This window comes from Balaenoptera borealis (genome assembly GCF_965194805.1).
Source record: "Balaenoptera borealis genome assembly, chromosome: 15".
Taxonomy (NCBI): domain Eukaryota; kingdom Metazoa; phylum Chordata; class Mammalia; order Artiodactyla; family Balaenopteridae; genus Balaenoptera; species Balaenoptera borealis.
The window spans coordinates 87495847-87640025 of record NC_138871.1 but is presented as its reverse complement, the minus strand read 5'-3'; the positions used below and the strand labels follow the sequence as shown (position 1 = coordinate 87640025).

Below are 144179 nucleotides of genomic sequence, written 5' to 3'. Positions count from 1 at the left end.
CTGTGGCTCACCTACTAAATGCCAGGCATTTTGTATGTACATCACATATATTACCATATGAAATTTAATTTAGCAACCAAGAGTTAACAACCAGCAACCAAGAGGGGTAATTTGAAATTATCTTACACTATTATGGAAGATACAGATGGAACTTAAAAATCTTGTGTGAAGATGCAAACCAGTTAACTCTCATAGTTCCTATACTTCCAGAAAAAAATTTATTTTTTGTGTTATATTTTTTACTAATGTCTGTGTTGCCCATTAGCCTGTAAGCTCCATTAAGAATACTGGTAAGATCTGGATTTTACTCACGACTGGATCCCCAGTTCCTAGCCCATGGACTTTCATGTAGTAAACATGCAATAAATCATTTGTAAATAACTGAACAAATTGCTGATTTTCCCCATATTGCTTGTATTTATGGGACACATTGATTTTCTCAATTTAAGGAAACAATCCTTAAACTCTTCTCTGTGGAAACAGGAGACAGAATATTAATGACAACACCTGAAAACTTAACTATGGAGTTATGAACAGGACCTAAAAATAGATTCCTCTGATAACAGCTTCACCCGACAAATGTTAGACTCTGTAAAGCTTCCCTCTCGTAGACACAGGGCAAAGCAACACATTCACAGTTGTCAAGTAACACTGTTAGCTAAAACTTAAGTAGAACAAAACCTGACAGTGAGCCATGGTTGAATCTTAGTCCCGGTTACATAATATCTCCTAGGAAAGTGAGTGTTTTCCAGATTAACTTAAATGCCAAAGCTGGAGCTGTGAACATAATTATGGCTGACATTTTTGTTCACCCGCTTGACAGATAGTTAGCAAGAACTAATTGTCTTATGCAGAAAATGTTTCAATTTTTAGAAGAGATGAAGGGAAACGGCTTATAGTATTGAAAGACAAAAATAGTACCATTTCTTCTTCCATTCCTGCTAATCTGTGGAGGTTGGAAAGAGGTCGGGGACTCTTTTCCTCCACCCACTGTCCCACAGGACAGAGACTCTACCCCATGTGCAAAAAGCTGCAGCTCCAATAGCCATTGTTCCAGTTCCTTTGAGGGTGGAGGTCCCACACAGGAGAGGTGAGTCAAGAAGATCACAGATGATCGCCTCCACCCAGAGACCAGCTCAGAGAGCTGGGATGTCACCCCAGGAGAAGCAGGCCACTGTCCCAGCCCCTAGCTCTGGAGAAGTGGCTCAGACACTTTGCTGAAGGGGAGAGAGAGACAGGCCAACATAACAGGAAGATCAGAAGTTCTCCCCAAAGAAATTGTTGTTATTCAGGACAGAATGTAGTGAGATTCAAGCCTAAAGACTTTCTCAAAAACAGAGGAGATTCTGGTGGTAAGCAATTAAGAAGCCAGTCACCCCATGAGAACAAAGATCTAAATAGTAGTCCAGCTAGTTTACCAGAAAGAACCAGCCAAGGAAAGAGCCGGGAAGATATGTCAGAACAAACCCCAGGGACTGGCCTCAAAAAGAGCCCTGTAAAGGGGCCCAGGTTTAATCATATCAGTCTGCAGAGCAATTTATGCCCTAGGACGTTGTTGAAAACAGTAAGCAGTCAGCATTAGCGGGGGCCTAAGAGCTGAGTGTGATACCAAAAGTGGCAGACAGCTTAGCAGAGAGACCAGGGAAAGAGACAGATACAGAGAGCCCTCCAAAACCTCCATCACCTCTGGGTCCTGTCCACATGTCCAAGGCTGAGTCCACAGTGAGTGAGCACAGACATTTCACACTGAGCAGGAAATAGACTCCACGGAAATAGTCTATTCAGGTCACAAGACAAATACATAAGCAAATGACAACAAGCCCTGGGCGGGTGAGGGGAGGTGGGAATCAATATCCAGCTTGTTAAAATATATGATCTAAGATGTCCACTTTTTAATATTAAAAAAAAATGAGGCATGCAAAGCACAGGAAAGCATGATTTATACTGTCCCTTAGAAGCCGTGCAGTCAGATGGATCATTCAGTTGACACCGAAATTATCTTTACAGAAGATCTGGGAGCAGAGAGAAAGCCTGTAATCCTCAAATATTCACAGGACCTTGGGATGTTCTAGACACAGTCACATGCATGCTGTGACTCTATACTTCTTGTTTAAACTAATTTCTTTCTTTTTTTATGAATGCAGAGTATGTGCATATGTGTGTGTGTGTATGTATGTGAAACAATTTATCATGTTAGAGACACCTGTTTGTCACACTTTACCTTCTTCCTTATAATAAATACACATATTAGATGTTTTTAAACTTGTGCCCCAAAAGCTGCATCCTGAATTTAACATTATTTGATTTTTGAAAGCCATTATTACTTATCCTGAAGTTGTGCTTCATCCATTTTATTCACTCAATGTCCAACACTCACTAACCTATCACGTATGCCATATTGTTCCTACAGAAAATTGAGATTTACTGTTTGACAAGTATGAATTAGGTTAGGAGGATTATAGAGGATTGAAAATGAAGATTATTCTATAAACTCTGAAACATAGATTCACCACAGGTATTAGAATAATAATAAATTTATCCTTGGGAGGCATTCCTTATTAATCACCTTCATCTCCATAATTACTTGATAATATATCACGCCCATTTGCATTTGAGGGCACCAAGTCTCAGTGTGTTACATTACCTCCCCAAGCTATACATCTTGTTGTGATTAAGGATGCTATTCATTTTATCCATTTTAAAATCCCTTGCTCTTTTCAACTTGCCAATCTCACAGCAAACCTTTGCTTAGAATACCATTTCTGGCTTCTTCATGATTACTGAACCATTTCCTTAAAAATCTTGGTATTGTCTCTACAGCCTTTGTAGGACAACGGTGCTGCCAGCCTCTGATAAGCCTCTCTGTTCAGTTCTCAGTCATCCTCTAGATGCCATATTTGTGTGACCCACATCGTCATTTCCATTCCTGATCTGCCTCTAATCTACAATTCCAACAGATTGTAAATCCCAACTATTGTCTTGCCACTGGCACATCTAGCCCCTCCATGGAGCTTAATGAATTATGATAATGGCTAACCTATGACAGAGCAACTTAAAAAAAGGATTACATTTAAATATTTACCATATAATGCCAACATCCTGAGTATATCAAATACCTCTTAGACATAAGAAAATGTGTTTGGCTGTATCACTGAACACAGTATTTTAAAAATCTAACAGCTGGAATGAATATGTTTAACATCAGAATTACAACGAGAGGCTGATTACATCGCACCAGTGAGAGGCTGAGAGACCAAAAACAGTAGGAGAATTACTATGGAATTTTTTTTTTTAATGGAAAGGACCTTGGGCATCATCTGGTTATTTTTTTTATTGAAGTATAGTTGATTTACAGTTAGTGTTAATTTCTGGTGTACAGCAAAGTGATTTATTCATATATATATATATATATATATATATATATATATATACACACACACATTTTCCGATTATTTTCCATTATAAGGTGTTATACAATATTGAATATAGTCTCCTATGTTTACAGGAATCCGAGCCCGCCCTGGGAAGGCTGCTCAGAATGAAGTCCATGTTTTTTTTTTGTTTGTTTGTTTGTTTGTTTTTTCCTTTATTTATTTATTTATTTATTTTTGGCTGTGTTGGGTCTTCGTTTCTGTGCGAGGGCTTTCTCTAGTTGCGGCAAGTGGGGGGCCACTCTTCATCGCGGTGCGCAGGCCTCTCACTATCGCGGCCTCTCTTGTTGCGGAGCACAGGCTCCAGACGCGCAGGCTCAGTAATTGTGGCTCACGGGCCCCGTTGCTCCGCGGCATGTGGGATCTTCCCAGACCAGGGCTCGAACCCGTGTCCCCTGCACTAACAGGCAGACTCTCAACCACCGCACCACCAGGGAAGCCCTGAAGTCCATGTTTTAATTCCACTCTCTCGCCAAGCCACGTGGACCACTAACTGGGAGCTACAGGATTATGACGATTTAATCCTCCTCTGTGCATTTCCCCTTGCTTTTTTTCCTGCTTCCAAACCCCAACTCTGTCTCATGTTTCTATCGGCCAAGAGAGAGCCTTGGACTGGCCCACCAGCAAGCACAGTCCTCCTGGGTACAGACCACAGTCTGCCCATCACCAGGGTCGGCTGGGCTGAGACGTATGAGCACAGCCTGGTGCTTTCAGCTGCTTCCTGAGCAGAAGACCAGGAGGCAGGGCCTCCATGCACAGCACTGGGAAAGCAGTGGCCCTGCTCGGGGTTGCTTGTCTTGCACACCTTCGTGCCTGGCAGTTACTCCGCTAAGGAGAGTTTTCTCTACATTTAGCAAAATCAGGGCGAGTGCCTAGGAAACTTACACACATTGGTCCCTCAGGTAACAGCCCTACCCTTGGCCAGCGACACCACTTATCCAAGCAAAATGAGTGGATTTTTGACTGAATATGCCTTAATCTGTATGGCATAAAGAAAGGATTTCTCAGCTATTGGCACGTGGGCAGATTGTTCAGATGGTTAAATATTGCAGTGTTTTAGAACTGGAAAAATCTTACTACCTCACATGAAGATAAGAAAACCAGTGTTGAAAGAAGTCAAATGAGACACAGGGCAAGACCCAGTCTACACACTGACTGGCGGCAGAATATGTTAGAACCAGAACTCCTGGTGCAGGTTTGTTTGCTTCTATATGATGTGAAGTTTGTCTAGCTGGCCAGTTATTTTAAGCCATTGGCCTTTAAGTCTGGAGGTTGCGTGCAGTGGGTTGGAGAGGGGAGCCTGACCCGGAGATGGAGGAAAAGTTAAAAGCCGTCCTCGTTTCTGTCAGCAGCTCTCTCTCCCTCCTCACCAAGTGATCCCGGGAGGTGAAATGAAAGTCATGTCAGTTTATACCCAGGAGAAGCTGGAAACAATAAAGGCTTAAATTTAGACAAGAAAAATGAAAACGAATGATCATCAAAAGAGGCACTCTTATGGTCAATTAAAACAAAAAAATCCTACTGAGAGACTAAAGCAAGATTTGGGGATTTTCTTTTCATAGAATTGTCATGGTGTGAGGAATTTGAGAGACATTTGTATCCAATCTTTTCTTGGGAGATGAGGTCACTTTCTCACAAGTACTTTTAAATAAACACACACAAGCAGATCTACATATATGTATGTATATGTAGTTTATTTTAAAACCATAGTGTTTCTTATTTTTCTGTCTTTTGCCCTATTTTCTGCTAAAAGCCACTATGCATTCACATTTAGATGTGGCTTCAGCTTCAATTTAGCATAACATGTACCCCAATTTATTGGGTATAAAGTGGTTAACAGAAATGCCATGAATGCATATTCGAGACTCTTTAGCTGCATTAAGAAGAAAGTACCAGCTTTCTTGCTAACCTAGAAATGTAATTTTTAGTTCATTCCTCAGTCAGGAGGTAACTTCAAAGCCCAACCAGAAAGCATGAAATTTAACCTTCCTAAAGGTGAGAAGAGACCCAAATCACAGATGAGGAACAAGGATTCTTGTGGAAGTAGACTTAGCAGTTGTGAAGCTGCAGGAAGATAAAGAAGCTTATCTTAGGATAATAAATACCTACAGACTGGCATTTTGTAAGAAATGTCACTTATATAAAATTTGCAGGTTGTTGGATATAAATGTTATGTTGAAACGCATTCCTACGTAATTATTTTAACTAAAGGCACCTGATAAGGGCAAACTTGAGGCAGTTTTTTGTGTGTTGTCTCTTTTTTTTTTTAATTTTAAGATAAAATAAACTTTCATGTAATTGCTTCCTACCATTTTGCTCTGTTTTGTTTGGGTTTTGCTTTACACCAGCAGAAACAAAAGACATCCATCATGAAGCAGAACTTTTTTGAAGTGGGACAACCATGTGTGCCCTCCCCCAACCTTAAGGCAAGTAGACCGATTCCCTCTTCCCCTAAATTCTAGCATTCTGACTCCAGAGGAAAGTACAATAGTCCAACAGATCTACCAATACTCTCTTGTTATAAAATGCTGTAGAGTTTCTGGGGACGGAGTTTAAAACTTGCACAGGAGGCAAAGAACTTTCTGAAACAAAGAGGCTTGAGATCCTAACCCTTTTCTGTAAGGTTAGAGATTGTTAGAATATTTCTGGTGGACTGAAGTAGCTTCAAATAAATGGAGCAGTCCGTGAAGGACACCAGGGGCTAAGCCACTGGTGAGTCTCTGCGGGCGCCCTAAAGTCACCACCAAGGGTGGGGCAGCCCATTCTGGACGCAGCACAGGAACGATGGCAGAGCCACATGCAGCCCACCTCCCACCACTACCCAGGGTCCTGAAGCTGAGGACACGTGGCTTGGGGAGCATGGATATCTCAGGTATGTTCAAAGAGCAGCCTAACAGTGGCTCAGACTGACTTTGGTGAAAGGAATATTCTCCTCCCCCAAGGAAATACCACAAGAGTGATGCACATCAGGCACCGTAACCCGTCCTGCCGCGGGCACAGAATCTGGAGACTTCCTGCTCACCTGGTTCAAGGTGGCGTCTGCCTGAGCTTCTGCAGTCCTTCCGCAAGGACCGCCCAAGTGCTCAGCTCAACTGAGTGTAGCAACCACAGGATAGAGAACAGCCTGGACCCTCCTGCAGGATGATCGGATTTCAGAATCCTCAGCAGCCCTTTGGGTTTATATTTTTCTCTTTGAGCTGTTAGTACCTACCCCTGAATTTCTGGATTGAATCAGAACTTGTCCTTTTCACAGGAAGACGAGAACTCTGGAAAAAAGAAAAAAAAAGAAAAAAGTCTCTCCATTTGCAGATGGCAGACTGGTCATAATTTGGAGGTTAAGAGAGTTACCTGAGTTTATACACCAAACCAATGAACTGGATTATATGGCAGCTACATGAAGCTTATCATTCTGGAAGGTGAGTTTAGCCTTTCTTAGCTAATTTTTTGGTTGTGTTCCTAAATGTCAGATTTAGAGATTCCACTATTCCCACAATTTGAGACATACACCTGGATTGTGTGGATCCTGTGTTATTACCTTAATTCAGATTCTGAATTAAATAATTTTATCCATCTGAGCTGCCTCCCTTACAGGATGTGAATTCACAGAGTTCTTTCTTCCTTAGCATGCTTCATACTATACTCACATTAGAAACACTCCACAAAAACAGTACCAAGTCTTCAAGGGAATGCTAACAAAACAAAAATAAAGAGAGACAAAAAAATGAATGCCGTGAAAATCCTGCTTGCTAAATAGAGGACTAAATGAAAGTGTTTTTCTGAAGTCTGCATTTTAAACATAAACAGATCTGCAAAATTCCCCTCTGAGATCCTTTCACTGTATCAACACATTCTCAAAGCTTAAAGTTTACTCTTTGAAAAATCAGCCCAAAGAATAGTGCATTGTGCTTCAAAAGAATACTTTAAGATGATCTCTCCCTGGGCGTGAAATTTTATTCTTAAGAGACTGAAGTAAAAGATAGTGAAGGTAAGATGGCAGTAAGTGTCCCCCAAACAATGTTGAATTCAATTATTAGTTTTCTTAAAGAGTTTACATTGATACTCGAGATCAATTTAGAATGGAGAATAACGATTCTAAACTAAATAAGTCTTGAGGTTTTAAAAAGTAGCATTATAAGTTTAATTTATTTTTATTTTTTGTCACTTTGAATTTTACACATCTTTCTACAAATGAGTTTAGGATGATTTGCACCATTTGACTAAAACATTCATGCTCTAATATAAAGCAGCCCTCTTTCTGCTTCTCCACACCCTAAATTAGCAAGCTCTTTTGACAGAGTTTGAAGATTAATTCAAATAGATGTGCCTGCATAGAGCATCTGACTTGTACCAGGGACTGTGAGGGTAGAAAGGTCATGAAAACTTTATTCCCAACATCAAGTTGCTCATAAATTTGTGGGTGAGGCATAATATACATAAAAATAAGACATGATGAAATAGACAAAATATAGGCAGTGTTTGCTGGAAAAAGGAGCAGAGAGAAATTCATCTGGGCAGGACTGGGAGGGATGGGGGTGGTGTGATCAGGGAATAACTGAGAATAGCCAGAGTCAGCCTTAGGAAACTATCCTCAAAAATCAGTTTTAATTCTCCTGTGTGTGCAGATGGAAGGTGGTGAGGAGTGTATAAAGGGGGAAGCCACTGGCCTGTGCGTGGAAATGGAAGCATGGAGGGAAGAGCCAGGTGCAAGGAGACCCAGGAAGGAAGAAACGATAACCTCTGGATACTCAGCTTTCAAATCCCAGCAACTCATTTGATTCTCACAACAGAACCAACCACGAAGACGCTGAGACTATAAAGGAATGAAACATCTCACTGGACTAGTGCCCATGTTTCATAGGTAATAGGCTGGAACTTAAAGCTGTGTCTTCTCCTTATTCTGTGCTTCAGGGAGAGAGAGAGAAAGGGGGGGGGGGGAGAATTAAAGTAGGAGGCTTTCCAGATAAGAAATAACTATGCCATTTCCTTTCACTGTTCTGAATGTTCTCCTAATTGGGAATTACATGAGGTTCTTTGCAAACTATGCCCATTTGATGGATTGGTTGATTAATTAATTTGCTGAGGAGATTAGTTCCTCCCTCGGCAAGATGATGGCAAGCTTGATCTGCCCTCTGGAAGCCAGAATGGTCCCTTCACTGGGGGAGAGATATTTGGACACCCACAGAGAGAGGAATATTGGGTGGGATGAATTTCCTGCACCCAACTCTCACTTCCCCTTTTCAGGCTATACATCAAGAGGGTTTTGGCATCTTTTTAACTCTGGGATTTTGACACTGCCACAGATATATTCATAGTTTGTGTATTTTAATTGTATTTCCTTTATAATGTATGACAAAATAGCATACCCACAGGTTGTAGCATGTGAGTTGCAAGTTGTTTTATTTTAACATATACTGAAAGTGAAAGAGATGTTGATTTTGTTTCATCCATTACCTTTTGTAAATGCTTATAAACTTCCAGAGTGAAGATGTCTGAATCACCATCACCTGCAGGGCTTCGTTAAAAATTTTCTCTTTCCCTCCTGCCACCCTCCACTGTTGGGGAGGATTCCCATTAGATTTTTAAGGTTCCCAGATGACTTTGATGATCAGCAAAACATTGGAAATACCGGATTAGAGTGCCCTAACCATAGAAGCACACCTATTTAAATGTGTTCACAATAATTACTTTAAGGACAATTAATGTTTTCATAATCAATAAATAAAGGATGACACTGGTTATATGTTACTCTGAAGTGTATATGTGCTAGGGCAAAATGGGGTGTGTGAGACATGAACCACCCTAGGTAAACCTGAACAGCAGAAGTCCAGATCCTGGAGAGCATAGCATAGATCCTTGCTTCTCCCAGAGTGGACCTCAGACCAGCAGCCCTGGCATCTGCTGGGAGCTTGTTAAAGTGCTGATGTATCCAGTTAGACAAATAAGCATCTGTATAGTAACAAATTACCAGGTGATTCCCACCAGCAGGAAATTTTAAGAAGTCTTAGGTTCTCCACCTTGACTGCCTGTTAGAAGCAACTGAGACAATCTTTAACATGACAATTCCAGGTTCCTACCCCGGAGAAATGATATCAGGTTCTAGGGGTGGAGCCTGGGCATTGTTGGGTTTTTTTGTTGTTATTCTGTTCTGTTTTGTTTTGTTTGTTTGTTTTTTAATTTTTATTGGAGTATAGCTGACTTACAATGCTATGTCAGTTTCTGCTGTACAACAAAATGAATCAGTTATACATATACATATGTCCACTCTTTTTTAGATTCTTTTCCGATATAGGTCATTACAGAGTATTGAGTAGAGTTCCCTGTGCTATACAGTAGGTCCTTATTAGTTATCTATTCTATATAGAGTAGTGTGTATATGTCAATCCCAATCTCCCAATTTATCCCTCCCCCTCCTACCCCCTGGTAACTATAAGTTTCTTTTCTATATCTGTGAGTCTATTTCTGTTTTGTAAATAAGTTCATTTGTGCCCTTTTTTTTTAGATTCCACATATAAGCGATATCATATGATATTTGCCTTTACCTTTCTGACTTAGTTCACTCAGTATGACAATCTCTAGGTCCATCCATGTTGCTTGCACATGGTGTTATTTCATTCTTTTTTAAGGCTGAGTAATATTCCATTGTATATATGTACCACATCTTTATCCATGCCTCTGTTGATGGACATTTAGGTTGATTCCATGTTCTGGCTATTGTAAATAGTGCTGCAGTGAACTGGGCATTGGTGTTTTGAAACCAATGCCCAATTCTGCTTTGTCACAATACTATTTATATGAAAGAGAGAAGGCTTTTCTCCCACCCAGTATTGGCAAGCCTACGAGTACCTCCTCCCGTGAAGGTAACAATGGCGCTAGGAGTGCTGCCCTGTTACAGGACCCACACTTGGAGACCAGCATCACATTAGCCCCCTTCACTGGCTGGGGACAGACTTAGGGCTCTGACACCCTGTGTGTACACGGTCCAGCTCCTTCATTTCCTCTGGTGCCCATGAGATCAGACTGAAGCTTTGCTAATGACGAAAGTATGACAAATTGCCTCTGAAGAGTCCAAGCTCTCCACTCCTTCTGTGGTCAGTGCCTTTCACTGTATCAACTAATTTGGAGTCTCTTTCATTTCACCAAGTGATGAAAACTGTTTTCACAATTTCTTTTACAGATGGAAGAATTAAGCTAACACATATCATCAGGTCTCTAATCTTAGACCAATAATGATTTTTTTTTTTAATTTGAAGGGACAAGAAAGAAAGAAGTAAATATTGCAGTTACGACTAAATTTTTCCTAACATTATAACATGAGTATGATTTAAAAATAAAAATTAACTGTAATAGAATTTCATTGCCTTGAGTCTTATTGAATTCAAGGTCAGATGACGTGATCAGCCCTATAAAGCAAAATGTTCAATGAATCAACTCAAATTTCACAAATGCAGGTGAGGTTAAGAGCGTACAGTTTAAGTGGCATGGGTCGGTGGACATCACAGAATCACTGTAAGATGCTGATCTTTGTAGTTTTCTCTTACTAAAATTTACTAATTCAGAGAAGAGACCCTCCTTTTGTTTTTAAAGATCTTTCATAGTATTACCTGCTGGTCCTATCCTTCCCCTCCTCACATTAAATAACCAAGAACCCAAGAGATAATCAAAATGGCCATTCATTTTAAAATATCTTAATCTCATCATACCTACTTATACTCATCCATTGAGCTAGAATTTATAGAGTATATTTACATATATCACCATATTTAATGCTTTTACTATCCTCTGGGTCATTATTTCAGTTTGATTTACAGATAACGACACAAATAATTTTAATATTTCATATGCACATATTGACTTGGACGTTACACTTCTTTGAATTACTGCTTCACATCATTGAAGATTCAAAGTTACCCTCAAGTTCCAAACTGACTTAGGAGCACCTAGTAAGAGGGTGGTGAGGCCAGGTGGTGAAGCAGAGAAGCACACCTAAAGCATAATATGGCTTCAGTACTCAAGGGACTTATAGTTTACTCGATGAGGAAAAAAGCATTTTTCATTTAAAATTTGAAATAGCAAAAAGCAACATGTATAGTGACACAGTGAGTAATTCAGATAATGAAATGTTTAGCATGTGAAATGTTGGAATAAAGGAAAAAGAACTTTGAGCTAGGAGAGGAAGTTCCAGCTTCCACCTGGATGAAGCCTGAGAGGTCACAGTCTCTCCCTGGCCTCGCCACACTCCCCAGGAACAGGAAGGATTTGCTTAAAATATCACAATTTCCTCTCCAGCTGGAAAAGCTACTGTCTGGGGTAAGTGGACTTCAAGTTAAGAGGGAAGACTGAGCTGGCCACTGCAGATGAAAAGGAGCTGATACTAAGGTGACCAGGAGAAGAAGAGGATTGGGAAGCCTGCTGCGATTTGTGATGCAACAGAAGTTTCAGCTCGCACGATGTAATTCTTCTCTGAACTCTAAGAGCCTCTCCAGCTAACGTAGCCTGAAGTCAGCTAAGTGCAGATACTAATTCTGAGGGCTCTTGGTTCAGAGTACACTTATGTTTGGCATAAATTCGCTCACCACCATTTACTGGTATGACAGTACTTACTGCACCATATCCAGTTTTCCGTGAGCATATCTGAATGCAGAAATAAACTGCATGAGTAAAGAACTGTTTTCATTTTTCTGTCAGTGTTGTTGTCGGATTCACCTTTGTGATCCTCTTTGGACCAAATCCAGGGCCTTGTGCCTCACAAGTGCTAAATGAATGCTTGCTGAATCTGACTCTCTTGCTGAACAGAATAAGGGGGAAGCAAAGTGCACTTTTCTTTTCTCATTCTCAGGAATGGGAGCAGTGACGAGCCCAATAACGGTCAGAAAAGGAGAGTTGTGGGCCATTCCTTTAGACCAATGGTTGCAGTTTGACCGCTTGAAGGTGGGTCTGCCTGGAGAAGTACGGGTGTGATCATAACACAGCAGGTTATGCAGTTAGCCACAAGCCCCACCCGCCCCTATTATGCCTTGCTACCATACTCCTTTAGCTTGATGGCCCTGACCCGAAAATCATTTGAGTTTGTAACTCCAGATTCAGAAAGCAATCAGAGCCAAGAAAAGATTTGACATAACATCTGTCTGCTAACAGCTTAGATTGGAAAAAGATTTCATTATTGTGGGGCTTTTAAAACATTTAAGCAAATATAATGTAGTTCTAAAAAACAAGTATCAGGTAGTTTCTCTGAGTCTCTCAACATATAATGGCCAAGATATGAAGTCTGGTTATCAGACAGAGTATAAGAAGTGGACTTCTGAAGAACATTTGTGAAAATACACCATTGGTTTTTCCAAACGTGTTCTTTGATTTTAGGCCTCCTTCTTCTCTTGGAGTAAGACAAATCTTTAAAATAAATGTTGGTAAAGACCGAATAACTTTTCTCCAGATGTGCATAATACAGATACCCTATCAGACCATCTACTTATAGCATGACCCCAGGAAAGTTCTTGAATCTCTTTGAATCTCAGTTTCTTCATTCGTCAAGTAGAGAAATAATGCCCACCGGACAGGGTTATTTTAAGAACTCAAGAACTAATGCTTATCGAGTGCTTACTGTGTTTCAGGCCCCATACTATGTGTTATACATGCACTAACTCATTTAACCTCACACTAACCCAAGGGATTAGGGACTGTTATTACCACTGCAGTTTATAAATGTGGAAGCTCAGGTGTAGGGAACATAGGAAGTTGCCCAGGTCGTACCTCGTGAGTGAGAGAGCCGGGCTCAAAGAGAGGTAGCCTGAGCCTGAGACCCGCACTCTCGATCCCCCGCCCCCCCGTTCCTTGCACCTATGAAGTGCTCAACTGTGGTTGTGCTCTCTCCTCTTGGACCTCTTCTTGACATCTTCGTCTTCCATTTCATCAGAAATTATATGGGAGATTCTGCAACTCTAGAAGAATGTGAAAATGTCCTATGTGATTTTTCCATAAATGCAAGACTTCTAAATATATTGCAGTATCAATTCTTAATAGTATTTCAAATGTTGGACCCAGATCCAGTTACCTCTGTTCCTGTATTCCTGCTCTGATCAAAAAATCAGAAATTCATTAATTATATCACCAATGGAGCAAAACTGATGTTTTAGCTGCATAGGTCCAGATAATTTATTTACTTTTTCAGTAGACTGCCTCATTTATTCAGTCAAATACAGAAATACTCTCATAATATAATTTTATAAATAACAGAAAATGTTTTCTTATATGCCCAAACTTATTTTTAAAATTAAAACATTTTCTGCAGAAATATTTGTAACACGTATTATATATGTTCCTTCTGTAAGTTAGAATCTCATGGTTAATATTTTAATTTCTTGATAAATGAAGGTAAATATGTACATTGAACTATACAAAATACAGTATTGCTCCAAAGCCAGCTAAGATGTGTACAACTAGTTTCCCCTTAAATGGAGATGCATCTTTGTATCCTTTTGTCATTTGTTTTGGAGAGTTTGTATCTTCTCTGTTAACATCACGTTATAGGATATCTATTCTCATTTCATCAGTGCATTTGCTTCTACAAAACTCCTACCTGGGGCTTCCCTGGTGGCGCGGTGGTTGAGAATCTGCCTGCCAATGCAGGGGACACGGGTTCGAGTCCTGGTTTGGGAAGGTCCCACATGCCGCGGAGCAACTGGGCCCGTGAGCCACAACTACTGAGCCTGCGCGTCTGGAGCCTGTTCTCCGCAACAACAGAGGCCGCAATAGTGAGAGGCCCGCGCACCGCGATGAAGAGTGGCCCCTGCTCGCCGCAACTAGAGAAAGCCCTCGCACAGAAACGAAAACCCAACACAGCAAAAATAAATAAATAAATAAATTTATTGAAAAAAAAAAAAGCGTATCAGCCTAACGGGCCCTTTTATAGGTAAGTTTCATAAGCATTTAGTGCATGGATTCAGATACCTTATAGCCTCACCAGGTGGTTTGCCTTGCTTCACGGATCTTCCCAGTGTTCTAGACAGTTAAGACAGCCAGGTGAGTGACTGCCAGATAAAAGAGGATTTGCTGAATTTGTCTGTGACTATTAATGTACCCCAAAGTGGATAATCGTTGTGCAGCAGCTCCGTTTACTTGTCTATACAAGCTAAATGCTCTATCATAATTATCCTTGAAAACAAGTGCCTACATCTGATGAGTGGCCTAGACAAGTGACACTGACGGGGTACAATTCTCATTCCTCTGATGCATCTGTCAGTGACAATCATCTTTCTGAGAATGATGGATGATACGAACAGTGGACTCCAAAAAGACTCCTGAGCTTTCAGTGGTCCTGACCCTTTAACTAAAATAGGAAGCTCTTTGCTCAGAAGGAGAATTGACTCAGTGTTGGATCCAAGCTAAAAATGGCTGGGCTGTAACAGGGGATTTTTGTGAGTTATAATGAAAAGTCACCAGAGTCTGGGCGTCTGTGCACATAACTAAGATGACAAGAAGACAAACATTGAACTGAGAAGCTTGTTGCCACGTTAGTAAGGGATTCAATTAAAAACATCTTATCAAATTGAAAGGATTACAGAGGACCCAGTGAGTTCCCGAAAGCATGCTAGACACATCAGTCACAGGAATGCAAAGGCCAAGGCCTGGTCCCTGCAGGAAGGTGCTGTGGGGACACAGACACTTTGCTCTCTAGGTGCGAATCCCTGGGATACTCTTGAAATTAGGCTGCATTTTCCCTGCCAAGTCATTGAAAATGAACTTTAGGCTGTCGAGGCTTGACCGAGAAATATTTGTCTTTTTAACATTTTTAGAGAGGAGGTGATAATTTGTGAAATTATTGTTAGGAAACCTGATAATGTTTGCTGTTCTTGTTGTTGACTCTCAAAACTATACCTTTCCCACACTGCCTGGCCACCTCCCTGTCCTCCAGAAGGAGGAGTGGGTAACACTTTGGACATTTTTTTCTGGTAATGACATTTTTTTTTTTTAAACACTATCAATTACTTTACATACATTATCTTGTTTCTTTCTCAGAACAGTCCTATTACATGGGGATTACTATGATTGACTTTATTAATTAATTAATTAATTTATGTATTTATTTTTGGCTGTGTTGGGTCTTCGTTTCTGTGCGAGGGCTTTCTCTAGTTGCGGCGAGCGGGGGCCACTCTTCATCGCGGTGTGCAGGCCTCTCACTATCGTGGCCTCTCTTGTTGCAGAGCACAGGCTCCAGACACACAGGCTCAGTAGTTGTGGCTCACGGGCCCAGTTGCTCTGCGGCATGTGGGATCCTCCCAGACCAGGGCCCGAACCCTTGTCCCCTGCATCGGCAGGCAGATTCTCAACCACTGCGCCACCAGGGAAGCCCTGGTTAATGACATTCTAATGTTCAGGCTATTCGTCATCTCCTAGAGATCTCCTAGAAAAACTCTGCCCGTTTTTCTCTTCAGCTCTTCCAAGACGTTAGACCAGAATCTTAAAAGAAGTCAAAGATAGAACAGATTCTGAATTAGTGATTTTGATTCAGGCAGGGAAGTACGTAAAAAGGGTGTGTCAAAAAGCATGTATGCTTTAGAGTATGATGCCTAAAACAGGGGGCTGGAAATCCTACAAGCTGTGTTATCAAGCACATGTGTAAATATTGCCAATGGTCAAGATTTCGGAGAAAACAAATTCAGTATCACGTTGAAGAGCTTACATATTTATGACACTTTATGAAAGGGAAGACAGCTTGAAGATGGTTTTATCACCAAGAAAAGCATGAATCAGGGACGGTGGTCAATGTCTGTCTCTGTGTGAAACTGGACTATTTAGCTAAGTGTGTTGAAGTGCTGATGATCTAGGGTTTTAATTATGACATTTGATGTAGAATTCAGTTACTCATTTTCCATTCAATTCAGCACGCATTGAGCATCGAGTGGGTACCAAGCATGAGTTAGACACTGAAGAATCACAGACAAATAAATCTTTTCCCCACTCTCAAAAAAATCACAATCTGAATGGTGAAAGATACAAAGAATATTTTTTCTACATTGTACCCAGGCAGGAAAAGATACAAGAGTTATGAAATCATAGAACAAGAAGTCACTAACAGCTTTGTGAGAGTCCAGAGAAGGCTTTGCGTGCTGAGTTGTCAAGTAAGACCTGGTGAGCATCAAGTTCAAGGGATGCCATGTCCTCATTGCATGTGTGGACAAAAGTAACAGAGTCTCTAGCCAGAAAAGTAGGCAGCAACTGGATTGAGTACACGTTTACCAAATGATAAAGTGTGAAAATTAATCTATCAAGATGGAGAGCTGTGTAATGTTTCAAAGCACAAGAAGGAAATGGTCAGGTTCCAGTTGTAAGGATCAGTCTGGCAGCAGAGAAAAGCATGGATTGGGGAAGAGCAGGGTTCAGAGGCGAGCAGCCCTTAACCACACAGATGGTAAGATGTGATGGCGACGTGCCAATGGAATGAAGGAGTTGGAGATTTCTGAAAAGTACCGTACTTGATGACTAATTGGACTTGTGGGGAAATGGAGAGAGGGCCATCTAGGAAGTCTGATAGGCTTCGGTGTAAGTAACAGCATTAGCTGACGTAAGAATAGAGGGGAATAAAGGTAATGAAAACAACTTACATTTATTGATTGCTCGCTGGGGTCAGACGTTATACCAACTCCTTTCCATGGATTATCTTATTTCGTCCAAACGATAACCCCATGGAAGGAGGCAATATTAACATTTACATTTTACACAGGAAAAACCAAGTTAGAAAAGTTAGGCAACTTTTCCTGATCATACAACTGTTAAATGGCAGAAAGAGCAAAAAGATCCCTGCCTTTGTTCTGTAGTTACATGAAATCATAACGGCTAATACTGGATTTATCATTCTTCCCTTCTATCTCTCTCTTTACTGGAATAAAAACTTCTTAAGGAAAAGATCGGTATCCCACATGGTGTACATCTTTCTAATATCTAGTAAGTGACTACTGCATAGTAGGTACAAAATAAGTTTATGTTTTGGGACATGATTAAACCTGGGATACAGAGCTGGTGGCACCACTGCCATAGACCACAATGTTATTACTTATTGGTAGATTTCCCTTAAATTCCTTATTCATTCATAATGCATATGACATAGAAGGAAACACAACCAAATACTGATAACTGCCTAGGAAGTGCCACGGAACCTCAAAAGAGACCATGTTGGTTATCGAGCTATTGTCTCTGGGGTCCAAACCCAGCCCCCACCTTGATGCTGGTTCTGGCCTATGAAAGGTCACTGTCCCTTTGCTAGCTGCCCCCTGGAGGTTCGGCCGTAGGGGGTACAAGAGGAAGGCAGGAAGAAGAGGAGGGACTCGCCCACCCTGCTCTGCTTCCTTTTATGTCCGCACCACCCGACAGTGGACAAGCGTTCTTCATCGGGGCAGCGATGGCTGGTTTCAACTTTCACTTTTCCCAACACCATCCAGTTGCCCCCATGAAGGCCTGGGTCCCAGATGTACTTCCTCTATCCAAGCTTCCTTCGAGGGGCTTCTGCAATTCTCCCTCAATATCTCTGTGAGACCTCACTCTTCCCCTTTGCCTTTTAGTCTTCCAAGACCTGTATGACCAATCCCTTATATTAAAATTCTCTCTGCTAAAATAACTGGCTTCATTTCCATTTTCCTGACTAGATAGTGGCTGAAAGTGTCAGGTGTTTATTTCCCCCTTTAGAGCTGAAGGAGGGAACTTTCAAATCTTCTAGCAGAAAATTCTCCCAGGGAGCGTGGCAGGCTTCCCCTTCCGGTCCATTTGGAGAGGGTTGCCTGGGTAACCCCTGCATAACAGGGTTGCAAATATCAAGAGAGGAGGCATCGCCAACCAGACCATAAAGGATCAGGTCTGTTGCTGCTCCTTCCTGAGCAAGTTTACTGCCCTCCTGTATTGAACATCAGAGAAGAAGAGTTAAAGAGAGACTGGATTTTTTTCCTGACAATATTTTATTATTACAATAGCAAATTTCCCTAGTTTGTTACTTTTTTGACTAGCTGTTCAACTCTGTCCTAAGTGATCTAATAGGAATTGGGCCTCAAAATGATTTCTGAGTCAAGGACTCTGGTTATAAGGGGATTGTATAAGCACAGATTTTTAAATTAATTTTCTTAAATAAGATCGCTAATATTTTCCCCCCAACAAACCAGAAAACTGGTCTGTTCCAAAACTTCAGAGAGCATCACACAGTGTGTCATGATTATCTGTTTTGTTTCAGCTAATCGGTAGTTCTTACCGTGTTTGGCACCAGCTGACAAATGGCAAGCGAGAATAAGCTACTGTTTAAACACCAGAAGAATCCCTTAAAGGGTTTTTAGCCTTTTAAAAAAAGAAAATCGCCTTTGGTCCTGCTCCATAGGGCTGGGCATCTGAGTTGCTGTATCAGAGCATCTGCAGGCCTCATCTTGGGGCTTACTGGGTGGAGGCATGGGGGGTGGAGAAGAGGGAAAGCGCTCAGAGTTGGCCATTTTCATGCATTTGGAGGATGAAGGGTCACATGAGTTGCATCACCACAGTTAGACTATAAGTCAGGCTACGTCAGGGGTTGCGTACATGTGTATGCAAAGAAGAATCAGTCCTCTCACTTTGCAGAATTCCTTAGGGTATGTATCAAATAAGTCTGCTTTTTTCAGTCACACAAAAACGAATTTGCTATTTTCACCTTCAAAATAGCTGCTTCAGTAACACCCTACCCTCTTTGAAAGGACATGTTGCTTTAGAGTAGAATGGTTATAGGCTCTGAAGCAAAATAGGTCTTTTTTTTTTTCGCTGTTCACTAATTGTGCGATCTCACTCTCACTTTCCCCATCTGTAAAATAGATCTTAAGTGGATTAAAAGAGAAGAGTGATGTGAAGTTCAAGATTCACAGCAGGACATCAATAGATCAAAAATATTAGCTCCTCTCCTTCATTGTACAACAGAAAATTAAAAATTAATGGTAGTATATGGAGGGATTTTTCAATGCATTCAAGCTAAATAGGATTTAACTCTTACATTATTCTCTTTTCTCTCCCCCTCAGCTTTATTGAGGTATAATTGACAAATAACTTTGCATATATTTAAAGTATGCAATGCGATGCTTTGAGATTTGTCTACACTGTAAAATGATCACCATAATCAGGTTAATTAATGCACCCATCACCTCACACAGTTACCTTCTTTGCAGGGTGAGAACTCTTAAGATCTACTTTCTTAGCAAATTTCAAATATATAATAAAGTGTTGTTAGGTGTAGTCACCATGCTGTACACCAGATACTCAGAACTTATCAATCTTATAACAAAGTTTGTTTCCTTTGACCAACCTCTCCCCATCTCCCCAACCCCCCCCATCTCCCCAACCCCCCAACCCCTGGCAGCCACCTTCCTACTCTCTGTTTCTATGAGCTCAACTTTTTTTAAAATTCCACATATAAATGATACCCATAGAGTATTTGTCTCTATTTCACTTAGTACAATATCCTTCAGGTTCATCCATGCTGTCTCAAATGGCAGGATTTCCTTTCTTTTTCATGGCTGAATAATATTCCATTATATTTGAATAAATATGGAAAATGTAGCATATGTTTTATAGGAATTGTGTTGGTACTGTTTGTGTGAAGGACCAGGGGTAGATATTTCAAAAATTCCTACAGGTCAAGTACCAAAAGCTATTCAAAAGAGCCTTGTAAGTATGACAGCCTACACTTGCCAACACAGGTGGGACATTAATCCGTGTTTATTGGCAGGACTATGGCATCCAGTTCACTTGGTTGAATGGTCACATTTCAAAAGTATTAGACACTTGATTCAAGGGGTGAACAGGTCTTCCTCTGGTCCTTGATCATCAACTCCACTGTTTGGAAATGTTTCAGAATGCAAGGGAAGCACAGAGGGATTTTTGTGCCATTTCCTTTAGCAGATGATTGTTTCCAGAGCACCCAGCTCAGTGAAAGCTTACTCCAGGATAACGAGTTTCATGTGTACACAAATTGGTAGCAGCCCCCTTCCCTCCCACACCTATCACTGTATCATTCTAGACCCTGGATTGGACACCGTGGTGAAGCCAGCTGGCAGAGCTCAAGGATGCCAGCAGGGTAAGGGCACCCCCAGAACACAAGTTCATTTCTCTCATAAACAATAACCAAGGCAGGTTAATATCTGGCTTTTGTTCATCCAATAATATACGATGCACTGAGTGATAAAAAACCCTCGATGTTCAGGGCCCAGTGTGGTTTCATGTTTTGGCCACCCTGGGATGGTGAATCCCCACCCTATACAGTGTAATGAAGCTTAGCTCTGAATGACTCTCCTGACACATCCCTTGAGTTTCTGTCTGGTCTGATCTGAACCTGCCCAGCAAATGGCCATGTGTTCATTTTCTTGCCTTTGAGCTCACCTCGCTGGTTGCACGAGCCTGACCAGGTAAGCCAGGCACTTTCTTGTTACATTCTTCTGGGGAAACCTCCCCAGATCGACCGTGAGCACAGCCCCCTTCAAAGGGGCTTCGGACACACAGTGCTCTCCATCATGTGATGCTGCCAGCAGAGCCGCAGCCATGGGAAGAAGCAAGGCACCTGATCCAGAGATGGTCAATCCTTAGAATAGCCAACTGTCAATGATGCTGACGGCTGCTCAAAGCATCAATGGAATCCACTGTCATGGAGTTTGAATAAGAACCACACAAAAAAATGCGCAGTTCATAATTAGGGCAGAAACTGAAAGATTCCCATGGAGAAGCTTTAAACAGGAGCCCCATGAAGTGGGTCAGTATCACAAGCATCAGAATTAGGGCTCTGGGAAAGCTTCATCTCCATTTTGGCTGCGGACAACAGAACAGCATGGATCCTGAATCTTCCTCAAGGGTATGTCCCAAATAGGTAGACATCTTCTCTATTTTCCCGTATCGGTACAACACAGTTTTCTACATTACATGAGAAATTTGAGTTTGTTTCATTCTTGCAGCATTCTGGCCATGACCTTGGTTTTCCTCAATCACAGTTCTCATGGTCCCCCAGCTCTTCCACATTCACTAAGTTTCCTAGAGTGAAAACCAGCTCACCTGTTCTTTCCTCCTGCAGGCTGTTCCCCTCTGGAGCTGCTCGCATTCAACATGACCTGGACACCTGATCCTCCACCAGGAACTAGACTCTTATCCCAGCTGCTCCTACATCACAGTGAATGTTGAAGGTGGGCTTTGAAGATCTCTAAGGTACTGATTCATTTACCTCCAAATACCTATAACACCTAGGGTCACTGCTTTGGTCCAACAGGAAGCTGCCTACTCACTAATTCTTGGGGAAATAGAAGACCCTCAAAATTACTGTGCGTGTCCATCTTCTTTGATGTCTAGATTTCCTTGGCAATTGATTGTTCCAGGCTACAAATTCATAAAGCGGAAAGACCAGCGGACTAGGAGTCAGTAGAACCTGGTTCTAGAACCTGGATTTACCACATTATTAGGCATGGGGATAGATTTAATGTTGTTGGGTCTCAGATGTCTCATGTATAAATTGGGATTATAATGCTTGCTTCCACAGACCACTTATGGTGTAGGAGGAATAGCCAAACTAGCGCTACGTGGCATTTCTTAAATATCGTGAACATAGATGCATCATTTTCAAAATCTTCCCTAAAACCTATGGTGGGTTCCTTGAGTTTATGCTGTAAGATGTTAATATAATTTTCAGAGCTAGATACATATGTTACAGAACTATAGGAATATTATATTAAAACCAGCTATTTTTTAAATGTCAGTGTCTGCATTTAAGGGGTGACAATATAATTTACTTTAGTAGGAGGACTCCTCCTTCATTTGCGAAAATACTTTAAGGGCCTTTGGTTATGTAAAGATCTTAAGTAACTGAGCCAAGTGTAGAAGGAAATTGAAGAAAAAAAAGAGAGACTACCCTGGGCAATTATTTTACAGATCACTCTTTCCGGAGGGGTAGGAGCGGGAAGACACATCATGGTAGAGATTCTATTTTGGTCTTTAAGGATTTTCCTTTCTTCTTCTGGTAGATTTAAGAGAAGGTGTATGAGGGACCTGGAACTAGGGAAGGAGCAAAGCCAGAAGTGGGAGCTCTGTTCTGAGCAAGGAATCCAAGCAAGAGGTGGATGGCCAAGGGGAATGTCAGCCATTGGGTACCTCTGAGGAAAGATCATGGTCAACAGATTTAGGTTTTTTTGTTTTTGTTTTTTTAATTTTTAAAGCCAGCTATTAAGTACAGCTTCATTAACCTTTGTAGCTCCTCCGCATTGCTGAGCAGAATGAGAAGACAGGTCTGCATCCACACTTGAGATGAGGTCACGGGAAAGAGCATCTTTCCTTCCCACCAGGCATCCCTGAGGCCCCTGGAGAAGGTGGCAGGTGACCCAGGTGCGGGCGGTGATCAGAGGTAAGCAAACAGGATTGAAGCAAGGAGCTCATGCACAGAACGAAATGTGACCCGTGGAAGGTGAAACCTACGGATTCAAAACCCAGTAGGGGAATTCCCTCGCGGTCCAGTGGTGAGGACTCGGCACTTTCACTTCAGTGGGCTTGGGTTCGATCCCTGGTCTAGGAACTAAGATTCCATAAGCCACACAACGAGGCAAAAAAAAAAAAAAAAAACCCTGGTAGTTTTCAGAAAATCAGGAGGAGGGGTCCCATTAATGAACTCAAGTGTTTCACTGAACATGAATACATCCCAGAGGTCCTGGGGATCCAGCAGACCTGGGACCTCTTTGTACATCCCCAGAGGTGGAAGTCTTACCATGTAGACAAGGCAATGCAATGTCCTCTGAGAAGCTGGCTTTGAGCCCTGTGGCCTTGGGTAAGTTGCTTACATTCTGGGGCTCAATTTCCTCAGCTGCTAAGTTCCTGCAGGGCTTCTGTGAGAGGCAGAGAGAACACCTGTCAAATGCTTGGACACGGTCAGCAAATGGTAAGCACTTTGGGTATATGCAGAGGCATGCAAGTCCCATGCCAGCTGTAGGTGACAGCAATTCGTGGAGGCAAACACTGAGAGTTTATTTTGAGACACACTTATGCTTGAAACACAGGCTTCTGGAGGGCAATGCCTGCCGCACCGAGATTGTGTTGAGGGCCTTAGACACCACAACATTCACTGTTGAACGGCCAAGCTCTTTACACACTACCTAGCAATTTATTTCTGGGTTAATATGAGGTGATGGTTTCAACCTGTAAATCCCATTAAGTTTGAATCCTGGTTACTTCAAGGTAATATATAAGAAACAAGGTTGTCATGGCAATTTAGATCTGAGACTCACAGGTGATCATAGACCCTAGCTCTGAGGCTCAAGGGACAGTATATTTTCCATGCTTCATTTTTCATACTGGAATTCTCTTCCCCTTCCAACATCCAAGGACTCGATTGCTGGAATCTCTGTGGGGCGGAGATTGACTTTTTACATTGTGTGAATAGTGCTCTGAGGTGGTAATTACAAATCTAATAGATACATTTTTATATTGGGAAATTTTACATTGGATAATTCTGTGTATCTGAGAGCTTTTAGTAATGACTATTTTTTAATCTAATAGTTTGAGGTAAACATAAGGATAACCTTCAAGCATATTTCCCTTGATAAATGTGTGATATCAACTCTGCACTGTTCTAAATAAAACCCTTTCATTATCTAGTTCGAGGCTATATTTTCAACATTCAGCAAATAAAACATACCTCTCACACTTGAGAACTCTCTCACTGAATTTAGCTCAGGTACATATTTCAGATTCCTCTTTGTGACACGATTACATATATTATTGTAAGGCACACAAATGGCCCAAACTGTTTGAATTGTGACTTCTATACAAATAGGAAGATCACTTTATCACGAGACCTTTCAGAGAGGTTAGAGGTTCTAAACTACTTATCCTGTTGGCCCAGAGTGTGGTAGCAAAAGAATTATGTGCTTTTACAGGCCAGTCTGGCTGTTTCCAGTACCCTTTTTGGCAGTTTTGCTTTTTTCCCTACATTTATTGTTTTCGAAGAGCTCAGGTTTTTAGCTGCAGGAACAGAACTCCTGGCTTTTAGAAGATCGGCAGACTTCAAGATTCATCTACTGACATGAGGGCAGAGACGCCATGATTGCTGCCCGGTTCCAACATTTTCTTGATCTTTCTGGTTTCAAGCACCACTTACCACTTTATGTAAGAAAATGCTTCTTCTTGAGGAGTATATTATTAATATGTCCAAGGGTATAAGATGACCTTCGGCCGTATCGACATGTTCTTACGTGCATAGCCTAGAAATTCATTTAAAATGAAAATCATTAGGTTCTGTCAGCCTCTTTATAATTATCAACCCCAGCTGAGAAAGAAAAACATGGAAAATGTTACTGCATGATTATAAACATAATTTAGAAAGTATTCTTTAAAGAAAACAATTAACTTAATATTCAAAATAACGGTACATGAAGGTATTGCTGTTATCTCTGTTTTATGAAGGAAGAGAGTAGATTTCAGGAATGTTGTGAAGATTTCCAAACTCACAGTGCTAATAAATGGCAGGCCCAGGATCAAATATTCTTTGGTTGTATTAATGTATTCATTAAACTCTCCTGCGAAGCTCATATATGCCAGCCTCCTTGCAAGGTCAAGATTCCCTGCCCCACTCTTTAGGAAGATTCTGTCACAAGGCAGACAGATACACCAGCCAAGAAATTGCCATGCTATGTGCTACATGCTACAAAAAAGAACATTCATTCTCTCTGGTAGGCTATGAAAGCTTCCCGTAGGGTATTCTATCTGATCTGGGTTTGAAATATTCTATTTATTACCTCATGGACTAGAAAGAGGATAGGCAGAGCCAGGGAAGCCAAGAGCAGCCTCACTTGCTTGTGGGTGATAGTGGTTTGGGACTATGAGAACATGAAGAGTCAGAGCCTGAGTGACAGGAGGTATGACTATCTTTAAGCTTTATATAGCTATTTTTAGGGGCTGGATTGTGTCCTCATATGGCCTGAAAGTCCTAACCCTCAATGTAACTTTATCTGTCTTTAAAAAGGTAATTAATTAAAATGAGGTCATTAGGGTGGGTTCTAATCTTATCTGACCTGTGTCCTGATAAGAACAGGAGATCAGGACAAACAGACACACACAGAAGGAAGACCCTGTGAGATCACAGCAAGAAGGCAGCCGTTTGCAAGCCAAGGAGAGAGGCCTCAGGAGAAACTGCTCCCATCAACACCCTGATTTTGGACTTCTGGCCTCCTAAAGTGTGAAGAAATACATTTTTATTGTTTAAGCCACCCAGTCTTCTTTGTGACAGCAGCCATAGAAAAGCAATCAGCTGCTTCCATCTTTTCAAAATCTTTATTTAGACCACTCTATGCCTCCACCAGCAGCACAGGCAAATAGCACTCAGCTCTAAGGAAGAAGGCCTGTGCTGTAATCACCCCAAAGCAGGAACTGTCACCAGGGCGGTAGGCAGGGTACGATGCAGCCACATTCCAGCACCGGCTGGATGAGCGCCTTGCAAGGAGACTTCTGCAGGTGCTAGGCAGAAGTCTTTGCAGATGTGCAGCTTCAGGGGCCATGGAAAGAATGTCCCGGGCAGAATGGCTGGTGGCATGCCCCACAGAGGGTCTTGCCAGAAAGGGGCAGGGGCGGCCGGAGCAGAGCAAATCACCCTTAGCCATCCAAGCTGATTTGTGGCTTGATATAGCCTTTTATATGGCTTACCTCAAACTTCACATAATTCATGGCTGCAGCTCACTTTCATTACCATGCTCAGGACCAGGCTTCCAGAAACTCCTTAGAGGGCGCCCTCCACAAGGTCACCCTGCAAAGCGGAAGGAAGATGCACTCTGGCTTGTGTGATGGCCACTGGGAGGAACAGGCTTCTGAAGGTGTCATGTAGCCCCTTAAGGCTACCCCAGGTTTTATTTTTAATTGTTACAGACTTAACTATCTCTTTGAAATGCTGCAACAGGGCTGACCCAGCTGCAAGTCAGCTCCTGCTAGGGAAATCATCTGAACCCATGACCCTCCTCCAAAGACTTCCCAGTACATCTCCTGGCCTCTGGTCTTCCTCGCTGACTGTTTCATCCTCCAAAGAGCTGCTGGAGGGTGTGTTCCTCCCACAGGGTTGTCATGTCATTCCTGATCCTGAGTTTCATCATTTACAACAGTGTTTTTAAAATTTGGTGTCACTGTTGTTAAACATATTTTTTGAGCATGCATAATACGTGCATTTATATCTTTTTATAAATTAGACATTTAGGGCTTCCCTGGTGGTGCAGTGGTTAAGAATCTGCCTGCCAATGCAGGGGACACAGGTTCAATCCCTGGTCCGGGAAGATCCCACAACTAAGCCTGTGGGCCACAACTACTAGAGTCCACACAACTAGAGCCCGTGCTCCACAACAAGAGAAGCCACCGCAATGAGAAGCCTGTGTACCACAATGAAGAGTAGCCCCCACTCTCTGCAACTAGAGAAAGACCGTAAGCAGCAACGAAGACCCAATGCAGCCAAAAATAAATAAATAAATTATTTTTTAAAAATTAGACATTTACTACTGTATACATATAATATATACTATCAAACTACAAAAAAAAAGCAGAGAAATTAAAGGGAAATAAATGTAAAAGCTGAAGTCCAAATCCTTTCACCCTGTGTAAAAAACACCACAAACAACTCTGTCCTCAGATGGCAGCCTTCCTTTCTGAGTGCCCTGAAATGATTTGCTCACACCAGCCTCTTGCCATTGTCCGCAAGACCATGCTTCCTTCCCACCTCTTTCCTTTGTAGACATTCTTCCCTCCGCCTCCATGGTCTATCTGTTCAAACGTCTCATCTTTCAAGATCCAGGTTAATTATAAACAATGAAAATCACATACCCAAGCAACAGGAAAACTTGTTACGCTATTCCAGAGCTCAAACAAATAACACTATACTGTTCTTTAAAATTACTTAAAGACATTTTAATCACAAAATAAATATACAAATTAAGGACTTAAGAATGGAAAAGTGAAATGATAAGAATTTCTATAAGCATTGAAAATAGTTAAATATAAATCTAAGAGTTTTGGATCTGGTTGTAAACATAACTGTAATTGCCCAGAATTTATTCTTATAAAATATATGGAAATAATAATTAATAATATTAACATGAGTTCAAAATACCAAACCCTATGAGTAGAACATATAAGTGGAAGGAGGACACTAAGGATACCCAATTCATTATCTAATTAATTCCCAAATTCATTAGGGAATTTGAAATAAAATTTCATTTTGAATTTTACTTATAACAGAAATATACCTTCAGAAATTACAGGGAAATTTAAATATAACTCCTAGTAGTAATTCAGATGATACTTGAGTCTTCCCAATTATAAGGTAAAATAAAGCAATCAATACATAGTTTATAAAGCAAAAAATAAAAGAGAAGAAATAATAAGAATGCATAAAAATCACCATGAAATAAGGTGACAGGATTAAAAACATGTAAATTGGTTATGGCATATATTCAAAAGTTTTGGAATTTTTTGATGATGCTGGGAAAGTATTTATTGAAAATATTAGTTTAAAGAAAACATAACACAAATATTTCTAAAATAAGCACATACCTATATTTATACACACACATCATATATAGGTATATATATGTGTGTTTATACATGTATGTGTGTATATGCGTGTATACAACTATACATAGAACTATATATTATATGCATGTATATATACACACACATATGTATATATTTATTTACATACATACACACATATATTTTTTTATCCAAAACCTTACTATAATATCAGCACAAATAAAATCATAGTAGCAATGATTAACCAGAGTTTATGTTGCTACCCTGCAGGCACTCATAAGGTATCTGCTTGTGCAGTCTTCTCTAAGGACTCTCAGGTTTTCTGGAGTCACACAGAGGTGTGTAAAACAAAACAAAACAAAACAGCAAAAATCCAAAAATATCTGTTGCCAATAGTTACTAATGGAAAATCAAAATTTCAGAATCAATAGACTTTCATGCCACATATTTTATTTTTTTCTTGTTATTTATTTATTTATTTATTTTTACATCTTTATTGGAGTATAATTGCTTTACAATGTTGTGTTAGTTTCTGCTGTATCACAAAGTGAACCAGCTATATGTATACAGATATCCCCATATCCCCTCCCTCTTGCATCTCCCTCCAACCCTTCCTATCCCACCCCTCTAGGTGGACACAAAGCACAGAGCTGATCTCCCTGTGCTATGCACCTGCTTCGCACTATCTATTTTACATTTGGTAGTGTACATATGTTGATGCTTCTCTCACTTCGTCCCAGCTCCCCCTTCCGCCCCAACCCGTGTTCTCAAGTCCACTCCCTACATCTGCATCTTTATTCCTGTCCTGCCCCTGGATTCTTCAGAACCATTTTTTTTTTTTTTTTTTAGATTCCATATATATGTGTTAGCATACGGGTATTTGTTTTTCTGTTTCTGACTTACTTCACTCTGTATGACAGACCATAGACCGTATGTCCATCCACCTCACTACAAATAACTCAATTTTGTTTCTTTTTATCATGCCACATATTTTAAAAGATAAAAATGAAACTTACCAAAAAAAAAAAAAGAAAAATATAATAATAGCTTACTTCTTGAACAAATATGACCCTTTAAGGCCATATTTCCTTTAGGTTTTCTGAATATTGTGAGTTTCCTTGTTTTCAAATGTATTTTAATCTATTTTTATATTTGTATCATCTGTTTTTCCTTTCAAATTGCCTATTTGAAGCTTGTTCAGTTCTTTCCCTCTGAATCATAAAGCAATTCCTGGAAGGGATGGGTGGGGAGCCCTGGTGCAATCCTCGTGTATAAAAGAGGATCAATGGGTTTAGAAAGGAGACTTAGGATCACCCAGCTCTGGCTGGCGGCACTTCTCACACATTTTTCCTGCATCAAACTTTTGAGAAAATAGTCATAGTTATAATCTAAGTCTAGGGACTGTGGTCTTTCTCTGCATCACTGCCCACATCTGACTGCCATGTTGCTTCTTTGACCTCTAATTCCCTGAAATTGGTGTCTGGGGCTTCTTGGGCTCCCAGAAGGAGACACTCCCTCCACAGGTGACTCTAAAGGTGCTCATCTCCCACATCCCTGACAAGGGTGACATCTCCTGATGCTCCAGCATGACCATCCCTTGAGGTGCCAGAAGTGTGTTGATTCCACATGGAAACTGGGAGAAGACCCTCTCTGAAGCCTCCCACTCCTCACAAATGCACCAGGCATCTTCCACAATCCAAAAACTTCTGTGTCCCATAATGTCGCGCTGCCCTAACTGCCTGAGAGCAGCTTATTCCTTGTGGGAGGCAACCTGTGGAAGCTGAAAAGTACGCTGAGAGGAGACACAAGCCATAGCTCTCAACACAACTCCATCACTCACCTGTCTGCAGGTTTGGTAAATAATTCAACCACTGCTAGGGCTCTATTTTTATCATCTGGAAAGAGGGGGTGATAGTTTATGTCCTCCCCGTATCTCAAGACTCTTATGAGAATCCAGCGAGGCAATACATGTAGAGGTACCCTGTACAAGTAAGACATGCTGGACCAGCAGAGGAAACTGCTATGTGTACAGCTCCATGGTTGCACTTTGCATCTCCATTAAACATTTACAGGACATTCCCCAATCTCAAATGTGGGCTTCTTACAAGTATACAGTAAATCCAGGATTGCTATCTAACGCGTTCAGTATTCAGAATGCATGTTTTGTTATTGATTTATTGATAAATTCTCTATACAGTCCCCTGGATTAGTGATGCCTATCCTGAACAAGTGCTAAGCTAGTGATCGTAGACGTGCTTTCACTCAACTCTTCCACTCTGTTCCTGGTATAGTTCTATGCACAGCTTGGTCTTCAATTTAGTGCTTTTTGATTATGGGAAAAATTTTCTTTTTCTCAGTTCTAACCCTGCTAACAGATACCAGTAAACCCCTGATTAATGGAATTACACATCACTTTCCATCCCAGCATTTGGAGACCAGTGGCAATATGCATAATGACCTGCCACATGCTTCAGATATTATTGGGATGTCCTGGAAAGATTATTTATTGCCTATGGGAGGAATCCATCAATGGGAAGGGCCGGCATCCTGTCCGTGAGCTAGGTGTCACATACCCTGGGAAATGACTCTTTGTGGGAGAAGTCAAAACATGTACTTTCTCCTTGCTGGTTGGCTTCTTATCCATTGTAACCCATCTTTTATTTGGCTTATTAGCCACAAAGTAACACAGACTCAATCAGACTTACTGGCTTTCGTCACGTGGATGAACCGGTTAAGGATTTTCCCTAAGCGCGCTGAATGAGAGAGAAATGGAGTGAAATGCACAATATTGGTGAGATAAAGGGCATAGTGGCAGGAGTCAGAAGAGCTGTGAGTGACAGCTGGCTTTGGCGTTCACGAGTTTGGTGGCTTCGGGTAAGGTTGCACCTCAGTTTCCTCCCTGAACAACAGGAAATGACCTCACTGGCTTATCCTGAAGATTAGAGACGGCAGATGTCAAGTACACAGCCTGGTGTCTGGCACAGATTGGTGCTAAAATCTCCGTGTTTGCTCCTGGATTCTCAGGTCGTTCTACTTCACAGGATTGTATGATGGTCAAGTGAAATAATCCCTGTAAGAGATTTTACTCACTTCTTAACCTCCAACATTATAAAACAAGATGTTACCATGCAGAAGACTGGTTAAAAAAAAATTTCTTTTGCTTCACTTCAGCAAAATATTCAGAGTATCTTCCATCCAGCCACTATGATCAGTTCTGGAAATTCCAAAGTATCTGAAATACAACTTGACCCGGAGGAGCTCACAGTACACAAATGTGTCAACAAATAATTCACTTATAAAATAGCATGTGTTACATTCATAAATAAACACAGTGCTATGAAAACTCAAAGGGATCTCATCCCATGGGGTTCAGGGAAGACTTCCTGGAGGACAGAACAATTTATTGGAGTCTCAAAGGAGGAAATAGATTATGTGTGTTTTCTGTTTTTTTTTTTTTTGGTCAGGGGAAGGTAGTGGGGGACAGGGAAGGGGGTCTAAATAAAGGGAACAACGTGAGCCAGATACAGGCACATGGAAGAGTGTGTGTGTGTGTGTGTGTGTGTGTGTGTGTGTGTCTGTGTGTGTGTATGCACAGGAAGCCACCCTTAGTATTACTCCAGTGTGAAACTTGATCTGGGCTACTGCAGGAGATGGGACGAAACCAAACACTCAGCTTTGAGGGCAATAGAGGGCCACTGCAAGATTTTAAGTCAATCTGCCTTTTAGGAAGATTATCCTGAATGTGGTTTGGGGAATTAATTTAAGGGGAAAGAAGAAAGGCATGGAAGCAGTTACCTGGCTTTGAAATCATGTGAGAAGAGATGTCCTCTGATCCAAGGGTGTGGTAGACGGGAAAAGAGGAAGGGGTTTAGCAGAGGCCTGAGCAGTAGTTAGAAGACTGGCTGAAGAGAGGACAAAGGCAGAGAAGAGAATCTAGGATGATGGCCAGAGGGCAGGCTGGGTGCAGTACCATGAACAAGGTGATGCTGACGGGCCAGAAGGGCAGGCTGCGCATGCGTGCATGAGTCAAGGGGGCACTGGAACTTGGAGATGGTGGAGAGCCCACGGAGCTGCAGTTATGCTGAACCATCTACGGAACTTGTAGCCTCTGCAGTTACAGAGCAGACCAGCCTTCGCTCGGCAGCAGTTGATTTCTTTCCGGCCAGCACATTACCAGCCTCACGGCACGTGCTGGACAACCACAGATAATGAACAACCAGAGACACATTTTGCAAAACTAACCGAGGCTCCCAAACTCGGAGGTCCGTATCAGCTGCTTTGCAGAACCGGGGAGTTTATTGATACCTGTTTCAGAGTGAGATTAACCCCACTCTGGCAGGTTCTCTGTATTGTGCCTCTTTATTAGCTTTGGGATTCCCAAGGACATCTCACACCCAAAGTCCCAGTAGCCAATGCAGGGACAATGTAAGTTAGTGAATACTTAGGAAGGACAGACTCAGGAGGAGATCCTTGTAGACCAAGGATGGGCCAAGGAGAAAACTCATTGTAAAGTTAGTTTCCAGGGCTAAAGAACCGAGGCTAGTCCTCAGGGCAGCTTTGGGCAAAATGTGAAGAAGTGTTTGGAGCACTGCTTACTTAAGGCACCAGATGGGGGATTGGGAAATGGAGGGGAAACACGGAAACAGATAATTACACAGCCTACACCTGGAGCTTACACCAAAGTGCCAGAAGTGTTTCTATCCACGGCATTGGAATAAGGCATGCAACATGTCACCTGCGGTGTGTTTTGGACTGTAGTTTTCTGCCTCTTGTTTCTATGTAAATGCAGTAATCTGTTCTTTTAAAAATACTACATTTTTGTCGTTTCAAAAGGTTTGGGGTGGGAGAGAGTTTGGCCATGGTATTCTCTCCCACCTTGGTCCAGTCTCCTAGGGAATTTGATGGACCTTGGTTCTAATGTGTTGGTATATCTGTGACCTCCTGGAGACAATGCATTAATACAAAGAAGGCTGTTAATGGTGGTGATTTCTAATGCATGGAACTACTTTGAGGCAAGTGAGCTGTGCCTCCCTCCCAAAATTTCACTCCCTGCTAACTTTAGGCTTTTTAGATGTCACATGAGCTATATAGGCGCTACGTGGTTATAATAGCAATAACACAGATTACTGAAAGGAAGACAAATCTGTATGTTGGGATACCTGTTCTTTTAGTTTGCTTTTTTCTGCTTGTTTTTGATTTTAATTCTACAACTTTTCTAGCTCTGAAGATTTTGGAAGTCAGTTGTCAAAATGTTTAACATTTTTTAAAATGTCAACTTATATGTCTTGATTATGTTGTTATCAATTGATTACATCCAATAAATTCAACTACACCAAACATTTCATTTATCTTAGGGTAAAGATGGGAGTGGTTAATGACACTGACATTAATGTTTATCCTAATTATGATCTTAAGAAATAACACTTATAGTTCCCAAAAATCAATATAATAGCATCCTACACCTGCAGAAGGAGATGAGGGGACTTTCTCAAGGCAAGAGTTTTCATGACGAGTTAATAGCTATGGGCTCTGTTCACAAACTTGCCAGAATTCAAAACTGGGATTCTACAACATCATGGCATCGCTCCTCATATCTGCAAAACCTTCAGCGTTCCGTGGAAAAGTAAACCGAAGTTCAAAACCAACCTTCGAAGCTAGAAAATAAATGCCAACCTGCTATTTTCAAGACCTGATGATAAAGCAATATAGAAAAAAAATCAAAGAAGGAAGAAAGAAAAAAAGAGAAAGTGTTCTCTATCTCTACAGAGGCAACCTGCTGGAAAGCTAGTCGGAATTCAAAGGGCAACACTAACCATTAATTAACTATAAGGCTCTAGGGCCCAGGGCAGAAGAGTAGCGCAGGAGAGAAGAAAATGAATTCAGGCAAAATGCTCACTGTGTATAATAACGAATAAGGAAGAGTTGTCTGACCAGCCAAGTTTTAAGTCACTACAATTCTCCCCAGGGAGAATTGTGCCCATGGGGAAGGTGCGGAGGAGGTGGGATATCCAGACCCCACACTTGTGACACAGCCCTTAAGGGTCCTACTCACACTCGCCTCGCTGACCGAGATTCACCAGCTCACCCATATTGGGCCCTATGTTCTCTACTGTTTCTTCAAGTCCAGGTTTTAGACAATCCTCTGGCCTTGCTTTCGCTCTTCTCAGACTGGAACATCACCCACTTTGACCTTCCTCATAAATGTGACTGTGTGTCCAGCCCTGTTTGGCATTTGCTGACCATGTTTGGTGAATATACTTCAGGGAATCATGTGTGAGATTGAAAACTGAAAGAAAGAAGGAAGGAAGGGAGGGAGGGAAGGCTGAAATCTGTTTTCTCAGCCTAACTTGAAAAGAATAGGCAAGTGAGAAAAGGAAAGAGAAGAAAGTTCAAGCCACCATGTGCCAGGTACTAAACCAGGGATCTATCTGTAGTAGCTACCTAGCTTGCTCTCCCATCACTTAATCCTCAGAACCATGCCTATTTTGCAGGTAAGGAAAATGATGTTTAAAGAGATTAACTCACTGGCCTAAGGACACACAGCTTGAAAGTGAGGAGCCAAGGTTTGAGGTCATGGGTATTTCTGGCTTCAAGTCCAGTGGCATTTCTAGAAGATTTTGGAGCCAAGGTAGCAGACGTATTTACGCCATCAGTAGTGTGCAATGTTAAGAAACGTCTCCATCCAGCGCTCCGACCCTGAGAGGAAAGGCTTCTGCACACCAGCAATTATGATTTCAGATCCACACGGCTTCAACTACAGTACCTAATTAGATCAAGACAGGAATCTTGACACAAACTGTAGTTCAAACCAGCTAATTAGATTAAAATCAATATAAAATTGTCTCTAGACAAAGAAGCAATTGGATGTTTCTGGCAGAGATATCTGCAGGTTGAGTCAATAAGATAAGGACAAAAACACATGTTAAAGAGTATCCATGAGCCAGCATCCTTCCTCCATTCTCTAATGACGTGAACAAGAGAAGCTCCTCAGGAAACAGAAATGAATGAAATAAGCCAGGAAGGCTGAGAGCTGCCTGCCAGGGCCGGGGGTTCAGGACTTAGAAGGCATAGGGCCTGGTTATGTAGCCTCTGACCTCAGTTTTCTCATATCTAAATGGGGTTTGAAAATCAAGATGATTCATAAGATGATTCTTTCCTGGAGGGTTAGAAGCTCCTAGTTCGTTTTCACACATAGTATCTCCTTGATCCTCAGAACAGCTCTTTAAAGGGGGTGTTATCATTATTATCTTCATTTACACAGTAAAGAGACTTGGGCTAAGGCTTTTAAGTGAATTTGCCTGACATTAACCAGCTAAAATGGAGAGACAGAGCACAGATCCTTCTACTTCCCTATATGCTGTAGGTTTGCTACTTGAGCACACGTCCTTGGGTTGATGGCATATTGACAAGCCCAGAGACAGACCCCAGTCCTACCTCCACTTAATGCTTCTGTGTCCCAGAGCCTTCATCTGCAAGTCCAAAGTTTTAGATCAGTGGTTTTTAAACTTTGCGGGTTATAGGTTGCTCTGAAATTCCAGTGAAAGCTGTGGACTTGACGCCTGGTGTGGGCGGGTTGGGGAGGAGGTCCTCACTCATACAACATGTGACAGCAAAGCATCACTGCTCTGCATGAGCCTCTGATGGGGTGTCCACCCTGGAGCTGGGCCCCCAGCACGGGCTTCGCTCTAAGGCCATTCTCACACTTAACATCTCAGGATCCTACGTGGTAGTTTTCTCCTAACGGATAAGTTCTTATATCTTATTTAACTCTTCGATGTTAAGAAAGGTGATGATTAAATAAAAAGAAGTAAAGCAAAAATGAAGTAGTTAAAACGAGCAAAAAATGTGCAATTGATGTTTCTCCATGCATTATTGATTTAAAGTCAAATTATTTGGGGGTTTTTTTTCCCTCAAACTGTAATTCCCAAACTAGCCCCCTCCCCCCAAAAAATAGTAGAATAAATCCTTGTGAAAGAATTTATAAAAACAGAGATGAGAAATTAAGGCTCGCTCTGCACTATTATAAAAGTTGATTTTGTTTTACATCTTCCTGAATAACTTCCTTTAGGGAAGTGGACTGCAATCCAGGAAAGAAAATCTCAAGGAGGAGTATAGCTGGATAGTTTCTGTGAGTTTAGCTTGTGAAAAGTGTTCTCCAAAGAACCAACATCTTCAGAAAGTGATGGCGACCATTCTGATTAAAGGATGCTGCAGTAAAGGGAGAGGTTACATAAGTTCATATTTCACTTGCCCGGTATACTTTCCAACTGCTGCTCCCCTTGGGGGCTGGCAAGGTCCCTGTCGGGGATCGGGAGATGCGGACTCCTAAGGCTGCAAAGGATGTTAATTCATCCAGGGTGAAGCAAGCCAAAGCCCAGTTGTTCAAACTGAGTTTCAAACCCTGGAAAGATGAGGTGCTGACAGTTACAATGGTCAGAGCAGGAGCTGCAGTGACCAGGGTCCTGAATCAAAAAAGGATGGCAGGGGAGGGAGAGCAGGACAAGACAAGAGTGAGAGGCACGTGCACTCCATGGACGCCCCAGGAGGAGGTCCAAAGCCTGCTTCTGAAGAGCATACCAGATGCAGGAGGACGAGATTGGAAGCTGTCAAAAATAGAGAGTCAAGGTTGTACTGCAGGGAGGGGGTGTGGACCAGGAACATACTGGTTTCACCAGATCATGCGGCGCCATATGCTGGATCTCAGGTTTTCTTCCCCAGTGGCCTGACACAGAATATCTTGCACATTTTTTGCAAGATCATATTTTTAACCAAGGTAGGTACAAGCCAGATGGTTTGCCCCCAACCCCTCACTAACTAGATGTTCTCTGCATTTCCAGTTAACCCACAAGGATCCATGAGGCTCTGAGTATAATTATAATGCAAATTCCACATCAGCTTTTACGGATAAATTCTTAGGCAGAAACACTATACAGTGATCAGCCTCTACAGCAGAATGGGATTATTGAAATAATATATATGATTTACTTTTTAATTTTGGATGTATCCACTTTTCTAAAGCTAATTCTTAAATGCAAGTTTCCAACATCTTTACACTTCTCCTACTAACCTCTGCCTCTAAATTCTCATGTGTCCCCCCAGAGGGTTAAACCTTAGCAGATTGTGACCAACAACCAAATAGGGAGAGAAATCTTAGATTGTGAAGAATATAAGGGAAAAATAAACTTTATACTTAAAGATGAAAACTAGTTATAGGGACTATTTTCCAAGACATTTTAATACTTCAAACATGTTTTATCTGAATGAAATTGCCATTTTTGTAGTGGAAAGGCAGTTGAGTGCAGGCAATTTCCTGCAGTAGAGAGAACAGAAGTTTCTGAGAAGAGGAGCTGCCACCAGAGAGACCCTCCACGTCCTCTGCTGCTGTTCCAAACAGTCACAATGGATGGGTCCAGATTTCCATGATAAGAATGTTTCAACATAAATTCCACTTCCTCTCTTAATTCCCAATTGAGAATCGAAACCCCTTAGAGAGAGACGTCAATTGGGCTGCCTCTCCCCTTATATCAGTCTTTCCATTTTGAGCTTGGGGTACCCCTGAGATGACACCTTAAGTCTGGGACAACACCTGGGACCAGGTGAGGGTGAGACACGGGCAATGCTCTGGGGATGCTGGAGTCTCCCTTACCTCTTGACTCTTTCCCTTTGCAGTGAGTTAATTGTTCCTTCTCGATTTTCTATGACTCCAGGAAACTTCTCAAGTCATGGGGTGGGGAGGGGAATCCCTGGAGAATGGACCCCCTGTAGGGCTGGCCCTGCACAAGGGGTCTCACACCTGTGCTCCCACTCAACACTCTCCAGCAACTATAACTGCTCCCATTTCATTAATAAGGAGACCAAGGCTTGGAAAAGCTAAATAACATCCCCAGGGTCATAGGGCTCAAGAAGGCAGAACTGGAGTAAGATGCAGTCATACCTGACCCCAACACCTCCTGATGTTTCCTGTCTCCTCCCTGACCTCTCGGCCACAAGCACCTGCACCGTCTTCAATCTTTGCTTTATCAACTCAGAGCAGTTTGACCCATTTGGTGCACACATCTTGTGTTTGAAATTCATTTAATGGTTTGTGGTACTTTAATAAACACAAAGTGCATAAAAGTAGTTTTTTTTTTTCCTTATTTATGGAGTTGTGATGTTTTCAACATTTAAACCAGAGAGCATTGCCAGCTGTTAATGAACTGTTGCTCAAGTAGCTTAACCTGAATAGGAAAAAAACAGAACAATAATAGATAAACAACAAGGTCCTACTGTACAGTGCAGGGAACTATATTCAATATCCTGTGATAAATTATAGTGGAAAAGACTAAGAAAAAGTATATATATATATATATATATATATATATATATATATATATATATATCCACATATATATACATATATATATATGTAACTGAATCACTTTGCTATATACCAGAAAGTAATACAACATTGTAAATTAACTACTTCAATTTAAAACAAGAGTGAAAAGGCAACCTAGAAAATGGAAAAAAAAATTTGCAAATCATATATCTGATAAGGGATTAATAGCCAGAATATATTTTTTTAAAACTCCTGCAACTCAACAACACAAAAAAGAAACAACCCAATTTGAAAATGGGCAAAGGACTTGGATAAACATTTCTCCAAAGAAGATCTACAAATGGTCAATAAGCACATGAAAAGATGCTCAACCTCAACAGTCGTTAGGGAAATGCAAATTTAAAAAACACACACACAGATAATATACAGAGATTCCTTTCCTAAGATATGATCATGTTAGTGACCAGGAGCAAACACACTCCAAGTTCCATATCCTAACTTTCACATAATAAATGCTCATTATGTTACTATGTGCTCGACAGACGACTGGCAAATTTATATATTTTAGCAATCTTAATTTAACCTATATCCATTTAATTTATCGCATTTAAGCCTCACGTTCTGTGACATAAGCACCTCAGTTTCACAGATAGAAAAGGAGCTTGTACAACCAGATTGGTTCTATAAAGAGATCTTTCAAAGCAATCTGAGGCAACAGTTTTCCCATCATCTTTTCTGTGCCCATCCTCTATATCTGATTATTAATTTGCTGTATCCTAGAGCCAGAAATAAACTGTTTTATGTTGAAGTCACCAATTAAGTTTGTTTTATTGGTGCTGGGGAGAGAAAGGCCCTCATCTACCCCCATCTGTCATAAAACCCTTGCTTAAAAATCGCTTGGTGGAGACGTCATCCTCCAATACAGAGATAAAAGGAAGATTTAAAATGCATGATGTGAATCTGTCCTAGAGGCTAATCACATGCAGCGGGAGGAAGAGAAGCCTGGTCTGCTGGTGTTATCAGCTTATCAGCCCCGTATTATCTCTCTCATCTATTTATCATCAGGGCTATCATTAGGAAGATTAAACACCAGAGTCTACAAATAGTCCTGAAATTTTTGTCTTTCATTAGTGACTTATTATTATTACACAAGACCTCCCTTTTTCCAGCAAAGACAATGATTTCTTAGTCTGCGTCAGGATGCAATCCATAGAGAATTCATCAGGACTGAGGAAATATTAAATGCTATTTCCAACTACTGCATCCTATTGTCGGGAGCCATCTTGAATAATAATGGCCTTAATTTATAGAAATATAAATAATACAACAGTGACACTAGGGATCTATGATCATATAAATCCGTCACAGAACAGTACAAATGAACATAGTTAAATGAAACTGAACTATAAATATATCCATACATCAGCTTGTGATGGAAAAAAGCTTACCAAAAAAAAAAAAGAAAAGCAAGAACCTCAACTGCAATAAAAATGGAAGCATCTTTAGTCAACAGAGACCTTTCACCTTGAAATGTGAGCCATTTTTGCATTTTATTCTTTTGAAATCTTAAGATATATTGAAAGTGATTTCTTTTAAAGGAAACAGAGGTCGTGCATCTTGTAGTCTCAGACAATCCCCATGCCTGATGGCGCATGCACCCTTTTATAACTTAAGTAGCAATAACACCTTATATTAGATTTTGTGATGCTCATTGGAATAACTAGATTTACTATCTTATGAATAACCTAGTGCTGTAGTGTTGTTGGCTTGGGTGGGTAACATTATCTTTTTTTTTTCTTTTAAAAAATGCTGCATTTGCTGTTTGAAATGAATGAAATCTGTTTCCAGGAATGTTCTCTTTATATAAGAAAAGTCATCTGCCTACAGCAGCTGAACAAAAAGATCTTCATAATTTTTTTCTTTTTTTTTTAAGATTTCATTTTATTGATTACTCCGGGAAAATACCTACATTGCTTTCTACACTAGAAGGGAGAGCATGTATGTAGAACTTTAATGCAGAAGATAAGTTGGATTGATCCCTTCCAAAATTCGTATCAAACACAACTTATTAGAAACACCTTCCATCAAAACAAACAGGCTCAAGAACAAAACAATATACACAGGAAGATTATTGTTGTTATAGGAACATGATATTTTCTGTTCATTATGGAATGTACATTCATGCAACGAGCTGGAAGAAGAAAATGCTCCACAGTTTTAAATGTTGCCTTGCAGATTTGTAATGTTGAAATTTTTAATTTGACATCCATGACAGAAGTACAAGATTTGAAATAATTAAGTTCTGATTTTATCAAGATGGAAGTGAAGATGCAAGAGCTAGAGGTGATATTTACCCAGACAAATCACAGCTGGTAATTTCACAACAAATCAGGCCATGATGGAGGATTATTCAGAGCTTTTCAATCAAAAGGCATCTTTAATTGGTAATCAAGATATAATTTTATTAACGTGGTATGTGGTTGTAGGAGGTTTTTTGGGAGCTTTAATCCATTTAAAGGAAATGTAAATATATTAGAATCTCAAATCATCGTAAGCGATTCCTACTTTGCTACCAGTGGAGTTCATATATGTTCTGTGCCCTCACACAGTTGTTACATGGGATCTAAGTCAAGGGCACTGCTAGGGTCTGTTTTAGGGAAGAGAGTCCCTTCTTCATGGTGCCTCAGCCCCAGCCACCCCCACCAGCCATCCTGTATCCTGTGCCATGAACACTATGTCTCAGAGAAGCAAACTGCATCCTGTAATGCCTGGGCTGGTGGCTGTCCCACAAAGCCATAGAACTGATTTCCTCTCTCACCATTCGCTGCCACTGCACTGGGAATGTGAGCATTACATGCTCCCTTTTATCACTTTCCAAAAACTGCAGTTCCAGGAGACATGATCTTCCTCACCTGTCTCTTCATGTCACACCCCTGGTTCTGGCTCTCACTCAGCATCGATCCATCTGCCTCAGGGGGCTAGGCTTCCAGCCCCCTTACTGTCTCCCTATCTGTGTGGTCATGGTTGGCCAAGAGGACGCACATATTATGGCTAATAAGATATAACCGCAAATAAAGCTCTGGAATTCAAGTGCCTGGGTTCTAACCCCAGCTCCAAAGCTCACTGGTTAGTGAACATGGACAACTGACTTGAATCTCCCCCCCTCAGGTTCCTTACCTCACACATTAAGTTGGTGTGCAGGACGCCCTTCAGGTCCCCTCCCCACCTGTGCCCCTTGGAGGTCCCTCCCAGGCCGTCCGTGCCCCTGGCTCCTGGTAGGACTTGGCAGGTCAGAGAGAGAGTGAGAAAGAGGGGTGTCTGGGTATTTGTTTTTCTGGCTCCTTCCAGAAGAAACTCTGAGGTTTCTTTGGGCTAAATCATCTCTCCACAGAAAGTCCTTGTTAGACTCAAGCCCCCCGGTGTTGTAAGATTTTCCGTCCTTACGACGTCAAGTAGGCTGTACCAGCCTCACCCTTTTTTAAAATTTTTATTGGAGGATAGTTGATTTACAATGTTGTGTTAGTTTCTGCTGTACAGCAAAGTGAATCAGTTATACATATACATATATCCACTCTTTTTTAGACTCTTTTCCCATATAGATCATTACAGAGTATTGAGAAGAGTTCCCTGTGCTATATGGTAGGTCCTTATTAGTTATCTATCTTATATATAATAGTGTGTATATGTCACCCTTTCAGGTGGTGGCAGCACAGCTGCTTCTAGACCTACAAACTTCCACCCAACAGCAGATGTATGATCATTCCCTTTGTAAATACAGGCACACCTCGGAGATATCTCAGATTCAGTTCCAGACCACTGCAATAAAGTGAACATCACAATAAAGATATTCAGACAAATATTTTGGTTTCCCAGTGCATATATAAGTTATGTCTACACTATAAACATAAGTAGTCTATTAAGTGTGCAATAGCATTGTGTCTAAAAAAACAATGTGCACACCTTCATTTACAAATACTTTATTGCTAACAAATGCTAACCATCATCTGAGCCTTCAGTGAGTTATAACCTTTTTGAAATAATAGCATCAAAGATCGTTGATCACAGATCACCCTAACAAATATAATAATAATGAAAAAGTTTGAAATATTGTGAGAATTATCAAAATGTGACACAAAGACACAAAGTGAGTGAGCAAATGCTGTTGGAAAAATGACACCAATAGACTTGCTCAACACAGGGTTGCCTCATCCCTTCAATTTGTAAAAAACACAATTTTCAAAATGCAATAAAGTAAAGCACAACAAAATGAGGTCTGCCTGTTAAACTCCTAATTTAAGCGTGCTCTTGTTTCCTCTGGGACCCTGACAGATAACAACTGCCCCATAGTTTGTTTTTGTTTTGTTCTGTGTGTGTGAGTATGTGTCTGAAATAAAGTAATAGAATGTATGTAAATTCTTGACCATTGTGGCTGGCATATAGCACTAATATGTGCTCCATATGGTTTAAAGTGAAATCTGTCCCTGGAAAAGCCAGATTGTGGAGCTTGTGAAGGATGCCCTTCGGCCTCTGCTTCCCCTGCCCACCCATCTCATCTCCACAGACTTTGCAATGTGTGTGGTCAGCAGAAACCCACCCAAAGACGCCCAAGTCCTAATTCCCAGAACTTGTGAACATGCTGTGTGACGTGACAAAGCAAAAGGATGGTTACAGTTGGAACCAGTGGTGCTCAACGGCTGACCTGAAAGTAAGGAGGTTTTTCCTGGATTACCCAAACGAGTCCATTGTCATCACAAAGGTCCTTAAAAGTGGAAGAGTGAGGCAGAGGAGAGGAATTAGAGGGAAAAGAGACCACTGAAGAAAGGCAAGACGGATCAATCTTGTTGACTTTGAAGATGTCTCATGAGAAAAGGGATGCAGGAAGCCACCAGCAGCTGGAAAAGGCAAGAAAAAGGGTTCACCCCAGAGCTCCAGAAAGGAACAGAGCCCTGCCCACACACTGACTTCAGCCCAAAGAGACTTGTGCCATATTTCTACCCTACAGACTTTAAATTTGTGTTGTTAAGCTGCTAAATTTTTGTGGTAATTTGTTACAGTAGCAACAATGTGTATATACATATAGTGTACATATATATAAACAATATATATACATAACAATATATATAAAACAATGTATATATATTATATACATATAAAACAAGTGGAGAAACTACCCACTCACACTTCATCCCCTGAAAAACTTTATTTAATCTGAACTTAGGATCATTTATGCTGACCTTGAGCTTCATACAAATTTGAGTTTGAGACAGACAGTTGCTAAGGAATTAGAATGAACATAAAAAGTGATGACACTTTTCCAGAATGTTCTTCCTCTCTTTCAAAGACTTTTAGAGTATTGACCTCATTAGGAAGTGCTGGAAGGAGAAAACCTTAATTCTCATGTTTTCTTTGGTAGCATTTCCTGTCCAGTGATACAAGGACCACCATGACAGTCCCACGAGGACATTTCCCCAGTCTACAGTCAAGGTTCTGTTCAGCCTCTGTAGCCTAATGACAAATCCAAGCATGAAGACAAATAATTCATCTCTGTTCTAACTGTGAATTTTCCAAACTTTACACAGTATCTCCTGCCCCTGTTTCACAGTGCTGTAGGCAAGTAGGATGCATTCAGCACATGTAATCTGGCTCATAAATTAATCTCTTTGGTCCCTTCATCTTACGTTCTTCTTTAAGCCCCCTCCAATCTGTCAACAGATTTTGTGGTACTGAAGCACTCCCTTCTAGATGTGTCACACCAGCAGTGTGAAAGGAAAGCTGTACTAAAGACACAACATCTCATTTTAATGAAGAAATGACAGCTGTGAGTGTGTGTGTGTGTATGTGTACACACACATGCATGCACTATATGTGCTGTGTAGGCTTTTAGAGATCATCCAACTCCACAATTTTATTCTTTTCACTCGTTCATTCACTCATTCATTCCCCCATGCATTTGAAAGCCAGGCTTGTGTCAGGCAGGGTTCCAAGATACAACAGTGAGTAAGACAGACATGGATTCTGTGTTGACAGATCTTATATTTCTGTGGGAGAACAGGTAATGAACTAATACATAAATAAATCAAGAAGATCATTCCCTATGTTGACAAATGAAGTAAAGAAGTGAAAGCATAACAGGTGGGGATGGAGGAGATAGCATTAGATCAAATTAGAAATGGGGGTGGAGTGTATAGGTCAAGAGGGCCTTCTGGGCAATGGATACTTTAATCTGAGAACTGAAAAAAAAAAAAAAAGTAGATGCAGAGTTTTGGGGGCCAGGAGAACATCTCCTCTGAAGGCCTGAGATGTTAACAAGCTTGGGCTATAAGGGGGTCCCGGAGGATGTGCAGGAGACCAGGACAGAGGCAGAGAGTGGCCAAGAAGACAGAAGACAGCGTGTTCGTGGACCACAGCGAGGCATTTAGCTTTTGGTCCGATTGCAATAGAAGCCACCAGAGGGCTTGGATGGAAGTGATGTGATATGATTCTTTGTATTTGAAAATAGATTATTTAATCTAATATATCCAGGAAAGTGAGGTCGAGCGTGTTGGGAGTAAGAAAGAGTAGAAGATAGCCTCATCCACCAGAGGGCAGACAGCAGAAACAAGAAGAACTACAATCCTGCAGCCTGTGGAACAAAAACCACATTCACAGAAAGATACACAAGATGAAAAGGCAGAGGGCTATGTACCAGATGAAGGAACAAGATAAAACTCCAGAAAAACAACTAAATGAAGTGGAGATAGGCAACCTTCAAGAAAAAGAATTCAGAATAATGATAGTGAAGGTGATCCAGGACCTCAGGAAAAGAATGGAGGCAAAGATAGAGAAGATGCAAGAAATGTTTAACAAAGACCTGGAAGAATTAAAGAACAAACAAATAGAGATGAACAATACAATAACTGAAATGAAAAATACACTACAAGGAATCAATAGCAGAATAACTGAGACAGAAGAACGGATAAGTGACCTGGAAGACAGAATGGTGGAATTCACTGCTGCGGAACCGAATAAAGAATGAAAAGAAATGAAGACAGCCTAAGAGACCTCTGGGACAACATTAAACGTAACAACATTCAAATTATAGGGGTCCCAGAAGGAGAAGAGAGAGAGAAAGGACCCGAGAAAATATTTGAATGGACTATAGTCGAAAACTTCCCTAATATGGGAAAAGAAATAGCCACCCAAGTCCAGGAAGTGCAGAGAGTCCCATACAGGATAAACCCAAGGAGAAACAAGCCGAGACACAAAGTAATCAAATTGGCAAAAATTAAAGACAAAGAAAAATTATTGAAAGCGGCAAGGGAAAAATGACAAATAACATACAAGGGAACTCCCATAAGGTTAACAGCTGATTTCTCAGCAGAAACTCTACAAGCCAGAACAGAGTGGCACTATATATTTAAAGTGATGAAAGGGAAGAACCTACAACCAAGATTACTCTACCCAACAAGGATCTCATTCAGATTTGATGAAGAAATCAAAAGCTTTACAGACAAGCAAAAGCTAAGAGAATTCAGCACCACCAAACCAGCTCTACAACAAATGCTAAAGGAACTTCTCTAAGTGGGAAACACAAGAGAAGAAAAGGTCCTACAAAAACAAACCCAAAACAATTAAGAAAATGGTAACAGGAACATACGTATCGATAATTACCTTAAACATAAATGGATTAAATGTTCCAGCCAAAAGACACAAGCTGTCTGAATGGATACAAAAACAAGACCAATCTATATGCTGTCTAGGGACCTAGGGACACATACAGACTGAAACTGAGGGGATGGAAAAAGATATTCCATGCAAATGGAAATCAAAAGAAAGCTGGAGTAGCAACACTCATATCAGATAAAATAGACTTTAAAATAAAGAATGTTACAAGAGACAAAGAAGGACACTACATAATGATCAAGTGATCAATCCAAGAAGAAGATATAACAATTATAAGTATATATGCACCCAACAGAGGAGCACCTCAATACATAAGGCAACTGCTAACAGATATAAAAGAGGAAATCAACAGTAAAGCAATAATAGTGGGGGACTTTAACACCACATTTACACCAATGGACAGATCATCCAAACAGAAAATTAATACGGAAACAGAAGCTTTAAATGATAAAATAGACCAGATAGATTTATTTGATATTTATAGGACATTCCATCCAAAAACAACAGATTATACTTTCTTCTCAAGTGCACACGGAACATTCTCCAGGATAGATCACATCTTGGGTCACAAGTCAAGCCTCAGTAAATTTAAGAAAACTGAAATCATATCAAGCATCTTTTCTGACCACAACGCTATCAGATTAGAAATCAATTACAGGGGGAAAAAAGTAAAAAACACAAACACATGGAGGCTAAACAATACGTTACTAAATAACCAAGAGATCACTGAAGAAATAAGAGAGGAAATCAAAAAATACCTAGAGACAAATGACAATGAAAGCACGACGATCCAAAATCTATGGGATGCAGCAAAAGCAGTTCTAAGAGGGAAGTTTATAGCAATACAAGCCTCCCTCAAGAAAGAAGAAAAATCTCAAATAGCAATCTAACCTTACACCTAAAGGAACTAGAGAAAGAAGAACAAACAAAACCCAAAGTTAGTAGAAGGAAAGAAATCATAAAGACAAGAGCAGAAATAAATGAAATAGAAATGAAACAATAGCAACGATCAATAAAACTAAAAGCTGGTTCTTTGAGAAGATAAACAAAATTGATAAGCCATTAGCCACACTCATCAAGAGAAAGAGGGAGAGGACTCAAATCAATAAAATTAGAAATGAAAAAGGAGAAGTTACAACAGACACCACAGAAATACAAAGCATCCTAAGAGACTACTACAAGCAACTCTGTGGCAATAAAATAGACAACCTAGAAGAAATGGACAAATTCTTAGAAAGGTATAACCTTCCAAGACTGAACCAGGAAGAAATAGAAAATATGAACAAACCAATCACAAGTAATGAAATTGAAACTGTGATTAAAAATCTTCCAACAAACAAAAGTCCAGGACCAGACGGCTTCACGGGTGAATTCTACCAAACATTTAGAGAAGATCTAACACCCATCCTTCTCAAACTTTTCCAAAATATTGCAGAGGACGGAACACTCCCAAACTCATTCTATGAGGCCGCCATCACCCTGATACTAAAACCAGACAAAGATACTACAAAAAAAGAAAATTACAGATCAATATCACTGATGAATATAGATGCAAAAATCCTCAACAAAATACTAGCAAACAGAATCCAACAACACATTAAAAGGATCATACACCATGGTCAAGTGGGATTTATCCCAGGGATGCAAGGATTCTTCAATATACACAAATCAATCAATGTGATACACCATATTAGCAAATTGAAGAATAAAAACCATATGATTATCTCAGTAGATGCAGAAAAAGCTTTTGACAAAATTCAACACCCATTTATGATAAAAACTCTCCAGAAAGTGGGCATAGAGGGAACCTACCTCAACATAATAAAGACCATCTATGACAAACCCCCAGCAAACATCATTCTCAATGGTCAAAAACTGAAAGCATTTCCTCTAAGATCAGGAACAAGACAAGGATGTCCACTCTCACCACTATTATTCAACATAGTTTTGGAAGTCCTAGCCATGGCAATAAGAGAAGAAAAAGAAATAAAAGGAATACAAATTGGAAAAGAAGAAGTAAAACTGTCCCTGTTTGCAGATGACATGATACTATATATAGAGAATCCTAAAGGTGCCACCAGAAAACTCCTAGAGCTAATCAATGAATTTGGTAAAGTTGCAGGATACAAAATTAATGCACAGAAATCTCTTGCATTCCTGTACACTAATGATGAAAAAACTGAAAGAGAAATTAAGGATACACTCCCATTTACCATTGCAACAAAAAGAATAAAATACCTAGGAATAAACCTACCTAGGGAGACAAAAGACCTGTATGCAGAAAACACTAAGACACTGATGAAAGAAATTAAAGATGATACAAACAGATGGAGAGGTATACCATGTACTTGGATTGGAAGAATCAATATTGTGAAAATGACTATACTACCCAAAGCAATCTACAGATTCAGTGCAATCCCTATCAAACTACCAATGGCAATTTTTACAGAACTAGAAAAAAAATGTTAAAATTTGTATGGAGACACAAAAGATCCCGAATAGCCAAAGCAGTCTTGGGGGAAAAAAAACGGAGCTGGAGGAATCAGACTCCCTGACTTTAGACCAAACTACAAAGTTACAGTAATCAAGACAATATGGTACTGGCACAAAAACAGACATATAGATCAATGAAACAGGATAGAACGCCCAGAGATAAACCCACACACCTATGGTCAACTAATCTATGACAAAGGAGGCAAGGATATACAATGGAGAAAAGACAGTCTCTTCAATAAGTGGTGCTGGGAAAACTGGACAGCTACATGTAAAAGAATGAAATTAGAACACTCTCTAACACCATACACAAAAATTAACTCTAAATGGATTAGAGACCTAAATGTAAAACCAGACACTATAAAACTCTTAGAGGAAAACATAGGAAGAACACTCTTTGACATAAATCACAGCAAGATCTTTTCTGATCCACCTCCTAGAGTAATGGAAATAAAAACAAAAATTTAAAAATGAGACCTAATGAAACTTAAAAGCCTTTGCAAAGCAAAGGAAACTACAAAGACGAAAAGACAACCCTCAGAATGGGAGAAAATATTTGCAAACGAATCAATGGACAAAGGATTAATCTCCAAAATATATAAACAGCTCATTCAGCTCAATATTAAAGAAACAAACAACCCAATCCAAAAATGGGCAGAAGACCTAAATAGACATTTCTCCAAAGAAGAAGATGGCCAAGAACACATGAAAAGCTGCTCAACATCACTAATTATTAGAGAAATGCAAATCAAAACTACAATGAGGTATCACCTCACACAAGTTAGAATGGGCATCATCAGAAAATCTACAAACAACAAATACTGGAGAGGGTGTGGAGAAAAGGGAACCCTCTTGCACTGTTGGTGGGAATGTAAATTGATACAGCCACTATGGAGAACAGTATGGAGGGTCCTTAAACAACTAAAAATAGAACTACCATACGACCCAGCAAACCCACTACTGGGCATATACCCAGAGAAAACCGTAATTCAAAAAGACACATGCACCCCAATGTTCATTGCAACACTATTTACAATACCAAGGTCATGGAAGCAACCTAAATGCCCATCAACAGACGAATGGATAAAGAAGATGTAGTACATATATACAATGGAATATTACTCAGCCATAAAAAGGAACGAAATTGGGTCATTTGTAGAGATGTGGATGAATCTAGAGACTGTCATACAGAGTGAAGTAAGTCAGAAAGAGAAAAACAAATATCGTATATTTGTGGAACCTAGAAAAATGGTACAGATGAACAGGTTTGTAGGGCAGAAATTGAGACACAGATGTAGAGAACAAACGTATGGACACCAAGGGGTGAAAGTGGCAGAGGGGGGTGGTGGTGTTGTGATGAATTGGGAGATTGGGATTGACATATATACATTAATATGTATAAAATGGATAACTAATAATAACCTGCTGTATAAAAAATAAATTAAATCAAATTTTAAAAATATCATATAAAAAAAGAAAAAAAAAAGAAAGAGTAGAAACAAAGTGAAAAGAGGGGCACTAATTGCTATGCTACTGCAGCTGCCAGGCAGGAAAGGATAGTAGCTTTGACTAGGATGCCTGTAGCAGAGGTGGAGATACATTTCTAATGTGAGATTCATTTTGATGGTGGAAGTAGCAGACCATGGTTCTGGGATAGAGTTGATGATGACAAGGTAGGTGTCTAGCTTGGGGTCTGGGAAATCGGCTGCATCGTGACCTTGGAGACCCACGGTGAGGTGGCGGTGTGAAGAAGGCAGCTGGAGATGGGAGCCTGGAGTTCCAAGTGAGATCTGGAGATGAAAGTGTGTGAGTCATCCTTTGAACCCATTTAAGTTTTCAGTCTTGCATGTAATCACCAAAAAGAAAGCATAGAGAGAAAGCTGCAGGGCCAAACTGAGCGACTCCATCCTTTTTTTTTCTACTTGGAGAAGGTTGCTTTTTATCACTGAGATATAATTGCCATAAAACATTATATTAGGTTCAGGTGTACAACATAAAGATTTGATATTTGTATACACGGAAAAAAATGAGCACCACCATAAAGTCTAAGTTACCCTTTATCACCATACAAACTTACAAAGTATGCAATGCAATATTATTGACTATAGTCACCATGCTGTATGTTACATCTCCATGACTTATTTATTTTATGACTGGAAGTTTCTACCTCTTGACCCCCTTCACTCACCCCTACTACTCCTCCCTTCTGAAAACTACCAATTTGTTCTCTGTATATATGAGTTTGGATTTGTTTTATTTTGTTTGTTTGTTTGTTTTTTAGATTCCATATATAAGTGAGATCATATGGTATTTGTCTGTGTCTAACTTATTTCACTTAGCATAATACTTTTAAGGTCCATCCATATTGTTACAAGTGGCAAGGTTTCATTCCTTTTATGACTGAGTATAATTTCATTGTGTGTATGTGTGTGTGTGTGTGTGTGTGTGTGTGTGTGTGTGTATCACATCTTCTTTATCCATTTATCCATCTATGGACACTTTGGTTGTTTCTATATCTTGGCTATTGTGAATAATGCTGCAATGAACATGGGGGGCATATTTCTTTTTGAATTATTAAATTTTGTGCTTATTTAAATTACTGTTTTTGTTTTCTGCTTATAAATACCCATAAGTGGAATTGCTAGATCATACAGTAGTTCTATTTAGTTCTTTGAGGCTCCTCCATACTGTTCTCCATAGTGGCTGCACCAATTTACATTCCCACCAACAGTGCACAAGGTTTACCTTTTCTCCAGAGCCCTGCCAACACTTATTTGTTTTCTTTTTGATAATGAGTGACTTCATCCTTTAGGAATAAGAGAAGGAGGATGAAATAGCAAAGGAGGTGGAGAAGAGCTTCCAAGAAAGGGAATGGACTCTCTGGACAGTCTCAATGCTGTAAAAAAAAAAAAAAAATTAGGGTCCAGGGAGGAAGGAAATGACATCATCAAAGAGAAGTAGTTGAGTTTTGAAAGATCCAGGGCTCTGGCATTCAGCTATGGGGTCTTGTCCAGGAGAAAAAGTGTGAGGGGAAGTTGCTATTGATTGCTTTTAAAGGTTTCCGTAAATTTCTGTAATGTTCTAGAGCTAATGATTTGACATAATTAGTATTACAAATACTGTATACACAAAGATAAATGATACTGTAAGGTAGTCCATTGTTCCACGCTCTTTCAGTAACAAGTGCCTGACACGATTCAAAGTTGCTGAAGCAAAAACTGGAAATTGTTCACTCACATTCAGTAAGAAGCTGGACTGGGGCTGAGTCCAGAATCCCAGGGACTCAAGTTCGGATACAGTCAGAATTCTCTCCCTGGGTCTCTCAGCATTAGTCCTTCCATCGGTCGACATCATTCCCTGGTAATGGACATTGTCATCGTCCGTCTCTCTGTGGCAGGGGACAGTGAAGTATGACACCAGAAAGATGCAGGTATCCAATATCTCGGCCTCAGGCATCTAGAACAAGGACAGAATCTTCCTCCTGGAGTCCACATAGGAAATTCACAAGATCGTCTCCCTGGGACCTATGTCACCCCTTTGTTGACCATTTGGGACAGAACAGAGAATAAGGAGTGACCCATCCTGGACTCCCATGGAGAAGAGGGGCTACACTCCCCAGAGGAAGGAAGTCCTCTTTCCAGCAAAAGACCGGGAGGGATGGGAGTGGACGAAAGCACCAGCTGTCCACTGCAGACAGCCAGCAAATGCATTATCCTGTCAACAAATGCATGTCCAATCAAAGGACAATTCAGTCTTCTCACTTGCTACCAAGTAAATTTTAATAGTGACAACGATTCCAGCTGAAAAATAGATTCTCTTCTCCTGGGGCGTTAATATGCAAAGACAGCAGCCTCCAATAGAGGCTGTTCTTGAGTTAATTTCGTTAGGTGGCGGCAGTAGGGACATAAGATTTGGCTTAAAAAGAATCCAGCCTGCTGAAATAGTTTTGATATTTTCCTTCAGAACCGATAAATAAAACTTAAAACATTCTACAACAGACCTCATGGACAATTTTTTAATTATTTCACGTTGTTATCCAAGTGGGAAACCATTGTTACTGTTATTACTACATAAAATACATGATAAAATAAGAAAAGAATTCCAGAATCTCATATTCTCATATTATTATGTGTTGAAAAAAATATATATACATATACACACTCACAGATACATACACACACACACAACTGAACAAAAGATATTCTAGAGCCACAAATATGTCTATCTGTTTTTATTTGTTCTGGGAGCTCATACAAGAGCCCTCGTCTGGCATTGACATGTAAATGAATCAGTGATGGAACTGTGCTTGCTCTGTCCCTGATCTACATGTCAATACCTGACTATTCTGTAATTTATGTACACAGAGAAATCAGCGACTAAGCACAAGTCTTATCACCCCTGAACACATGTTAAAAATTTACTCCCTGAAATGGGTATGCTTGAATCCAACTTAGTAATATAGGCTAATGTACTTTACAAGTTTATTCACATGCAAAGTATATTTTGAAGCTATTTATCTTTCTTTTAAAAGAAATCACTGCCTTAAAGACATCTTTGGGGTCGGGAGCCTCTGATTTCTGCATTAAAATGTCCAGCTGTGTATCATCGAGCAGAGTCGATCAAGCCAACGTGCACACCTGCTGACAAGGTTCCCCTGAAGGCTTTTCATTACCAGACACCCAAATATCACTGTTTATGTCCTGCTCAGATGACTGACACTTGAGGATCTGTGTTTTAGAGTTTATACATTAGACCAATTATGATGAAAAATTTGGTTTCATGATGGCAGTAAGGCTGTGCCCATCACAAGTCCTGTCACTTCAGAAAGGTGTGTCCCAAGGAGGCTTGGACCAAACTCGATTCCAGTGCCAGGCTTTCAGGCAAATTGTCCTTGTCCATCGAGGTCGCCTGACTTTCCTGTTTCAGCGCCTCCTCGAAAGGCAGCAACTAGCAGCACGGTGTGACTTCAGACTTCCTGTGACCAAGTTGCGAAGCCTATTTTCATCAGAGTCGGTTTTCAAACATCTGTTAAAACTGGGTAGGTTGAGAAAGAACCCAGCCTTATGAAATCATTTTTAAAAACTTTAAGATCGATATGTCCTCAGTGAGGGAAGTATACAAATGTATTAGTTGCAGAAAATGGTCAGGTCTCTCTAAGGTGAAATAAAGCAAATGCTGATCTTCAATGTCTATGAAATTTCTTTGGAAATATTTTATGATGCTATTCCTCATATCTCATTCCCACTATTTCGATCATTTTAAACATTGAGGTAGGAAGAAGGGCAACATGCTGTGATGGGAAAACGGCTCTGGAAGGGGAATCAACAGACCTGGGTGCTTATCTGCTTGGCTTTCCTTGGGGATCCCAGGAGAACCCCCAGGACTTCTCTTGGCCTCAATTTATATTTATATTTATTTATTTGTAAATAGTTATATTTATATCTTACATCTGTAAGATTAGGGGATTTTAAATATTTGTTAAATGTTCATATCTTGTATAATGCTAACTAATTATCACTTTCATTTAAGGGAAAGCCAGAATGGCACTTAGGTACTGACAGTGATGGATGCAAAGTTGTAGGGTCTTAAGTTCTTTGAAATCGAATTAGAGTTCCTGCTTTTCTCTTTGTATCTCATTGAACTTCTGACTGTATTCTTGTAAAAATTAAGCAAAGCAAAACCAAACAAAAAACCTAGGTGTGCTAGAGGTCGAAACTGTGGGAGAAGTTGTAATATTTAAAAGTAGGTCTGAACGTGACCAAGAATCTGCACTTCTGACAAGTTCCAGGTGGCGTTGTTGGTCCAGGGCCCACACTTTGAGAATCACTAGTGTTGTGTGTCTATCTAATTCCAACGCTAACTTAACATCATTAGGAGTCACTTTAGGAGTTTTCTGACTTTTTCCCTTTTTGAAGAGAGTTCTCTAAAGCCTAAGTAAGGTTCCTAAAGTCAGGAACGTATTTTTACTTATCAGAAGCATCTTCTACCATGAACAGATTTGTTTGTAGGAATACCGTGGCAGGCAGGCAGCGCGGGGCAGGTGCAGTCATGATAGTACTGCCTTATACCCCAAATCACACGCAGGCAGAGAGAGGCCGCAGCTCTGGGAACATTTTCTCAGTCCTCCTTCCATAGTGCAGCTTCTGGGAGCGACCCTGAGACTAGGGGGTTTTCCAAAGACCACCTACCACGTGACAAAAACGTGCAGGGATGTCTCCCTCTCCATCCTTAGAAACCCAGGGAAGCACACGCGGTCCCTCGAAAGCCCAGCATGCTTTCCACTTCCAGCTGGAATCACATGTGACGCTCCCAGCCACCCTGTGGGCGCAGCTCTCCTCGGCCAGAACAGGAGGCCGCTTCTCACACCCAAGCGAGGCTCAGTTCCCTGTGCAGGAGGAAGGTCACTCTCCTGATAGCTGCACGATATGTTGCTGTAGGATCAGAACTAAGTATGTAACGTACCAACAGTTACGTATTTTAGCTTACACGTTTAGAACCGTGCTTCGAGATGTCATTCTCAGGTTCTTTCTTTCTTTCCTGCAAGTAAGTGTTAAAGTTTAGAGGGTGATAGGAAGCTGCAAAGCAGTGCGGGCTGCAGGAGAGGGGTCTGGGCTCTGACGACAATCTAGTCCCCGTGAAACATCTCATCTAACCATTGGTGCAGTCGGCCTCCCAGCTTCCCCGCTAGTGAGAAGGGGGCTCTCAGCCCTGGGATCTGATTCAGAGACAGAGAGAAGGGGGCTGACTGGCCTGTCTCCTTAGGGGAGGGCTTGACAACTGAACCCCAGAGGCCCACCTCCCTCGGGATCCCCCCTCACAGAGGCTCCCCCTGTACATCACTTTCTCCCCTCTTCTCCCCTTTCTGTGGGCCGGCAGACAGCATCTCTGCCCCTTGATACTGACACATCTACAGAGTCCAAATATTTCTTTTACAGACAAGGAAACTGAGGCCAAATAAGTTAGAGGGTTTTCCAAATGGCAGGAAAGAAAATCAGCTCGAGGACCAGACTGAATTCCGCGTCACCACACTCCAGGCTGATGTCCTGGGAAGGAAGATACATAGATATATGGTTTTGTTCTATTTCATCGGAGTTATTAGGTACTATGTCCCTTTTTTCTCCTTACTATGAAACTATATGAGCGTTTCTGAATCTGGGCACTGTGGACCTTTGAGACAGCAATGTCTTTGGTTGGGGGAAGGGGCATATGCACCGTAGGATGTTTAGAGCATCCTGGCATCTTCCTGCTAGACGCCAGTAGCACCAGCCCTGACAGCTGTGATAACCAAAAATGTCTCCCGACTTTTCCAAACACTCCCCAAGGGCCAAAACCTCCAGGATGAGACCCATTTAAGTTATCCTGTGGCAACTAATAAGCTGCTAATATATGTCAAGTATTTTACATATGAAAAATAACTATTTTTTAAAATAAATTTATTTATTTATTATGGCTGCATTGGGTCTTCGTTTCTGTGCACAGGCTTTCTCTAGTTGCAGCGAGCGGGGGCTACTCTTCATTGCGGTCCGTGGGCTTCTCATTGCGGTGGCTTCTCTTGTAGAGCATGGGCTCTAGGTGCACAGGCTTCAGTAGTTGTGGCACACAGGCTCAGTAGTTGTGGCGCACAGGCTCAGTAGTTGTGGCTTGCGAGCTCTAGAGCTCAGGCTCAGTAGTTGTGGTGCACGGGCTTAGTTGCTCCATGGCATGTGGCATCTTCCTGGACCAGGGCTCGAACTCATGTCCCCTGCATTGGCAGGCGGATTCTTAATCACTGTGCCACCAGGGAAGTCCCAGGAACTATTTTTAAAAGGGTATGTGTGGGAAGTATATTTGGGTGTGTGTCTGGATGTGTCATTCCGTGTGTGTGTGTGTAAATGATAAAGCGTTCCACTAGATTCTCTTTGGTTAAATCAAAATGCATTGAGACTTCTCTTTCTGGCCAAGATGGAGTCAGAGTGACTGGATTTACCTTTCCACCTGAAACCATCAAAACTCCAGGCAAGTTCTCGGCAACAGCAATTTCAGATGCTGATCCTCGGGCAGGGCGTGCAGGGCTCTGGAGACAGGATAGTGGGGGGGTGCCATCCCCTCCACAGCTGCCCCAAGTGTGTCCAGGAAGGCACCTCCCCAAGTTAGGAGGTAGGACGCAGCACATCTTGCATCATCGTGATGGACCCCGCATCTCCACATCCTGCACAGCCCAGTTCACGCACGCGCGATGCTCTGCCCTCAGCCTGAGAGATGCTGTCCTGGGGGCAGGAGGCACGAGCCCTGGCCCCTCGCCTCCAAGTGGGGTGGACACGTTTGAAATCTGCTTACGTTGCATTGAAGATACAATGATTTCCTGTTTCAGAGAAAATACCTCCTCTCTAGAAAGGCTATTCTCTTGGCGTACAATTTCCCCATGTAATTTGGGGAAAAGTACTTGCAATCTTGTTAATACACAGACTTTTTCTTACTGACTGAAAATAGTGGTAATTTCAATCTGGCTGTAATCACTGGTATTTATATATTTTCTGATGTGTAAATCAGCAGCCTTAGCATTGGACAAGCAGACCCTCACCCCACCCCACCCCAGGGAAAGGAAAAGTTTCCCAGCCAAACAGAAACAGAGGGAGTGGATCGTGCTACCTACTTGCCAAACCTCAATTTCCCTTTCTTTTAAATAGAGATAATATGGTAATAATAATACTAACATGATCATGATGAGATCTTTCTCCCAAGTTTGCAGGGAGCGATAAATGAGTTCTTACATATGTTATGCTCAGGAGAGCTTGCTTGCTGTAAATACTGAGACTTTGGCTACGCCGGTATTATCATTGTTGCTATTACTACTTTTACTCTTGCTATTAGAAGAAAGAGATTATACGGAGAAGGGTGGAAAACTGGGTTAGAATCCCAACTATGAGACCTACTTAGCCATTTAATCATAGAAAGTCAACGATCACCTCCTGCCCTATTTCCCTGTAAGCAAATGGCGATAACGATGAAATCTTTCTCTAAGCACAGGGGAGCCAAGATCCAAACCCAAGGCTGTTTGACTCCAAAACCCTTGCTGCCTCATATCCCATCAAAGCCAATTATTGGTGAATCTAATCTTAAAAAGCCACGCCGTCCTTTAGAAGGCACCCAGATGACAAAGCCATCCTGCAACATCTCTGAGTCCTGGAGTCCTAGATTTCACATATGAAACAACTCAGGATAAATGTGGATTTGTATCTGTTCTTATCTCCTTCCACAGAGTTGCTACCACTCCCAGAAAATTCCTCCTGAGCGGTGCCTGGCCCACCATCTGCGATATGCCATTTACCTAGACAAACCTTCCTGCAGCAGGAAATGCAGGGCCGGGCAGACATGACTCAGAGCTCCAATTAAAAAAGGAAATTTGCATGAGGCGCTCTCACTGCCTGTTTCAATTGAGAAGAGCAGCTTTCTCCTCCTTCCTTCCGAAGGAGAGAGGAACCTCAGGGATGTGGGTTTGGATTTTTGCGAGGGGGGTGGGGTGTGATCCTCCGGGTTCGAACCGCTTACTGTGGCGGAGGATGGGAACCTGGCAACACGCAGAGGTTTGGGAGGCGCCCACGTGGAGAAGACGAGCTCCCTTCCCTGCGGGCCCTGTCGCTTTAACTCTTCTCCATCCGTCCTCTGTGAGACCCTGGCAGCCCCTCGCAGCCGTGACGTCTCTAAACTGTCAGCCTCAGATTAACTGATACTTCATCAATTTCGCCTGAACTACATTTGCAACCCGGTCTCAGGAGGACCGCCAAGTGCATCAAATGCCAGGCATTAGCCGCCCAGAGCCAGATTTCCTTCCGAACGATGGGGCATTTTCCAATATTCTTGCAGGGGCCTGGGCAACAAGCCGAGGGGGACTCTGCCCGGAGGGGAAGAACAGGAGCCTCTGATTATTCCTTGTAAATTTTTCATGAGGACATCTGCCCACCCTCGCTCCTCTGGAGCTGCCCTCATCCCAGCCCCCCTCTGCATTCAGGCCTCCTGACAAGGCATGAAAAACGAGATTGACTGGGCTCGGCCCCCATTAGCCAGGAAGTGGCTGCTAGGAGCCTGGGATTTCAGTCTCTGGAGGGGCCAGGCTGCTGGAGAGGGGTCTTCGAAACAAAAGGTCAGCGGGAGATGGATGATTCTTAGGTGAGTCTACAGATCGAGGCCACTCCTCCAGTAGGTGGCCTGGACACACAGATGGTCCTGGATGATAAAACCTGCCTGGCCCAGAGGGAGCTGTTAGTCCTGCAGCCTGCGGACCCCACCGATCTTGGCCTGGGAAATTAGGGTCCTTGGTCCTACCTTCCTTGTACTTCTTGGGGGGGGGGGCCTCCAGCGTGGGGTGGAAAGGCAGGCGCCCCGTGCTACCATATTCATATCCCCCAAGTCAAAGCCAGGGAGCATTAAAGTACAGAGATGGGGGAGGGAGCTGCTTCCTTAGTTAAGTAATAAAATACATCTAACCATTCCTTTGGAAATACCAGCAACTCACAAGCTTCAAAATCCTCTCTCTCTCCATACAGTTCAAATCAAGAGCCAGCACCTCTTTCTCATTAATACATCAAATCATGTCGATGTCCTTTTTGTGCTCCCTTTGAAGTGGCATGTGCTTCAATTTATTTTTAATCTTCTAAGTGATGTCGTAAGGGCTGCCACCCAGGTGACATATGAAGTCGGTACTTCCGGGCGGAAGAGCTGGGAAGGCTGGTTGGACCCACACTGGACCCAGGTGCTCAAAAGCGTCCAGGGTCAGAGATTGACCTCCAACGCGAGGAGATGCCTGGAAAGGAGGATTCCACGGAAGAGGGAAATGTATGAAGACACTCACCGCGCACACCTTGGAAAGGCCACCTTTTGTGCTGAGCTTGGCCGGTCCTCGGGGAGCCGGGGGCGGCCCTCCGTGGAGCAACGGTGCCCCCAAGTGGTCGCCCCTCGCCGCTCCCTCCCTTCCTCCCGTCGCCGCCAACGGGGAGATGACAGAGAGAAAATGAGTTGCTATGAACTGTTGGCCTGAACATCACATCTTTAAATAGTTATCCACATGAAAGAAGGCCTGGGACTGATTCAAAGCCACCTTGATGGGAAAATCTGAGAATGCCCATAAAAAGCAGCGCACAGAACTGAGGAATGTTGTTTTTTTGCTGTTGCTTTGTTTTGCGCTTCCCCCCCCCCACCCCCCATCCCCGAAACAGCTATACTGGCGATTACATAGTCCACAAGAAAATAAAATTAAATACATTTACTTAGTTGCTTAATTAATTTGTGGCTATCTACCACGATCCAGTTCAAACATCTGAACAACAGAAACTTCGCTGGGCGGGGTGTGGGGAGGACCTCCTTCACCCCAAAGCAGGAAAAGAGGACAGAAGTATCAGAGAACCGTGAGTCAGGCAGATGCAGATAAAACTCCTGCCCTGATGTGGACGGTACATGGTTGATGACTTTAGATTAGTCACTTTGCTGTTGGTGTTTTGGTTTTCTCGTCTGTGAAATGGGTCATCTGTGAAATGAAATCATTCGAGACAGTGATTCTGAATGCTGCAGTCAATACGAATGGGGGTTAAGCTTCCTTTCAAATCCCTGCCCATGTTCCTGATGTCCCTCCTCCTGCTCTGCCTCTCCTTCGACCTCATGCTTTCTCCTCTTCACCTGAAAGTCTCACCTCCATCCTGCCCTCCTCCCGGGAAGCCTCTTCCCAACATGTGCACGAGTGTCCACGACTCAGTTCCTTTCTGACCATCCATGTCCTCAGGTTGTGTCTCCTCAGATGTCCTCGTTTTCTATCCCTCAGTTCCTCAGCCGCACAGTGGATGCTTAAAAATCCTTATTGGTGAATAGGTTGGTTCTCATATTAAAAATGCCTGAATTTCGAGGCAGAAAGCACAATGACAAAATCTTTGGATCCAGAATCTAACTCCATCACTGGATTTATCTCTTTGTGTCACTGAGCAGTCACAACCTCTGAGAATGTTTTTTCCATCTATAAAGCAAAAGGTTGCGCTGGAAAAAATAATAGTATTAGTTTTTGGAAGTTTTCAACTCATTACTTACTGAAGCCTTTAATAATCTCCCATGGTGAGTTGTTTCAGAAAAGGTTATTTAGTGAGTGCTGAGAATTAGTAGATTAAATCATGTAAAGTTGCTATTTGTATGGGCTAAAATCATCAAATATGAGAAATTTTATAAGATATAACTAAAATGTCTTTTCCTGGAGAATTAGATGATCCTAAGTGAGCTTCTTCTCTCTGTCAGGCATTTTAGTACCAAGGTGATTGAGGAAACAGCCACGCCATGGTCTTTACTTTCTTGGATTATCAGGGTCTATGAGGATTGAACAACATTGTCTTAGTATTTGCCAGGCACATGTGAAATCATTTCAACGTTAAAATGTATTAAGAATAAAAAGGTAAAAGTGTGAAGGAAAGTTTTAACAAATGCTGGAGGTCAGAATGTGAGGCAGTGTAAATATCATCTCCTCTAAATACATACTGAGATGGTTTCTAGAAAGCACATCTGCAGACAGCTAACACTTCATAGTCGTTTCATAGGAGTTTGTATATTGACAAAATCGGGTTCGTTAGTGGTAAGAACGTCTGATGGCCTTCAGTGTTCTTCCCTCTATACTGGCTCTTTTTCCTCCCAATCCTCTTCTGTTATGGTTCAGGTATGTTACGATAGCTCTCGTTTCTTATCTGGAATAGCATTGTCCAATTTTGTTTTCTCTGATCATGCATCTATTTAGGAAACCAATCTGAGAAACTAAAAAGCATCTGTGCCTATTTATGTACTTATTCATTACATACACATACTTCTGAAGAAGATGTGTACAGTACAGGTGAGATAAGAGAAAACAAATAATGTTTTGGATGAATTCTAAATTTTCATTTAAAAATAAACAAAAACTTTTGTACCATCAAGAAGAAATATTTTATTAATAATAAGATTATATTTTAGTGAAAGAAATATGATTAAATATGATTTGCTATATTTTTATGTTGGTTTGACACTTTGTGATACAATAAAGCTCTAAGTTCAGTTTATTTTTTATATTAAATTATTGTCATAGTTGAAAAGTATATTTCATGGAAGTACATAAATCCAGATGGAAATGAATCATGTGCCGTGCTTTCTAAATTTGGGTGCCACGTTTCAATCCCATTCAGCAATTACATGGAGACTTGAGGGGGGGAAGGTGGGTGTTAGAATCCAGGTACTAAATTTCCTTTTTCCTGAATTGTTCTTTCAGGCTTACATGTTGTCATTTTTATAATTTCATCCAAGTGGTTCACAGCTCTATACTTCATTTTAGAAAATGTCTTAAAATATATATTTTTGTTGTTTTTACAATGCACAGATTTAAGAGTTTTGTTGTCATTGTTGACGTATATTTTGATAATAAAAATCACATCACAATAGCATCACTTCCAGATATCTAATTCCAAGTTGCGTGCTCTCTGTAGTGTAAATTTCCCTCAAAAAGGAGTTACCTTCCCATTCATTGTTTAAAAAACACCTATGGGTTGCAGTATACACTTAAGATTACTCATTTAGTTATTCATTTTCAATTTCTTCATTAAAAAAATACCTGGTTGGCAGCATTGCATGACAGCTAATTCTTACCACCACTCCTCCAAAGCATAACTTGAACAAACAATTTTTATAACTCCATTTCACATTTGACAACTCTTAAGAACTTTGCAATGTAATAAACAGTAAACGTGTGTACTAAAGATTTTTGTATTTATTTCCCATGTTTTTAAAAAGTGTTGTAACATTTTAAAGGATCCCTTACTAGGAATAATGTGGGGAGTGAATGGCATGTGCCAGTATCCTTTGTCATTGGCAGTTAAGCAGAGCAACCCTGGTTACCTTTACATCAGTTTTTTCCATGAACTACCATTTTGTTAATGGAATTGTGTGCTGTTCAGATCACAAAGAAGTTTTTCTTAGTGTATTTCATTATTGAAACTGAATTTAGGAAGTACCAGAAAGTTGGATATATTATAAACATCTGTATTTTACCCAATTGTAGAGCATACCTCCAAGACTAATTTAATCACAAATTGGTTTCTTCCAATCTTGCATAATATTTTTATGCATCTTCCAAAAGCACTTGAAGACAAGGGTACAGGGACTTTCCTAGTGGCGCAGCGGTTAAGAATCTGCCTGCCAGTGCAGGGGACATGGGTTTGATCCCTGGTCCGGGAAGATCCCACATGCCACAGAGCAACTAAGCCCGTGCATCACAACTACTGAAGCGCGCGCGCCTAGAGCCCGTGCATCGCAACAAAAGAAGCCACTGCAATGAGAAGCCCGTGCACCACAACGAAGAGTAGCCCCCGCTCACCGCAACTAGAGAAAGCCCGTGTTCAGCAACAAAGACCAACGTAGCCAAAAATAAATAAATAAATAAATAAAAAGACAAGGGTACAATTTCATATATGACATATTGTTTTCTCTGCTGCTCCAGCCATTTTCACCAAAGGAGGAGAAGTGCTGTCTTCTTAATGGATATGGCTTTTCATCTTTTCCCACTAAGGAAAAAAAACTCAAAAGAGATTTCTAAAGAATTATCATTGAGTTTATGGAATTTTGCAAAGTACAGGACTAAATAATGTAAAACTTGTAGCATAAGAGTTATATATTCTTTTCTTCATATTTGAATTCTTAGAGTACAATGTCTCCCTAATTCTGATGGAACTGCACTTTTGTGAGTTAATACGCCAAGGCACCAGCTCTCTGCCCACCAGAAGTGAGGATCGTGGTTAATCACGGTGGACTTAAATCTACATTTCAAATCATTTTTATAATGTTGAAACTGGTGTTTGCTATTTTCAGATTTTATTACCTTATCGCCCTTTTAATCTGGTTATGACAGAGGAAGTCCTTGAATCATGAATGGGACATATAGCAGCTCTGTTATTTCCTTTTTGTTCACCTGTACTTGCAATACTAGTATTTTCAATCCATGGTTTTGTAGGAATACTTCTAATGTATTTATTCACTTTGAAGGGCTAGCAAAGTTAACATTAGACAAAATAATCTATAATAAATGCACTTGACCAGAGATAAGTAAACTACAGTTGCTCAAAACCCTAAAATGTGGGAGTGCATGTGGTGCCGCCATAGACCCTCTGCCCTGGAGACCGCCCACTCCTCCTGCACGACTGTCCATCGCCCAACAGAGAGAGAGCCCCAGGGTCTCCCACACCCCGACAGCCGTGGATGTGGGCACAGTCGGCTCCACTCTAATGCTTGTTCTGACACGCACGCTTGTTTCAACGAGGTTAAATATTAAGGAACAATTTGAGAATGATGTAGATGTTGTGTCTGCAGATGCATGATTTCTCCTGCAAGAAACACTAGGTGAGTGCAATAAACTGCACCCAGCCGATCCGAGCCTAGGAGCATGTACACATGCGCACTCACATACACACACTCACACGCCCCTCCATCATCTCCCAGGTACCACCCATCACCAGGTGTCTCTCGAACCACACCCACCGTTCCATTAGAACTGTCCCTCCCCCTCCACATCTCCATCCTTCCTCCGAGCCACCACAGCTCACAAGAGGGTCCCTCAGCACCCACATACTCAAGGAAACCTCTGGCCTTTCTCAAGTTTAAGTGCCGTGTTTACTGCAGTACTGATGCCTGTCCTCATCATTTAACAAAGTGTAAAACTGTATGACTCTTTTTATTAGGTTCTTATCCTTTTTTTATGTCACTGACAGAGATTTCATTCAAGCATTGTGCCCCTAAATCCATTTTCCCCATAACTGACTAATTGATTACCCAATTTGGCATAGTTTTGGGACTTTTAGGGAGATATGCATCCTGTTGTAGCAGAACTGATTGTGTAACTTAACTTCTTTCTTTCTTGTCTCTTCCATCAATTTGCAGCCAAAAACATCCCTAACATATTCAGGCATCTAAATGGGATGTAAGGAGCTAGAAGAGCTTATCAGAGAAAGTGGCACCCAAGTGAAAAGCAGAAGGGTGGGTAGGAAGAGGGTGCCAGACCAAGGAAACAGAAACTCTATTGATGTTCTCTGGGGCACTTTATGTGCATAATTTCAATTAATCCTCACAACAGTCCTATGAGCCAGACATTCGAATCCCTATTTTAGACACAGGGAAAGGAGCCCTGAGTTATCAAAGACTGACTGAAGGTCATGCATCTTTTGCAGCTGTCAGACACCAATTCCCTCAATCTTTCCATCGTGCTTGGCTGGCACAGTCCCCCTTGGAGTGTCCCGTCCTAATTCTGATCCACCAGATGTCCTAATAGGAATCTGGGGCCCTGGCTCCTCAGAGATAAGTATATTGAAGGATAAGTGAGCTATCACCTCCTCCAGGGAGAGAAAGACCCACCAGCAAAGTTGAACAAGGTGAGGAGATAAAGATGTTTGAGCCATCTGGTCTACCCACACTGACCTCCTCCCTACTGTGACCAGTGGTGGCTCTGAGGAGCACATTTCCCGCAAAGTTCACAAAAGGAGCAGGTCCTGGTGGAGGCACTTAGAGTTTCACAGACAACAGCTCCTGGTACCAGCTCTTCCCGCTGTGGCTGCCTGGTGGCCACTATCAGGGGTGGCCTCCACCAGAAGCAGCTCCCAGAGGATGCTCCAAGAGAGGCAACAACACCTGGAACCAGCTGCTTCCAAGACTTGGCCCTGACAAGGACTCTCACCCCACCCAGCACTTCCCTCTGCTGAAGCAGATGTCTGTCTTTGGCTGCTGCCCAGTTTGGCAGCATCTTCCCACGTGGTGGCAGGCACTGGCTGTGTGCATTTGAGGAAGTCACTTTGACTTAGTTTCGGTTCCTCTTACAGAAAATAGAATCAATGCCTCTCAACATCGTTCTGAGGATTAATTGAGATAAGATATGAAAAGAGTGTGGCCATAAAGGCACTTAATCCATATCAGCCCCTTCTCCTTTCATGTTTGTCGGTTCATGGTGTGTGTGTGTGTATGGTGTGTATATGGTATGTTGTGTGTATGGTGTGTGTATGTGTATGGTGTGTACAGTGTGTGTAGTGTGTAAGTGTATGGTGTGTGTATGTGGTGTGTGTGTGGTGTGTGTGCAAGCGTGTGTGCAAGCATGTGTGCCTGTGCTTTCTCCCCTCTATAGCATAAGAGAGACTCCAGCTGAATTACTCTGCTATGATGCAGCTCGCACAGGAAGAGTCCCTTTTTGGAACTGAGAATCATAGGCTATTAGAGAAGGGATACTAGAAAAAAGAAAACAGAGACCCAGAGAAGTTAAGTCACTTGCCCAAACCAACCCATTATTTTAGGCAATGGGGTATGATGAAATGGATTCTCCCTCCATTATCTCCCAGCCAGGTGACATCAGGAGAGAGCTTATGGAAGCTTTGGTGTCCTTAAAGCCTACAGAGGGACTGGCCAGATGGCCTGATGGGCAGCCCTGTGGACCCAAGTTGCCTGGCAGTGGGCTGACCTGAGCAGGTACATTGGTGGGAGCAGCTGCCCTGAGCTCAACGTCCCACGGGATGGGGGCGGGGAAGGAAGGGTGACAGGTTGTGGAACAGCCCAAGCCCCAACTCACCAAAGTTCCAATTGTCCCAGATCCTGAGCTCGTGAGATACCGTCACGTTCCACCATGACCACTGGACAAACCGTGTGCAGTGAAGGCCATTCCATGGGGAAAGAGCCCGAGGCTGGTCAGCTTTGCTTCTTCCTTGTTCCTGCCTCTTGCACAGTTGTTGCAGGCACCAGGCTCTTTACTGTCCATAGGCTTTCTTCTCTCTGCTTGTTCCTTGGGGGATAGCACACGTGGATGCACTGATCTGGTGGCAAGTGCGTGCTGGCGCATCCCAGAGTATCTACACCCCTGGGCACACACCCCACCAGCCAATGGGCACTTGTACACCCCGCTCAGAAACCACCTGAAATTGATCTCCTTGGCCAATGGCCCAGCCTGGTCTTCCCCAGCCCCTCTCCAGGAAACTGGGCAGACAGGATCAGTAACCTCATTAGTCTAATGCATTCTTTAGTTAAAATTTTTAATAAAAGTGCAGCTTCCTGTGCGCATAATTTGGCACACCTCATGAGGACATAATTCATGTCTTTGCATTTGAAAAATAAGACAAAATGATTTATGGTACTTTTTTCTGCATATCCGAAGGAACCCCCATAGGGTTAAGTATTTCACAAATATCATTCAGACGCTGGCAGCTCTTTAGAATGAAAATCGCATTATAAATCATCCTAATGAGAAGAACCCTCCTTAGGAGGCACCAGGCTTTTTATAGCACACTTAGCTTCCCCTCATTTCCTGACCAAGGCGATCTCTGTCACTAACCAGCTTCATTCAGTGTGCTGGGCACCAAGAAGCACTGGACAGAGAACCAGAGACCCTGGCCGTGACCTTGAGTAAGACCCTGGGTCCCAGCATCCACCCCTGTGAAGGAAAAGTCCTCATGTTGACACTTCAAAAGATATTGCTGGATAAAATCAGAACGGGAGATCCAGACATGAAACATCTGTTGAATGAATGATGAAGTAATAATAACCAACAAGAAGGTCATTTCCAAATTGTACGATGTTTAACAAACAGAAGAAAGCAGTATATCCACTGTTAAAACTGATTTTCTGTCTTTATATTTGGATGAAACGGTAGACCACGCTATCATTTTTTCTCAGATATGCAGAAACAAACGAAGACAAGCTGCAGAGAGAAAAGAGAGTGAGAAAGTGAAAGCGCTGCTGAGCTCAAGCGAAAGGATAGGACAAGATCGCGCACAGACGTGGTGATGCCTGAATGTTCCGGGCGTGCCTTCACCTCTTGGCTTGGGGTTTGATGTAACAGCATCTCTTTCAATCCTGGCTACAGCTCAGGGCAGTAGGATTGTCTTATTTTAATTTTACACAGGAGGAAGGTGAAATCAACTCATGCATGGAAGTCGCACAGGCAGAGTAGCAAACAGAGCCCCCATCACAAGGCTCTTCCCACCCCTTCACAAAGTCCCCCCATGCTGGGTTCTCCTCCACTCCCCATCCTCTGCCCAGGGAGACTCCTGACACACTGAAAAATGCGGAGGGCCGTAGGAGGAGGGTCTTTCCTCCCAGGCTGCGGCACAATAGGCCCAGGGGGAGCTCAACAGAGGGGACAGGAATCTCCTCCCCACGAAAGCTCACAGAAGGAACTCTAAAATGTCAGCAGGGACTCGCTGAAATGGTGGCCTAAATCTCAGAAGGACAGTACACCTTTTGAGAAGAAAATTAAGCCAGTGAGGTTAAGAATGTTTCCTCTGAAGAAACCTCCTTTAACAGAAAAGCTTGGGAAGTCACACTTTGAGGCATTGAAGTAAAAAATGATGAAGGCAATTAGAAGACTTGAGCCATAATCCTTGAACTTGACAAATGCGGACGGACTCCTGGTGCTTACGACGGTTTGAGCTGGCTGAGCCCTAAGCATCAAGAAGTGTAATCCGGGGCAGGTGAGGGGAGAACAGTGAAGATGAAATGGGTGGCAGGGTCTGGACAGGGGGCCCAAGGCTTGAGGTGCAGAGCAAGGGTGTCTGCTCTTCCTTGGGCTCTGCACGGGGGCCCTCAGCCAGCACTGCCTAGACAGTCCCACTCCAGAGGGGTCTTTCTTCCACAGCGGGACCAGCCCTGGGAGCACAAGGGGCCACACACGGAGGGGTCCTGACGCCGGGATGTCCCCTCACTTCCTCCGTCCCCACCCCACACACACCCCTCACCTCCTTCACGACCAAAAGCCTGAAGACCTAATAGGAAAAGTTGTGCTTTCAGAAGATGCTGAGGGTGAAGCAAAGCAGAAAACAGAAGGGAAAGAGAGGGGCAGCCCTGCCCACTGCCACCTCTCTGTGCCCCGATCCCACCAAATGACCCCTAGGTCTCTGTGGTCTCCCCTCCCGCCTCTGGGCTTTGCCGTGACTGCCCCCAGCAGCGCCTCCACCGTGTTGCCCTGACCCTTTCTCCACTCCACCTCCCTACTCGCCCAAATCCTAAAGAAGCTGCGAGGCCCGATTCAAACATGGCCTCTGCCTCGAAGTTACAGCCTTTCCCATGAGAACCGGAGGATGCGGGCTTTGGTTCCAGCACGGCTGGGAGCTCCTGTCTTCTCCCTGAGCTCCGTGAGGTCAACTCTTCCTCTGTAAGATGAGGGGACTGATGGAACATGCCCTTCCGGTGTTGGGGAGTGAATAAGGCCCGTGCCTGGCACGCGGCAAGCCCTCAGAAGTGCTGGTCCCCACTCTTCCCTGTGAGAAACCCCAGCGGCCCCTCTTCCCATCTCCTGGTGCAGACGGCCTGCAGCCCTCTCTCCCCGTCCTGCCTCCACTGCGCTGGAACCCCTGTGTCTCCTGCTGCCTTCTGGGGTGAGGGCAGCTTAGCTAATCACGTGTCAGTCTCTTCCTCCAGATCAAGTATCATTTGGGGATTTTTTGGGGGGCCGGGCATTTCTACTACTTCAAGAATCTGGCCATCCTCACCTTTGGCCTTGAACCACTCTCCCTTGACTTGCCAGTCGAGGCATCACATCTCATCCTGGTTCCAACCCTCTCCTCCCCCATCCTTGCTCCGTGTTCTTTCAGCTCCACTCCAGACTCCCCACCAGACTCCACGTAAGCTTCTGGCTAGTACCTTGGGTCCTCCTGACAATGATTTTGGTCCTGTTATCCAGCAACACTGACCCTGCCACCTCCGATCAAGAAACCTCTCAGATCTACCAGCCCTCTACCAGCACTCACAGTGGGCTCCTTTGAGGAACCCTTAGCCTGCTGGGACACCAAGATGTCCACTGCAGCTGGGCGTGCAGTCTTGCAGTCATTTAGTATTTGTAGAGTACAATTGTGGCAGAAGAAGAGGGCTGTTAATAGTTAGATAGGGATGTGGGACTTCCCTGGTGGTGCAGTGGATAAGAATCCGCCTGCCAATGCAGGGGACACGGGTTCGAGCCCTGGTCTGGGAAGATACCACATGTCGCGGAGCAACTAAACCCGTGCGCCATAACTACTGAGCCTGAGTGACACAACTACTGAAGCCCACGTGCCTAGAGCCCATGCTCCGTAACAAGAGAAGCCAACACAATGAGAAGCCCGCGCACTGCAATGAAGAGTAGCTCTCACTCACCGCAACTGGAGAAAGCCCGCTCATAGCAATAAAGACCCAACGCAGCCAAAAATAAATAAATAAATAATAAATAAATTTTTTTTAAAAGTTAGATAGGGATGTTCCACTGAGGTGTGATGCCTAGCCCATGGTTTCTTATCACTAATAAAAATCTTGGCAAATGACCCATATTGAAAATAACACCATGTTATGATGATTGGAGAATGTCTATCTCCATTGAACACACTTTATTTTTACCCCAGGAAGGACTCTGGAGTGGTATTCTGCACAGACAGGGTGGGAGTCCAGCAGGAGACACGGCAATGTCAGGAGCAGAGTATTCTAATGCCATGCGAGGAGCTGGTAGACCCCACCACCGCCTCTCTTTCTCCACTCGGTTTGTTCTTTAGAGGGACCCCACTGAAAGCAGCATCCTGAAGGGAAGTCAGCTCACATCGCCTCACAGACAAACCCATCAAACCATCACGCCTGTTAACTGGAGCCTGGAATTCCGTGTTGAATTTCTCATGACATTAGCAAAGCACTCAGGCATCTCTCCATGGAATTACAACCCTATTATGTACAATTGAGTATACATTACTCCAATTTTCATGTCATTAGTTCAGATAAAGCTATTTCTAAAGCACTGAAGTATGTAAAAGTTACTTAGGTGCAGAAAAAGCTGAACCAGGGAAGCAAGATGCAAAACACGAGGTGGTAGAAGCTATATTTTTAGCTACACATTCGCACGTGGACTGGGGCAATTTAGCAAACATAAAGTGAGACAAATTATTTTATTTATTTCCATTTTAACTATTGTCTAGTCAATTCTGGATCTGAATTCACCTGTACAAGTTATGCATTACGATGGCCCCATCACAGAGAAATGCTGTAAATGTGACTCTGCCTCCTCTGATGCATATCTATGTAGATTTCCTTACAAGAAAGATACAAGTCTGGGGGCCAGATTGGGAAAAAGGTGGAGTTTTTCCCAATACCCGTAACAAATTTTTACAAAAAGACAACAGCTGCCAGTTACTGAAATATTTTAGTACACAGTCTGGGAATATGGACTATGGAGCTAGGTGGGCAGCTGGACTATCATCATGAATGTTCAAATCCTGGCTCCACCACAGGGTCATCTGGTCTTCTCCCTTGGCCTCACTTTCCTCATCTGTAAAATGGGGCTAAATCAGTGCCTATTGCATGGGTTTTCTCAAGACTTAAATGAGATAAAATGCATAGGAATTAGGTCAGTGTAGAGTGCATAGTAGACACGTGATGAATGCTTGTTATTTTTACTATTACTGAGTTGAAATGTAGGCAACTCATAACCATTTTGAGCCTCAATCATCTTATCCACAAAGTAGGAATAATAATAATACCTAGGTCACAGCATTACTCTGAGGACAGAAAATGATAATGTTGGCCATTGCTGTTGGTAGCACTGTGGGTTGAGAGGTCAAGGCGAGCTTCTGGAGGATGGAAGATTCCAACCTCATCTTGAAGAATGAGAAAGGTAATGGGGTTTATCCTCCAGGAGAGCAAACCATCATGAAGGACCCTTGGATGCATCCACTGTGATACCATCACCTGAGGGCAGAAGGGAGTGCAGGGCCCAGGAGGCCAATGGGGTGAGATGACCAGTGATGTCATCAGAGCAGCTTGACAGGAGGAATGAGATGTGGCCGGATTACAGAGGATTTGACCCCCCTGACCCGGGGGAGGCAGCCTTGGTGGACCTGTGTGTGGGAGGAGAAGAGAAGGGCTACGTGCTCAGGTTTAAGCTGATCAGAAGGAAGGCAGCTGAAGGAAGCAAAGGGCGTCAGTCAGCTGTACTTGAGGTTCTGTAAAGAAAATGCAGAAGGAGATGAGGACATCTATCCCAATGGTTGTCACAGCTCCTCTTCTGCTGTCACTCCAGTGCTTCTCCTCTGGTGACCTCAGTGACACTTTCATCAAAGACTACCCTTGCCCATGAAGTCATTGATCTATGGGTTATCCATAGACCTGTGTCCTCCTGGCTAGATCAAAAGCTCCAGCTGAAGAACTAAGTCCCATAGCTGCTGAGGGAACCCTCCAACCAAGGTCAAGAGCAAGCCCAGTGTGGTGGGGAGGGACCGGCCGGCAACCCCTGGTGGGGCCAGAATGTGTGGTCCAGGTGTGCTGCGTGAGGTCAGGGGAGCTGGGAGAGGTGTGCATGGGAGGAGGGGTTGCTGTGGGGTGGAATGAAGTCTTGTGCTTTTGTTTTTCAATGATCTGAAAGGCCAAAATAAAAGACAGAGAATACAGTTACCATAGGTTTCCAACATGAATCAGATCTTCTGGATGACCAGCCACCAAACTAAAAACATGACTGGTGACATCTCTGCAAGCCCGGGACATGTTTCCCTTTCTGGCTTGACAATCACTCCCCACACAGGGCAAGTCTTCAGGTTTGAGGGGCATGCACACATCACCACCCTGCTCAGAATGCTTCGGGCTATAAATGAGAAACTGCATCCTCAAAAAATACCTGATCAAAGAGAACTCATCTGTTCCTCTCACCATCCTACTGGCAGGCAGACAACCTTGAAAAGATAGAAGGGGAAAAAAGAAGGAAAGAAAGACAGGAAGAGAGATCATGTTATATTGACAAAAGATTCCACCAAAATTACCTGGTAATTTACCTTGGAAGTTAAAGAAGAGTGTCTGTTTACGATTGTCCTATCAGATTCGCCCCCTGAGGTTTGTCAGCATGATTTCAGGAGATGAAAACAAGGATATCCACTCGAGGTTCCCATCAGCTGTCAGTCGTGTGCCATGCATCGCCCACTTTACACTGCGTAATTAAATCAGCAAGCCCTTCAGACTGTCTCTGTTTCTAAATTACATGAGATGAGGATCTTTCCAATTGTTGCTGTCACTGTCTGCCTTGAACTGGGACTGGTGAAGAGAAACAAGTCAAGTCCATCAGGGAATTGCATTCAACCAGGGATCCCACAGGTGTGAGCGGTACACAGCTATGAGCAAAGTTTATAAACAGGGTCTCCTCTGGTGTCAAGTCCTGCAGAGATTACTGAGGATTGGCTTCCAGGAGCTCATATTTTTAATGAATGGGCTCCTACTTCACGTTCAACATGGCAAATGTGTTATCCTCCATAATAGACTGAGGTTGTGCATGAATTATTAAGGATGCAGGTCAGAAACTCTGGGTAATTGTTTCAGTTTTTCAATAGAGATGCAACTTGTGAACAGACCAAGAAGATTTGAGACAAAAATCAAAGAAAAATGGGGGATTACATACCTTCGTAGTTAAAAAGATGGCCCCATCCCTTAGTTCAAATGCTAACTCCATCACTGATGAGTTGTAGTCTTAAGCAAGTTACTTAATTCAGCTACGGGGCACCATTCCATTATCTGTAAAACAGACATCACATTAGTGGTTTATAAATCTTCCCTTGTGAGATTATTGAAGGACTACAGCATACATAGTGAGTGTACAGGGTGAAGACTCAATAAACATTATCTATTATTAAAACTCAATTGCTTGCGAGCCAAGCAGGAGAGTTTCATAGATTGTGAAAGGGCTTTGATTTGCGATGAATAAAGCACAGCATTTAAATGTTGTCTCTCCTGCCTCCTGATCTGTGGCTCTGGACAAATCAAGGTTTCCGAGTCTTAGTTTTCTCATTGTTAAAGTGCTGAGGATGACACCAGCCTCGAAGGAGCAGTCGTAGCAGTTGGACAGACTGGTCAGAGTTTCCATGAGCGCCCAATACTAGTGCCACTCGGCTTTCCTCCTCCATCCAAGAGGGAACTGGGAAGAGCAAAAGCAGACCTACAGGTATCAGTGGATGGGGAAAATTGGAGCACACAGGGATCATCTGCTTGTCATCATTTCACATCCAGTGAAGGCACAGCGACCCCCAAGGGCATGTTCTCCAACACCACACAGTCATCCACCTTTCCCCAAGAGCCCTACCATGCGACTCTCATGAGATCACACAGGAGGTACACACCACTTTGTTCATGTTCTCCTTTGGCTGATCTCCTGAGTATTTCTGATGCTACAAAGTATGAGGTAGTAGACCAACCATGCTCACTGAATACCATGAAACTTCACAGTGGAGAAGAAACATCTCTGTATTCTGTGTCTGATGAAAAGAGAACACATGACCCACCCGAAAGGCCCTTCTGCCATCCACATGCATCTTGGGTGTATTTCTTTTTTTTTATTGGAGTAGAGTTGATTTTATCATAGGATATCACGTATATGTGGAATCTAAAAAAAATAGTACAAATGAACTTATTTACAAAACAGAAATAGAGTCACAGACGTAGAAAATCAACTTATGGTTACTGGGGGGGTGGGGAGGGGAAGTGGATAAATTGGGAGACTGGGATTGACATATGCACACTACTATGTATAAAATAGATAACTAATAAGGACCTACTGTGTAGCACAGGGAACTCTACTCAATACTCTGTACTGACCTATGTGGGAAAAGAATCTAAAAAGAGCAGATATATGTCTATGTGTAACTGGGTGTATTTCTGCCGGGCATAAACACAAAGCTGTCCTTGAGCCGTTGCAGGCAATCACCACCCATGTCTGGTTCATGTCTCTGTGCCCCGGAAGGAGCCTGGGCTTGGTCCACCACAGGTTCAAGATGGCTGTATGTCTGGCGCTCGTTCTCCCTCTGCCTCTTTGGTTCTACATTTATTTTGGTTGATTTAGTAAGTGCACTGGGAAGGCTCTAGGGACACAGGCAGTAGAGAAGTCAGTTCCCGTTTCTTGGTGCTTTCCTGGTCCTGGAGTCATGATCCTATACCAGGTCACGTGACTAAACTGGTCCCTGTCTCTCAGCAAGTCTAATAGCAGCTGCTTATTAAGTGCCTCCTCTGCCTAATGCACTTTACATGAGTTATTCTGTTTAATCGTCACCACCTTGGGAGGCAAGTGGGAATAAAATCATCCCCATTTTACAGATGAGCAAACTCTGGCTTGAAATGATGCATTTGCCCAAAGTCTCAACATAAGGAATTTCCTGAGGCATTTGAACAAGAAAACTACCTCACTTCCACTTTAGTTTCCAGATCACAGCATCTCATACAATCCTCAGGGTGGCCTCATGAAGCAGTGACTATTATCCCTGTGCACAGACAGGGAGAAGGCACTGAGGGACCCCTTGTAGATGGTAGAGCTGGAATTGACACCCAGGTCTTTTCACTTCAAAACCCAGAATTGTGCCACATCAGTGAGCTCCCCGCTGGGTTCCACGTGCTCCTTAAATGGGGTTTTGTGGACGGAAAATGCCCTTTTAAAGGCACTAGGCACCAAGAAAGAAGAGCCACAAACACCCTATCTAGGATAGGGCCTTTTTGAACTGTCAGCACCACCAAGAAGAGTGGGGAGCTTGGGGACGTGAGCTCTGACATGTGGTCAACACTCCATGAAGTGCTTTACCTGTGATCTCCCTTAATTCTTCAATTAGAATTTTAGATTTTAACTTCTCTCCTATGAATTTTGTTTATACCTATGAAATCAATTCAGCAAACTTTATACACAGGAATATGTGTCAGGCTAATTGCTGCTGTCCTGGTAAACCCAAAGTTGAAACACAGCCATTGCATTCTCCCAATCTTGCTCTGATTTTTCATCCCCTTCCACACAACTCTACCACCAGTGTGCAAAAGTGCACATGCGTGCACACACACACACACGCTCATTCATCACAGTGCCCTTGTTTTACATGTAGGTTCATCTTGCAAACTTGACCTCATCTCTTTCTCTAAGGCTGTACTTTGTACACCAGTCATCTGCAAGCCCAGTTCCCCACTGTCAAACTTATTTTTTCTTTTCCAAAATCCAATCCCCAGAGAATACTTGTCAAGTCCAGATCAAGAGTACATGCATAGGGCTTCCCTGGTGGCGCAGTGGTTGAGAATCTGCCTGCTGATGCAGGGGACACGAGTTCGAGCCCTGGTCTGGGAAGATCCCACATACCGCAGAGCAACTAGGCCCGTGAGCCACAACTACTGAGCCTGCACGTCTGGAGCTGTGCTCCGCAACAAGAGAGACTGCCATAGTGAGAGGCCCGCGCACCGTGATGAAGAGTGGCCCCCACTTGCCACAACTAGAGAAAGCCCTCGCACAGAAACGAAGACCCAACACAGCCAAAAATAAATAAATTATTTTTTTTAAAAAAAGAGTACATGCATAATATGTATAAAATAGATAACTAATAAGAAACTGCTGTATAAAAAAATAAATAAAATTAAATTTAAAAATTTAAAAAGAAAAAGAAGAGTACATGCAGAAGACATGTCAACTGTTTCTGCCAGATTAAGAAATGGGGATGTCCTGCGTATGCCAAAGCAAAACACCACAGTCTCCAAACAAATGGATTCCATCAAGATGGGTGCCATCGTGCGATGGTTAAGTAATATCTTATTCTCAAGAGGCATGATGATGAGCTCTGAATCCTACTAATCAATAGAATATATCTGAACAAATGATAACTAGAAAGCAGATTGAGGGTGTACAAAATCATGGAAAATAGCACACATCAACTTATAAAATGATTGATCAAAGCATCCTCATGAAACTTCAAAATAGAAAACAGAGAGATTGGGAGATAGAATGTCGTTTAGACCTGGGGTCCCCAACCCCCAGGTTACGGACCGGTGGCGGTCCACATCCTGTTAGGAACCAGGCCTCACAGCAGGAGGTGAGTGGCGGGCGGGCGAGTGAGCGAAGCCTCATCTGCCTCTCCCGTCGCACCCCATCGCTGGCATTACTGCCTGAACCATCACCCCGACCCCCGTCCGTGGAAAAACTGCCTTCCACGAAACCAGTCCCTGGGGCCAAAAAGGTTGGGGACCGCTGGTTTAGACTCACAGAAGGGAGAAGGCTTTCCTCTTGGCCTCCCTCACTCTCCAAAAATAGAGGTCAGTTTTATTTATGTAGTTTAGTAATAGGCAAGGTAAAGAGATACATATTTCAATATGAGCACTTAGAGGATGGCGGCTGTGACTGAAGCCTTGGCTCCCCTCTCTCTTGCACAATGTTGATTATGCAGCTGGAGCTCGTAATGCCCATGATAGACAAGGGGGAGGCCCTGTGGTAGATCAGAGTCAGCCCAAGCATCACAGATAGGTCCTCTCAGAGGCACCGGGGCAGACACGCCCTCTGCCTAAGGATGCTGAAAAGGCATCTCAGCAGAGGAAGCATTTGTCCAAGGCAAAGGCAGCGGCTTTTTCAAGGGCATAAAGCATACCTTCTGTAAAAATATTAACCTTTCAGGGGAACAGAGAAGTTTGACAAGGCTGTAGACCAAGGTGCCAGAGGAGGGGAGGGCAGATGAGGAATGCAAAGCGGATGAGAGGAAGGGTCTCAGTGTGTGGAGGGCTTGGGGGTGTGTCCTTCCTAAAAGGCACTAAGAAGTTTGGACTTCATTCTGGACGCAGTGATGCTTAAGGGGCCACACACACACCTTGAGAAGACTGAGAAAAACATGCCAAACTCTCCCTCAGGGGAAAAAATAGCATACAGACACTCTTGCCAAATCTTATATATAACTTCAAGGGGTTTGCAGTCCCTCTGAGGCCCATCCAGGGACTCCTAGTCTATAAAAATATGCTGTAGATAACATAAAACCAAAAACAATCGCTAGCAGGAAACAGACATATCTAAAGAGGAATATTATTTATTCATAACTGTGTACAAAATTCCATTATTGATATACATTTATTAATAAATATTATGATTTGTAATAGTATTAGTTCCCACATAAAATGAGACTAAGGAATGATTCCATTCCTAATTATCTGAAGGGAAGCTCAAAAAACTTGATTTTTACCCAATCTTCTTTGTGCCATGATTACAACTGCACAAAAATCACAAACCCTGAAAATTGTATGTTTCCTGTGACTACAAAGCAGTGAAAATAGTGGTTATGTGAGGATGATGAGATTATGGGAGATGTTGAAATTTTTATTTATGGTGTGAATTATTAATTATATACATTTTTAAAATTTTGTTTTCTCCTTACTCAGAGTGGTTCTGCTTTCCTTGATAAAAATTGTGGGAAAACAAAATGAAATATACCTCCTCACACCTTGCCTTTTGTCTTCTTCTCTTCTGTTGAATGTGTCTAGAAAACAATCACAGGATCTCAGAGTTCAAAGTGACATTTGAGGTCATCTTATCCAAACACAACAACCCACGATATACTTAGGACACGATAGTCCAGTGATGGTTAACTCATTTCAAAATAGGACTCTCTATCGTTGAATGAAGCTTATAGTGAGCTGAAATTTGTACCCTCCACTGCCCAAAAGTAAGATTTAGTTCTTCCCTTTGGAGCTACAAAGAGCATGGGTATTCCCTGAATTTTTCTTAAAATAATAATCTATCAACTCTTTACAAATAGCTATCAAAATACCTCTACCGCACCATCTAAGAGCTCCCGATCCAGCATATGCCAGGTTTAATTCAGAGCACCAGCCACAACATTCCTCCCTCTTGTCAGGCTATCAGTTTCCACCATATTGATTTTATTATACTAATTATCAAAATGGGTATACGGAGGCAGGTACTCCCCAGGCAAATATGCTTATCTTATTTACAGCTTGAAATTTCAAGAGGAGAACCTCCAAGCACATTTAACAAACAGCATTGTGCGTTGATATAAATCAAAAGGTCCAGTGGTTCTTTCAATCCATGAGCAATTTTATTGGCATATTCTGAAATAGCTGGTCTTCTCTGCTTCCATTAGGCAAATCACAAAAGCTGGAAGCACTTAAGAGGTCAGATTCAACGTGAGCCATTCATAACGTCACAGGCTATGCCAGGACAGTCAGCCCACAAGGGCCGGTCAAGATGCCACAAGCCTCTGACTGGGACAGTGGGTGGCCATGTGCAACAGTGGGTCGAGCAGTCAGTAAAGGCACATCTGCAGCCCAGATGTCCCAGGCTCTGTCCCAGTAAGGGTACAGCTCCCCTTTGATGGCTGCCGGGGACGCACTGTGTGACAGACCTCCTCTCCTCTCACTCCGCGGCCAAGCGCATCACCTTGGGGCCTCCAAGCCTAGCTCTAGCCGCTCTGTGTCCACTTTCTCCCTCTTCTAGGTGCCTCTTGGAGGAATCCTACCTCGCACTTGACCGCCCGCTGACATTGCAGGATGGCAGACAAGGCAGACGGGGCAGGGGGTCAAGATGTTCCGTGACAGGTTAGGTCCCAGGACTGAGCTGGGTCAGTCAGAGCCAGAGGCTTCGAGGGTGAGCTCAGACCTTCATGCAGGTGGATCAGAGAACATCAGATCAAAGAAAACAAACGTGTCCTCTCGGATAAGAGTAAGAGGGCAAAGCACAAACCCAAAGTCAGGGAAATCTGGAAACGAAACTCAAGATGAGATCCCAAGTTAAAAAGGCAAGAGCAATCAGCAATCTTGCTATGAAGAGGGCTGATATATCTGAATCTGACTCTTATGGGATACAGACCGTGTGGTCCTTGGAAGGGATGACCTGGACCACAGAAGGGATCAGGATGACTGGATGTGTCCCTGGCACATGGCAGTGTGACAAGAACTGGCTTCATAACCTGTCTCAACTGGGTTAGAGCTATGTCGGCACCGTTTGCTGGCTGTGTGTGTTTGGGCAAGTCACCTCGGGGAGACGCAATGGTGTCATCTCCACATGAAGATGATCCTGCCTTTGTTGTGGTTTTATGAAGATCAGGTAACATACACGAACCCCTCCTACAGCATCTGGCGCATAGTGGGATGCTTGCATTTTGTCCATGTCATTGGCATCGTCTGAGGGCTTCCTGTGACCAAGCTTAGCCTGTTTCCCGAACGTGCTTTAACCCATTTCCCTCCCGAGGGCAGAGTTTTCAGCTGCATCAGCCCAGTTTTCAGGATTTCTCTGGAGACTCCTAATCACAAATTGTCTGTCCCTTCGTTCCATCAGTAAACTTGTTTGCCCGGGTTTCCTGATTGTTTGTTCAGAAAACAACTTGTTCATATTCAAGGAGCCCAGAGGACTTTGTACAGCAGAGGCCTTCAGAGCCTCCAGGACCTGCTAGTATAGACAGTGCAACACCACTGGGGACTGTTGGCAGGCACTGATGCAGAGGGGAGAATTTGTGTAATAATGGGAAAGAGAGAGAGGAGTCTTGGTTGAACTGAGGGCTGGGAGTGAAGACGATGTAGCTGAGAGATACGGCAGAGCATATCTGCTCCCCAGTGTGGTCAGAGGTAGAGCCAGGGAAAGACAGAGGTCTTTGCTAGAAACTTTGTGAGTCTAGACTCAAGCAAAAACTAATTAGAGTCCCAGCTAACCAAGACTGGTGCTGGGTTGGGACAGCGGTCATTCTTTTGCTTTGGGCCAGTTCCAGCACCTTCCTGCCACACCCTCCTTCTGGTGGCTTGTGCACATCTGGCTGCTGGCACATCTGCACAAACGTTGGACTTCTTTGCACGAGGACTTGATACTAAGACAGCAATGAGGCTCCTTCAGACAGCTCCATGGCAACAGGCATTGACAGTGTGAGGCGAGCAGGTGAGAGGGACACAGTACATGGTTTTCTAGTAGCTGGAGTGGTTTGCTCAGCAATTGGGGCCACTCCAAGGAGCTGCGGCTGCAGTCACAGGCTGATGGAGCTGAAGATGCCAGGGACGAGAATGATTCGGAGGAGGAGGAGGATTGGTGAGGAAGAGCACAGGCTGTCTCAGTGTCACAGAGGGAGGGTCCCTGTCCATCCAGCAGTCACGAGCTCTGGAAAATTTCAGGATTATTTGTTCTACACAGACTAGATTCGAGCCAGTAAGGAGGCTTAAGATGATCCAGTTGATGACATGCAAACAGCATTGTCCATTCAAGCCCACCCGGAACGTACATCTCTCCCTTGACAAAGGAGGGAAACTGAGGCACAACATATAGTGAGGACATCGTCCAAACTAAACCCCTGCTCTGCAGTTTCCAGGAGGCCTCAGTGCCCTCCCTGCCCCTGCCCCCCGGGAGGGCTGGAGCATGTGCCCATTTAATCAATATCTTTCAGAAAGCTTAATAGATTTTGTTTCTCTGCTTTCAGAAGACATTATTTCTAGGCTGTGAAAAATCATAGGTAATTTGCATTTAAATATACAGTATTCTTTAGCAACAACATCAAACATACTGCTCATTCAGGCTAAGACGCCAATCAGTTTTCCCGTTTCTGAATCCACTGGGTCACGCAGCACCCGTTGAAGATTTAGAGGGAAAAACCTCTCCCTTTCCAGCCCAGGGTAAAGCAGTGAGAGGGTGTCCTAGGGCAGGTCATGTGACCTGTTGTTGAGAGCCATTAACCCAAAGCAAGGAAATAATCAAAAATTTAAATAATTTTTGTGTTATACACAAAAATTTTAAGTGTTCAAAAGAGAGTGAGTGAGAAATGGATAAAATGATAAACTGGCCTGGATTTTAAAGTAAGATAAAGAAACATAAGCACTGACACAAATTTTCTCTGAATAATGATTTCTTTTTTTGTCCCTTCTCTCCTGACACAACGGAACACAGTAGATGTTTTTCTTGTCCAGCCTAGTCCCTCCCCCGTTCATTATAACAATCCCACCCCGTCTCCACCACTTTCAGGACTCTGCTGCAACTCTGCTCTTCCCTTACACCTCCCATCTCGTTCCTTCCCTTGGTTCCTTTGCCCTGACCCTACGAACTTATTCAGATTTCTCCAATCCATGGGTTAATTTTTTTAAAAAAAAAAGGAGCTCAGGGGCTTTCCTGGTGGCGCAGTGGTTGAGAATCCGCCTGCCAATGCAGGGGACACGGGTTCGAGCCCTGGTCTGGGAAGATCCCACATGCCGCGGAGCAACTAGGCCCGTGAGCCACAACTACTGAGCCTGCGCGTCTGGAGCCTGTGCTCCGCAACAAGAGAGGCCACGATAGTGAGGGGCCCGCGCACCACGATGAAGAGTGGCCCCCACTTGCCGCAGCTAGAGAAAGCCCTTGCACAGAGGCGAAGACGCAACACAGCTAAAAATAAATAAATAAATTAATTAATTAATTAAAAAAAAAAAAGGAGCTCAACCACCTTCCATTCTGCCTTGGTCACCCTCTCCCTCCTTCCTTCTCATTCTAGAAAGATGGTCAGAGGAGGGAAGATCAGGAGCAGCCCAGGCAACGAGGCTGGAGCTGAGAGGCCAGGCCCCGGGGCAGGCGGGGCCCCAAAGCCGGCTTCACCTGCTCTGCGGACAGCTTGTCCTGGTGACCGAGGCCCAGCTGCTCCTCTCGGGGCTTCGTCCACATCTGCAGAGACAGCCAGGTGTGGGGCACGTGGCCGGAAGAAACAGCTGTAAAGAGAGGACCAGACGCAGTCAGGCCCCGTCAAGGAGGGAAGGAAGTCTGCGTCTACGCGTCTCCTTGCTGAGATAGCACCATGCCCCTCCCTACCCATCTGGTCACAGGTTGGATTTGGCAGGTGCTTTTCAAGCCTTGAGCCAGGGCCGGGGGCTGTGGAACTGGGAAGCAGGGGTTCTCGTGGGGAGACAGAGAGACATCCGGCCGGCAAGCCCAGGCCCGCGCTGGGCGGAGCAGGCGGGCAGCCTGAGCCGGGCCTCGGCTCAGTCCCAGGCCACGTGGAGGCTTAGCCAGAAGGAGGAGGGTGAGCAGGGAAGAGAGGAAGCCCCGCCCAAGAGGGAGGGAGGGGACTTCACAGGAGCCGGGGGGACACGCACCGGCTCGCCCCAAACATCCCCATCGCACTCGGCCCGTTCGCTCAGCCCCATTGCCCCACGCCCAGCCGGGCGACGCTCTCCTCCCTGTTACTCTGAGTATTTCATTACAGCCTCATCTTCTCAAGGCCCTGGGTTAAGCCGACTCTAACACAAGGAGGAAAGGTTAACAAGCACAGACGTGGAAATTCCTCATAGACCTCGCCACACACGCCGTGAGTCAGGAGACAGCAACCAAAACGCACTGAGAGCCGCGCTGCTGAGGCGGCCACAGCACAGCCAGGGGCAGCCCAGGGTCCGGGCACCTCGGAGCTGGAAATGGAATGCAAAGCGCAAGTGCCTCCAGACACAAGGTGAAGAAGCCAAGCTTCTCTCTGATGACCGTGAGCCACGCTTGAAGAAAAAAGAAAGATCTTAAAGTGAAAAAATAGTATTGAATCTTTAGGAATCAATAAATTTAAAACAAAGCATGGGGGGACTTCCCCAGTGGTCCAGTGGGTAAGACTCTGTGCTCCCCAATGCAGGGGGTCTGGGTTCGATCCTTGGTCAGGGAACTAGACCCCGTGTGCCGCAACTAAGACCTGGCACAGCCTAAATAAATAAATAAATAAATAAATAAATAAATATTTTTTAAAATAAATAAAACAAAACATGGGATGTCTGGTTATCCATTAGATCATACGGGATTCACATGGAAAGGAAAAAAGTTATTAAAGAACAGAACTTGAGACCTGTCAGGATACAACCTAAAATTATGACAATAAACAAGAATCTGATAAATTTCATCCAGTCAGCCGAGAACTGAATAAGGTATTTCCCAAACCACCTATCATTTGCCCAAAAATATAGGAAACATCATTCCCGTTTATCATTTGACTTCACATTGCATCGGGTAATATAATGAATAGGAATTTCTTAGCCAATAAGATGTCCTATATTTCTCAGCCATGCTTTCACATACTGCAAACTAATTAATTCAAAATCTGTTTTGTCTGGTCCCTTGTGTTCTCAGTTAATGAGATTTCATGCAGTCCATCCTGGTAACAGCTTCACGTCCCTTCTTCACTTTCTCCGATGCTTAGAGCCAAAGGGCTTCCAATGAAAAAAATAAAATAGAAAATATTCCTCATTTTTGATAAAATGTTGGATCTACATAATCAAATTTCATCAGAAAGATTCTGAGAAGGGGCCAACCACAAACCATTTCAATTTCAAATATTAAAATATTCAATATTTTAAAATTAAAATATTCTTTTAATTCCTCCATCACAAGTTTTGGAGTTATCAGACCAGGTCTCTGAATTTTAGTGTAGAAACCCTGGTCTCAGGATGAAGAGGGAGAGAATCACAGAACTTACCCGTGTTGAATGGACTTCAGAACCATGAAGTCCAATAGGCTGAATTTCCAGAACAGGAAAGTGGCCAGTCCAGACCGGAAGTGGTACCCAAAACCAGGCAAGAAATGAATGATGGTTCTGCAGCTCACATTCTGGGGATGCCAACACACACTTCTGACTTCTGCTTGATTTGGAAAGGTTTCCTGGAAAGGCTGGAATTTTGGTGGAAAAGGCAATGAGGAAAGATAAGAATTGGAAGGTAGACAACTGCTTTTTCAGACTTAACTAAATCTTTTAACTTTTTCTCCAAATCTGTATTCTTTGACCTTTTCAACAAGCCCAAGAAAGCAACATGCTGGCACAATACCACATGTGCATGGTGGGTTCCATCTGCTTAGAAGGAATAGAACACAATACAATCATGATCACAGGGCCACGCAGGCAAAGACAGCCATCAGAGCTGGTGTTAACCTGTGTACAATTACAGCTGCCATCTACGGAGCTCATTTTGGAAATATTGGACTAGTCAAGCTCTTTCCTAATAATTCTCAAAATAAATTTGGAAAGTAGATAGTACTATTAGCTTTAGCAATCTAAAGTTAATCTAAATTCTCTTTTAACAGATGTGGAACATGACACTCAGACAGGTTAAGTCATTTGCTAATTTCCCACCAGCTCGAGAAAGACAGAAATGAGGTTCCGTATGGATCTTCCTGAATTCATTTGTTTCCTCTCTCTCTCTCTCTCTCTCTCTCCGATTCTGCTTCTCCTACAAAGTCCAGATCTTTCAAGCTTGTGGGTTTCAGCCTGGCCCCAAGGCAGTGAGAATTCACACTACCATCAGGACGTCTTACGCAATTTTACTGCGGTTGGTGTGGAAACTTTAAGATCCCTGGAGTACTGAAAATCACAGCTCAAAAGAATATAGATGAGAGACAGAGAGAAAGAGAGACAGAGACAGAGAGAGACAGAGACAGAGAAAGAAGGGAGGGGACTTAGATACGCAGAGAGATGAGTTCATTGATATTTTAACAAAAAGAAAGCTAAAGGTGCCTCTCCCTCTGAAAGTTTCATGTCACCTCAATTCCTGGATCTGTCTCGTATGCCTTCCCTTTGAGGCTCCTGGTCTGTCCTTCCAGGAATCAGATGTCCCCGTGGCCCAGGACAGCTGCCCCTGGCTGCAGTTGGCACTGCCTGAAGCAGGTCAGCTGGGCAGGTGGGTGGGCACTCCACATGTCCTCAGCCCCTGCCAGCCCTGGGAGCTCCTCATGGGGACACAGATGCCCTGACCACCCTCTACTACATTAGCTCCTTTCACAGGGGACCAGATGGCTACTGGTGAGCATTTGCCTACCTGCTCCCATGGGGGCCGAGACTAACCCAGGTTACTTCCACCGGCTTCTCTTTTTTGCCACCCTCCCTGCCATCTGTTGTGCGCTGGCCGGTGGGGATTCCTGGGAAGCCACACCGGCAGCGTCCTCTGTGCTCGTCATGCCAACCTTCATCAGAGCACGTGCACTGGGGGCTCTTGGAGACGGGAGAGAAGCGGTAAGCTCTCAGAATGTCCTCCCTGGAGCCATCCTGGGGCAGGCTCACTTCCAGCGGTTTGCATGTTGTTCACCACAGAAACCGTAAGTTGGGCAAAGCAGAGAGCTATGGGGCTGAGCGGGAGCAGAGAACTCAGATCCCTCCGGCTCTCGTTTCTTACTTACGATGACCCCAAGTAACCTCCACAGAGCACAGCTTGAAGTGGCAGATCTAACCAAGCTTCTCCATTTTACTTCTGAGAAAATAAGCCTCTGAAGAAGGAAGACTAGCCCAGGAGACACAGTGACTTTGGCTCAGCCTTGCCTCTCCATTGGCCTCTCGAGTCCCAATTCCTGTTCTTCCAGCCATCCTTCCTCATCCAAAAGAGATTTCGTAGAAGGCAGCGGTCCACCAGGTCACCTACTGCCCACTCAGGCACATCCTTCTTCAGCCCACTTGCCTCTCACCAAGCTGTTTCTAGTGTGTGTAAATGTGCATTTAGGTGGAGACCATGGTCCATTTGCTAAGGTACATTTAGGTAAGTGACAAATTCCAGAATGGCAGTGCATTAGTTACAAGCAATTAGGAGAAAATTATCACTGCAAAGTGCTCATATCCCCTGCACTGGGCCAGAAGCCAACATGTAGCATTTACTAAGTATTACTTCATTGGGCTCAGTAGCTGGTAAAGAGGTTTAAATCCAGTTCAATAAAATATTTGATGTTAAGACTAAATCTTTAGGACTATAAATTCCAGTTAGTGGACCAGAAAGAGGTTACTCTGTATTTCCATACATCACTCACCTCCTCTCTCCACTGTTGTCAACAGCAATAGGTGTTGGAAAACCTTGGTGTTTTGAAGATACATCAACTTGTGTTCAAGCCCCAGCTTTGCTACTTTTAAGATGTGTGATCTCAAGATCATCCGTTCTCTTATGTATAAAGTAGAGACAATAATACATACTTTGCCAGGTTGTTGTATTTAAAATGGGTAAATTTTATAGAATCTACCTAGCACATAACAACTGCTCGATAAATGGTAGCTATTACTACTATATTAGCAGCCTTTACATGTTAGTGGTACTGCTTAATATTTATTAAAGCAAATATGTATCATTACAGCTAATAAGTATTTAGTGCTATGTACATGCCAAGCATTTTGGTACATCTTAGGTAAATTTCAAAGAAGTGCAAAATGTAACTCTTGCCATCAAAATAACTCAAAAGACAGCTGAAGAGAAACATTAATATATATTCTAACACTAAAATAATTTCAAATGGATTATAAAATAGAAGCAAATAGTAAAATCACAAATTAGAAGAAAATTAGGATATTAAAAATTTTTTTTAATTTATCTTGGAAATGAGAAAAACTTTCAAAGCAAAACAAGAAAGGCAGAAGCACACAGATGTTTATAGCAGCTTTATTCATAATTGCAAAAACTTGGAAGCAACCAAGATGTCCTGCAGTAAGTGAGTGGAGAAGTAAACTGTGGTGCATCCACACAATGAAATATTCTTCAACACTAAAGAGATATAATCTATCAAGCCATGAAACTACATGAAGGAAACTTAAACACATATTACCAAGTGAAAGAAGCCAATATGAAAAGACTACCTACTGTATGATTCCAACTGTATGACGTTCTAGAAAAGACAAAACTGTGGAGACAGAAAAAAAGATCAGGAGATGTCAGGAGTTGGGGTAGAAGCGGGGTGGGGAGATGAAGAGGTAGAACACAGGATTTTTATGGCAGTGAAACTATTCTGATTGATACTGTGACGGTGTATATGTGTCATCATACATTTGTCCAAACCCATGGAATGTATAACTCCAAGAACGGAGCCTGATGTAAACCGTGGACTTGATGTGATCATGACGGTCGACGGAGGCCCCTTGGTTGTCACAAATGGACCACTCTGGCGGGGGATGCTGATGATGGCGGAGGCTGAGCCTGTGTGGAGGCAGGAGGATTATGTGAGCAGCCACTGTGCCCACCTCTCAATATCGCTGTGAACCAAAAACTTCTCTGAGGATATAATGTCTTTAAGAAAAAAAACAAAGACAGAAGCTATTAAGGAACAGATTTCAAGACACTAAAATTTTAACACATTTTCAGAAAAAAAAATAGCATAAGACAATACATATAACCTAGGACTAGCACCTAAATATATAAAGAAATCTTACAAATCAATATTCTAAAAAGACAAAGACCCAACAGAGTACTCAGCAGTGTATGCGAACAGACAGAAAAAGAAAAAGACTTAGAAATATAAATTGATCCTCAGAATCACTTATACTTAAAAAAATACAAATTAAAACAATGTGATAAGATTGTTTACCTATGCAACTTGAAAAACAAAATGAGGGAATATTAAACATTGTTGGGTGACTAAATTGATGCAACTTTTTTGGATGCCAAATGAATCGATTTTGAGCAAATTAAAAGTGAGTTAAATGAATGTATTCTTTGACTCAGTGGTTACTTTGTTATGCATTTATTCCACAGATATACTCACAGAGTTGCAGAAATATAGGTAGGTATACACGTATATTCACCCGTACACATACACATGCATACACACACACACTCATGTTCATTTGCTGCATCAATTAATATAGCTAATGACTGGAGGCAACTGTCCATCAATCAAGAATCCATTCAATAAATTATGATTTATGTATACAATAAAACACTATACAGATGTGAAAACGAACCAAGTAGATATCTGTGTTCTCATGTGAAAAAATTACAAGATGTATTTTTCACCTTGTGAAAAACAAGGTGTAAAAAACTATGCATTGTAAGCTGCCATGGGTTTTAGCAAAACAAACATAAAACAGAATACATACCCCTGTGTAGCTATTTTATGCATGGAAAAAGAAAAGGGCTTTGACGAGAGCTCTTAAGTAGCGAGGCTGTTTTCAGAGAGATTACTCCTGTAACTGGGAAGAGGCTACAGTGGCTTCGTTTTCCCGTGGAAAACACGGGAAAGAGGACAAGGGGACAGAGAGTGAGAGACAAACACGGGGTCACTTCAGAGGAGGAACGTCAGGGACCATGATCACGGACATCCCGGACCGCACGGGCAAAGCATCCCGGACTCCAAGGACGGAGGGACCTTTGACCACATGGACCTGAGTCGACCTGAGAGGAGGTGAGGATGAGATTCAGCTGTGTCAGGGCTGCGGGTGAAAGAGGCTGGCAGCACAAAGGAAATTCAAATCTGCAGCTACGGTTCAGGAATAAGATGTATTTTTGTCTGCAAAAAGAAAGAAAGGAACCTTAGAACCCCAAGAACTGTCTCCAGAGGTCCCTCAGAGGAGGGGTGGAGCTTCCCGTGGGCCCCTCAAGAGGTGAATTGAAGTAGGGGCTGGAAAGGAACCCCCGGCAGGTCCAGCCTCAGTGTGGGTTGCAGACTTACGTGCAGGGGGCTCTACTTCTTTGTGGGGCGCCGTGAGCGGGTTCCAGCGTCCAGGGGAGGAGAGCGGGCCAGCGGGGAGCAGGAGAGGAGGTATGCTTGTGGCTCCTCCTTAACCTAACTTACCCTTGACGGGAGTGAGTGCTCACGACACAGTTTGGGGTCATCCCAGCACGGGTGATTGGAACCGTCAGGGCAGCAGGGGAACTCGTGAGAAGGGAGAGGGGGTCCCAGGGCCAGGCACCTCACCTACATCAGCACCTACTGTTTCCTAGTTTAAAACTAGAAATCATTGGTGAGATCAGCGTACACAGAGGCCCTGAGTTCTCACCTCTGTGTAAGTCAGCATCCCGGCCAGCTCACACAGTGGACGTTTCCGGAGGCAACACTGCCTCAAGGGGAGGCCGGGTGATCAGATCAGAGCGAGCAGTTTGATGTCATGGATTAGAGCACGCGTTCCCCGTATGGGCTGAAATCTCAGCTCATAAAATTACACTCGTCAGAGGGGAGGGCTAGGAGGGAACGTACAGATCTTGCACTGGGAGGCGGCAGAGTGAGAGCTTAAAGCCAGACGATGGAGCCAGCCTGCCCGGATTTGAATTCCGGCTCTGCCAGGCACTAGCTTGCGGCCCTAAGCAAGCTGCTTCACGTTCCTGTGGCTTCCTTTCCCCATCCGTAAGATGCGGATAATAGTATGACCTTCCTCAGGGGGCTGCCTGCAGAATTAAACAAGTTAATGTCTGTAGAGTGCTTATAACCACGACCGGCCGGAAATAAGAGCTAAAGAAATATTACTTAAATAAATGAAACGTTAACTCCTCCCTTTAGAGATGAGAGAAGGGCAGGCTAAAGCGGTAGCGTGATGTCCCCAAGTTTGTTCAGATGCTCAGTGTTCCTCCCGGCCCTGGACCCTGGTCTCCAGATTCTCCATCCACCACCCACGTGGCCCGGGAGCCAACAGGGCCGCACAGAGGGCCTGCAGGTTCCGGAAGGGCCCCCGTTGTCCCACCCCACACTGTCACAGCCGGACCTGGCACCGTGTCCCCTTCTGGAGGGGTCTGACCAGGCCACACAGAGGAAGCCACTGAGATCTCTGGAGTTCTAGCACTTCCCATCATATCAAATACCATTTAACTTTCCATTTCCTCAAGGGAGGGAGGGAGGAAGGGAGGGAAGGAGGATGGGAGGGAAGGAGGATGGGAGGGAGGGAGGGAAAGAGAGAAAGACGATATCGCTCCTACTCCCCTACTTCACAGTTTTGCTGTGACAATAAAAAGGGATAAGATATTTTACATGGTAAAGAGGGCTACATAAATGTCAAATAGGGAAAAAATGGGATCCATAGTGCTGCCTTCCAGTGGGCACTTATGAATCCGATTAATTAAAAAGACTCGCGTGACTTTGCCCCATTTGACTTCACTCTAGATAATTCATATATGCGGACCCAGAGAACCTGAGCTCTTCTGGGAAATGTGATGAAAACGCGTGGTCTCTGCCAGGAAGGCTTCCATCTGCGGAGAGGGACGGCCGTTTCCTGCTGAGGCTTTTCCTCAAACGCTCGTAACTGGTGCTCATCCCGTTGGGCTTCACCGTCCTCCGCGAACGCTCAGCACGTTTACGATACAGAACTGGCTCCTTTACGGAGAGGCTGGACATAATCTGTGCCTGAATCACTTTTGATTTCCCGCTACTCCAGGGGCCCTTCTCCACCGGCTGAGGGCGGTTCCCTCCACGTGCCTGTCTGTCAGCACCAAAGCCTCGGATCTGCTGAACTTACCGGTCGTTGGCCCCCACGGCGGAAGACACAACCCTCGGAGTTGTACACTCAGCCCTCGGAGTTGTAGACTCATCTGCTGCCCAGCTGATGCAGCTCCCATGGCCTCCTTCTTATTCCTCATACACATCAAGAATCCTCCCATCACCTCAGGGCCTTGGCACGTGCAGTCGTGTCTGTCTGGAGCCCCATCGCTCCTGATAAGCACACGGCTGGCCTTCTCACTTCTCCCAGGTGTTCAAATATCTCTTTAGCGGAGCAATCTCCTCACACCACCCAAGTTAAAACTTCAATCCTCTCCCCAGCCTGGTTCTCCCTACCTACTTCACACATTTTAATTTTGTCTGTGGCACGAACACCACCAGGGCACTAATATCGTATGTATTTATTTGTTTTTTATCTGTGTCTCTCCTCCAGAGAGGAGGGGTAGTGTCTGTGTTTATCTAAGACCTGTGTGCTCACAACAGCTACCAGAGGAACTGACACTTAGAAGATACTCTGTCAATGGGTAACAAGTCTCTAACTATGGAAGAGGAGGTTTTCTCCTAGAAAGTCAAGTAAAGCAGGGGACAGAACAAGGATCTACAGTCAGAAGGTGGACTCCAGGCTCTATTGCTTATTACCTGGGGGCATTCAGTGAAGTCGTATAACCTCTCCTCCTTCATCTATAAAGTGATATAAAGTCTCACCCAATCCTACATAGGATGGACTGAGATGACTTATAAAGGGACCATTTGTAACTAACAAAGAGCTATACAAATACGAAGCTATACCAATCTGGGTATATTTGTTTTTCAGTTTTCATCTTTTGGTTTTGATTTAATTATATATTTAAATTGAACGGTCACTGGGTCTGGCTTTGCTTTCACCTGAGGCCTCCAAGTACAGTGCTTAGGGGCCCTCGCTGGTTCCAGGGTCAGGCAAACATAGCATGATTCCTGGCTCCACCGTTAACTAGCCCTGTGACCTCGGGCTGGTTAAGTCACTTCTAAATAGATATAAGATTATAACAGTATTATGATTCATAGATTTAATGTGAACAATATGTGCAATAATGCATGTGAGACTCTTAGCAGATGTTTAGGGTTAATATTTTTATTGACTAAAGTCGTTTCTCTTTCTAAGGGAGATAATTCTCTGTTGGAAACATTTGGTTTTTAAATACAAATGGAAAGAGGCCTTCCTGAAAGTTTTTCATTTTTGAAACATGATCTCTTGTGCTGGGTGATGGGGTAAATGCTTAAGCTCACGTCACCTAGATAGCAAAAGTATAGCTCCTAACTCTTAATTTTTGTCTATTAATAAAATTAAATAATAAGCTGCCATTGTTATTGACTTTATATGCATATATATATTTACCATTGCCATGCTTAAACTCGTGGGCAAATCAGCTCTGTGTTTTGGCAGTCTCTCCTGTGGAAAATAGTGTTTATGTTTATAATCTTCCAGACCTGGAAAGGCTCAGTTTGCCAGCTCTGGAAATGACTCAGCAGTGAATATTAATAGGTGTGTTTCCCTTTAGGCCCACAGATTTGTGAAAGTCAGAATGTGCTCAACAAGACAGACGGAGGAAGAAGGGAATTAACCTTAACTTGGTGCCTTTTCTGGGCCAGGACCGGCAGCTCCTCTTTCTTGTATCATCTCATTTCATTCTCACATCAGATCTTTGAGAGAAATGATGATGTCCCTGATGGAGAAATGAGAAAATAAAGTCACACTGAAGTTAAGTAACTTGTCCACAGAGCTAATAAAAGCCAAAACCCAAATCCTGACAAGCGGGAGATTTGTTCCTCAGTTTGACAAATACTTATTTTGCATCTATTATATGCCAGGCACTGTTCTAGGCACTGGGATTAAAGCAATAAGAAATAGAAAGCCTCTGCCTTCATAGAGGGCATATTCTAGTGCAGAAGTACGGATAAACACGCACATACTATAGACAGAGATATAGCTATAAGTGTGGACGTGGACATAGATAGAGATATGGTTATGAGTACAGATATATAGTTATGGGTATGGATATAAATGCAATAGGTGTAGACAAACACACAGGCACAGACACAGACCTGGAGAGAGACAGGTAGTCATGAGTTAGCGCTAAGCGGAAGAGGATGATGAAAGGTATTTCAGATCAAGTAATGTGGAAGGCCTTTTAGGAGAAATACCAAAAAGAGACTTAAAGGAAGACCCCTGAGTGTGATGAACAAGGTGACTTTTAAGGATCACACTGGGTGCTGCACAAAGAGCAGACTATAGGGGGCAGCAGAGTGTCAGCAGAAACACCAGGGTCGAGGTTACCGCCGCAGTTCTTAGGAGGAAAACAGAGGTTCCACTGAGCGGGAGTGACAGCTGCATCCTCGTTAGTCACACTGTCAGTCACACTAGACTCCCCTAAGGAACTTAAAGGTAATTTTTTACAGAAGACTAATTTACCTAGACGTTTTGTGGGAACCAGCACATAATGTAACACATTGCATACCAACACCAGGCTTTCCCAAGTTATTAAAACAGTAACAAAATGGTATAAAAACAACACACCCTGTGTTACAATCCTGTTAAAAATTATAAGGGATTTAGGGTCATAGGTGAATTCCATTCATTATGCAATTATGAAACTATGGCCACTGGAAGTGGAGGACCCTTGGTCCTCTTCCAGCCTGATGGTTTTGCTTTGCAAACAGAGAGAGTAACTTTCCCACTGTCACAGATCCACCCAGCTGGGAATGACACCTACGTCCGCTTACAGCCAGAAGTGCTTTCACTCATTACTTCACTTATATTTATGCACATAAAAGTGGAAGATGATACATCTTTTCATTAAAAGAGTGGCCACCATCAGATCTGTGGTTACCAGAGGCGGGGGAGGGGGGAAGGGAATAGGATAAAAGTGGTAAAAAGGTACAAACTCCCAGCTGTAAGATACGTAAGTACTAGGGATGTGACGTACAACACGATAAATATAATTAACACTTCTGTACGTTATAAATGAAAGTTGTCCAGAGAGCAAATCCTAGGAGTTCTCATCACAAGGAAAAACATTTTTCTATTTATTTAATTTTATATCTATAAGAGATGATGGATGGGACTTCCCTGGTGGCGCAGTGGTTAAGAATCTGCCTGCCAATGCAGGGGACACGGGTTTGAGCCCTGGTCCGGGAAGATCCCACATGCCGCGGAGCAACTAAGCCCATGCGTCACAACTACTGAGCCTGCGCTCTAGAGCCCGCGAGCCACAACTACAGAAGCCCATGAGCCACAACTGCTGAAGCCCATGCGCCTAGAGCCCGTGCTCCACAGCAAGAGAAGCCACCGCAATGAGAAGCCCGCTCACCGCAACGAAGAGGAGCCCCCGCTCGCCGCAACTAGAGAAAAGCCCGCGCCATAGCAACGAAGACCCAACGCAGCCAAAACATAAATAATAAATTAATTAATTTTAAAAAAAGAGAGATAATGGATGTTCACTAAACTTCTTGTGATAATCATTGCATGATGTATTAAGTCAAATCATTACGCTGTATACTTTAAACATACACAGTGCTGTGTGTCAATTATATCTCAATAAAAATGGAAGGGAAAAAAAAGAATGACCACAGTTTTTATACACGCATCTCCACAATCCCCAACACTAAGCCTAACACTCACTTTTAATGAAGCTCTCCTCGGGTAGAAATAGACCAGAACTTCTAGTCAGACTATTCAGGGATAAGGGGAAAACTCCTTATTGAAAGTTCTGACTAGAGAAAATGTTGAAAAATCTTTTATGGCTTCAAAAAGCACTCATTGGTAAATGGCCTTGCTTTGTTTTTGTTTTTGTTTTTTAAAAACTTCCGAATAGAAAATTTGGGTGTGTGTGTTTGTGGTTTTTTTCACTTAAAACTCGGAAAATAATCTTTCCTACCTCAAAGATGAGCACAAAATGCATTATGTTTGTAAGAGCTTACAGACCGGGTTCAGCCAGAAGTGAAATATGAGAGCTCCCTCAAATGCCTTATTATTCTAGAGAAATGGGACACACCCTCAATTATGGCAAAATAAGTACAACCACTAATGTCATGCATGTTAATAAAAATTTTGGAGACTTCACAGGAAAGTTTATAGTGTATTTTTTAAACCATGGTATTTTGGTGATTGATCAGTAATTACCAGCTCTTGGACCATGCTGAATCCATTAGCCATACCCTACATAAGCACTGCTTTTTGCATCTAGAGTAATACAAGGAGGGGAGTTGGGATGGGGAGGGTTTAAGAGCAAGTAAACGAGGACACATAAAAGCCCCAGAATATTTCTTAATGCCAGACCTCAAATCATAAACGTCAGAGGGAGGAAAATATATGCATACATATATATGTACAAAAACATATATGTAGGTATGTGTCTGTAATATTTATGGCATCAGATATGCTGACCAAATCTGTTGCATTATAAAGAGCTCTAGAAAAAGAACTGGGCAACATTTCTATTTTTGCATCTGCTACTAGCAAATTCTCCAACCCTGGGCAGGGCAGGTCTCTCTCTGGGCCTCATTTTCCAGAACTATTAAAGAAAGAGATGGAGTTCTCTGATCACTAAGGTCTTCTTTTGAAAATGTTTCTGACCCCAGGGCTGTGTTTAGAATTCTTGAAGCAAAAAATTAGCCACTTTTCAATACTTGCTACTTTGACCTAGAAATGTTCCACGGTTTGTCCTTTGTTCTCCCATTAGAGCAGATATTTAAATAAAAATGAAAGGAAAAAAAAAAAAAGAAAGGAACCACCGTTGTTTTTCCAATCACAGTTTGTGTGTAATGAGGGGAGTGATTATCTCGGCAAAAAGTACAGCTCCACCCTCAATGTTTAAAATTAGCACTTCTCCTCCCTCTAGTGGAAGTGCGATGTACTTGCGCTAAACGAAATTGATTTGTTTTCATCAAACAAAACAGAGAAAAAGAACTGGCATGACTGAGTCCTAATATGGGATCAAACCAAACACAATTTGCTACAGTGTCGTACCACACAAATGTCTTAAATATTTTATTTGTTTTAAAAAAATTCAAGATTAACAATGAAAGCCTGCAAAGTAGATTTAGACCCACCCAGGGTCTGCAAATGAAATACACAGGTCCAAATTAGATATTCTGTATTTAATTTATGCCCCTAAGAATGTTAAAATCAGTTCACTTATGAAAATTACTGAGTCAAAGCAGTCACTGAACAGGACAAGTGAAGCAAGCCCTAAGGCAGGAGAGCTAAAGACAGGGCTTTGGGGCAAGAAATGTCCATTTTGGGGCTTCCCTGGTGGCGCAGTGGTTGAGAATCTGCCTGCCAATGCAGGGGACACGGGTTCGAGCCCTGGTCTGGGAAGATCCCACATGCCGCGGAGCAACTAGGCCCGTGAGCCACAACTACTGAGCCTGCGCGTCTGGAGCCTGTGCTCCGCAACAAGAGAGGCCGCGATAGTGAGAGGCCCGCGCACCGCGATGAAGAGTGGCCCCCGCTTGCCGCAACTGGAGAAAGCCCTCGCACAGAAACGAAGACCCAACAGAACCATAAATAAATAATAAATAAATAAAGAAAGAAAAGAAATGTCCATTTCAATCCAGTTTACGTGTAGGTACTTATTTTATGTATCTTCTGATTCCATCTCTCTGAAACCTTTCTTGACTCCCCAGGCAAAGTAAATTGTACCCTGACTTGTCGTAAACACCTCCTCCAGCCACAGAAAGTACGTCGACAATGGTGTGTGTGCATGTCCACCTCCCCATCCTGACAATGAGCTCCTTACAGGGAGCTTCTCACCCTCCTTGTGTTTCTCTTCCGGACGGTTGGAGAAGAATCGAGTGACACCGCTGGAGAGACTGTGACTTCAGAGGCACTCACATTCAATTGTCTCAAAATCACTGCACTGAAAAGTTATTTTTTCTTTAAGATAAAATCAAATAACACTGTGCTGACTCCATTCAACCTGCTAGCCAATCCAACCAGAGCCCTGGTTGGTCCTCTTTCCCAAGTAAGAGTTGTAATAAGGTCTACACCCTAAAGAGTGAACAAGGTAAAGGACGATCACTAAGGAGGTCGGCTGGGTGTCTACAGCAGTAATTCAGAAGATGAGAGCTTCACTCAATGAGATCTAAATCTACGCACCAATCATGTGTAGCTAATCTTCCACACCAGTCATGAGCCACTGTCAAGCATCACCAGAATCTGAGGGGAGCATCCTACCTGGAAGGTGCAAATAAAACAAACAAAGCAACCTAAATGTCCATCAGGAGATGAATAGATAAAGAAGATGTGGTCTATATGGACAATGGAATATTACTCAGCCATAAGAAAGAATGAAATAATGTCATTTGCAGCAACATGGATGGTCCTAGGGATGACCATTACTAAGGAAAGTAAGTCAGAGAAAGACGAATACCATATGATATCACTTATATGTGGAATCTTTAAAAAATGATACAATGAACTTATTTACAAAACAGAAATAGACTCAAAGACATTGAAGACAAATTTATGGTTACTGAAGGGGAAGGGGGGAGGGATAAATCAGGAGTTTGGGATTAACAGATACACACTACTATATATAAAATAGATAACCAACAAGGACCTACTGTATAGCACAGGGAACTATACTCAATATCTGTAATAACCTATAGTGGAAAATAATCTGAAAAAGAATATATATATACACACACATATACATATATATGACTGAATCACTTTGCTGTACACCCGAAACATTGTAAATCAACTAAACTTTAATTTTAAAAATTCCGAAAAAACAAATAAATAAAAATTCACCTTAGAGGAAATGGAGATTTTGCATGAGGAACTTTAAACAAAGCCATCACTAAAGTCTCAGAATAGTAAGTAAAGACACTGCATCCAATAAAAAAGAAAAGATATTATTTTAAAAAGAATATTTAGGTAACAAGAGAAAGAAAGGAGGAAAGAAAAAATGGGAGAGAGCATAAGCTTTTAGAACTTAGAAACTTGAGAGCAGAAATGAAAGTCTTCATAAAAGAGTTGAAAAACAAGTTGAAAACACAAAGTTGAAAAAATATAAAATGTAGTAAAGGTATAAAATGGAAATATGTGAGAGAAAAGACAAGAAAATTAGAAAACCAGTCAATATGTCCAACATCTGAATAGCAGACAATACAGAAAGAGAGAAAAGAAAAAGTGAGGAGTGGAATTCATCAAAGAAACAAGCCAAGAAAATTTCCAATAATTCAAGGACTTGAGTTACCAGACTGAAAGGACCCATCAAGGGCCCAACAAAAATGGATGAAAACAGACCCACATCAAAGTACACTGTTGTGAAATTCAGAACCCAGTGGGCAGATGGAAGATTCTACTTGCTTCCTAAGGGGAAAACAATGAAGTGTGAGATGGTGAGGTGCGCGTCCCCCAGTTTCCTGTCTCCAGGCTTTAACACAGAGCTACAGCTCAGCGAGGGGGACACAGAGAGCATCCATCTCCGTTTTGAGCTCCTCTGAACCAACCTGGAACAAGGTCAGGTTAAACCAGACTGGGCAGAATGATTAAGCAGAGGAGGTCTTAACATCTACTTTCTTGACTGTTCTCAGTACCCGGACATTTGAATACGCCTGCAGAGTATGTGGCCCCAGGGGGCGGAGGTGGGGTGGGTCCAATGCCCATGAAACTAGAGCTGGTGGGGCACTGTGGGTGGGCCTGCATGGAAGACAGACACTCAAAAGAGATCCCAGTACCAAGGAGACCCAAGCGGAGGCCAAGTTCGACAGAAACAGCCACAAGAAACAAATTTCAATTGCCTACGTGGGCGGGGCAATCCACGTCCATTTAGAGAGAGGATAATGTGACCATAGACCCATCCTCCCCTCAGCCCCAAGGTTGCCTAAATGACACTTTTGGCCCCGGGCAGATGCCATTCTGGGGAGAGGCCAGCATGGCCTTTGAAGACTGAGAAATCTGAGATCCTGATCTTCTCTCTAAAAAAGAGCATGCATTACCTAAAGGTCCTGTTAAAAGATCAAATGATATTAAGGTTTAAACCTGATAGGACTAAATATTTTTGTGTCTACTGACCAGTTAGGCTGCGCATGAGAAAGACCAGATTATTTATAGGCAATATAAAGGGACAGTGTTTCTTCCTAGTTGTAGATTGCAGCTGTAGGCTGAATGAATTTCATGAAATTCCTATGCTTTTAAGTGAGAGAAAAAGAAAAAAAAAAAAATTCCTGGGGGGAAAAAAAAAAGGCCAACATCGATTTCTCCTCTCCCTGTTCATACTAAGAAAATAACTATATGAACAAAGCTGCATTTACAGAAGCCTGAAGATTAAATGAGTTTGCTAGTGGATATATGTGCCCATGTGAGGCATAGTTTAGTGCCTGACCTCTGCGTTCAAACTTCAAAGAAAAAGAACAGCTTGAATGTGAAACAAACCAAAGGCATAAAATACCCTGTCTCCCAGCATACCTGAAGCCACACTTCTGCTCTACGTGGAGTTTCCATTCTGAATCAGCCAAACTTGTGTTGGTTAAAAGGGTTTTAGCTATATCCTCAGTTGTTGCTGAAATTTAAATCACTGGCTATCACTGAGAGAAAAGTATTTTTGATAATTTACACCTTCTCAGGTGCATTCTGCTTAGCATTTCATTAAAAGGATTTACCCAAATGTATTTAATTAGTACATATTATACCTAAACACACATTATGCATACACGCACACCTCGGAGATATTGCAGACTCAAAAAAATGAGTATCACAATAAAGCCAGTCACATAAATTGTTCGGTTTCCCAGTACATATAAAAGTATGTTTACAATATACTGTAGTTTGTTAAGTGTGCAATAGAATTCTGTCTGAAAAAGCAATATACAGACCTTAATTTTAAAGAGCTTTATTGCTAAAAATGCTAACCCTCATCTGAGCCTTCAGCGAGTCTAATTTTTTGCTGGTGGAGGGTCTTACCTCCACATTGGTGGTGCTGACCGATCAGGGTGGTGTTTGCTGAAGGCTGGGGTGGCTACAGAAATTTCTTAAAATGAGACAAGAATGAAGTTTGCTGCATGGATTGACTCTTCCTTTCATGAACCATTTCTCTGTAGCATGCAATTCTGTTCAATAGCATTAGACCCACAATAGAACTTCTTTCAAGATTGGAGTCAATGCTCTCCAACGCTGCCGCTGCTTTATCAGCTAAGTTCATGTAATATTCTAAATCCTTTGTTGTAGTTTCAACAGTCTTCACAGCATGTTCACCAGGAGTAGAGTCCATCTCAAAAAACCACTTTCCTTGCCCACCAATAGAAGTAGCTCTTCATCCATTCAAGTTTTACCATGAGATTGCAGCAATTCAGTCCCACCCTCAGGCCCCACTTCTAATTCTGGTTCTCTTGCCGTTTCCACCACATCCTAAGATGCTTCCTTCCCTGAAGTTCTAAACCCCTCAAAGACATCCATGCGGGTTGGAACCAACTTCTTCCAAACCCCTGTGAATGTGGATATTTTGGCCTCTTCCCGTTACTCATGAATGTTCTTAATGGCATCTAGAATGGTGAGTTCTTTCCAGAAGGTTTTCAGTTTACTTTGCCCAGATCCATCAGAGAAATCACTGTCTATGGCAGCTATAGTCTTATGAAATGTATTCCTTAAATAATAAGACTTGTGCTCTCTTCGGCAGCACATATACTAAAATTGGAACGATACAGAGATTAGCATGGCCCCTGCGCAAGGATGACATGCAAATTCGTGAAGTGCTCCATATTTTTGATGTGGCACATATATACAATAGAATATTACTCAGCAATAAAAAGAAACGAAATTGAGTTATTTGTAGGGAGGTGGATGGACCTAGAGTCTGTCATACAGAGTGAAGTAAGTCAGAAAGAGAAAAACAAACACGGTATGCTAACACATTTATGCGGAATCTAAAAAAAAAAAATGGTCATGAAGAACCTAGGGGCAAGACGAGAATAAAGACGCAGACCTACTAGAGAATGGACTTGAGGATACGGGGAGGGGGAAGGGTAAGCTGGGACAAAGTGAGAGAGTAGCATGGACATATATACACTACCAAATGTAAAGTAGATAGCTAGTGGGAAGCAGCTGCATAGCACAGGGAGATCAGCTCGGTGCTTTGTGACCACCTAGAGGGGTGGGATAGGGAGGGTGGGAGGGAGATGCGAGAGGGAGGAGATATGGGGACATATGTATATGTATAACTGATTCACTTTGTTATAAAGCAGAAACTAACACACCATTGTAAAGCAATTATACTCCAATAAAGATGTTAATAAATAAATAAATAATAAAATTTGAAAGTCTCCTTGATCCATGGGCTGCAGAATGGATGTTGTGTTAGCAGGCATGACAACAACATTCACCTCCTTGCACAGCTCCATCAGAGCTCTTTGGATAACCAGATTTACTGTCAATGAGCAGAAATTTTGTTTTATTTTATTTATTTTTTTGGCTGAGCCACGTGGCTTATGGGATCGTAGTTCCCCAACCAGGGACTGAACCTGGGCCCACAGCAGTGAAAGCACCGAGTCTTAACCACTGGACTGCCAGGGAATTCCCAGCAGTAATATTTGGAAAGATTTTTTTTTTCTTCCTGAGCAGTAGATCTCAACAGTAGGCTTAAAATATTCAGTAAACAGATGATCTGTTATCTAGGCTTTGTTGTTCCATTTACAGAGCACAGGCAGAGTAGATTTAGCATAATTCTTAAGGGCCCTGGGATTTTCAGAATGGTAAATGAATATTGGCTTCAACTTCAAGTCACCAGCTGCATTAGCCCCTAAAAAGAGTCAGCCTGTCCTTTGGAGTTTTGAAGCCAAGCATTGACTTCTCCTCTCCAGCTATGAAAGTCCTAGATGGCATCTTCTTTCAATATAAGGCTGTTTCATCTACATTGAAGATCTGTTGTTTCATATAGCCACTGTCATGAATTATCTTAGTTAGCTCTTCTGGATAACTTGCTGCAGCTTCTACATCAGCACTTGCTGCTTCACTTTGCACTTTGTTGTTATGGAGACATGGCTTTTTTCCTTAAACCACATGAACCAACCTCTGCTAGCTCCAAAATGTTCTTCTGCACCTTCCTCACCTCTCTCAGACTTCATGGAATTGAAGAGAGTTAGGGCCTTGCTCTGGATTAGGCTTTGGTTCAAGGTAATGTTGTGGCTGGTTTGATCTTCCATCCAGACCACTCACACTGTTTCCATATCAGCAAGACAGCTGTTTTGCTTTCTTATCCTTCATGTGTTCACTGGAGTAGCACTTTTAATTTCCTTCAAGAACTTTTCTTTTTTTGCATTCACAACTTGGCTGTTTGGTACAAGAGGCCTAGATTTTGACCTATTTTGGCCTTTTGACATGGCTTCCTCACTAAGCTTAATCCTTTCTAAATTTTGATTTAAAGTGAGAGACATGAAACTCTTCCTTTCACTTGAACACTTAGAGGCCATTGCAAGGTTATTAATTGGCCTGATTTCAATAATTTTGTGTCTCAGGCAATAGGGAGGCCTAAGGAACGGGAGAGAGGAGGGAAAGGCCAGTGAGTGGAGTAATCACATCAGACACATTTACTGATTAAGTTCACTGTCTTATGTGGGTGTGGTTTGTGGCATCCCAAAACAATGACAATAATAACCTCAAAGATCACTGATTACAGATCACCAAAACAAATATAATAATAATGAAAAAGTTTGACGTACTGTGAGAATTACCAAAACGTGACACAGAGGCACAAAGTGAGCAAATTCTGTTGGAAAAATGGTGCCGATGGATTTGCTCAACACAGGGTTGCCTCCGACTTTCAATTTGTAAATAACTGTACTGTGAAGCTCAGTAAGGCAAAGGGCAACAAAACAAGGTGTTATCTGTCTGTACATTATGAAGCACATTATGTAGATATGATAAAACATTTCTATGTGCATCATTGATCATTTCCTCGGTATATATTCCAAAAAGATACCAGGGTCTAAACATTTTTAAGATGCTTCACAACTGCTTCTAGAAAAGAGAGACAGTTCACAGAGAGAAGAGTCAGCAAAAAGGGGGATTCTACTGTAGAAAATGGAACAAACAAAATGAGCAAAAAACCCAGACACCTGCCACTGAAAGGGGAAGCAAATGGAGAAGGTGGATATTGAGCTTTGTGCACAGAAGCTGTGCCCCCAGGTGGACACGCCCTCTAGGATGGAACTCCAGACACTTCCATACCCATTCCTTATTGACTTTTCCTAAGTGAAGGCCGTCCCCATTCTCCATCTGCATAGTGCCACCCTCATCACTCGGTCCCCAAATGCTTCACCACCATCGCTGAGTACCAAGCAGGTTAAAAGGAGAGAGGGACACCCTCCCCCTGACATTCCTGATGTCCCTACTGCTCACAGGAAGAACCTGTAGGTGGTCACTTGGCCACTCCAGCTGTAAGGGAGCCTTGGAAATGAACTCATAATTCTTGGCAGCGTGTCGGGCTCAAAGTTCTATGGCTGTGGAAAAGATGAAGAATAAATATTTGGGACACTAAAGGTCTATTACAGGAACAGAAACACACCTGGTAATGAAACAAAGCCAAGCAAATGATGCCTTGTCGTCGGTTTCTGGGTAGGAGGCGCTATCTGTTCTTGTACTCAGTAATCTTATCCCTATTACAGTGTATAGAAGCAAGTGTACGAAGAATTATTTCTTATTGGATTAGGGAAGAAAATCCCTTTAATACCTGCAATGAGGAAGGAATTGCACTTTCTTGAAATTATGTTTAAAACAAAACAAAAATGCCCTCCTCTTCCTCTGAAAGCACTTTGACCACAAATTCACACCTTTTCACTTCTTTAACCCCAAATCCCCTCCTGTACAAAAGCCTCATTGGGGAGCCCCTTCAGGAAAACCAACACACACTGTGACAACAGCATAGGTTAGAAAATCACAGCAAGTTTATTCATTGGCAAGAGACATAAAGAAAGCATTAAATGTTTGTGTTTCTCGGCTGCCAGCATAAACTTTTCAAAATGTTTAAAGTGAATAACACCAATAGCATAATTAGATATCACATCTTAAAGAACCCAAATGCAATTTATCAGCTTTAAAAAATATTTTCAACTGAAATTACATATGTACATACATTATGTATAAACTACCTATAGTTGTTTTGAAAAATAATATGATAGAGTTAATATAAACTTTATTATAATTTAAGAGTCCATGTGATAAACCTGTTAATGCCATAAATTTAATTATTTTGGGGAAATGTCTTCTTGAGACATTTCCCTAAATTCACAGATTCAATCTATCTTAGAACTGGAAGGAATTTTAAGTAATCACCTGGTTCAGTCAACTCCTTAAGACAAATGAAGAATCGCCATCACTTTTTAGATCAAATTACATGATGTTAAATGTCTCATCCAAGGCCCCATAACTATTAAGTTTCCTCTTTTCTCAGCTTTTTTTTTCTAGCCAAACAGATCTCAATGCTGATTTCATGTGTAATCATAAGACATTCAAGTGCAAGATAATTCACTGAGAAATCCCATTCCAGGATCCACTGTGCTTCCTCAGTAAGATAAATTAAATCTGTCTGATGAAAACACACAACAAGCATTGCGTCCAGCTTCTTGGCTTCAATTCTGATTAGTAAAGCACAGCCCCTACACCGAGGACAAACAAGACGTAAACAGCAGTATAAGTACGTTGCTGGATTCGCTAACTTTAATGCATCTGCTTCAGTGCAAAACACTCATTCTATCCAAAGCCATGTTTTCAGAGGAAAGAAGAGGAAAGTAAATAAGCAGAACAGAATCCAAGGACTGTTGGTGTGTTTGTATTCAGAGCATCTTGGGTTGGCCTCTCAGGGGCTGTAAGCCTCAGACACAAGTCAGATGCCTTCTTGGTCAGTGTCCCCCACCCACAAGACGGGTCTGTGGGAGGGTCTTCCGACAGCCGGGACACATGAACACGTTCTTCGGGAGTGGTTGGCTCTAAGAATCGGGGCTGAGCTCACAAAGACGGAGTGTGGCTGGACTGGGAGGAAACCAGCTCCGAGCACATCCTCAAGATCTCACCCGGGAGCCGGCAGTGCAGGCGTGGGAGAGGCTGGAGGAGCTTCTGTTGATCTGGAAGGTCTTCTTGGTTGCCTCTGTCCACCTCATGCTTTCTAGGGGAGACACACCTTGGAAGGATCTGGTAGGGGTGTAGTTAAAAATCTGTTCCAAGAAAACGTTTTTTATACTTGGCAGAAAGCGATCACCGTCTCTCACTGGAATGTGCCCCGTCTCAGTCCCGATGGGTCCATCGGGCAGAAGTGAGAACAGTGGTTTAGGTAAAATCGAAATGTCCCACCTTCTGCCACACGACAAGCTCATGCAGCTGAAATCTGGGAAAACTGCATAACCAGTCGTGGGCTTAGATGTATCAAACAACATCAAATCTAGTAAAATGTGTCTCCTGGCCCAGAGGAACTACAATTAATTGCAATTATTTTGGATCTCGCTTAACACCATCTGGAGGACCTTTTCTCGTGAAGGGCTGGCATCAACCAAGTGGCAGCCAGGGTTCTCCATCCGCTGGTAGGACACTTCTACCCTGGAGACAGGCAGAATGAAAAGAGTTGGCCCATTTGCTAACACGGCTCTTTACGCAAATGTTATTTTCCTACCATAATACAGACAGCTTGAAGCCAGGTCCCCATCTGGTTTACCGCACTTCCGCCCCCCAGGCAACTCGCTTTGCATACAGGAGACATTCGATACATTTAGTTTAACAAATGAGAAATTAATAATAATGTTTAATAGCTTGCATTTACTCAAAACCTTTTATCTGCCAAGCATTAGTGTCCTGCATGGTCTTCTCATTTCATATTCAGAGTAACTTCAGGAGGAGAATCAATGTCACCCACCCCCATTTTGCAGAGAAAGGAGCAAAGGCTCAAAGAGATTAACTAAGTTTCCCAATGGCAAATTTCTCAAGAGTCTGCGCCCTGAAGGATTTCACACAAGCCAGAGGTCCTTGGCCTATACATTGTTTTCACTTAGGAGTCTTCTACAATTGCACTAGAATTCTCTCTCTCTTTCCAGTGTTAGCTAGCCTTGGTGTGTACAGAATAGCTGGGGCTGATTTGAAACAGGAGGGAATTGGGCAGGGCACAGCCTTTGAAAGAATGACATAACCCGAGGACATGACATAAACTGATTAGAACCAAATGGGCCCAAGATGGCGGACAAGTCAACTTCCACTAGCCCTCAGTATACGCTCACTGTGACAAATCAGCAAGCTAAATGACACACCCACAGGCGCCATGACATTTCCAAAGTCTACCATAAGGATCAAAAAGTGGGTGGTGGCCCAGTTCCTGGAAATCCACGCCCCCTCCTGAAATAGGTGGAATAATCCTCCCACTCATTAGCCTATGAAATTACCCACCCCTATAAAAACTGACAACTCCATATCCTGGTGCCTTTCTCACCTTCTGAGATGGCCCACAGTTTGACTGTGGAATGTGTATCTCTCTAAATAAATCCACTTCTTACCTATCACTTTGTCTCTCACTGAATTCTTTCTGTGACGAGACATCAAGAACCTGAGCTTCATTAAGTCCTGAAACCAGGTGTGTGATCTCAGTTGGAAGACTGTGGGTTTTGGCCGGGGTCGAGTCCCAGCCTCTTGGGTTCAAATCCCAATCTGAGGTGCACGGTTTCAGATTATATGACCAAAGCTCTAGAGCTCTGTGGTTAAAACAAGCACCCGGACTCAGCCATATAAAAGAACGAAACAATGCCATTTGCAGCGACATGGATGGACCTAGAGATTGTTACACTGAGTGAAGTAAGTCAGACAGAGAAAGACAAATACCATATGATATCGCTTCTATGTGGAATCTAAAAATAATGGTACAAATGAACCTACTTACAAAACAGAAATAGACTCACAGATGTAGAAAAGAAACTTAAGAGTTACCAGTGGGTAAGGGGTGGGAGGGATAAACTGGGAGATTGGGATTGACATATATACACTACTATATATAAAACAGATAATTAATAAGAGCCTACTGTATAGCACAGGGAACTCTACTCAGTGCTCTGTAATGACCTATATGGGAACAGAATACAAAAAAGAGTGGATATATGTATACGTACAACTGATTCAGTTTGCTGTACAGCAGAAACTAACACAACACTGTAAAGCAACTATACTCCAATAAAAATTATTTTTTAAAAAAAAGTGCTCAGAGTAGATGGTGAGAAACGGAATATTTCCTGCCATTATCAGTAAACAAAGGATGTCACAGTCATCAGCGATTGCAGCCACCACAGATGGTGAGCTGGTGAGCCCTGAGGGAACTCAGGAAGGAAACAAAGAATACCGGCCATCTAGCAGCCATCAGACTGCAGCCACTCCCTAAGGTGAGCCCTGAGGAAACTCAGGGTGTGAAAACACAGGACACTGGCCCCAGACAGCTGAGGTGTGTTTCAAAGGAATGATTTCCGTGAGCCCAGACCTTTGCATCTTCCCATACACAGAAAAATGCTAAATTCCTTAACTTATCTGGTTTTCTTTAATTAACAATAATCTTTTGACGTTCAGACTACCTGTCCTTTGTTGCAAAACTCTTATGTGTCCTAGCTCTCCTGTCACCTCCTCCGAGCAGTTCTCTCAGGGTTACTTGATATGCTGCCTCCCGGGCCTGAAGTCCTAAAAATTCCCGCCAAATGAAACAGAACTCTCAACTTTTAGGCTGTGAATATTTTTTCAGTCGACGATGGTCTGGGGCCATAGCTCTGCCTCACCACCTACCAGCTAGGAGAACATGCCACATTTCTTTCCCATCTGTGCCTCCGTTTCCTCATCTGTGAAGCGAGGACGGAAATAATGCCTTCCTTGCAAGTTTGTCGTGAAGTTTAACTGAATTAATACCAACCAGTCAATTCTTTGACATGGTTTCTCTGCACACAGCTGAGTGGTTAATTATTTATGTTATAACAGCATTAAGTTAGGATAACAGTGCTATCATTGTTTATTTATATAAACAATTCTGTTTTGGCTTTTCAAACTAGTCCTACAGAAGTGATTTAGTCAGCCGAGAAGCAGTAAGCTGGTCCAGACACTCCTGCTATTGTGTTCATGGCTTTCTAATGAAAATGAAAGCACTGCCTTAAAATCAGAAAGGTCTTGAGTTTAATCCCGTTCTACTACTCAGTAGATATGCAAGGTGTAGACAAATCACTTAATCCTTTGAGCCTCAGTTTTATAAACTGTGAAGTACAGCTAACATTGTCCTTGCAAGGGTTACAGAGCCTCAGAAGTAAAATGCCTGACACACGGTGAGCCCCTAACAGGTAAAAGTCACTGCGAGGCCGTCAGACGGTGCTCGTGACCATTCTGTTACGATGGCCCAGAAAGGTGTATTGTCTCACTCAGGTTCACGCCGGTGCTGGCACAGCCAGGGCTAGAAAGACTAGGAAGGGGGTCTGATCCCCAGTCAGATATCCTGTGGCTACAAAACCAACACGCAGTGGCCCCATGGAACAATCCCACTGAAAGGAGTGAATCTAACTTGGAGCACACTGCCTCTCAGGTTGGAAAATGGGAACCGTGTCATGTCCTGCACTTTACCAGAGTCAGTGCTGTTTCTGGATCGTCGCCACAGCCAGGGACCCCTGCCCCTCACACGGCATCGGGACACCTACTTTTGACGAAATATGCTGTTGGCCTCCAGTTCAGCCTCCTCCTTGGTCCTCTCCATGCCCCGGCCCTCGATCCTCTGCATCCTCTCCTCGGGACTCACGGTAAGCAGCAGGACCAGGTCGGGTTTGAGCAGGTCCCTGGGCCACTGGTATATAGGGTGATGGGCAGGGGGCAGGTGCTGGAGGCCCCCACTTACCTCGGTGGCTATGGTGTAGGTGGCCGTGCTGTGCCAGTACCTGAGAAGGAAAGGGGTAGTGAGTTCCCCGTCTGCAGAGGAAGTCAAGGGAGCACCTGAAAACCAGCTGCTGGGGACGTTGAAACCAGGGATGGCTCTGATGAACTTGTCCTAGTACCGTACACATTAAAGAGTAAAACTAAATCTTATTTTTTAAAGTATTTATAAAATGTAAAAATAAGTTAAAATCAACAACCACAATAAGAATCTAGTGCACACCACCCAGAGCTCCATTTACTCAGTTAAAACTGCATGTATTGTGAGACTACTCTGTTGCCTTGGCCCTGCAGAATGCTTTCTTTTGTGATGGCACGTTGGCATGGGATGGTAGATTTGTTCGGTAGTCCACTGGTATTTAATGCTGTATCTTGGCCAAACAAAAATCTGCAGGCCCATTCAGCTCCTACAATGTTTTAAAACTGAACTTGCTGACAAGACATGGAAACAACCTAAATGTCCAAAAACAGAGGAATGGATAAAGAAGATGTGGTACATATATACAATGGAATACTACTCAGCCATAAAAAAGAATGAAATAATGCCATTTGCAGCAACATGGATGCAAATAGAGATTATCATACTAAGCAAAGTAACTCAGAAAGAGAAAGACAAATACCATACAATATCACTTGTATGTGGAATCTAAAATATGACACAAATGAACCTATCTATAAAACAGAAACAGACTCACAGACACAGAGAACTGACTGGTGGTTGCCAAGGGGGCGGAGTGGGGGAGGGATGGAGTGGGAGTTTGGGATTAGCAGATGCAAACTATTATATATAGGGTGGATAAACAACAAGATCCTACTGTATAGCACAGGGAACTATATTCAGTATCCTGTGGTAAACCATAATGGAAAAGAATATAAAAAAAGAATGTAAATATAAATGTGTATAACTGCATCACTTTGCTGTACAGCAAACATTAACACAACATTGTAAATCGACTTCAATTTTAAAAATAAATAAATAAAAAATTAAAAAATTGGACTTGCAGATGAAATCCACATTCTAGGAACCCTGGATAGGAGGCCTTTGTCTTTCCCAGCTCTCCAGTCATCTAATTGCATCTGCATGGATCAGGAAGAGAAATAAACCCAGATAAAATCTCTGAAACTCTGTGAATGTCCTCCCTGAGTGAAGGCGGTCACTCTTGACCGGCTGATCTTAAAAAAAAATGCTTTGAGGAGAGGAAAAGAATATCACAACCATCAAAGAAAATCAAATCAGCCCGCTCTTTCAAAAAGCCCAATGGCTTTCTACCACCTGCCAGAAAACATTCAGCCTCCATCTAAGACACAAACACCTTCACAATGTGGACCCAGGCATGCTCTTTCATGGGGGTCTGTCTTCACACTTTTCCTCCAGCTGGAGTGAGGGTCTCAGGCAGCAAAGTGCCTCCTCTTCCTTCTGCACGCCACGCAGAGGAAGCCCCCAGCAGAATTCACTGTTTCCTCCTCTGGGCTCTCAATGCCCTTCATACTCAGCTCTACTGAAGGACTTATTCTAAATTAGAGCCAGTTGGCCAGTTGTGTACAAGTTTCTCTCTTTCATCTCCTCCATTAGATAATTCATTTTTTAGTCATCTCTGGATTCCAAAATCTGAAACCAGCATCTGGCACACAATAGGTATGCAACTAATTATGTTTTTTGGATGTAGGAATGAATGAATTAGAATTATTTTATTGATTGGCATAGTTTATTATACTCTTGCCCTGTTCGTGTCATATTCCAATTTTAAGTGACGAAATGCAAAACTCCAAATCCAGTATCAAAGGACTATCACCTACAAAAACATTTATGAAACAATTATAAATATCCCAATGTTGAGAGGCACCCATGGCCCCACCCTTGTCTGTATTTTCAATTTACTGCCTGTACTGTTTTAAAATCCTAAATTCTTAATCACTTTAGATTTGAACTGCTTTTCACAGTGAAAAGGACATACTGGTCCTTTATCTACAAAATAAATGCAGAGTGTTATCCAAGCTGTGTATTGTTTTACTCTCTGCCACCAACTTGCTTTGTGTACATTGGTAAGTCTCAAATTCCTCTTCTGGAAAATGAAAATCATGAAAGCTTTGTTTTCCTCCCATAGTTTTTACAAAAATAGTCAAGTGCTTTTTAAAAATGTATCACACTTGAATTGGGAGATTGGGATTGACATATATACACTAATATGTATAAAATGGACAACTAATAAGAACCTGCTGTGGGCTTCCCTGGTGGCGCAGTGGTTGAGAGTCTGCCTGCTAATGCAGGGGACACGGGTTCGAGCCCTGGTCTGGGAAGATCCCACATGCCGCGGAGCAGCTGGGCCCGTGCGCCACAACTACTGAGCCTGCGCGTCTGGAGCCTGTGCCCTGCAACGGGAGGGGCCGCGATAGTGAAAGGCCCGCGCACCGCGATGAAGAGCGGTTCGCGCACCGCGATGAAGAGCGGTTCGCGCACCGCGATGAAGAGCGGTCCCCGCACCGCGATGAAAGAGTGGCCCCCGCTTGCCGCAACTAGAGAAAGCCCTCGCACGAACCGAAGACCCAGCACAGCCAAAAATAAATAAATAAATAAATAAATAAAGTAGCTATAAAATTAAAAACAAAAACAAAAAACAAAAAAAGAACCTGCTGAATAAAAAAATAAATAAAATAAAATTCAAAAAAGAAATGTATCACACTGTCATTATAAGGCAATATTTAATTCTTATTGGACACTAAAGCTGCATCATTTCAAATTATGATGATACAATACAGAGAATACTGAAAAGAACAAAGGTGAAGAATTAATTTGGGGGCTGATCAATTCTAATATCATTCATTCTTCAAAGCCCTTTTCCACCTCCAAAAGCGTGGCCAGTGTAGCTGCTAGCGCCTTGAATTCTGCCTGGGGGCATTCCTATGTATCACCTACCAGACTTTTAATCACTTACAAACTTGTACTTTCACCTTCTCCACCAGATACATCTTGTCTCCCAAGCTGAATAAACCCAAGCAGGTCCAGGTTTTCTTCTTCTTGGCAACAAAACTACAATTTGCGCTGCATTTTACACATGCTCCGTGTTCACTGAATTAAATACTTAGCTGTGAATACAGAGGCTGATATCATCTAAATGTAAAAAGCCTTCTTTATTGTAGAAAAACCATCAGCAAGAAGATTTTTAAAGGTAATGAGGGTGATTAAGTTGCCAACCTTAACTGCAGTCACAATCAAAAATTACTCCGTCTCCCTTCTTTTTTCAGCCAGATGATGGTGTTGTCTAAAATGGATTTCCTTAAAATCTTTAAACATGAACAAAACCCACCCAGACAACAAATAACTGCTCTTTTCTTCTCATCTGACAAGGTGATCTAGCATTATCTCTTTAAAGAAACAAAATTGCAGACAATTCACAGACATAAAGAAGAAAAATCGGGGAAGAATGGGAGCCCTGTTTTGCAAAGCCAGAGTTCTCTCACTGACAACACTCCTGCTCATTTTAAATAATCATACCCTCTGGCCATCAATTTCAGACTCATTATTTAGTATTCTCCATTCCTGCCATCAGGGAAACCACATTAGTTCAAATCAAATGCAATTTGTTGACACATTATACATCACTTATATAATAATGCCTTATATTTTTATAGCAATTTGCTGTTTTCAAAGCACGTCCACCTGCATCAACTCACTGGATATTCATCACAAGTCTTTTAATTTTTATTCTGTATTGGAGTATAGTTGATTAACAACGTTGTGTTAGTTTCAGGTGTACAGCATGGTGATTCAGTTATACATATACATGTATCTATTCTTTTTCAAATTCTGGTCAGCAGGGAAGGGATAAAGAATATCATCATTGAACAGATTAGGAAATGGGATGCAGAGAATAAGTGTCTACCTACATGCAGAAGCCAGTACTGCCCCAGGATTTTTGGACATCTTAGGAAATAATGTGCCTTATGAAGTCACACTTTATTAGGAAAAGCCTAGTCTATCTCCTTGAAATAAAGAGAGACTAACAAATATATATATATATAAATATGGTAAATCCAGGGACTTTAACAATAGGGTGAAAACATCCCACAGGTGAAGAAGTCCCACAAAGGAAAGCAATGTCTTACCCTTGTCTAGGATTCCTTGTAACTTGCCAACTTTGAAATCACTATCTTGCCATCCCCAAAGTTAAGAGTACCCACTGGCATTATAGCTTAGATGACAGCAAAGGCCTTCTAACTAATTTTTACGGTTTTCATCTTCCCCACCACCACACACTTTTTCTTAGTTCCAGTCACCTTTCCCCAGGCTTCCCACGCCTCAGACCACTCTGCTTCTTCATCCCATAAATATCAAGCCCCTTGCTTTGGGGAAGGCAGATTTGAGATGTATTCTGCCGTCTCCTTGCTTGGCGGCCTTGTGAATGAACCCTTTCTCTGCTGCAAACAAGAATCTCAGTGTTTGGCTTGGGGAACGTCGAACCTGGTTTGGTAACACACATGGGCACCAAAGTTGTGTAAAAGAATGGTCACGGCAACAGGGACGATTCTCACAGGTGGCATGAAGGAAGGCAGATGCAAATAGCAGTCAATGTCTACCTGCCTGTATAGACAGTTCAGGAACAAGCAGAACTAATCTCCGGCGATGGAGTCAGGGTCGTGGTTCCCACTGGCGGAAGGATGGGTCGTGACTGGGAGGGAAGGATTTACAGGGTGGAGTAAGGTTCTAAGTCACGATCTGGGTGCAGGTTGTACTTGAACATGTTCACTTTTTAAAATTCCTCGAGATTTCCATTTATAATGAGTGCTCTTCCCTGAACACTTGTCAGACTTCAATGCAACTCCTCATCTTTCCACAAATAAGTAAAACTGCAGCAAGAACAAGACGTACACTGGAGTAACGTCAAGGACGAATCCAGCTGCAACTGAAGCCCTTGAGTACTCCCCACCAACTGCATTTCTCTCTCTTTCCCAGGGGACAGCACTCTCCTAAATTTGGTGTTCAACATCTTTCCATCCCTTTTTTGGTATTATGTTCTGTATTATTTTGCATGTGTTCTACTGAACATCTTTCTGCAAGTTGATTTCTTTCCTTTGAAATTATAGTTTTGTAACTTAGGCACATTGATGCATCCTACAAGAGCATATGGCTGTTTGGTGCTCCATGTTATAAATATATGCCAGTATTACTTTACCGTTTCTTCTGCTGATGCCTTTGGTTTTTCAAGTTTTTCAATATTATGAACAAAGCTGAAACAAACTCTGTATTTCTTCGGGAAGTGGAAGCAATCTTCTCAAATTGCTCCTCAAGTCACCCTACAGGTGCCCACTCCCACCAGCACCACGTGAGTTTCTATCAATCTACATCATCTCCAACTCTGGGCTTTCAGACTTTTCTAATGAGTTCTCACTAACCTGATGAGAGTAAAACGGGCTCTCATCGTCGTTTGAATTTCCATTCCTAGTAGGACTTGCTTGCCGTTCCCTTTGTCCATTTTTGTAGCACTTTTAAGCTATTTCTTATATATGAAATTTCAAAATATAACTCAGCTTCTGTCACTCCATTATCTGAAACTTCCCAAAGGCCCCCCTCTGCACTCAGAATAAAATCCACATTCTTTATCACAGCCACAGACCCTGATGACCTGTCTCTGCCTTTTTATCCATCCAGAAAGCAGCCCCTCGTCCACATGTTTTCCTCAACAATGGCCTGTTTCTAGCCCTGGAATGTGTTCGCATCTTCCCGTCTCTACACTTTGCTCTTGCTGACCCCTCTCCCACAAAGCTTTACTCCAGGATTTTCAGGTGTGTCTCTCTTTGGTCATTCAGAGCTCAGACCAATGGTACCCCCTCACGCAGGCCTTCCTAAATCACATCTAGTGGGGGGTTAGCCATCCTCCACTACACGACCTTGATCTCTTTATAGTATTTATCACTCTCTGATATTACCTTATGTATCTATATGCTTGATTATTACCTTCTCCTTCAACAGAATGCTTGCTCCATGAAAGCAGGGCACTGCCTAGCTCATTCACCACCGAATCCTCTAAATTGAGAACTGTCTTTGGCAAATGGTAGATGCCCAATATGTGTTTGTTGAATAAGCCAATAAACAAATGAACCACTGAAAGCTTGATTTGTGAAGCAGAGACTTTTGTTAATATCCCCCATATGCTATTTCTAGCTCTGTCACTTTGGCAAGTTACCTAACTTTTCTAAGACCCGTGTTTCTCATCAGTAATTTTAGTATCCGTGTAGTAGTTGTTCCAGATGTTAGTATAGTATGTATAATGTCTTTAGCAAAATGCCAGCCAATGGTGTGATTAATAAATCATAGACATTATTCCTGTTATTATCATAATACACTTTGTCTTAAACACTATTGTGTACTTGCATGTATATGTACACACACACACACACACACACACACACACTACTCATAGGTTAGGAAGAAAATGTCGAATTCAACGCATCTTTATACCCACCTATCTACAATCACAGGCGATTTGGTAGATTCTTTAGCTATTTCAGAAGCCACGATATAATTGCCCAAAGAGTAAAAAGCTCTTCTAATGATAGTTGGTTCATCATCAAAGACTTTCCTCCACTGGCTGATGCAAGAGGGTGGTGACTTCAAGAGAACAGCCTTGAGTGAATCTGAAACTGACTGGGTCACAGTGGTTTTACCTGCAGGTCGGATACAAAATGCAGCACATCTTAACCACAGCCACCGTATCACTCCCAAAAGTTAACATTAATGTCCGAGCAAAGACATTCTTTCCACCTGTAACCAGAAAGAGTTGATTAAATAGTACAATTCTTTACAAAAAGTTGCCAACCCTTGGGAATTCAGGATTCCTGTTTGGTGTGAGAATGCTTGAAAGAAAAAAACAAATGGTCACCTCGTTTACAAACTAATGATAAACTCTGCTATCAGCTTCCAGGAACTCCCTCCTCCCATCACGCCTCACCTGACACAGGAAGGAGACTCACAGGGCACCACGTGACCCTGGGGTTCTCCCAGATCCACGCTGTCCTTGGGTATTCCCTGTGGCCCTTGGAGCCACCCTTTTCCTGCTGTCGTGTGTTGGACTAAGTGTGGGCACGCCCTCTGTACTCTGACGCCTATTTGGCAGCTCCAAAGGCTTCTGCCCTCCGCTCCCTAGTTCGTCCGCACTTTGTTTCCACAGGGGCCTCTGCACTGCCTGCAGTTCCTGGACACACCTGGCCGGTTCAAGTCCCCAACTCCACCCTGCCGTTTCTTCTGTCTGGAGGCTCTCTCCTGCCTTCCTCACCCAACCAACTCCTGTCCTACGGAAAGCTCAGTCCAGGATCCATCCTTCCAAGGTCTCCCGGACCGTGACTGCCCCTCATCTCCCACACCGAGGCTGTACCCAGTGCCCTCCCATGTTCACCGGAGCACCTGAGGCTCCCCCCACCTTACGGGGATGGATAACGGAGGTTATCCATCTTTGTGTCCCAGGCCAGCCTTGCTCCGTGCCTGGCACACGACAGAGGCTCACAGGAGGCTTATGAATTGAACCCTGTATAAAGTTTTGTGTGTCAAGAATTGTCTATTCCTACAACCCACTGCCTGTACCTGGAAGGTAATATTCTCTTACCTGTGGCATCCAGGCCTTCAATGACAATAACGGGGAACTTGCCCTTCTGGACCTGCTCTGGGCACTGGTCAACCAGGTCCAGCACAGCCCGGGCTTCGGGAATGAAGGATGTACACTGTAAAACAATGTCCGTGCATCAGCAGCAAAGCAACGGAGCCTCGGCAGAAGCTCTATCTAATTGCTGAGAAGAAGACTGCACAATACTAATAAGGCATAAGCTATGTTTGGCACCAGGCCAAAATGTGAAGTATCGTGAACCCGAGAAAGGGCTGGATTGCTTTATTTCGTACTGCACAGCTGAGGCTCAAAAAGGCCGTAACTGTCGGCATCACCCAGCCTGCAACTCTCATGGACCAGCTTCCCCCAGAGGAGGAAGGACAGAAAAGATGCATAACTGCAGAGCAGTGTCACGTAGCACAGTGGAACCATGGGCCCTGTGTGTCACAAATGTGGGAAATCAGCCACGCTGTAGGCTCCAAAGAAAGCAATCAGCATCCTGTCCTTTCCTAAGCTCTTGGGGGCTCAGAAGAGGGGCAGGAACTGCAATCACCAAGCTGGTAGGGCAGGGTCTCCAGGGGATTCCAGGTTTTGAACTGTGCATGACCTCATGTGAACTCACAGCACCTCTACAGAGAGGCCCAGACATGTATCTTCTTCTAACGTGCTTACTCTGAGCAAGGCAATAGTCTAAGTGCTTTCACAGTACTAATCTGGCCACTGTTGAAGATAACCCTGTGTGTTACTGTTATTAACCCCATCTACGGATCAGGAAAACCAAGGCAAAGAAGAATGTTTAATAAACTTACTGCAAGTGACAGGTAATAAATGCCAGAGTTCGGATTCAAACCCAGGTCTTGCAATCTTAAGCACTCGGAGATGCTATCCCAAGGCTCATACAAGGTATCTAGGACCCATAGCCCAGCCTAGGGACCTGCCCAGGCTGCGCTCAGGCAGAATCTTCGCTGTCCCGCACCAAGCACCTCTTGTGTGTCAGATGTTTCCCTGTCCTAACACTGCAAGGCAGGTATTTTACAGATGAAAAGGCACCAAGCAACACGGAGTAGCCGAGTGTCTGGGTGGCAGCCAGTAAGCAAGCAGGCACCGCTTAATCTAAGTTTCTTAAACCCCCAAGCTCATGCCCTTGCTCTACACCCCGACCTCCCAGAAGAGGGTCATCACTTTCAAGAAGGCATTGCTTTCCCCGTACCCAGCGCCACCCGCCGCCCCCCCCTCTTCGGGCACCGCCAGCGCGGGAGCCGCGCCGCTCCTGTTGGGATGTCAGTTACCCCCATGGGGTTGGGGGTCCCTGGCGAGCAAGAATCTGGAAAGAGCCACGGTGTCTAAACAGAGGCTGGCCCACCGGCCACCTTCACCACCAGATTTGCGTTCGGGAGTAAAGCAACTCCCCGGCAAAGGGAGGTCTGCACAGGCCAGCCCCGCGGAGAGCGCACGGTGGTGTCCGCTTCCCTGGCCTGGGGGATCCACCCTGAGCGCTGGCAAGGGACCCAACTCTTACCGCCTCCAGAACGGCGCGGGCGGCCTCCCGGTGGGGGAAGACCCCGGAGCTGGGCAGGTCCGGCACCACCGGGTGCAGCGCGGGCTCCGGCACGGGCACGACGCGCTCGCGGCCCAGCTGCCGCCACCCCTGGCCGTCCCGCCGTTCCCACGGGAGCTGCCACAGCCGGCAGAGCGGGTCGCCGGAGAACTCGGCCAGGCTCGGGCGCGGGGCCTCCGGGCAGGCGTCCAGCAGCGCCAGCAGCGCGCTCCGGGTGTCGGGGCTGTCGCGGGGGTCGCGGAGCAGGAAGCCGTGCTGCAGGCCCCCCGCCCCGCCGCCCGGGCGGTAGAACAGCAGCCGGCGCAGCTGGCACCGCCGGAAGGGGCCGCGCCGCAGCTGGTGCAGCAAGCGCTGGTGCAGCCGGGCCGCGCGCACCCGGGCCGCGCAGCCCGCGCCCCCGGCCTCCGGCACGCTCAGAGAGTAGCTGCGGCCCGGGGGGCCCAGGAGCGCGGCCACGCCGGGGTCGGGGCGCGCGTCCGGGGCCTCGTCGCCCACTGCGAAATGAGCCAGGGTGCAGCCGGGCAGCTCCAGCGCGAAACAGCGCGGCGGCGCCATGGCCCGACCGCAGGCCCCGCGCCGCAGCCCCGAGAAGCGCGCGAGCAGCAGTGGGGCGGGCGGGCGGCGGCCGAAGACCATGGGCGCCTCCCGGTCCCGCCCCGCGCGTCGAAAGCGAAACCCGGGACTCGGCGGGCGGCGCAGCGGGGAAAAGCGAAAGCGAAGCGGCGGCGGCGGCGGGAAGCGGGCGGGGCCCTGGATGGGGCGCCCTCCCCGGCCTCGGCCTCCGCCTCGCCGCGAGGTCGCGCCGGGAGCCGGCGGCCGCCGGGAGGGGACGCCCGCAGGGGCCGGGCCGCAGGCTGCCGCCGATGGGGACCCGCGCTGCGATCGATGGGGAGCGGGCAGGGGGCGCCAGGCCCCGTTTGAATAATTCCTCGGTGCTTGTGTGTGTGTGTGTGTGTGTGTGTGTGTGTGTGTCTCCCCTGCGCCACCACGCTCACCGGCTCTTGCTCGCCCTCGGGTACCGCCGACGCCTCACCTGGACTCGCCTTGCGGGCCCCGCAGACGCGGCCGCTCGCGACCCCAGCCCTGCGCCCCGAGCGCCCTCCCCGCCCGCGCCCGGACTCCAGGCCTGGGAGCCGCTGGAGCGTTTTCACCCCGCTTTGCACACGCTTTCCCCTCTTTTGCAATTAACCCCTCCTTTTGCTGATTCTCAAACTGAGAAGTGTCCCCAGACTGGCACCTCTAAGTTGCCTTACAAACGCCAAATTAAAGTCGTGCACGCAGCTCCAATGAGACAGCAGCGTGATGGCTTGGAAGCGCCTTATCCGCCAGCGGCCGGCGTCGGATGTATTGCCGCCTTTGTGTAGTAAAGCAGCATTGACAAGATTATTTGGATGTTTTATTTTGTTTTTACTCATTGACTGGTATCTTTGAAAATGATTGTCCAGCAGACCCAAAAGTTAGAATTGAAACAAAGATGGAAAACATTAGATGAACAGAAAGCATGTAGTTATGATTTAATCAATTATTAATTATGTGCATTTAGCGTGGGATTAAGTTTAATTCTGAAAGAAAAACCCTTTTTGATAGACATGAACTATTACAGATATGTGGTTGAAGTATGGTTAACAGGCAAGGAATAATTCTGAGATTAAGATTTTTTAGCTCTTTGAGAACAGGATCATTTTTATTCTCTATGAGCAATTTGACTTTTGGACATTTAGGGAGCAGAGATGTTGTCACCTGTGTGGAACATAAGAAAATAGGAAAAGAACAAAGTCCTTTTTGTTCTTTAGGACAGGATTGCATCCTCCCATGAGCCTTTCTTGACATTTTTTCCATGACCCCACCCCACCCCCAATCATATCCGCTCTTAATTTAAATTTTCCTCTCCATTTTCACTCACCCTGCTCCTTACCAGGAGATTGTGAAATTAGTGACACTGCAGGATCTGGTCTCGGTCAATGTTAACTGGGAGTCGAAGACTGAAGATACAATGTCTTCATTCATAAAGGGAAAAAAATCTCTGTCATATTTTTGAGCTCCAATTTCAAATTCCTAGGACAGAGAATCTGATGGACCCAGCTTGGGTGCATGTTTAGATTGCATAAACTTGCCTGTAGTAACCTATCCAGTGGGTGTGGAGGAAAGAAGCTGGGCCTGGAAAGACACTTGAAAGAGGTCCTTGAATGAATGAATAGCACGACTTTACTCATTTAAAAAGCCAGAGTCTTCAGCACTAGCAACATCAACCAGGAAAACATGAAATATTCTAATCATTCTGCTCATAGGGAAAAAAAAGCAGAAAGGGAGAATTAACTAATATAAATGCTGTAATTAATAAATAATAAAATGAAAAAATAACATTTATTTTGAAAAAGAGATTGGTTTTTGAAAACGTACTTAAACAGATATGCTTCTAGGTAGACCATTCAAGTGGCTAAAAAGAAAATGAAGTCAGCATAATAGTAATACAAAAGAGGAAAGAACCACAGGTTACAAAGGACACAAAGAGAATATTACATACAATTCTACATCAATAAATCCAAACATCACAAAATTAATAATGAACTTGGAAAATAAGATTTATCAAAATAAATCCAGGAAAGAGTGATGATTCTATAATCCAAATCCCAGGAAGGTAGTTGATGAAGGTTCCGAGAAGCACTGGACAAATTTTATAAGTAATTGCTTTATCAAGAAACAGGTAAACCCCCATTACATAAGCCATCAGTTTCTGGTTCATAAAAGTTCTTTTGGGCATGTCTGTGGGCTTCTGATTTTTTTTTTTTTTTCCACTGAACTTTTTTGATACAGAAAAGTTATTTCTTGCATAAATATGATGAACCTGTAACAAGCTTATTATTATTTTTCAACAAATAAGTGCTTCTGCATTTAATTACTAACATAGGAAAAACTAATAGATAAAACAAAAGCTCGTTAGCATCGCAAGACCGGTAATTTTGGAAACTGCTGCTCTAGACCAGGGCCTGGCAAACTCAGGCCTGTGAGCCAGATCCTGCCACTGTCCGTTTTTGCACATCGCTGTATTGGCACGTCTTCAGTCTGCTGCTTTCCCACCGCTCGGCAAAGCAGGGGAGCTGCCAGGGACGTGGGCCCAGAGCCCGAACTCTCACAGGCGACAAAGTCTGCTGACTCAGGACCGCCCCGTCCCTCACCAAGCGCAACAGAAAAGGGCCCAACCTCACCAACTCTCTTTGCTGAGGAGGCCAGGCCATCACTGGACCTCGCCAAGTGTCCCCCCGTGACCAGACGGGTTGAGCCCCGTGACTCTCCTCCACCCAGCCCCCAGGAGGCATCACTGAACAGCTTCAGTTCCACACCAACCCGCACACACACACGTACTGCCTGACGGGGAACGCGCCCCCGACGGTGGGCCCCACACCCTGCCCCTCGCACCGAGGCCAGGATCCTGTCAAACCAGCACATCCAACCCCACCGAGGAGCCAAGGGGCTCCAGCCGGGAGTCTGGGGTCCAGGGAGGCCCCTCCACGTCCCCTCTGGCCCCACCTGCAGCCCAGGGCCTCTCCCCACTGGGGGGCCCCCAGTCTGCCCTGAGTCCAACCGTCTCTGCCCGCCTGCTTTAGCCCAGTGGGCTAAGGGATCCCTTCCATGACCAGGCTCTGGCCTCCAGAGACCAGCTGGCACCGCCTAAAACCGCTCTGGGGCCCAGACCCCTGGGTTGTGGGCTTCTGATTTGAAGGGTACACTATCATATTGTGGAGTTGATTTTCTCACTAAGAAATATAGTTTATACAGCTCCCTGTGAGAAGAGAGTTAACACAGCAGGTGCAGATACTTACTCCTGGCATCTCTCCTGGGGAGCCTGAAACCATGATTCATCGTGGCCAAATCCTAGAAATAGGCCCTCAAAAGCTTCTTTATATCAGTCATTGATGGTTCTGTGTTTGCCCCGGGAACAATGGACACGCCGCAGCAACTTGTCAGGGTTGCTTCGCACATACATCAAGATTGGTGATGGGCACCTCATTCACAGATGGGGTCCTGAGATTAGGTGACCAAGACTGGTCACAGCACGATGTGCCTACGTGTCCAGCCCACTTCGTGATGGCAGACCTGAGACCCAAGCGGGCTTCCCTGACCAGCTCTCTCACTCCTGCACCCGGGGTGGGAGTGCTGCTAGAAAGAAAGCACATCTATCTATGCAACCCAGATGGTGAAGGACTCAGGAGCTGTGCCCGTCTCTCCAGACTCCTCTGATGTTAATCTTTTTCCTGTTATCCTTGCTCTGCATCTCTTCCCTGGAATAAAGCCCACCTTTGAGTGTGACCTCTTCCTGTCCCAGGAGTCCTTATAGCCAATTAGCAAACATGTGGGTGGTCTTAAGACTCCTAAAACACAACCCAACACACACACACACACACACACACACAGACACACACACACGGAAATTAAATTAAAAGTTCAAGGAACCCTTATTTTGAAGTGCTTTGATATTCCATTTTATTTATTTAAATACACATATTCACACACATAATTACAACTCTGTAAATTAGTGAAATGGCACTCATTGGATGAATTAAGTTACAACCAGTAAATGAGTGAACAGGAAAGACAAAGAGTTAAAGAAGATATTTGCAAAACATATAACTAAGAAAGTACATCTATACAATGAATTCTTACAAATCAATCATAAAAATGCAGAAAATCCAATACAAAAAGGGGTAAGGGATTTGAATAGGCACATCACAAACGAGAATATCTAAATAGCTAAAAAATATATGAAAAAGATGCTTAACATCATTAGTCATCAGGAAACTGGAAAGTAAAACCACAAGACACCACTCCACACCCACTGAGATGGCTAAAATTAAACCAGACAAAACAAACATCTTATGTTGACAACACCAAGTGAGAAGAAAGATGTAGAGCAATTGGAGCAACACATACTATTCTGGTTGGTGTGTACATTGGGCCAGCACTCTGGAAAACTCTATGGAGTTATGTACTAAAGGGGAGTATATATGTATATTTTTTATGAACCAGTGATCCCGTTGCTGGGTGTATACCCAACATAGATGCATACTTATGTTGACCAAAAGACATGTACAAGAAAATTCATAACGTAATAGCAAAATAGTCCAAATGCTCATTATAATTGAACGATTAAATGGATTGTGGTATGTTCCAACAATAAAATCCTAGATGGCTATGAAAATGAACAAAGTACTGGTAGACACAACAAAATGGATAAATGTACAAATATAACATTGAGTGAAAGAAGCTATACAGAAAACAGTACATAAGGTGTGATTACATCCGCAGGAACTTCAAAAGCAGGCAAACCTAGAGGATGGTTTTAGAAAACAGGACATGGTTATCTTTGGGGCAGAGGTAGGGTTTAGGGCCTGGAGGAAGGTACGTGAAGGTCTGAGCAAAGTTCTATTTCTTGATCAAGATGATTTTTACACATGTGTGCTCATTTGGTCCAAAATTTGTTCTGCTGTATGTGTATGAATTGTGCACTTTTCTTTATGCACAAGATGCTTCAGGAAAAGACTTACCAAAGTAATAATATGAAGATTGCAAGTAACTGAACCGATTCTACAATCTGCTAATGTGTGGCAGCCGCTGTTTGATGTTACTGCAGGATGGTCCACATCAGGGAGCAGGGAGTACCCTGGGGATGTACAAGTCTTTAAAGAAAAAAGTCCCTGGCTAATGAAAAATGGTAGTGACGTTTGGCTGTTACCTGGCTGCATTTAGATGTCTTTAGAGATGGCTGACTCCCGAGAAGTAGAGAGCAAGAAGGGGCTGCCTTGACCTCCCTCCAGCCCACACCCATCTTGAGCAGTTGGGAGAAGAAATCCCTCCCTGGCCTTTGTCAGCCATGACTTTGAATAAGAAAGTCTACATCTCTTGAGCCTTACTCTTGGATGCATGGAGAAAGACAGGTTTTGAGTGAATAAGCATATGTTCAAAGGATATCAAAGTGACGTTGACTTTTGTGAGCTCTTTGCCAGAAGGGATTTGGACTTATTTATTTTATTTATATTTTATTCATATTTATTAATATTTTATCTGATACATAGGAGCTTCTCAATAAACCATTGTTGAGGAAAAGAAGAAAGGAAGGAAAGAAAGAATCCCTGAATGAATGAGTGAATAAGTGAATGAATAAACAAATGAATGAATATAAAAGAAACTGGCCTGGTTAGAACAGACTCAAGAAGTAATAATAAAATGATGTGATAGTAATTATCAATTATTGAGCAGTATTGCAAGTGTTTAAGTCCCGGTTCAAATCCTCACTCCCTGTGTAACATAAGTTTCCCCAGCTGTAAAATAAGTTACTGCCTGCAAAATATAGCCCAGTGCCTGGTACATAATGTTATATACATGCTAGATATTTCTAATTGATTATGTCGAGCTCTACTTTCAGTGCTTAATAAACTTCATGTCATTTAATCCTTAAAATGCCCTGGGTGAAATAGACATTAACACCCATATTTCCCAGGTGTGTTAGCAAAATCAGGCAGGTAAAGAAAGTTACCCCGAATTAAACAATACAGGCTGAACTAAGATTCAAACCTTAAAATGTTTGGCTTCAAAAGTCTGTGTGGTTACCCTTTATGACATATTTGTCATAATCAAATTTGTTATTTGATTTGAAATGGAAACTGATTTGGTTTTCATTTCTTCATACACATGTGATCTAGAAAAAAAAAAAAAGTATTTCTTAATTGAGCCAGGCCATGGTAAGGTTTTAAAATACTTTTGACTAAGATTTCAAGAACTTGGATCATATTTGTAATTGCAGGCTTGGCAATCATTAAGCATACACTGGCTATTGTGCTGAATTTGCTTTCAGTTTCCTTCTCAGTGAAACGAAAGTCATCTTTGTTTCTGTTCAAAATGTAACACGAGTAGAATAACAAAAGCTGACCCTAACTGAATGATTTTCCAGGCACTGTTTTAAGTGATTCACATAAATTAGAATTTTCACCCTTCACAAATATCCCTTGACATACCTGGTCTTACAGATGGGAATTGAAGATCCAGAGAAATAAAGTGACTTAGTCACCTAGCTAGTAAGTGACAAGCTAGGCTTGTGGTTTCATAAACTTAACCACTAGGACTATCCCAACTTCCTCCAAGTCTCATGAAAACATAAAACCACACACTCAAGATCAAACCCAATTCCCATTAAAGAGAGCTACAGGAAAGAAAATTTCAGTACAAAGTTCAACACTTTCTAGGAAAACTGTGAAAACAGATAAATAAAAAAACACAGTAATTCTTGCCAACTTAGAAGAATCTTGGTTATTAGAGAAATGCAGATCAAAACTACAGTGAGGTACCACCTCACACGAGTCAGAATGGCCATCATCACAAAGTCTACAAATAATAAGTGCTGGAGAGGGTGTGGAGGAAAGGGAACCCTCCTGCACTGTTGGTGGGAATGTAAATTGTTACAGCCACTATGGAGAACAGTATGGAGGTTCCTTAAAAAAACTAGAGTATAGAACGTGTATATTATATACTGAATGTTGTGTAAACTTTATATATATTCATACTTACTTGTACTTGCATAAAGAAACACTGGATGGTGTAGCCACTATGGAAAACAGTATGGAGGTTCCTCAGAAAACTAGAAATAGATATGATCTAGCATATGACCATATGATCTAGCAATTCCACTCCTGGGCATATATCTGGAGAAAACCCTAATTCAGAAAGACACATGCACCCCAATGTTCACAGCAGCACTATTTACAAGAGCCAAGACATAGAAGAAACCTAAATGTCCATCAACAGATGAATGGAGAAAGGAGGGGGTTGGGATGAATTGGGAGATTGGGATTGACATATATACACTACTGATACTATGTATAAAATAGATAACTAATGAGAACCTGCTGTACAGCACAGGGAACTCTACTCAGTGCTCTGTGATGACCTAAATGGAAAGGAAATCCAAAACAGAGGGGCTATATGTATACATATAGCTGATTCACCTGGCTGTACAGTAGAAGCTAACACAACATTGTAAAGCAACTATACTCCAATAAAATTTTTAAAAAATAAATAAAAAATAAAATAAATAAATGAATTTCTAAGACACACACAAAAAAGATGTGGTATATACATACAATGGAATACTACTCAGCCATAAAAAAGAATGAAATAATGCCATTTGCAGCAACATGGATGGACCTATATATTATCATACTAAGTGAAATAAGTCAGACAGAGAAAGATAAATATCATATGATATCACTTATATATATAATCTAAAATATGATACAAATGAACTTATTTACAAAACAGAAATAGACTCACAGACATAGAAGAAAAAACTTATGGTTTTCAAAGGGGGAAAGGCAGGGAGGGATATATTGGAGTTTGGGATTAACAAATACTCACTACTATATATAAAATAGACAATCAACAAGGATCTACTGTATAGCACAGGGAACTATATTCAATATCTTGTAATAACCTATAATGGAAAAGAATCTGAAAAAGAGCAGATAGATATGTATAAGTGAATCACTTTGCAGACACCTAAAACTAACACAACGTTGTAAATCAACTAGACTTCAATTTTTTAAAAAAGGAAGCATCTTAGAAAAGCATCTGATTTTCCTATCGTCTATTAAAAATGGTATAGAAATGCATAGACATGCAGGGAACTATAATGTCTAAATTTTAACATGTAAAAATGCAAACATTAAGATAAATTACTAAAGAAAGATCCAGGCATCAGTGTCATTACGTGCCCATGCGTTTTGGCTGTGATCTGAAAGGGGATGCTGAGGTTCACGGAGTAGGGTCTCATCCTCCAAGGGTCATTCATTCTTTTCGCTATCTGGCTCTCCTAACAAACTCTTGCTGAGTGCCCCCGGGTGAAGGCTGCTGGAGTAGAAGCTTCTACATCTTATGTCATGCACGAGCAATACAACAGCTGCAGAGGTGGCTATGTCTCTCTCTAGTTCTACTGCTATCTGCTAGATCGAGACAGAGGTTAGAGATCAATATCTTCTCCATCTGTATCCAGTTAGGAGGCTATTATTTATACCCCTATTATTTATAGACAGAGGGGAAGCAGCGGGGCAGAGGAAAGCAGATGTCAGCCCTAGTTCTGAGCCTTCAGTCTTGGCCCTGTTCCAACTTTCATTTTCACGAAAAGAGAAATGGAAACTTGTGCTCAGCTGAGAGTTAGTCAAGGAAGGCGTGTCCCTCCTCCCCGTTTGACAGGTTGCCGGGCGCATATAAAGTGAGGCTGCAGCTGCAGGGCTGCCTCAGGGCACCTGGCCACCATGTGGATGCTGGTACCCGTGTCATTTACTCTCAAGCTGCTGAGCGCCTTCCTGCAGCCCCTGGGCTCCCTGTGGAGCAGCCTGGGGGCCCTGTTCCCCCGGCTCAGGGCAGCATTCTGGCTGGCAGGGGGCAAGAAGAGCCAGCAGCAGCGGGGCAGGAGAAAACCAAGGGAGACCAGCAGGGAAGACGAAGAGGACCGCGATCTGCCCATCACCCCCACCAGCGTTAACTATCACTTCACCCGCCAGTGCAATTACAAGTGTGGCTTCTGCTTCCACACGGCCAAAACGTCCTTCGTGCTGCCGCTGGCGGAGGCCAAGAGAGGCTTGCTGCTGCTGAAGGAAGCGGGTGAGTCCGGACCCAGAACGAGGTCAGGGGCTCAGCTGGCACGTGGCCGGCTGAGAGGAGGGGGCTGGCAGCGCGCATGGGCTAGACGGTTCCCCCAGAGCCTTAGCGGTTCCCACCTTAGCGGTTCTGGGGGATGCCCTCCCGCCAGAGGATGTGGAGGTGAATTTGGGGATGGGTGTCTAGGCCTTCCCAACCCGCAGAGTCGGCTGGCCTGGGGGTAAGTGGAGCAAACCCAGCCTCCTGCCGCTGCTAAGCGAGCCGGGCCTGCACCTGCCAGGTCCCTGTCCGCCCAGCCCGCGGAACGAGGCAGGTCGGGAAGGTCGTGCTGCGCTGAGTCTGTCCGAAGCACGTGGGGTTTCCCAGAAACAGTTAATGAGGGAGGTTGCAAACAAATACAAACACTTTGACTTAAGAAACCGAATAGTTGAATCTTTTATTTTGGATTATTTACGTGTTCTTACTATGAAACTTTAGAGAAACTATTTACAACTCCAATAAGGCAATGACTTTGCCCTGGAGACTTTCTCACTCAGTGTCACCACGTCAGTAACTCGAAGGCATCTGAGAGAGACCCCAGCCTGTCCAGTTCTAAGGTGACATCTTCCGCTCCAGATCTGTCCTCCTTCTCTCCTTGTCCTCCTGTCTTCCCTAGAGCAACTTCAGCTACATGGCCAACTTTTTTCTCAACTTGCTTACCTTTTTTACAGACGTGTAACATGCATTTGCACAGACCTGCACACACCCAGGTAAACAGCACACAAATCTAGACAGAAAACAGCAGGGCACCCAAAACGCATGCTCCCTTCAGCCCCTGCCCTTCCCGCCCAGGACAACCACTAGCTCTTATTCTAACACACGCACTAGTTTTGCCGGATTTTGTGCTTGACGCGGTGAGATCGTAGGCTTGCACTTTATTGGATCTGACTTATTTTGCTTTCCATACGCCTGTCCAGTCATCCACAGCTCATCCAATGCCTGACCCACCTTGCCGTTCCCAGTGGGGTCTGGTTCAGGGTCTCATTATTTCTCACCAGGACTGCTGCAATTCATCTCATTGTCTCTGTGTCCCCTCTGAAAGCGCGTTATCTTACTAAAATATATATTTTGATGGCTAACTCCCGCACTTAGCTCTCTTGCATGGCTTCCAAGCCCGAACTTGTCAGCACAGGCTTCAAGCTCAGTGTTGCCATCCTTCACCCCACTTCCTGGAGGGCCCCAAGCTCTGGACACATCATGTGACACAGTTCTCCCCCAACACCTGCATCGTGGAGCCTGTGATTGCACTGTTCTCTCTTCCTGGAATGCCTGTCACCTCAGTCTCTGTTGGTGAACTTTCAAAGCTCCTTAGAATTATTCCTGGTCCTCGTCATGCAGAACGAATGCCCTCTCGCCTTCCTTTGTGATCCCATGGCATTTGTTACAAATGCATGTATTATAACATGTTTTATTTATTTTACTTTTTTAATTGAATGAAAGATTCTTTAAATCCTATAATGCTTTGCAGTTTTCAAAAGTTTCACACACATGATTTCATATAATCCTAATTATAACCCTTTTTCTCCCTAGCCCTATCTTGCCCCTCCCCCATTCCTTCTCCCCACTGGTAACCACTAGTTTGTTCTCTATATCTGTGAGTTTGATTCTTTTTTGTTTTATTCACTAGTTTGTTGTATTATTTTAGATTCCACACATAAATGATATTATACAATATTTGTCTGACTTATTTCACTTAGCCTAATGCCCTCCAAGTCCATCCATGTTGCTGCAAATGGCAAAATTTCATTCTTTTTTATGGCTGAGTAGTATTCCTTTGTGTATATATACCACATCTTCTTTATCCATTTGTCTGTTGATGGACACTTTTAAAAAAATATAAAAGCTTTTGCACAGCAAAGGAAACCATTGACAAAATGAAAAAACAACCTATTGAGTGGGAGAAGATACTTGCAAATGATATGACCGATAGAGGGTTAATAGTCAACATATATAAACAGCTGAGACAACTGAACATCAAAAAACAAACAACCCAGTTAAAAAATGGGCAGAAGGACTGAATAGAAATTTTCCAAAGAGGAAATGCAGATGGCCAACAGGCACTTGGAAAGATGCTCAACATCGCTAATCATCCAGGAAATGCAAATCAAAACCACAATGAGGTATCACTTCACACCAGTCAGAATGGCCATCATCAAAAAGACCACAGGGCTTCCCTGGTGGCGCAGTGGTTGGGAGTCTGCCTGCCAGTGCAGGGGACACGGGTTCGAGCCCTGGTCTGGGAGGATCCCACATGCCGCGGAGTGGCTGAACCCATGTGCCACAACTACTGAGCCTGCGCGTCTGGAGCCTGTGCTCCGCAAGGGGAGAGGCCGCGACAGTGACAGGCCCGCGCACCGCGATGAAGAGTGGCCCCCGCTTGCCGCAACTGGAGAAAGCCCTCGCACAGAAACGAAGACCCAACACAGCCAAAAATAAATAATAAATAAATAAATAAATAAATTTATAAAAAAAAAAAGACCACAAATAACAAATGCTGGAGAAGGTGTGGAGACAAGGGAACCCTCGTACACTGTTGGTGGGAATGTAAATTGGTACAGACACTGTGGAGAACAGTATGGAGGTTCCTTAAAAAACTAAAAATAGAATTACCATATGACCCAACAATTCCACTTCTGGATATATATCAGAAAGAAGTAAAAACACTAATTTGAAGAGATACATGCACCCCAATGTTCACAGCAGCATTATTTACATTGCCAAGGTATGGAAGCAACCTAAGTGCCTATTGTAGCATATTTAAAATTGTGCTCTTGTGTTTTGTTTTGTTGTTTTGTTTTGAATATCTGGGTCCCCAAAGAGTTTGAGTTCCAAGGTTGAAACCTAGCATTCTGCTTATCTTTCTGCCTAACAAAATATCTAGAAGGTAATAGGAATCTAATGAATGTTTTTGAATGGATGAATTAGTGCATGAATGAACAAATGAAGAGAGCTCTGGGGTTATGGAACGAACTTAGACTCTTGATTCACAAGGCCAGGGTTTGAATTCCTGCTCCAGCACTTAAACAATGTGTCAAGACATTTAACTTTCTGAATATCAGTTTAATATTCTTTAAAATAGAGACAATAATGATAACTCATATATCAACCTTAAAAAGTTGTTACAAGGCACAAATAAATAGATGCTCATATGTTTTTTAATAGAGTATAAACTATTACAGTTATAATTAATACTTTTATATCATGACCTCTCAATTTTAAGTAAATAAAACCAAAGTTAGTTAAAATGGTTAAGGTATAGTATGGGTGATGTGTCCTGTAAGTAAAATTTCTGGCAAATAGAGGAAAATCTATTTTGGTGACTATTAAAATTTTAAGTTTATTTTTAAATTTAAACAATAAATGTACATTACATTTAAAATTAAAATTACTTCTCTGGCTGAAGATGCTTCTAAAATATATTATTTACTTCTTTGGCTTTTTTTTTTTTTTTTTTTGGCTGAGTTGGGTCTTTGTTGCTGCGTGCGGGCTTTCTCTAGTTGCAGCGAGGGGGGCTGCTCTTCGTTGCGGTGCTCGGGCTTCTCATTGCGGTGGCTTCTCTTGTTGCGGAGCACGGGCTCTAGGCGCACGGGCTTCAGTAGTTGTGGCTCACAGGCCCAGCTGCTCCGCGGCATCTGGGATCTTCCCAGACCACGGCTCGAACCCATGTTCCCTGAACTGGCAGGTAGATTCTTAACCACTGCGCCACCAGGGAAGCCCACTTCTTTGGCTTTTAAACAGAGCAGACTGAATAGAACTCAACTGTTATGAACATCAGCTATTGATCTGTGCTGTGACAGGATGGCTTGTATGTTGGCACCATTGTGAATTAATTGCTCCTCATCTAAGCTCTTAACAACATCTCTACATCCTGTTCCTTCAGTTTTCTCATTCTTTCATCCCCTCTAACCTGCTCCTCACACTCATCACGGGCTACACCACAGGCCAATACACTGTTTCACTTTCTCTAGTTATCTGCCCCTATTTAACCACACTTTTAGGGAATCGTATTTTTATTGGATAATAATGCTCATCATACAAGCCACCTCCTAGCATGTTAGCTTATAAATAGTGAGGTGCTATAATTTACCACTGCCCCATTGTAGAAACATCTGAGAGTAAAGAGGGTGCTAGGAAAAACTAACTGATGAGATTTGGTCCTCCATAAACCGGGACTGTCCTGGGAAAGCTAGGATGGAGGGCGACCTGCACACTTAGAAAGATCAAAGGCTTTGGAGCTTGGGCGCACGTCCTAGCTCCATTTTTCTCTCATATCATTCTATTACATTGAGAAAATACTACTTTTGCCATTAAAATAATAATGGATGTTGGTGAAGTGGAAAAATAGAAGGAAAAGCCATGCTGTCTGTCTGTCCCAGGTATGGAAAAGATCAACTTCTCCGGCGGAGAGCCATTCATCCATGACCGGGGCGAATACCTTGGCCAGCTGGTGAAGTTCTGCAAACGGGAGCTGCAACTGCCCAGCGTGAGCGTAGTAAGCAACGGGAGCCTGATCCGGGAGAGGTGGTTCCAGAACTACGGTGAGAGCCTCGCCTGGCACGTGACTGTTGCCTCCGTCGTTGTCTGTTACTGTATTTCCTTCCATCCCGGGCTTTTGGCCAGGCCTGCTGGGGATCCAAAGGGAGGAAGAAACAAGTGGGCTTATTCTAATCTCTTTTCAAGCTGGTAGGGCTCTAAGTAAACCAGTATGGCAAGGCAGATAACAGAACAGACTAGCCCCAGAACTCTTCCGTACATTATCAGTGCAGCTAGTTTTAGCTGAGCCGCTAGTGGGGAAAATTAACACAGTGTACAGTTTTGCAAGCCCTGACCTTATTGTTTGCTATTCGTGTTTAATTTTTAAAGTATTTTCGGAAATAACTCTATTTTAGTAGTCTCGTGTACAAATTAAGGGATTAGACTAAAACAGTCGTTCTCACCTTTGGCTTCATATTTGGCTACTGAGGAAATTTATAAAATATCTGTACTGGGACTGGACTCCAGACTAATTGTATCAGAGCCTCGTGGTATGTGGACAGGCCAACTTGGGGTGCTCCAAGGGATTCCACTATACAGCCCAGGGTTACAAATCCCTGGTCCTAAGACTGGGAAGCTAAGTTTTACGTAGATGTTAATATTCATAGAGCAGTACCTGGAATTTAGGAGGCACTTGAAAAATGTTAGCTATTATTACTGCTATCATTTTGGGAGACAGTTCTAACTGAACTCTTAGAGTAAAATGTTCTGTGCTTTGCTTTGTGTAAGTTGTTTGAGTCTTGAAATCATCCAAAGGGTAGTTGCATTTGCGATCTGTTGAGGACATTCACAGGAGATCTCTGATGAAATCCTCCTTCCAAGGTGATGAAGAAATGGATGTGGATCTACAGGGTGTGGATGTGGGTAGAACAGCCCACCTGAGAAAGGTTAACAAGAAGACCACAGGGCAATGAGTCAACATCAAAATGACCGTGAAGGGAGTCACTCAGTGAAAGAGGGGGTCAGAAGTTCAAAAGTAAGCTTTGGGAACCAGATTCAGAGACATAAGACAGGGTTAGGGAGCTGTGTGATCAGAGAAGAACTGGTTGGGTTTGCTGTCTGTGTCCCCAGGGCAGCTCGCTCCCTCCAGGATGGGCTCCACATGCTGTCAGTATGGTGTAAAGAGTAGGGACCAGAAGGATTGCTGCACCTTTGGGTCAAAAGCTCAAACGTTGTATGGGAGAGGTGGTGCAAGTCAGTGAATTTGGAAGTGCGTGAGAAAAAGGATCATTAGTGGTAGTGAGACAAAAAGAAAGTGTAAGGACTATTAATAGTGGACACGTGGACAGACAATTATGGACGTCCGTTGATCTTTGTCCTATACGGGAGTTCAAGGTTAGTGTTGCCATATGCTCAAATTATTAAAGATACATCGTAAATCTACATTCTATGTTAAATCTACCCCCCCAGAAATATTTGCAAACAGTTTGAAATATTTTTAGATGTCTGGAGGAACAAACAAAATGTTTATGTCTACCTATGTGGTCGATAAGGCTCCAATTCTCCATCTCTGGCTTAAAGGCCTGTGTCTGCTTCCTTGGATGGAAAAGCCTAATGGTGATGGTTTTCCCTCAGGGGAATATCTGGACATCCTCGCCATCTCCTGCGACAGCTTTGACGAGCAGGTCAATGTCCTTATTGGCCGTGGTCAAGGAAAGAAGAACCACGTGGAAAATCTCCAAAAACTGAGGACGTGGTGCAAGAATTACAGAGTGGCCTTCAAGATAAATTCCGTCATCAATCGATTCAACGTGGACGAGGACATGAAGGAACAGATTAAAGCCCTGAACCCCATCCGCTGGAAGGTATGCGCCGTGTCGCTTTTGCTGCTTGTAATTAAGAGAACGGTCAGGAAAGACTTGCTTCAGAAAAACCAGAAATGATAGGGATACAGAGAACTATGGGCTCAGAGAGCCAGCTGGGAAAGCAGGCCCTTGGTCCTTCTTTCAGCTCTGCTAAACGTTAACTACTCACATTCTCTTTGCCTCAATTTCCCCCTTATAACTGATTTCCTTCTGGGAAATTGTGAAAGTAAATATAAAAGAATATGAGAAGTGCTTGGAGATATTCTGAAGAATATGTACATAGGAAGTCTAACTCGTATGTGTTTATTAAAATAATAAGACTGATTTGTCTTAAAAACTCTTGGCTTATTTATAAATGGGTATATGTTCTTCATAAATTCTGTTAGTTCATTTTTCTTTTTTTTTTTAACATCTTTATTGGAGTATAATTGCTTTACAATGGTCTGTTAGTTTCTGCTTTATAACAAAGTGAATCAGTTATACATACACATATGTTTCCATACCTCTTCCCTCTTGCATCTCCCTCCCACCCTCCCTATCCCACCCCTTAGATGGTCACAAAGCACCGAGCTGATCTCCCTGTGCTATGCGGCTGCTTCCCACTAGCTATCTATTTTACATTTGGTAGTGTATATATGTCCATGCCACTCTCTCACTTCGTCCCAGCTTACCCTTCCCCCTCCCCGTGTCCTCAAGTCCATTCTCTATGTCTGTGTCTTTATTCCTGTCCTGCCCCTAGGTTCTTCATAACCATTTTTTTTTTTTAGATTCCATATATATGTGTTAGCATACAGTATTTGTTTTTCTCTTTCTGTTAGTTCATTTTTTATAGAATTATTAGAAGCTATTGGGAGAAAGGCCATCCCCAAGTGGTAGCAAAATTCATTCCCAAGATTCATTCACCCAGATGTGTGCTTTAGGACTTAGCCCCACTATCAGCTACTAAAAAGTCTAAGGTTCAAATACACGTAAGCCAGTTCAAAATGACTTACAGCACCCACCATGCACAGATGCTTACAAAGAATTATAAACTGAAGGTTTCTGCCCCTGGCTGTTCTTCAGAATGAACTCAGGGAACTGTTTCAAATCAGCTTCTTGGGCCTCATCCTATACCCACTATCCTGAAACAGATTAGCAGGAGGGTTTGTGTGAATATGTATTCTTAACAAGCTGCCCCGATGATTGCTATGCAGGTATCCAAAGTCTGTGCCTGAACCCCAGACTAATGCAACTAAAGATAAGACGTAGAATTCAATTCTAGCAAGTAAAAGAGTTAAAGAAAACTCTTGTAATATAAAGCTATGTGTGCTGGGATAATGTGGCAGGGTGAAACAGGCAAGGTTTATTTCTGCCAAAGAGCCCAGAAGACTTCGTGTAGGAGGAGGTATCTGGCTCCTGCTCAGACAGAGGGACAGAATTTCCACAGGCAGGGAAGACCTAGGGAAGGAATTCCTGTCTAGACGCCAAGAAAACCTTTCCTATCAAAGCTGCCTGGGAAGTGCTGTTAATCCCACGTTAGCATTCAGAGAAGGGCTGTGGAGATGGGAAAGGGATTAAGGTATTATTTTCCTGAGGTTATCCTGTAACATGTGGAAGTGGGTTATGGGAAACAAGAAATGTTTCTTACTTTAAAAAGTTTTAATTTGTATGTTGAACTTGATGTTTGGTTACATATGTAAGTAAGCTGGAATATCAGCCACTCTCCCAGGTCCAGGAGGAACTGAAAACAGCTACAGAAACAGGGGTGATGGGAGGACCCCAGGCTATGACCCACTGTGTGGAGACATCAGAGGAGAGCCAGAGGGCTAAGCTCCAAGCTCTTAGATTTCCCTTCTAGAGCCCCCTGTCAGTCAGCAGTCATGTACTATACTTATATATTATATATACGTATTATTATTATTTTTTTCTCATAGCTTTGGTTTGCTCATGGCTCCTTGTCACTTCTTCTCTATCTCTTTTCTCCAATCTTTCAACTCCTACTCTGGCTTCCACTTACCTGATTCACTCCAGAATTGCCTTTTCAAAATTCCGACTTTTTTTGGAGTGAGAGGATTAGCTGCTGTCCGCTTAGAAAACAGTTTTCACATCAGATCACTGAGGTCTGCAGGATGCAAATTGATGTAAACCTGGATCAGGTGTCAACTGTTATGCAATCTCTTACGTGGGTCAGAACCTGGTCCCCCAGACGGCCTCCTCCGCGGGAGGCCCTGGGCTTGCAGGCAACCATTATTTTGTAGTCTGAAAATATTAGGTTATAAGATTGGATCAAATGTAATCCAGACCAGTTTTTAAAAATTTATATTTTGGGAATGTTTGGGCTTCTAGAACCATATCCCTAAATTTCAGGGCATGTTCTCATTTCCCCAGAGCAGTGTCTTTCTAGAATGTTCCCTAGTTGGAGGAGTCTTCTTTGCCCAGGAGGGGTTCAGGGAGAAATGAGATTTGGGGCCAAAAGAGATGGAAAGCTCTTCACAAAGCCAACACCACACTTGTGTTTCAGGTCTTCCAGTGCCTCATAATCGAGGGTGAGAATTCTGGAGAAGATGCTCTGAGAGAAGCAGGACCGTTCGTGATTAGTGATGAAGAGTTTGAAGCCTTCTTGGACCGCCACAAAGACGTGCCCTGCCTGGTGCCTGAATCTAATCAGAAGGTTGTATGAAGCAAACGTTGTTTTCTTCCCCATCACACATTTAGCTCCAAACAGGAAAGCGTCTCCACCAAGGGCCGCACACACTGTGGCTTTGGAGGGTTTGCGTGGGGAGATGGGAGGAGTCTCAGGGCTGAGGTGGAGGGTTCACTAGATCCTTAGGTTTCCAGTGTGAAAAACTGGATCCATCCTGTTAGTCCAAATGTACGTATCATGTAGGTTAAACAGTGTCAGCCAAAGCACGTCTACAGTCTGGAGCTTCCAGGTGTTATCGGAGACAGAGTAAATAATCAGTGTGTTCTCAGAAGCTAAAGAAAAAAAAGAACTTATTCAAAGCTACATTACTGCTGTGTTAGGGACAGGAGTAAAAAATTGAAGGTAGCCTGATATTCAACATACAGAGAACAGGTAAACTCATGTTCCCTGCTATGGAATGTTATACTGACTATAGAACCTATTTCAAAGAATATTAGGGAACAAGGATAAATTTGCATGATATGATATTAGGTACAAATGAAGAACTATAGGCAAAATTCATTTGACCTTTAATCCTAATGGGCAAAAAAGGTGTGTATGTACACATCCCATGGTCATCTTGGGATAATGGGATTATCAGTCATTTTTGTTTACCTTGATAACTGTTTGGACTTTAAATTTTTCTAAAATTGGTAGTTTTATTATTTTTAAAGTATTTAAACATCAAAAGCTTTCCCCATCTTCCACCAAAGAATATATATGCAGCAAAATCTCTCCCTCATATGCTTACATCATATTAGAAATTTGAGAACAAGGAGTCATTCCTTATACTTCAGACTTCTGAGTAATGTTGACCAGAGCACGAATAAGGAAATCCCTGAATGGGATCAGAGCAGCTTTTGAAAAGAAGACGGAGAACAGAGGAGAATACTCATATCTATACACTATTTTGTTTGACTTTTTAAAATTTGTCTTAATTACATAGGTAATGTGAGATCAAAGAAAATGTCATAAATTACTACTTTTTGAGCACTTCACAGAGGCCTCATGAGCCAGAAATACTATCCCCATTTTAGAAACTCTGAGGCTGAGTCATAAGGTTAACTGACCTCACCTACATGACAGAAAGGGTTAGCTGGCCTCACTCATGTCAGAGGTAAAGTGAGCTGATCTCACCTACATGAGAGGCATGGTTAGCTGACATCATCTGTGTCAGAGGTACAGTTAACTGACCTCATCTATGTCAGAGGTATATTAACTGACTTCATCTGTGTCAGAGGTGAAGTTAGCTGACCTCACTAGTGACAGAGGTAGAGTTAGCTGACCTAACCCATGTCAGAGGCAGGGTTAACTCACCTCCCTTAAAGTCCAGCAAGGGACAAACTGGGGTTTGGATAACTTCAAAGCCTGAGAAGTTTACTAGTCAGTTCATTTCAAACTTCACTGTACAGACAAACCCCCAGGCAGGGTCTTGCTAAAATGCAGATTTTGAGTCAGCAGGGTTGGGGAAGTTATTGAGAGGAGGTGACCACTATTTGACCCAGAGCTGGACTTGGGCAATTGAAGGCTCCTAACCCCTCCCCTGTCTTCAGGACGGACACTCCCACGGTGAGACCATCTGGATGGTACATGTGTCTGAACCCAGCTCAGGCTTCTCTATAAACTTTCAAGACTAGCAGAGGGTGCTGAGGTCTTCTCGTCTTGCAGACCACCCAAGACAAGCTTTGTATGTCGGTTCCCTTGCATTGGTGAGGTCAGCTCACTTTACCTCTGACATAGGTGAAGTCAGCGAACCCTGCCTGTCATGTAAGTGAGGTCAGCTAACCCTGATTCTCACGCAGGTGAGGTCAGCTATCTATATCTGACAGAGGTGAGGTCGGTTAACGATATCTCGGTCATAGGTGAGCTCAGCTAACTTTACCTCTGATGTAGGCGAGGTCAGCTAACCATGCCTCTTATGTAGATGAGGTCGGTGAACTCTGCCTCTGACATAGGTGGGGTCAGCTCACTTTACCTCTGACGTGGGTAAGGTTTCACCCAGGGAACTCCCAAGTTTGCAAACCAGCAAGCAGGTCTGAGGTGCACCCATGATTCGGCATTTTAACCAGCTCCCAGGTGGTGCTGATGCCTGGCCCACCTCCAGACATTCAGGAACAAGGTCCCAAACTGGCCACGCACAGGAGTTGGCAAACTACAGCCCGTGGGACAAACCCAGAATGCAAGCCAAGAATGGTTGGAAAAAAAAATCAAAACAAGAATGACACTTGTGACTCAGGAAAAGTATACGAAATGCAATTTCAAGGTCGTTGCGGAAGGTTTGAGTGGAACACAGCCACACTTGCTCTCTAAGCATTGTCCACAGTGGCTTTTAGTTGTCACAGAGACCGCGTGGTCTATGACGCTGAAAATATTTACTCTCTGGCCCTTTACAGAAAAATGTTTGCAGACTCCTACCTATATGGGGTACGTAGAGAGGGTATACCTTCCTATGAGAGCGTAGGCACACTCTCTATATACCTATAGAAGGCATAACTAGTTACAAGTAACGTAAGTAATATTACAATCCCCAGATAAGCTCCCAGGTAATAGCATTAAAGGGATTCTGCTTTATTCACTGAAAAGGGGGTCCATCAGAGGCATGGCGGACACAGGGAATATTGAACAATGAAGGACAGGGTTCCCCAGAGTTGGAGGAAATGGGGAAATTAGCCTGGGGGTTTCCCTGTCAGAGGAGCTTTCAGAGTGGCATGTGACCCTTCCAGCATGGGGCAGAAGCCAGCCTGCTAGAATCTGCTGGAATCCGAATGGACACAAACTGATGGCTCGGAGATGTGTGTTAGGTGGGGATGGGGCACTGGCAGATGGTTCACCTTGTAAGGGACGCATCTAAAGACACTCTAGAGATTTAAGAAATGTGGCCTCCAGGAATAATAAAGCACAAACGCACAAACGCGGTAAGACAGACAGTTGAGCATACATACTGAAAAATATGCTTGAAACTAAATTGGTATGTAATTTCTGCTTTGCAGATGAGAGATTCCTACCTTATTCTGGATGAATATGTGAGTATGTCTAATGCATTATAAAACGATCCCTTAAAAATTCATTAAGCAGCAAGGTCAGGGTTGAGTTATAATCAGCATAACCATTTAGCCCATATTCATTCTTTTTGGCCAGCATTTCATATTTTTATTGTCACTGACTAATATTACAGAGCCCTTACTTCACTGAGTCCGTCTCTGAGCTAAGGGGTTGGGCAGGCATTGGCTTGAATCTGATCCCAGTGTTTGCGCACACCCGCACTTGATGGCCTTTTCCCTATGGCTGTGGATCCATGGAGGTCGAGGTCGCACGGAGCTGACATCACACAAAGCAGAGTCCTTTGTTATTCCATCTTCAGCTGGGTTCTCTGGTCAAGGGGCGCCCAGGGATCTTTGTAGGAAGGACATGTCACACTTGACGTTATTGCCTTTAATACCTCAGGTGCTGCCAGCTTGTCCTCTGACAGATAGCTCTTGGCTTTGGGGAGAAGAGATTACAGTTCCTCTCCAAAAGCCACTGATACCTTCCTACCCCACTGCCTTCCAAAGGAAGAAATACGCCATCATTCTCCAAACTGAAAAACAAATCATTTCTCCCTTTCCTTGTCTCTTTTTGTTTTCTTTTTCTGTCCCAATTCATAAACTTTTGCCAATATTTCTAGCACTGGACAAATAATTCCATTCAAAGATCTGTTTTTAAGAAATGAGCTCCAACAAGAACCATGGCTTTTCCATATTTACACTGAATTTGGTGTTTCGAGAAATGCTTACTGTGACTTTTGATATTTTATTATTTTCAAGTTAATCAGTGATGATTCACAGTCATTCATTTGCTGTCAATAGGTGCTTTCTTTAAGGAGCAGAGGGGGAAAGGTGGTAACACAAATGTTCAGTTCATGGGTTCAAGGTAGAGAGGAAAAGTCAAACGGAATTTATTTTTGGAGTACCATGACTGGCTGGGGATTTTGACCAATGTTCCTCCACAAACTCTCTGGTTTCTGTACAGTTGGAATAAATAGAGTGGGAACAAAATTTACTTTTGGCAATCTAAGAACATTTTGATTCAACAAGCGTTACTACAAAATGCTGTGTGCCATGGTAGGTCATAGAGGTGTGAAGATCTGGTTCCTGTCTGTAAGATGCTTAATTTAGGATAAAAACCAAGACCTTTAGCAGGGCATGTGCTACTCTTCTTGATGTGGGACCTGTCCGCCTCTGTAGCACCTTTCTTACCATGCTATCTCCCTTTCTTAAAAGAAGCTTTTATTTCTATTTACACTTTTTTTTTTTAAATTTCTGCACACACAGTTCTCACTCCAGCAATATCATCTACCTGCAATTTCCCAAACTCACCGTACTGTTTCACGCTTCTGGGCTTTTCCGATATTGTTCTCTCTAGCTTACAATTTCAAAACATAACTTAGATGGCAACAATTTTTGGAAGCCTTTCCTGATTACCCCGCCCCCCAGTGGAGGGACAGGCACGTGTATATAATTCTGTTTATCATGCCCTTACCTGGTCTCAGGTGTTCACGTGGGTGATGGGAGCTGGTTGAGTACAGAGATGGTGTCCCCAGAGTTCAACGATCCCAGTGAAGCATCTGGTTCACAGCTCCCCACAAACATTTGTTGAAATGATTGGAACATCAAAAGTCATTTTGAGTTGATCCCCCGAATTGAGTTTTACAGGAAGTATCCCAATTTCTGTCATGAATTTCCTAGATGCGCTTCGTGAACTGCAGAAACGGACGGAAGGATCCTTCCACGTCCATCCTGGATGTTGGCGTAGCAGAAGCTATAAAATTCAGCGGCTTTGATGAAAAGATGTTTCTCAAGCGAGGAGGGAAATACGTATGGAGCAAGGCGGACCTGAAGCTGGACTGGTAAAGCTGAAGACTGAACAACCTTCAGCGCATCTGTGGGGACCGCCCTGGCACTCAGCGCGTGGCTGCCCTGCTTCCCGTGGGCACTGCCAGGGGCCCCAGATTCGATTTTCAGTCGCACGTGGGATCTGATTGCCTGTGGTAACTGAACAGATAAATTACTGGGAAAATTGAAATCCTTAGAACATGCAAGACCATTAACTTTAGTTAATTAGCTTATTATGGATTTAATTTTTGAGTAGTATTTACTGTGACTCCTATATTTCCATTTTGAAGTTATTTTTCCAGTCCTTTCATTTGATAGTTATTTTCCCATCCGGAAAAATTACAAATGATCTCCCCCGATTATTTCTGCTTGTGGTGAGGCTCTTTCCTTTTCGGGCTTTATATCACTGCAATCTTGGACTTTTTACCCAGAAGTCTAGAAATAGTCCATACATGTTTCAAAGAATAAGAAATGATCATCTTACCAGGCTTTGATAAGTACCTAGAAGGAGATAACTCATCTCCCCAGGGCTCTGCATGGCCCTGACCCACGCTGACTATTCCAGGAATGTGAGTGATCTCTGCGGCTCCCCTTTCTCTTCCAAGATTCTTAACAAAACCAAGGTGTGCTTTAAATTTAGTGATGAAGTTTACATGGGGTCAGGGCTTGGGTTGCTGTGTGAATCTGCTGAGTCTGTCAAGCAGCAACATATGAGTTTGTTTGCTTGGTTGTCCCCGTGTCCCTGAAAAGTGACACTTTCCTGGACTGGCATGAACTCATCTGCAAAAGCATCAGGCAAAGGTGGAGCAAAGGGTGTGACGAAGAGTGTAGGGTGCACCAGGATTTTCTGTAAATGAAGCTGTGGCACAATATAATATTTCCCATTTAACTCTGAATCACTTGAAATAAGAATGTAATCTAGGTCAATATAAGATCCAGAGCCTTCCTTTGCTAGGCTAAGAAAGAGCTTGAGGGAAAATGTCACTTGAATTGGGTCAAGGAACAAAATCTTCTCCTCTTGGAAATAACACATGCAGTTTGTTCATGCAACCTAGACAGTATCCCATTTCCTGGGAAATAATAATTTCCTATCATTGTTTTACAAAAGCAAAATCATGGACAATTTTTTGCTCAAGCAAAGAACTCTTGTAATCCAGCTGCCGTTCCAGTATTGGCCACTAGGTGGCATTTAAATGTTGCCTGATTCCGTTACGCAGCCATGAAGAAATTCCGCTTCAGAATCTTTTTTCAAGACTTGGTGATTTTGAAAGTTTGGTTTATGTGATTTTTTTTTTCTCAGAAAAGATATTCCTACTTCAAATTTTAAATCACTGTAATTCAACTGAAATATGTTTGTGTGTCTTCTGCGATAGAATGGTTGTCATATATTTTCCATTTTATTTTATGTTTTTAAGAAAAAAAAAAGAATTAGAAAGTATTTTTCCTCTATGGGTCTTGATGGTATCTAAGCCATGACGACCTTAATATAATCAGATAACCATAAAACAGGTTTTTTGTTTTTTACTTAACATGAGTTTACTTTGCTGACCATTACATTATTCCACAAAGGGCACGTATGCGAAAGCACAGAAGACATTGTGTGGTATCCAGTAGATGCTCAATCATTATAATCTGAAACAAAATCTGAATCTGAAGCCCAAATCCTCTGAGTTGAAGTGAATTTCTCTCGAGCTGAGGGAAACTGAATTTCTCTTTCCCCAAAGGGAATATAAAACAAAACACTGCACTTGAGAAAAAAAAAAAAAAATATATATATATATATATATATATGTATATATATAAAGAGAAAAAACAAAAAATAAAATAAAAAATGAACAAAAATCAGAAAAAGAGAAAAACAAATAAGCTATTTTAAACACACTTTCCAGCTGTTTTTACACCACAACCCCCTTTCTTATGCACTGAGAGAATTTTCAAAGCCTTCATGTTTAAAATATTCAAATGTTCATTTTTCTTAAGTGGGAGAAGTCAGGACATTTATCATTAGAGTAAAATTCAAGTTTGGATTATATAACATTTTGCTTTATAGTTTCAGTTTTTAAATATGTGTATCAGTTTTGTGAGACAAATTCCTTTTTATCAGGAAAATGAAAGGTAATTGAAGTGAGGTATCTCAATTTAAGTGTTAAAGGCAAGTATTCTGTGGTGCTTTCAATTATTGCTTAGTTTAGCTTGTAATACTTTGAACAGAATTTTGTCTTAAGAAACCTAGAAAGATCAGACATTAGTAACAGCGTACTGGTTTAGAAAGGATGAACCATCTCTGTTATTTAGTGATAAATGCTATGAAAGTTGCCTGTTTTAGGTTTGAAGATGAATGAGATCATTTGGCTGAATCATCTGAAATGTCAGCTCCTATTCTATGACAATCTGGAGTTTGGAGTCTAGTTGTTCGATCAGTAGCGAGAATCATGATTCTAAAACAGGCAGACAAATTCTCAATGAGGCTCCATCAGGCAATAATTCATCCCGTAGGCCGCTCTTCTGTTGAAAGGACTGTTTCATTCACTGCGATTAGTTGAAGACTAATCATGCAATAAGATTTTAAGGTTTTTTTCTTGAGTATATCTAGGACATCTTAATTTTAGGGAAATATATGTAAATATGTATATTTTTTCTCCATATATGATGCTCTTGACTATTGGTCTGTTGTAAGATGTTATAATACATTAAAGTATTTTTTGTACATTACCTTCACTTTCAGTGGGTCAATGTAATGAAGTCTCTCCTTGGTGTGTGTTTAAAGTAATTACATGCTTTTACAAACCACCCTCGCTAAAGGCAAGTACACTTTAAAAATCAAGAAAGTTATCAATAATTAATAAGCACATTTCAACCAACCCACTCGGCAATAAGATGGAGCAGAGGTAAGCCCCTGGGGAAAAAACTCCTTGTGTTCTAAAATGAAAGCCAGCCTCTTGGGGGCCCAGTGTCCAAAACGTGATCCCTTCTGAAGGAATGAATTCCTGCAGACAGGCAGCAGGAATAGCACCAGCCCAGGGTACGAGTGGTCGTAGAACCACCATTCTGAGTGTGACCTGGTCAGCAGTCCAAAGGGCAGGCGTCTGGCACCCCGGAGTCCAAGGAGGTGCAGAGGTCCCCCCCAGCACCCGGTTCTGAGCGGTCCACTCAGTCCCCTCACATGCATCAGGCCGGCCCTGCCGCTGCTTCTCCTGTCAGCCTGTTTCTCCCTCCCACCCGCTTCCTGGCTCTGGGAGCTAAGAGTTCCACATCCCTGGCTCCAATGCCCACCTCACATCCTCCA

General features: G+C 43.0%; 3 protein-coding genes across 12 annotated transcripts; 1 reads left to right on the top strand and 2 right to left on the bottom strand.

The window, feature by feature from the left end:
- Positions 1-68673: 68673 nt before the first annotated feature.
- Positions 68674-86990, bottom strand: LOC309611920 (uncharacterized protein). 2 transcript variants are annotated; one of them, XM_082356954.1, is made up of 7 exons: positions 86908-86990; positions 86725-86764; positions 85907-86034; positions 83598-83788; positions 82485-82632; positions 81749-81858; positions 78224-80437 (listed from the first exon to the last, which is right to left on the bottom strand). In XM_082356954.1, exons 1-7 carry the CDS (start codon positions 86978-86980, stop codon positions 80282-80284), a joined length of 846 nt encoding a protein of 281 aa, XP_082213080.1. In that variant the 5' UTR covers positions 86981-86990; the 3' UTR covers positions 78224-80281. The 2 variants fall into 2 exon arrangements, 1 of the variants encoding a protein (XP_082213080.1); XR_014234841.1 differs by lacking the exons at positions 85907-86034; positions 86725-86764; positions 86908-86990 and adding an exon at positions 68674-73792 and having other exon boundaries at positions 77621-80290; positions 81600-83677.
- A 38-nt stretch (positions 86991-87028) lies between these two features.
- Positions 87029-118100, bottom strand: CMPK2 (cytidine/uridine monophosphate kinase 2). Of its 9 annotated transcripts, none has more exons than XR_014234835.1 (7): positions 117297-118100; positions 115781-115895; positions 114644-114845; positions 107954-108187; positions 91886-91986; positions 91659-91712; positions 87949-89241 (listed from the first exon to the last, which is right to left on the bottom strand). XR_014234835.1 is itself a non-coding variant. In XM_082356924.1 (5 exons), exons 1-5 carry the CDS (start codon positions 117969-117971, stop codon positions 104735-104737), a joined length of 1344 nt encoding a protein of 447 aa, XP_082213050.1. In that variant the 5' UTR covers positions 117972-118056; the 3' UTR covers positions 103186-104734. The 9 variants fall into 9 exon arrangements, 1 of the variants encoding a protein (XP_082213050.1); XR_014234839.1 differs by lacking the exon at positions 87949-89241 and adding an exon at positions 89744-90418; XR_014234832.1 differs by adding an exon at positions 87029-87103 and having other exon boundaries at positions 87946-91986.
- A 2593-nt stretch (positions 118101-120693) lies between these two features.
- RSAD2 (radical S-adenosyl methionine domain containing 2) lies at positions 120694-143605 on the top strand. The gene is made up of 6 exons (XM_082356929.1): positions 120694-126986; positions 131399-131560; positions 133131-133360; positions 135861-136010; positions 139013-139045; positions 140747-143605. The coding sequence occupies exons 1-6, from the start codon at positions 126638-126640 to the stop codon at positions 140909-140911; spliced, it is 1089 nt and encodes a 362-aa protein (XP_082213055.1). The 5' UTR covers positions 120694-126637; the 3' UTR covers positions 140912-143605.
- The last annotated feature ends 574 nt before the right edge of the window (positions 143606-144179 follow it).

What these genes read in the sequence shown, in the direction of transcription:
- RSAD2 (XM_082356929.1), top strand. Translation starts at nt 126,638, where the DNA reads ATGTGGATGCTGGTACCCGTGTCATTTACTCTCAAGCTGCTGAGCGCC. An exon ending in GAGGTGGTTCCAGAACTACG is followed by an intron (nt 131,561 to 133,130) that starts GTGAGAGCCTCG and finishes GTTTTCCCTCAG; the next exon opens with GGGAATATCTGGACATCCTC. An exon ending in TGCCTGAATCTAATCAGAAG is followed by an intron (nt 136,011 to 139,012) that starts GTTGTATGAAGC and finishes TCTGCTTTGCAG; the next exon opens with ATGAGAGATTCCTACCTTAT.
- LOC309611920 (XM_082356954.1), bottom strand. Translation starts at nt 86,980, where the DNA reads ATGATCACATCAAGTCCACGGTTTACATCAGGCTCCGTTCTTGGAGTT. An exon ending in CATACAGTTGGAATCATACA is followed by an intron (nt 86,035 to 86,724) that starts GTAGGTAGTCTT and finishes TTTATACATAAG; the next exon opens with AGAACGGATGATCTTGAGAT. An exon ending in CCTCAGCAGCGCGGCTCTCA is followed by an intron (nt 81,859 to 82,484) that starts GTGCGTTTTGGT and finishes CTCTCTTTACAG; the next exon opens with CTGTTTCTTCCGGCCACGTG.
- CMPK2 (XM_082356924.1), bottom strand. Translation starts at nt 117,971, where the DNA reads ATGGTCTTCGGCCGCCGCCCGCCCGCCCCACTGCTGCTCGCGCGCTTC. An exon ending in TGAAGGCCTGGATGCCACAG is followed by an intron (nt 114,846 to 115,780) that starts GTAAGAGAATAT and finishes TCCGACCTGCAG; the next exon opens with GTAAAACCACTGTGACCCAG. An exon ending in TCGCCTGTGATTGTAGATAG is followed by an intron (nt 108,188 to 114,643) that starts GTGGGTATAAAG and finishes TTTCCTTCTCAG; the next exon opens with GTACTGGCACAGCACGGCCA.